A 144,179-nucleotide genomic window follows, 5' to 3' on the forward strand; every position below is an offset into this window, starting at 1 on the left:
TTGAGTTGCATTATCATCCGGGAAAGGCCAATGTTGTGGCCGATGCCCTTAGTAGGAAATCCATTAGTGATGTAGCTGGTATAGCCATCCGGGAATGGGAGATGTTGGGAGCACTTGGCGAGTTTGATTTGCTACTGGGCGAATCTGTAGAGGCTGCGGCCTTGTTTTCTGTTGTTACGCAGCCTACACTTGTGATTAGAGTGTTAGAAGCACAGAGAGGTGACCTTGAGGTAGAATCCCTCCGAGAGAAGATCTCCAGTGGGAAAGTTGAGAAGGGTTTGACGGTGTATCCCGACCTGAGTGTGAGATACCGAGACCGTTTGTTTGTACCAGAGTCTTGCCGTGAGGAAGTACTCCGAGAGTTTCACCATTCGCGCCTTGCGGTGCATCCGGGAGGTACTAAGATGTATCAGGATTTGGGTCGCCAGTTTTGGTGGCGGGGTATGAAGAGAGATGTGGCTGTTTTCGTATTGAAGTGCCTTACTTGCCAGCAAGTGAAGGCCGAGCATCAGAGGCCAGCGGGTTTGTTGCAACCCTTGCCTATTGCCGAGTGGAAGTGGGAGCATGTCACTATGGACTTCGTTGTAGGTCTTCCGAGGACTCAACGGGGTAGTGATGCTATTTGGGTGGTTGTAGACCGGTTGACTAAGTCGGCGCACTTTATTCCTATGCGCGTGAGAGATTCGGTAGCTCATCTTGCCGACTTGTATATTCGGGACGTAGTGAGATTGCACGGGGTCCCAGTGATGATCGTCTCAGATAGAGATCCTCGTTTTACTGCTAGGTTGTGGCAGAGTTTGCAGAGTGCCTTGGGCACTAAGTTGACCTTTAGTACGGCCTATCATCCTCAGACTGACGGGCAGTCCGAGCGTACTATCCAGATCCTCGAGGATATGCTTCGGGGTTGTGTCCTGGACTTCAGTGGGACGTGGGAGAGGCACTTACCCTTGGTAGAATTTGCCTACAACAACAATTTTCAGTCTAGCATCGGTATGGCACCGTTTGAGGCCTTGTATGGCCGACCGTGTAGGTCTCCAGTTTGTTGGGCCGAGGTGGGTGATGCACCTTTGTTGGGTCCGGAGTTGGTTAGGGAGACGACGGAGAAAGTTGAGCTTATCCGTAGGAGGCTTGTTACAGCCTAGAGTCGACAAAAGAGTTATGCCGACCGTAGGAGGAGGCCTTTGGCGTTTGAGGTAGGTGATCATGTCTTTCTGAAGATATCACCTAGGCGAGGCTTGATGAGGTTTGGGAAGAGTGGAAAGTTATCCCCTCGGTTTATTGGTCCTTTTGAGATCCTTTAGAGGATTGGCGAGGTTGCTTATCGGTTAGCCTTACCGCCTCAGTTGTCCGGAGTGCATGACGTGTTTCATGTGAGTATGCTTCGGAAGTATGAGCCAGATCCATCACATGTGTTGGATTGGACCGATTTAGAGGTAGATGAGGATGCCTCGTATGAGGAGAGACCGGTTCGGGTCTTGGATAGGCGGGATCAGGTCCTGCGTGGCAAGACCATTCCTTTGGTGAAAGTCTTGTGGAAACATCATGGAGTGGAGGAAGCCACTTGGGAACGTGAGTTGGAAGTCCGTGAGAAATATCTGGACTTGTTTGTTGATTTGTAATCTTGTGTTTAAATTTTGCACTATTGTTGAACTTAAGAGCTTTTATATATGTCTTAAGTTGTGAAACATTGAAAATGTTTTGTTTATTGGAAGTATGTTTTGGGACTTGCCTCATATGGAAGTTGAATGTAACACTGTATATGTTGAATATAAAGTTGAAATTGGAAAGATAATGCATAATTTTGATGCATGTTGAAAGTACATATGTTGTTTACATATTGTGAAATGCCTCTTGTTAAAGGGAGGGGGTGACCGGTAATGGGTCAAATTGTTGAATGTTAAAGTGTAACATTGTTTAAAATGGAGGAAAACTTGTTTTTGAAAAACTTGTACTTAATTTCGGGGACGAAATTCTTTAAGGGGGGGAGGTTATAGCGATCCCGGGTTTACCCTTGTTGTACAGTGATCCGGACATGTGTCCGTGGATGTTGGTAGTTGTTTATTATCTTGTTTACATCCTTTTTACTTTGTATTTGAGTTATAGGATGTGTTGGGCAGGTTTGTTATAGGTTGGTTGTGTTTGGGAGCCTAGTGTTGCTGCCCAGATTTTTGGACCTTCGCTCGAGCGAGGAGTTGGTCGCTCGAGCGAGAGTTGAGTTTGTGTCTGGTGGATCGAGCCAGAGTGGCTTCGCTCGAGCGAGCGATTGCGTCTGGTTCTGGACCTGAGAGTTGCATTTCTTGGCTCGAGCGAGCTTTTCTTGGCTCGAGCGGTCTGGTTTGTTCTTCGCTCGAGCGAGAGGTTTGTCGCTCGAGCGTGCTTCTGGTTGCAGACCTGAGGGTTTGAGTTGTTGGCTCGAGCGAGCATTCTTTGGCTCGAGCGCACTTCTGAGTTTCTGGCTCGAGCGAGAGTTCCTTGGCTCGAGCAAGAGTTTCTGTGTCTGGTCGCTCGAGCGACAAAGGCTTCGCTCGAGCGAGCGTGTTTTATATCAGTGGACAGTAGCGTTTTTGAACATCACTTTTTCACTCCCTTTTTCTTTCAAAACCTAGATCCGACACACTCTCTCTCTACACTTATATTCTCTCTAAGAATTGATCTCCCTAGAGTGTGTATCTAGCCTAGGGCCTTTGTTAAATAGATAGAGGGTGTTGAGGGCTTTGATTTAATCTGAAAAAGTTTGGATTTGGAGCACGTTGGTCTTCGGGTCTTCATCTCCTTTTTGGCTCAAACTTCGAGGTAGGGATATCCTACTCCTCTCTATGGATTTTGTCTTTAAATTTTGGTATTTTGAGATGTTGGGGTTGGTTTGGTAATTTTGTGGAAGTTTGGGGCTTTTGTGTAATTTTACAAAAGTTGGGGTTTTATTCATAATAAACCTAGATGCATGTTTGGCATGGAGAAATGGAATAAATGTTGAATCATTGATGAAAATGGGACCTAAGGGTTGTAATGTTAATTATGGGAATCGACCTAATTACATTGTTTAATTAATTGAGATAATTAATTGAGAAGAATGAGGAAATGAAATGTTGATTGAATATCCATTGTGCATTTATTTTCTGTTTAGAAATAACTGCTTTGGGTTATCGGTGGAGGATAGTCGTGATTGTTGTAGACAATGCATGATGATTAGGCAAACGGAAACTAATCACTGGAATGTGTCATGGAATTTGACGATTGATAGAATACATTAACTACATGTATTGAGTGATTGTATATAGAACCAATGTGTTTGTATACGTTATGTGTAGAGGAGGAGATGGGGGATGCACTCTGCGGTTTAGGGGAAGATAGAGGATGTACCTCTAAACCGGATAGTGTTGGGAGAAGATAGGGGATGAACTCCGTAGATACAGCTCATATGCTTGTCTAGAGAAGTGAAGATAGAGCTTATATGCTTATCTTTGTGAAGTGTGGATACAGCTTATATGCTTATCTGTGAATGTGGGATATTGTTGTTAAACATATCTGTTGAGAATGTGGATAGAGCTTACATGTCTATCTGTTGAAAAAGGGAAAATGAAAAGTAACTTGGACTCATAAGTCGTGTGGCATAAATATGTGATTTATGTGAATGTATCAGTGTTGGCCATCTATCAATTGCTAATCTTTTAGTCATTGTTCATGGTTGGTTTAGTGTATTTCTACTGGGCTGTGGCTCACCCTATATGGGAATATCATTTTCAGGTACAGGAAGCATGCCACCTCCAAGGACATAGCTTGGGACGCTAGAGGCGGACATACTTTTGTCGTATTACTTTTTGATGTATTACATGTAATTTCAAGCCAAGGGCTTAATGTGTACAGAGTTAGTACTATTTTGTTGTAACCAAGTGTTAACTTGGAAAGCTGTAAGCCCATAGGGCATTTGCTTTTGTTGTTAACATGTAATACTTTTGTAATGAAACACAGATGAATAGAAAAATGTGGTTATTTCATATGTTAATGAATGTTTTATTTGATGGGTTTAATGTTATTATTTTGAGGGCGCTACAATGACCTCAACCAAACATTTAAATTTTAAGATATGAAGCCAAACTCTAAGGAAGGATAAGAAAAATGAAAATTACAGATTAGTGAGTTGTTCCCAAAATATTTACGAATTTATGAAAAAAGTTTATAATTTTAATTATTAAAGTTGATAAAGTTCCCCACTTATTTGAATTTTTTTAAAAAAACTTTCACTGAATTGTAATTTTCCCGAAGTAATTTTTTTTTTTTATATCCCCACTTATGAAAATCTGCAAATATCTTGATTAAGGTTTATCTTGCAAACATCACCTGAGATTTATCTACACCCACTTCTCTCTCTCTCTCTCTCTCAAATGGGGGTTAAGGGAAAATATATTTCATGTTAAGAATCATTTTTATTTCATCTTATGGGTTGAGACTCTTTAAAAAAAAATTCTGAAGCAAAAATCTCATTGAACCCTACCAATGACAATTACATTCGGACCACATTGAAATTGAAACATTAAAGGGTGTCTTTCTATTTCTGTAAATATTGAAATGGGTTAAAAATATGATGGATTTTGATTTTGTGGCATTATAGGGCTGTTTGCACCCTGTTTTATTTTGTTGCATAATCCAAAGCCCATTTTATTTTGCACCCTATTTTTGGTGATAATAATTCCTATAATCTATTAAATGCTGCTGCTGAGGATGAGCTTTAATAGCAAAAACAAAAATGTTAAACATTTTAAAATTTTTATCAAATATTAAACAAACTAAAATTTTGTATTGTGTTTTTTTCTTTAATAATCAATTGGGTTTCAACACCCACTTCTCTCTCTCTATCAAATGGGGGTTAAGGAAAAATGGATTTCAAATTAATAATCATTTTTATTTCATCTTAGTTAAATGGGTTGAGACTCTATTTAATTATCAATAGTCATATTTTTACTTACCAAATATGGGTTGACAAAATGACGGTTTGTCAGAATTTTAAAATTTTTATCAAATGTCTCAAATGTCTCAAAATAGAAAATAAAATTCTGTATTGTGTTTTTTTCTTTAATAATCAATTGGGTTTCAACACCCACTTCTCTCTTTCTCTATCAAATGGAGGTTAAGGAAAAATGGATTTCATGTTAAGAATCATTTTTATTTCATTTTATGGGTTGAGACTCTCTTTACAAAAAAAATTTGAAGCAAAAATCTCATTGAACCCTACCAATGACAATTATATTCAGACCACACTGAAAATGCAAAATTAGTAATTAAATTTCAATTTTGAAGTTTTGTTAAAATTTTATTCATAAGTAGTATAATTTATATTTTTTTATAATTTATTTATTTACTTTTTTTTTCGTGGTATACATTAGTTGTTAGTACGAAAAGTGGGCAATACAATCCATAAGAATTTAACTATTGTCAATGCAAAATTACTACATAGAATCAACCACAAAATCATTTATTGCGATAGTTCTACATTTTGGCCAATAGAGAAAAATGATGAAGATTTCTATGATAGTATTTAAATTTTCTTCTATCCTTTTTAATGTATACTGAAGATATAAAAAAATTATAATTTGCCTTCAATCCTGTAGTAGTTCAATTTCTCCATATGTGATATACATGCACATACGAACTTCTTAAAGTAGGTGTTAACTAAAATATGTTATGAGGTTGTTAATTCTGTGTCAATTAATTTTTCTTTATGACAATTATTAAACCTCATTTTGCCTTCTTACAGTTATATTCTATGTCAACAATCATTTTTATTTCATCTTAATCAAATGGGTTGAGGTTCTCATTAATCATTAATGGTCATATTCTTATTCGTCAAATATGCAAAATATATTCGTGTACATATTTAGTATTGACGAGTGCTCTTGCTAATTGTGTTTTTCATTTTATCCTTCTGCCTCAGATTTCTTTAATTTTGCTTCTCAAGCAAATACTCAGGTTAGGAAGTCCCTCCTTTGCAATTCTTTATTAGTTCCTTGCTTTGTTTTTTGAAGAGGGTTTGAGAAGGTAAAAGAAAAGAAAAAGAGAAGAGAGGCTTGTGCTGCAGAAAGGGTTTGGAAGAGTTAAAGGTGAAGGCAGCAAGCAAGGGTTTGGAGAAGTTTAAAATTAAAGAAAAGAAACCCAAACCAAGGAAGAGGGAGGATTCATAAGAGTGGTGGTTTTGCTTTATTCATCACTTAGGTAAGATTTATTTTATTGTATTCCTATCTATGATTTTAGTGTTAATATATCAATAGATGATTTTATGGGCATATATGATTAAATAGATATATTGTTGTAGTCTATGTTGGGGGTCTCAATTTTGCTCAATTTTAGAGTGTATTTTGCATCCCATTTGGGTGGTTCATGTTTTGAGATTGATATGTGATGGGTTAAGTTTAATGGTGGTGTATTTGTGGGATACACGATTGACTACAAGCAATTACAAATTTTTACGTGTATATAAACAACAATAGAATAATATGGGTTGAGAATTTCCGAAACCGTGATGGCTTTGTTTTGATGCTAAATTGTGGGAGTTCTTAATAGGCAATTGGGTTAATTTATTTTATTGTTGTTACAAGAAGAGATAGATGGGTGCACATAATAATTGTTTATGCGGTGTAATATTTTATTAGGTTTGTGAGATTGAGGTGGATCTTGGTAATTTGAGATTAGCTTGGGAAATATTATTTTAGCTGTTTGAGGTAAGTAACCCTCTATCACTGTTGGTTCATTTTTATTCCTACTGAATCGTTTAAAATTATAAATATTTATTTATACCTTTCATGTTCTCTTAAAATAAAATATGGGTCAAGTATAAAAACAACATCGAATATTATTATGAAAGTTATTTGAATATTTTGTGAAACTATTCTGAAAATTGTACCAAATGTTTATTCCAAAAATATCGAATATTTTATTTAAAAGTTGTGTATTGTTTGAATTTTGAACATCACTCTAGTCTGACTATGATTTGGACCCTAGCCAATGGGGGTTATTTATTGGCACAGAAACTAGTTTCTTTTGGGGCTTTACCACCGGCCTATGTGTGGTTCTGGGCCTTGTCACGGGCTAAGTGACCGTAGTCATTAAGACTTTGGTTTTGTGAATCAAATCATTGAACCATCTGAATATCGAACCATCGATTTGAACAACGAATTACTTTGAATTATCTTGTTGGCTTTTCATTTAAAATGTATTGTACATTGTTTATTTTTAGCTATGAAACCACCTTACAAATAATTGTTCATTTATTGAACTGTGGAAAAAAATTATATTTATTGGTTATCGATTTATTTATTTATTTTTATATACTTGATCCAGCTAGCAGTGATGGTTGGTTATTTACTAGGCTATTTAGCTTACCCTTTTTTTTTTTTTCAGATTCTGAAGAGTAGAGCTGCGCGGATTTTTTTTACATGTGGGAGTGCCGAGAGTAGGACCATGATTTAAGTACTTGGATTATTGTTTTGTTAATGGATTAAATTAGTGGACTTGATGGACATTTTCATATGAGAACTATTTATTTTTATGGATTTTGGCATTATGACAATTAAGGATTTAATTTGAGTATTTTATTATGTGGGTTATGTGATTGGATTCTTAGCCTTGCATGCTCACTTATATGAGTGTGCGGCGTTGTCACAGAGCTTGGGGCGTGATAGAATTGCAGTGGGTTAATGAATGTTCTGGATTAATGAATGAACTCTCTCAGATTTTTTTAATGCTCTGGAATTTTCATGTTTGGTCTTCAAATTTTCAATAATTAGATTACACATTAAGCTTTTAATGTTTGGTTTAGAAAGAAGTCTAATATAGTGTGTATAGTTATATATCTTGGTATACAACTGTTCAATTTCTACAGAATACCATTTTTTTTATGTATTTATTTTTTTTATAGTTGGAACGTATGATGAATTATGTGAATACTTATGTCTTTTTTTTTTTTAATAATGATATACAAGTTCATTTTTTATACCCATTTTATAGACCCAGCGATGTGTCAAGAAGATGATTGGTTGATAATTAGATAATATTTAATTATCAACCAGTCCTCTTCTTGACATATCACTGGACTTATAAAATAGGTCTAACTTAAAAGATTTTGTTACAAGTTCATATTTTTTTTTTAAATTTTCAAGTTCATATTTAATTATCAACCAGTCCTCTTCTTACAGTTACAAGTTCATTTTTTTTTTTTAATTTTTACAAACATTTTGTTACAGTTTAATTTTGTAATATGATAGGTCTTTTTTTTTTTTTTCCATCTCTCTCATGTTGTATTTGGATTTAAGATTTGAAAGGAATTTGTTGATTGAAAGGAAAAGGGAACATTAAAAAGTTAACCCTTTTAATTTGATGACCCTTATGTTTTTTGCTTTTAGTGAACTGTTTTTAATTTGGTTTTTTATTGAATTGCTATTTTAAAATGTTTAGGATTCTCTCTCTTTAAAAAGAGTCCAGTTTATTTAGCTTTTTCAATTTTGTTTTGGGAATTTTTCAAAAAAAAAAAAAAAAGACTTTTTAGATGTTTATTAGGACTTTTGAAAAAACCAAAACTTATTTTAAAATTTTGTTGTAATAATTTTTTAATGATTTTTATGAGAGTGTTACTCCTTGGAGTAAATAAGCTACTGTGTAGTATAATTTTTTATGACGTGTATTGAAAAAGACATTTGTAATTATATAGACAATACAAAAGGTATTTGTAATTTTTCAGTTACAGTGTGGTGAGCCCTTTTATAAATTTTTATTGTAGTTTTTTTTACTTATTTTGTTTTCACATTTTAAAATGAAAATTTAGTAATTAAATCTCTGTAATTAAGTTTTGCTAAAATTTTATTCATTAGTATAATTTATATTTTTTTATAATTTACTTAGTTGTTAGTGGGAAAAATGGGCAATACAATCCATAAGAATTAACCTTTGTCAATGCAAAGTTACTATATAGAATCAACCACAAAATCATGTATTGCAATAGTTCTACATTTTGGCAAATAGAGAAAAATTATGAAGATTTCTATGAGAGTACTTAATTTTTCTTCTATCCTTTTTAATGCATATTGAAGACATAAAAAAATTATAATTTTTCTTCTATCCTGTAGTAGTTCAATTTCTCCATCTATGATATTCATGCACAAATGAACTTCTTAAACTAGGTTGTTAACTAAAATATGTTAGGAGCTTGTTAATTTTGTAGCGATTAATTTTTCTTTATGGCAATTATTAAACCTCATTTTGCCTTCATACAGTTATCTTTGTCAAATTTACATAACCAGGCACTTTTAGGTTGAGACACCATTGATCTTCAACTGCTAATTATGGACACCATTACTATTTTTGGTCACGTAAGTTGTTTTCTTTTTTATTTATTTGAAAAAAAAACATTTTTCTTATAAGCAAAAGTCAATTTTCTTTTCTTTTCATTATTTTTTTATATAATTCCTTATAACAAAATGCTCTTTTCTTATAATTTACGTATGGATGGAGACCTATGTCGAACTGTAATATTGACTCATTTTACTCATTTTCTTACATGTATAATTTTTTTATTTTTTTTTTACCTCTAATTCTTTTGTATTTTTAGGTCCAATTTCTTCAAGAAAGAAATGTTAATGTTGTTATCCGCAATGAGCGTGACCTTAATGTCATCCATGTTCGAGAGGTAGGTCCAATTTAATTATATAGATTTTTTTTTTGTTTCAAAACACCGTATACACTGTATATTCTTATTTATATATTTTTAAAAACTTTCTACATATATTTTTTTATTTTTTGTAGGCAAAGGAAAAGGAAATTGCCAAGGCATTGCTGAAGAAAAACGAAAAGACCACCGTTTCGGGCAAGGGAAAGGAAAATGCATGTTCAGTAGTATGGTTCTTCAACATTTTCATTTAAAGTTCTTTTTTTGAAATATTTATTTTGTACCATGAACCTCGATTATTTATTTATTTATTTTTAAATGTAAAATTGACATACTACTTGCACAATGACATATACTATTTTTATAGTAAACAGTTTCATGTAAATTTGTTAAATGTTTTTTTTAAAGCATGCTAAAATAGCATTTGTACAAAAACATTATATTTGTTTTAAATTATTATTACTCTTTTTTGGCTTTTTGCTATTGACATGAACATCTACAAGAGAAGAAAAAAGGAATAGAACAAAAAAGGAATGAAGGGAAGAGGGATACATAATGAAAAAGTTTTCAATTTTTTTACAAAATATCAGAAGGAAAGGGAATTAAGATAAAGTAAATTAATAGAAATGAAAAATGAAGAGAAAAGTATAAAACAGTAGATGATAATATTCATAGTTTAGGCATCTTATGAAATTAATCTTCATGTTTTAGGGACATAACAATAATGTTATATCGAAAGCTGCATTGGCTCAATGTGCACGGCGAGAACGCGAAAGAAATGATAAGGCAAGCTCTTCATATCAATTGGGACAATGTTCGCGATGTGAACGAGAGAGATCGAGAGAATTGATTCCACCAAGCACAACTAATACTCCACCGGCTCAGAAAGGAGTAATGTTTACACATCTTACTTTGCCAAGCACATCTTTAGCTTCACAAAGGAATTGGTAAAACATTGTATTTAATTCTACAAATGCATATTCTTATTGTTAAGATTTTATTTTTTAAATTTTATTTTGTACACAACAAATATTTGTAGGCCTACTCATGCAAGCCCATTCCTCCATGAGACTAGGAATATCAGTGTTGTTATTCGCGATGAGTGCAATCTTAATATTATCCGCAATTCTAAGGTAAGTAGAAAAATCAAGTTCAACATATTCTTTTTTCGTAATCTTAATAAATTTTATAAATACATGTTCTTTTTTTGTATTCTGAATAAATTTTATTTATTTTTGGTAGGCAGAGGAAAAGGAAAAGGCCAAGGCAATGTCTAAAGGAAAAGAAAAGGCAACTTCTTTTGACAAAGGAAAGGAAAACGCATGTCCAATGGTATATATTCAACATTTAAAAAAAAATATTTATCGAGTAAAACAAAGCCAATCATATTGTTAAAGTGAACATTGATCATGTATGTTTTTAAAATTTTAAACTGTGTTGTCAATTTTTTTTGTGTGCTCTTTGTTTTCTGTACACTCAAACAAAGTATATTTAGCTCTCTTTAACATTTCCTAAAAAATAATTGTAACCTTTATAAACTCCAAGAAAAACATTATAACATCTAAGCAAAGGAACAGAGGAACATAGGCATAGAAAATATTTTTAATTTTCTTAAAATTATCATGAGGCAAGAAGAAAGAGAAAACAATAATTAAAAAACAAATTGTTATATCACAAGGCATGAAGAGGGAAAATGACGCAAAATGGAAAAGGAAGTAGGACAAAGAAAATGTAAAAATATTCTTGAAATTATCACAAGGCAGGAAGAAAAAGTAAAATATAATTAAAATAACAAAATTATTGAATCAAGAAATAAAATAGTATACGATAATATTTGTATTTTAGGTATCAATGATATAATGTTCACATTTTAGGCACAGAATAACAATGTTATATCAAAAGCTACATTGGCCCAATGTGCACGGCGAGAACGGGAGAAATCAAGAGAATGTATACAATCGAGACAAACTTCTTTAATACCATGTCGTCATAATCGTGCTTGCTTGGAACTAGGAACAAAGGCAACTGAGGATACTCAGTCTGCGCAAAAACGAACAATGGTTGCACATCCTTCCACATGTTCGTTCTCAATGCCAAGCACATCTTCAGCTCCACAAATGAATTGGTAAAAGACTGTGTTTAATTCTTCAAATTCATACTCCTACTATTACCATTCTATTTTAATTTACACAGAACCAATATTTGTAGGCCTACTCTTACAACTCCTTCCCTTCAAGAGGATCTATGTACTAATGAGGAATTAGAGGATATGCATATGAGTCCAATGATTAGTACTCGAGCACATATAAATTCATGTCGTCATTCTCTTAGCAAGATGGATGTATTATGTCCTTTATGTTCAGCATTACATTGGATGGATGAAAAATTAGTAAAATCATCTCCAAACCGTCCTCTATTCGGAACATGTTGTTCAAAATGGAAGGTCAAGCTTCCTTTGCTTATTACACCCCCTTCACTTCTTCAAGCATTATATGGTGGGAATGATGATAAATCAAAATCGTTTCGATGGTATACTCGAGTGTACAATGCAACCAATGCTTTTACAAGTCTTGGCGCTATATTAGATCCAAGAGTACTTACTGGAAGAGGCCCTACATCATTCACTATCCATGGGGAATTGCGACATCGAACAGGATCACTACTACCACAATCAGGGCAAAATGCAGCTTATGTGCAATTGTACATTTATGACCCTGATTCAACTTTAGAAGTTTGCAATCGTAGAAATCCTCAATTAAGAAGAGATGTTCTAAAAACTATTCAAGATAGTTTATTACAGGTTAATGCATTCGTTGCTAAATTTTGCCAGGCTCATGCAATTTTAAATCAATTAGCCTTGACAGGACAAAATTTGCCTGCTCATCTCCACTATAGTTCATTGACAGATCGACGACGGTATAACCTACCAACTACAGATGAGATTGCAGTTGTAATACCGGGTGATGGAACCAAGGTTAGTGGAATGAGAGATGTTATCTTACATCTACAAGGAAATAATGAGCTAATTCAAATCAATGAATGTCACCCAGCATATTTGCCATTACATTATGTTTTATTATTTCCACATGGTGAGCTTGGATGGGAACCTGAGATGAAACTGTGGGATGTTCAACATGATCAGCCTTCAACTGATTGGCTTACTTAAATGGATTTTTATAGTTATCGTTTGTTTGAACGACCCACAGAGTATTTGTAACAACCCTCACTTTGCTTTAGTCATGCTCACATGCATTTATATGATTTTGTCTTGTCAAATTGCATTCATAAGATCCTGTTTTGTTTTATCTAAGTGTTGTTGCATGCTTTGTTCCTTACTAGGTCATGGTAAGCCTAGGTCATGCCAAGCCTAGGTCATGTTAAGCCTAGGTCATGCCAAGCCTAGGTCATGCTAAGCCTAGGTCATGCCAAGCCTAGGTCATGTTAAGCCTAGGTCATGCCAAGCCTAGGTCATGTCAAGCCTAGGTCATGGTAAGCCTAGGTCATGCCAAGCCTAGGTCATGGTAAGCCTAGGTCATGCCAAGCCTAGGTCATGTCAAGCCTAGGTCACACCTTTGAGCCTTTTACACCTAGGCCGTCGAGCGCCAACACCTAGGACCATTTTGGAACCACTTTGGCTGACCTCCACCTTCACCCTGGCATATTGGCCGAGATGTCGTCATCTAGGCCGAGATGTGCATCACTTAGGCTGAGATGTTATCCTTTAGGTATTAGAGATTTTTTATCCTTGCACCTGGTGATCTTGTTCTTGGACTGGTATGACCTAGACCGAGGTGTGGCACATCTAGGCCGAGGTGTGGCACAGCTAGGCCAAGTGTTATCCTTCCTAGCCGAGATCATTGAGACCTTACTTGCCGAAGCCTATGTCCTAGCCGAGATCATTACTTGCCGGAGTGCCCATGTCACCTTACTTGTTGTATACACTTTATCTTACACATGTCTTGTCTTTCTATCACCTTTTGAGGAAGTCCCATCCGGTAGTGCCACGTGTCCAAGCAGAGGGTTAAGTCTGCTGGCAGTAGAGAAACCCACATCATTTGTCATATCTTTGCCTTTGAAGAGAGAGAAGCTCTAGGAAGAGGGAAAAAGAAGTTCTTAGAGAGAGAACTAGATTTCCAAGCTTGATCTTCACACCTAGAACCGTTAGATCCGTGTTTTGAGGTTAGATTCTTGATCTACTCTTGTTGTTCTTTATATTGATCCGATCACATTGCACGATCTAGCATGATTCATAAGCCATGCATTGATTTAAAGTTTGTTTTAGAAAGAGAAAGTGATGTTCATGTGTTCTTGAAGAAAAACCATGTTTTGATCCGAAAGTTTGTATCAAGATCCATGTTTTTGTGTTTGTTTTCATAAGATCTTTAAGTATGGGTACCCAGGTCCATGTTTTCGAACTCATCTCATGAAATTTCAGATTTTGGAATAAAAGTTATGAATCTAGCATTCATGTTCTTCATGTTCACGTTCTTCATGTTCTTCAAGGGGGGAAACCTAGATTTCCAGACTTCATTTCCCTAGGTGTGGTCACCGAGACCACTCTTGCCTAGATCTCACACCTAGGCCATGCATCGTATCTCACCTTGGCCTACCTTGCATGATCATTTGCACCTTAGTCTATCTTGCATGCACACCTAGGCTAACCACTGCACACCTAGGTCGACCATGGTACATCCTTGCCGACACCTTGTAACACCTCGGCAGGCAGCTGCACGCCGAAGCCTAGGTAACCACACCTCGGCCAAGAGGTGTGGGACCTCGGCCAAGACCCCTTGAGTTCACCCAGCTAGGTCGTTTTTGCCTACATCATTTCTGTGCATCCATTCCAAGACCTGGTTGGTATCCAGCATGTTTTCCCTAGATGAAAAACAGTGATTTAACTCCCAGCATGTTTTACTTTGTCTTGACTTGGTTTTGGAAAGAAATGCCGGGATCATTTACACTCATGTAAAGCTTGTTTTGAGAATGCATTGCATAGCCATCTTTGAGCATCCTTTCTTGTCTTCTTGAAATGCATTCAGTAGACCTTATTATGTATTTGTAGGTCTTGGATCCTTGCCTTAATCCCTACACCCAAAGAGCTATGTGAGTGGTATTTTTAATAAAGTTATGTTATAAAGTTTTGATAAAGTATTTGATCAAGCATGAATGATTGTCCCTAGTTTTGTATCTAGTATTATATTTGTTTTGATGACATTCTGGGAAGTCCTTAGTGTCAGGGGACTATAATGCAATTGCACCCTTGTTTTGAAAGTCCTTAGTGTCAGGGGACTATAATGCAACTGCACCCTTGTTTTGAAAGTCCTTAGTGCCAGGGGACTATAATGCAACTGAACCCTTGTTTTGCCACTGACGGTTTTCCGCGTGGGTTTGTTTGTCCAGAATGTCATCCTTTGGTATTATGTAGATGTTATTAACATCCAAGAAGCTTTGAAAGATTTGATAGATGAACTTGGTTCATTCCTTTGATTTTGTACAAGATATGCTATGTATTGTTTTGGAAAAGATCTTGGATATCATTCATTCAAACCTTTATTACTTATACCATTCACTGAGTATCCAAGCTAACCCTCTCCTTATATATATGTAGGTGACGAGCAAGAAGGCGGTGACGCCTAAATGTGTTTTGCAAGATGTTTTGGATTCATGTTTTGCTAACCTCTTGAAGATTATGTTTCTTAGTTTTAATTCACTTCTTTTGTATATGTCGGCTCGAGAAGCCTTTTGATCAAGATGTAATATGTACTTTATTTTATTTGTATCCAAGTTGTAAACCATGTTAAGATGTATGTCATTTCATTTGATCTATGCACAGCTTTTATGGACTACTTAGATTTTAAATTATTGCTTCCGCACATGTAAGCCCCATATGTATACTCTGATTGTGTGTGAATCTTTGTAAGTTGGCCTTTGGTAATCTCGGATTACGGGCCATCATGGCACCATTCTACTAGGGGCGGAATGGAGTTGTGACAATATTCAACAATTTTGAGAGCTGGAAAATTGTTCCAAGAGTTTTTGGTTGATGCTTGGGCCGCAACTGAACAAAATAGGTTGACTTACTACAAGCTTAATCAAGGGAAAATCCGTGCTGAACTTTACCAAGATTTGACAGATATTGATCCAAATGACCTTCAACCCAATCAAATTGGTCAAAGGTTTGTTTTGCCATCTTCATTTCCTGGAGGTCCTAGACACATGTTTGAAATCTTTCAAGACTCAATGGCTATCACACGATACAACCAACATCTAGACATTTTTCTCACCATGACTGCAAATCCTAATTGGCTAGAAATTACATCGGCATTATTACCGCACCAAACGCCTATTGATCGTCCTGATTTAATTGCCCGTGTTTTTGAGTTAAAGAGAAAGTGCTTGATGAAGGAGATAGAAACAATCCGAGTGTTTGGTAATAAAGTTGCGCATGTTTTTACAATTAAATTCCAAAAACAAGGCTTTCCTCATATGCATGCACTTCTATTTCTTAAGGGTCCAGACAAAATTCGGACATGTGCTCAAGTAGACAAATTAGTTTGTGCAGAATTTCCAAATCCAAAAGATGAACCTATGCTTTTTGAAACTATCAAATGTTGTATGGTACATGGACCATGTGGTGCTCGAAATCCATAAGCACCATGTATGGAAAATGGCCAATGCACTAAGAGATACCCTCGAGCGTTCGCTGAAACAACTACTATGGATCAAGATGGATATCCTATCTATCGTCGTCGCAATAATGGTCAAGTTCATATTGTGAGGGGGAAAGAAGTTGATAACAGAGACATCGTACCATACAATGCATATCTTTCTAAACGTTTCAACTGTCACATAAACGTGGAAGTTTGTGCCGGAATGAGATGTGTCAAGTATATACACAAGTACATTTACAAGGGTTATGATCGTACAACGATGATGTTGGGATTGATAAATGAGATCCAACAATATCTCGATGCGAGGTATATTGGACCTCCAGAAGCTACTTGGCGAATATTTGGTCATCTATTGCATGCTGAGATACCAACAGTTGTACGCTTAGCACTTCATTTACCTGGAATGCACTGTGTTCTTTTAATCCTGATGAATCATTAGAAGCAATTGTTTCTAGAGCTGGCCAACAAATGTCAACTCTTACTGGTTTTTTTGTATGTTGTGCTTCCATGGAAGATGAATGTCCATTCACTTACCAAGAATTTTGACAACATTTTGTTTGGCTTAATTTAGAAAAGAGATGGAAACCAAGGCAGCAGGGCTATGCAATCAGTAGAATGTACTTTGCTAGCCCTAATTGTGGTGAGAGATTTTATTTGTGTTTGCTATTAACTGTTGTCAAAGGACCAAAATCGTTTCAGTGCTTACGCACGGTCAACAATGTTTTGCATGATACGTTTAAATCAGCATGTGTTGCAAGAGGACTTTTAGAAGATGATGAAGAATGGATGTAATGCCTTAAAGAGGCTGCAGTTATGAAAACTGGTTATCAATTAAGGAGATTGTTTACTATTATTCTTACTCAGTGCTCTCCACTGCAAGCATATGCGTTATAGAATCAATTTTCAATGCATATATGTGATGATCTTGCACATAAGATTCGAACATTGTTTGCCATTTCTGAACCAACTAAGGCTCAAATTGAAGACTATGGTCTATATCTTTTGAATCAAATGCTCCAAGAATCAGGAAAAAGTTTAATTGACTTCCCGCAAATGCCACAACCTTCTACAAATTGGAGTGCAGTAGTTGGTAATAGGTTGATATTCGAACATCAACAACTGCAGAATGAGGCACAACAGGCAGATGCAGAAATTATTATTGATCGCCTCAACAATGATCAATGAACAGCTTATGATGCAATCACTTCCTCAGTCTTTGAAAATAAAGGAACTATTTTTTTTTTTGAATGGAGGTGCCGGAACAGGGAAAACGTTTTTGTACAATGCGATTGCATTGAAGTGTCGTAGCGTTGGCCATATTGTTATTACTGTGGCTTTATCTGGAATTGCATCATTGTTATTGGTAGGAGGTTGTACTACTCATTCAACATTTTCCATTCCGTTGGATGTATTGGAAAATTCAATTTGTGGATTTAGCAAGCAATCATTACAAGCAGAATTATTTAGAGAAACAAAACTTATAATCTGGGATGAAGTTCCTATGCAGCATAGACATTGTGTTGAGGCAGTTGATCGCACACTTCGGGACACTTGTGATAGTGAAAAGCCATTTGGGGGTATCACTGTTGTTCTTGGTGGAGATTTTCGACAAATCTTACCAGTTATAACCAAAGGAGTATGTGAGCAAATTGTGAATGCATCATTAAGACACTCTTTTCTATGGAAGGATATACATGTTCTGTCTTTAAATTTGAACATGCGCTTGAATCATGCAAATCTTGGAAATGCTAATTTTGCAAAATTCTTGATGGAGGTAATATTTCTTCAAACTTTTTCTCTATTATATGGTTCTTTTAAATTGAAGAAATACATTTACGTTTATGTACTTTAATTGATTATACTTACTATTTTATTTATTTATTTTTATAAATAGATTGGGACTAATCCTCAAGAAATTGTTAAACTTCCATCAACAATACACAAATGCCAAGATCTAAAAGACATAATCTCAGTAGTTTATTCGCAACTGGATGTGGCAATGACATCGACTGCAACATTTTTAACTGAACGTACAATTCTTTCTGCACGGAATGATGATGTCAGTGCCATAAATACTGCAGCATTGAATATTTTTCCCGGTAACACACATACTTATTTGGCAGCAGACAAGATGTCTGAAGATGATGAAATTGATCGTACTATAATAAATAAATATCCTAATGAATATTTAAATTCATTAGATCCTCCTGGGCTATCGGCTTTTAAGCTAGAGTTGAAAGTGAGTTGTCCTATAATGTTGTTAAGAAATATTGCACCAAAAGATGGATTGTGCAATGGCACAAGATTGATGGTTTCTAGATGCAATACTCGCATAATTGAAGCTCAAATTTTAACTGGAGAAAAATTTGGCAATTTGGTAATCATACCAAGGATATCCTTGACACCGTCTTCTTCAGAAATGCCTTTCCGAATGACAAGACGTCAATTTCTAGTTCGATTGGCATATGCCCTAACCATTAATAAATCTCAAGGGCAATCTATGAAATTTGTTGGAGTTGATTTGCGCACACCAGTGTTTAGTCATGGGCAATTGTATGTGGCCTTATCTAGATGCACATCTTTTGATCGTATAAGTGTCCTCCTTCCTAATGATAAGCCAGATTCTACTACAAACATTGTTTATCCTGAATTTTTGTTATAGTGTTACTTATGGATCAAACCACTTTTGTCAAAAGGTACAATTTATTTATTGATAAATTTGTTTCTATTGATTACAAATTGTTATTTTTAAAATATTTTACTATATGTGTCGACTTTTGTAGGATTGGGTTAAAAAATATATGGAGCTCAAAAAGATAAATACAACTAGATTGCTTCGATGGGGATATAACAAGGTAATTTCAATTTGAAAGTGTTTTGATATATTTATATAAATTTTCTTTTACTAAAATACTAACTTTTTTTATTTTCATAAATTAGTAGATTGTCGTGCATGCTCCTTACTGGGGATACAAACAAGTTGATGCAAGGACTTTTTGGAAAGTGATGAGGCACTCCTAGGATTTCTAAGAAAGAACAAGTTTGAATCTCATATTTTTTTTTTGAAAAGCGTACATATGCTAGCTACGATCCATATTTTGTAAAGTTTCCGATCGATGTGAAATTTATTACTTATAATAGTTTTGTAAAGCCTTTTATCTATGTGAAATTTATAACTAAGTTTAGATGTATGTTAGATAATATTCATTTGAATTATTGACTTATGCTATGAGTTTGTTTTTGTAAATGTAACACACTAGGTGATATAGTCTTTTTTGTTTTTTTTTGTTTTTTCTTCCTAATATGCTCTTGAATTAGGTTAAAGAAAACTAATCATATTTTTATTTGGTTGAATTTGAATTTTTGCCTTCATATATCTTTTTATCAAGAAGGGTGTTGCATTTTCTTTGTATTACAGAACATTGGCTGGTGTGCTTAATTTGTTATTTGAAATTTTTTTTGTATTGCAGAGCACTGGCTGGTATGCTTAAATTGTTATTTGGCATTTTTTTTTGTATTGCAGATCATTGGCTGGTGTGCTTAATTTGTTGTTTATTTTTTTCTATTGCAGAACATTGGCTGGTGTATATAGATGTTTCTGTGTTGTGGGACTTACATTTTGTTGTTTGTTTAAAATCTTATACTTTTGTTGTGCTTGAATTTTACGTAGCATTTATGTGTTTACTTTTCACTATTTCGTTTACCTATAAATTTGAAAATTTTATGTTTAAATTGATTTATTCACCAAGTAGCATACAATTTATTTATTTTTCATTTATTTAATTTTCTGCACAATAAACTGACCACCAAACCATAAAAATTGGTAGATTTTAACTATAACATTAAAATTGATGCAAAACTATAGCTATGAGATCTCTCTTCTTTATTTCAACCAAAACTCACTATCTAAAAAAATGTGGATATAGAAATTTATTTGGGTACTGTTATTGGCCAGGATAATAAAATACTTATTTTCTATTACAAATTGCAAGTGGGTTACATAAACAAAAATACTACAATAGTAAATATTTGGTGATATGATCTTTGTTTGCATTTGTGTCATCACTATTTTCACGTTTTATTGGCCAAGGTAATAATTGTGTCATCACTATTTTCAATTTCTCCATCTCTCTAAATTTTATGATGCAAAATATTTAAATTGAGTGGATCTGAAAAGTGAAAAATATTGATTAAAATATTAAAAATTTCACTAAAAATAATAAAATACAAATTAAAATTTTACGAACTATTTTTGGAAACTCTAAAACCAAGTAAGTTTTGAATTTTAAATTTGTAAAAATTATTTTAAATTTTTAACATATACAACCAAACAAAATTTTGAGTTTGACAAACTCTTTTCAAAAATCTAATTATAAAATTCATTTGAAAATCCACAACCATACGGATCATCTATTTATATTTTCACCTTAATTTTTTTCCCAACAAATTAAATAAATTACATTTTAACCCAACATTTTTATATTCAATTACATTTTAATACAAATTAATATTTTCACCGTGTTTTCAGGCACGGGCATACCTTAGTTAATAAATATATAAAAAGACAAAAAATATATTGAATTCTCATTTTTTTAAATATATTTTTGGTATTTAGTGAATTTTGAAAAGGTTTTTTTCACAATTTTTTTTACTTTTTAGCTATACTTATGTTAGGTATGTCTAAAAAGTAAAAAAAAAAATTGCTTAAAATATTAAAAAAATTCAGTAAAAACAAAAAAACACGAAAAACAAAAAAGTAGAATATTCTGAAAAGTGTTTTTGGAAAACTCTAACCAAGCAATTCCAAAAGTTTGTTATGTTTTTTCGTAAATGCACAGTAATTTACTGTATACTTTATAATATAATAATATATAAAATATCTAAAAAGTATTATTTACATTAATATAGTTATAAAGATCTAAAATATATACAACCACACAAAAATCACACAAAACTATAAATTAATACAAATTAATAAACTAATGAAGTGTATATTAAGGGATTAAATGTGTATATTTAGGCACCGATCATGTACCAACTAACATAATAACTAAGACAAAAGGCACATATGTAGGTTTCACCATTTAACACGGTCCTATCTAATATTGTATTTAGTTAATGTGTTAGTTGGTACACTAATTAGTTTTTCTAATATTATTGTTTAAAAAATGCTTAGGACTTATAGATATTCAAGCCTACTAAATAGTATTGACTGGTAATTAACCATTAATTTTGAGAGAGAATGAATTCACATTTTATGTTTATTATTTTGTTCTTCAACCTTAGTTGAGTCTTGTAGATGTTGCTAAAAGTTACATTGATATCGCTAAACTCTTTTGTTATTGCTACTTAATGAATGTTGTTGGAGGCTCTTGTAAAAGAAGAGATAAGCAAGTTGTTAAAGTTGCAGAAGCATTAAACACTGGTGAACTCGCTTGTGAGTAAGTTGTTAAAGTTACAGAAGCATTAAACACTGGTGAACTTGCCTGTGAGTAAGTTGTTAAAGTTGCAGAAGCATTAAATAATGGTGAACTCGTTTGTGAGTAAAGATTTAAATCAAGAAACTAGTCTTAAATGGGTTAGTGATACACGTTTGAAATTACATTATAGGACAATTATAAAAGAGTTGAAGCTCGTCATCTAATAGATTCAATTCAGTCCTTTGATTTTGCTTTCAATGTACATAGGGCCAGCCTGAGATTTGTGAGGGCTAAGGCGAACTATAAAACTAAGGCCCCTCTTATATATATATATATATATATTAATACAAAATTTTATTCATAAAATGATAAGTATCAACAAATTTTTTATTTAAGTTTACTTGCACATATAATCATTAAAATTATAAACTAAAATTTACTTTCATATACACTGTAACAAAATTAAATTTTTACGGCTTACAATGCATGCTGTAAAAACTCTTTCACGGCATACACACAAATGTCGTTATATAACATACCGTAGAAAGGTAATTGTCATTTACAGCATACATGTCAAGTTGTAAAAAAAAACATTTATGGCATACTTTGTATGCCGTATATAATCTTTTACGACATTTTTTTGCATGTCTTAAATTATTATACTTTTTACAGCATAATTTTGCATACCGTAAAATGTTATTTTTAATATATTTATGGCATACTTTGTCTGTCGTATATAATCTTTTATGACATTTTTTTGCATGCTATAAATCGTTATGCTTTTCACAACATAATTTTGCATGTCGTAAAAGATTATTTAAAATATATTTATGACATACTTTGTATGCCATATATAATCTTTTACGATATTTTTTTGCTTGCCATAAATCACTATACTTTTCATGGCATGATTTTGCATGCCGTAGAAGATTATTTTTAATATATATACATTCATTATCTTGTTTCTATATCTCCTGGTATATTTTACCTGTTCTATTCAATTCCTTACATCATTACAAAACCATTTCTTACTCTATACAACATCAAACAATATTACAAATATATATATATATATATATATTAATTCAACCAAATCACATCAAAATTCCAAATTTACATAAATGTCAACCAAATTCATATTCACTACTCATCTAACACAAATAAATAAACTCACACTAGCATCATTTTAACATTCAAATACAAAAAACTTAACAAAAATGTATAAACCATATGGCACCAACTTCTAAAAATCAAAGAAGACTGCTGAGATGGCGATTAAGAAAAGAAAAAAAAAGGATTCATAGAATTGTCAACAAATCTTCCTGCTGACACATCCCCAAATCTTCTTGGTGATAAAGAAAAAAGAAAAGATTGTTGACATTGTCACAATCGTGTTCCTTCTGAGACCATTGAGCTATTATCCAAAGAGCATCACAATTTTTCCTTGGTTTCCTTACCCAATATACGGACCTCTAAACTTTGATTTTTGTTTGTGAACAAAATCTAAACACAAGAAATTTGATTTCTGTTTGTGAACAAAATCTAAACACAAATATCAATATCAACTAACAATCAGCACATACGGAGTCATGATTCTTTAGCTCTTACTACTCCAAACAAGGTGCAATGTAAACTATTGAAAAAGACAAGCACAATATTCATTTACTTCAATAGTACTTTATTACTTCTGCTACCAAGTTATTTGGGTGTATAATAATTAAGATCCAATCAATTAACATAACATGAAAGTACCAAATATCAGCAATCACTTCTCATCCATAGCCTATACCAAAAACTCACCTACAAGATCAATTAGAATCCGGTGCTTGCATTATGATAGCAAAATAGCATCCCAAAATCCCAAGCTTCTGGTGTCCACAATAAATGAATTGTCCACTACACCAATCTACATCAACAAAAGTCAGCCGGCTTGCCGATTTTAATGATCTGCTCACCTAGATAACCTGTAATAGCATTTTTTTGCCAGCTCTTGAAACTCCTGCAACCAAACATCAGTGTGATGTACTATGAAGAATTAAAATTCTTCCAACCAAAAATCAGACAACCTAACTAATTACCAGTTTGGCATGAGCTAAAAAAGCTGCTTTTTAGATAAAAAAAGTCAAAAAGCAAAAGACCGTTCTTTTTTAGCTAAAAAAAGCCAAACTTTCCCACGAACAAAAAGACAACTTTTTAGCAACTACCAAATGCAACTAAAAAAAAGAAATAATTAGAAAAGCACTTCGAGTAATGTAAAACTTGAAATTTTATAACTCAAGTCCACTGCAGTAATAATTAAACTAGCATATGCCATATTTTCGGTGATGAAATGTTAAACTAGCATATGCCGTATTCAATGGCTTGGCTTGGCATGCTCTTTCTATGTTTAAAAAGGACTAGACTAGACTAGACTATATACATATGTATGTATGTATGTATGTATGTATGTATGTATAGAGAGGAGAGACACTAGACTAGACTAACAAAAAGAATTCAACTTTACATCTCAGACTATTATTACCTATTATTACCTTCACCTCTGGAGATGTGGTTTTAGCCTAGTCTAATAGTTGAGACCTGCATTAATTGTGCCTCAGATTGTAAGCATGCTTAGTGAGAGGGTAATTTATATATAAATTGGGCCGAGCTGGGTAAATGGGCCATTCTGTGGGCCACGGTAAGAAGAGCTGAGTAAAAGAGACGTGTAATTAGTCCGGTCCAAAAGAGCCTTGCAGGTAGTCCGGTCCGAAGGAGCTTGGTGGTTAGCTCGGTCACCACGATTGGCGCGGTAACAGGTATCTCGGTCATACTATGTTGGGCCGAACTATGTTAAGCTTTCCTCAGAACCTTGCTATTGGCTAGCTCGGTCCAAGCTCAATGTGATCAGTCTGGTTTCAGACAACCCAGTTGGAATATGTCAACCGAGGTACACGCGCAGTGAAAGGAAGAACCGAGCTAGGTAGAGCTTGGTCTAGTCTGCAGCTTTAGCATGGCCATGTTATCTCGGTCATATTGACATCCAACAATGGTAAAATCATCTCACTTGGTTTAAACAGTGAGGGGGGTGTTAAAGGATAAACATTATCTTTCAGGAATATGATTCCTAGGAGGACTCTACATAGAGGAGTAAGAGTCCTACTAGGATTGTGCCACACGGAACCTATAAAAGCTCATACCATCACCTATGGAGAGGTAACCAAACTTTGATTCTCGAATACACAGAGCTTTTGTCTATTTGTCTATTTTGCTGACTTAGGCATCGGAGAGGTATCCGACACACACCCGCCGACTAGCTCACGTTTGTGTTTTCATGGAGTAAAGCGACGATGTTTGGAGGAACGCGGACTTTATCAACAGGATTAAACGAGAAGATTATTTCTTGCTCGTACAATTGGTGCCGTCTGTGAGAATCACAGAAAGAACAAAACCTCTTGATCAAAGTGTTCCTCGCTAGATTAGACGCAATGGCACACAATGAAGATTTGTTGCAGTCCGCCATTGACGGGCAAACCCCAGAGGGAGGTGGGAGGCGCAAAGGTTTGCCTTCCATCCCTCCCATGGCAGATCTGGAGCCCCAGCGACAGAATCCCCGGAGGGATGCAAGGGGAAGGCGGGGTAACAGTCCCCGTCGCTCATCAAGCCCCGATAGGCAGAGGAGGAGGATCGACCCTTAAGTTTTGGAGGATCGGGTAAAAGAGCAGGACGAGTTAATCAGGAAGATGGCGGCGAACATGGAATTGATGAAATGCCAGATAAAAGGGAAAGGGGTGGCGACAGGAGAGGGGCGCAAAAGCAATACGCCTCCTTGCCACTCAGAAGATCGTGGTAGGCATACCACGCCATCGCAAGCAGAGAGTAAGAGCCTCAGAATAGGTGATACTCAATCAAGGACTTCCAGAACTCGTTACTCCAGGTCTGAGAGAACGAGATCATCGAGGTCTTACACCGAGGGAAGTACCTATCGGCCCTCACATACGCACCAGACATCATCTAGGCAAACGGAGTTGCCTAGATCGTCCGACTTACGGACTGTGCTTGAAGAAAGGACATGACAGAAAGAGGATGCCAGGGAACGCGACCCGCACAGAGTTTCAGTCCTTCAGCGGTTAGCTCCTCGGACGTGTGGAAGTGTTGAGGTAGGAATGCCAATACTGCGCCTTGCCTATGAACCAACAGATAAAGCACTAGCAAGGTTACATAGCTCGCCGTTCGTTCCGGCGATTGAGAATGCACCCTTACCTTCAGGCTTCATCCAGCCTAAATTTACAACGTACGAAGGGAAGACAGACCCTTACATGCACCTAAGCCACTTTCGCCAGGTCATGGCAGTATACCGGCGGAACGAGGCTTTGATGTGCATCCTATTCCCATCCAGCCTTGGTGACCTAGGTTTAACCTGGTTCGAAAGGCTACTAAAAGGTAGCATAGCCTCCTGGGCCTAGTTAGCGGAGGCGTTCGTGACAAGGTTCAGAACGAACACCAAGACGCCAGTAGAGATCGATCAACTACTCTCCATTGACATGGGTGACAAGGAGACGTTGAGATCCTACAACAGTCGTTATTGGGAGACCTTCAACCAGATAGGAGATTGTCCCACAAATCTCGCCATCGCGCAATATAAAAGAGGACTTCCAGTCGGAAATAGGCTGAGGGACTCAATTACCATGACACCTCCCCTCATAATGGAAGCTTTAATGGAGAGGGTACACCATTACATTCGAGTGGAGGAGGATGGCGCCCGTGCTAAAACAAAGTCTGGTACAGCCGCAATACCAGATAAAAAGACTTCGGCAAAAGTCAATGCAATAGAACGTCCAAGCAAGAACGGGCGAGGTAGGCGAGACAACAGAGAAGACCAAGATAAAAGATGGTTGAGAGTTCGCACTGCCATTACCACGGTATTCAAGAAACCAATCTACCGAATTCTCAGTGAGATACGTGATGAACCTTTCATCAGATGGCCAGCTAAGCTGGGAGAAGCGCAAAAGGACTACGACGAAAGATCTCGGTGCACCTTCCATAAGGAAAAGGGGCACCGCACTAAAAATTGCATGCCGTTGAGACAGAATCTGAAGGAGTTAGTGGCAGCTGGTCACCTAGACCGGTACATAGAAGGAGAGACGCAGCCGGCCCCCCAAAACCACGATCATCCAGACGGAACACCGATTGACGCCCCACCTCAAGATGTGATAAACGTAATACATGGGGTATTCGAGCCTGAGCGAGTATGTGAGCTCAGGGGAATGATAAAGAAGGCTGAGCACTTAAGGGAGGTATTAAGTACACAGCCCACCATTAAAAATGGGAGAACAGAGGCCACGAATGTCATGTCTTTTTCAGACAGAGACTTGGCAAGGATATATTGTCCTCACAATGATGCACTGGTCGTCACTCTCTGCGTCAAGGATTACGACGTCAAGCGAATTTTGATCGACCAAGGAAGCTCATGTGAGATAATGTACTATGAAACTTTCAGACAGTTGAAACTGGAGGACAAAGACTTGGCACCTGCCGTATCTCCCCTAATCGGATTCAACTCAATGCTAGAGTGGCTAGTTGGCAAGATTATCCTTCTAGTCAGAGCAGGAAGCATGACGAAACAAGTGGAATTCTGGGTATTGAAAGTCCCTTCCACTTACAACATAATTTTGGGGAGAACATAGCTGCACGCCATGCGATCGGTAGCGTCAACCTACCATCAAGTAATGCGGTTCCCCAACGAAGCCGGAGTAATTGAAGAGGTCTATGGAGACCAAATTATATCCAAGCAATGCTTCGTCACAATAAATGGCAGCCAAGCTGCCAAATGGTTTGTTCAGATGGTGGAAGAACCTGAGAGCAATGAATTGTTTGCGGATGTTGGCAAAGCCGCCGAACAGAAGGCAGTGGAGAACTTGGTACAGGTATGAATAGATGAAAAGGACCCAGAAAATTTCTTTTTGCTTGGCTAATCTATGTCTAGCACCGAGAGAATAGAGGTCATGGAATTCTTGACCTCTAACATTGAAGTGTTTGCCTAGATGCCGTATGACATGCTTGGCATCGACCCAAACTTCATCTGTCACCAATTAATTGTCCACCCAACTGCAAGACCAATCATACAGCGCACTCGCAGATCAGCACTCCACCACGCCGAGATAATGGCGGAAGAAGTGGGAAACCTTCTAGAGGTAGGAGCTATCAGAGAGGTGCACTATCCCAAGTGGATATCCAACACAGTAATGGTGCCGAAGAAGAATGGAAAATGGCATGTCTGTGTGGACTACAAAACAGTCAGCAAAGCATGCCCAAAGGACAGCTTTCCTTTACCACGGATAGACCAACTGGTAGACCTGACGGCAGGACACAACCGTCTTAGCTTTCTTGATACGTACAGAGGTTACCATCAAATCGCTATGTATGAGCCAAACCAGGAGGTCACATCTTTTACGATGCCAAGAGGACTGTATTGTTACAAGGTCATGCCCTTTGGCCTAAAAAACGCAGGGGCAACATTCCAGCGGATGATCACCAAGATGTTCGAACCATTGTTAGGCAGAACAATGGAGGCTTACATCGATGATATGGTAGTCAAAAGTAAGGATGAGAATGACCATCTCAGGGACCTAGGTGAGATGTTTCAAATCCTAAAGAAGCACAAATTGCGCCTTAATGCATCTAAATGTGCGTTTGGTGTAGGATCAGGCAAATTCCTGGGCTTCCTAGTGACCAACCGAGGTATAGAAGCAGACCTCTCTCAGATCAAAGCAATTCAGGAAGTAGAGAGACCCAACTCTGTAAAAGAAGTATAGCATCTCACCGGCATGGTAGCCGCGCTAAACCGGTTCATAAGTCGGTCGTCAGACAGATGTCGACCATTTTTTCAAGCATTAAAGGCCAAGTTTGAGTGGGATGAAGAATGAGACCGCGCCCTTGAAAGTTTGAAAGAATACATGTCTTCTCCACCACTGCTAGTGACCCCAATACCTGGAGAAGAACTATTTTTGTACCTGGCAGTCTCACAACACGCAATTAGCGCAGTGTTGGTCCGAGCGGAAGGAATCCAACATCTGCCCGTCTTTTATGTCAGCAAGACATCGCTGGGCGCAGAAACCAGGTACTTACCATTGGAAAAACTGGCCTTAGCCTTGATGATGGCCTCAAGGAAGTTGTCACACTACTTTCACGCCCACACCATAATCGTCCTCATAGCTTTTCCATTAAAAGCTTTGTTTGAGAGGGCGAACTTTTCTAGGTGAATCTTGAAGTGGGCAGTAGAGTTGGGACAGTTTGACATCAAATTTCAACCCAGAATCGCGATAAAAGCCCAAGCTTTGGCAGACTTTGTCGTAGAATTCACACCAGGAAGTCATCACGTCTGCCTAGTTGACTTAACGGGTACAACCGAAATAGGGATGGAAAGTGGCGCCGGAATAGCGCAACCCCTAATACAGGATACCCAGCTACCTCCAAGGACAGATCAGAGTGAACAAAAGGAGGGAGAAACAAACCATGCTGCACTAAGCAAAGACCCATCAACAAATACAGACTTGGTACAATCAAATAGCGAGGGGCAAACAGTAAGTGTGGACTTTGAAGAAAACACCAGCAACACTCAGGACCCCAAGGCATCATTCGATCCCTCTACTTGCTAGAAGCTGTTCGTTGGAGAGATGTGGAAGCTCTTTGTGGATGGAGCATCCAATAGGCACGGTGCAGGACTCGGCATAGTCCTCATCTCACCAGATGGCCTAGTAGTGGAATAGGCAGTCAACCTTGGCTTCCCAGCATCAAACAACGAAGCAGAGTATGAAGAGCTTCTGGCAGGACTAAAATCAGCACTCTACATGAAGGCCACTGAGCTAATGGTTTACAGTGATTCACAGCTGGTGGTAAACCAAATTTCAGGTGACTACGAAGCAAAGGATGAAAGGATGGCTAAGTACCAAGTGTTAGTCAGAAAAGAGATCATGAAGTTTGAATTGGTGCGGATAGAGCAGATTGGCAGAGAAGAAAACAGCAAAGCAGATGAACTAGCAGGCTTTGCTTTAATGACAGATACATCCATCCCACATCCACTACTGATCGACTTCCTACCCAGACCAAGCATTGAAGAACCTGAAGTTGAAGAAATATGTTGCACCGAACTAGGCCCTTCATGGATGGATCCCATCATAGTGTTCCTAAAAGACGGCATTTTACCCGAAGAGAACAAGGAGGCCAACAAGATAAGAGCAAAGTCACAGCGATTTTGGCTCTCCCCATCAATGGCCTTGTACAAGAAATCCTTCACAGGACCTTACCTGAAGTGCGTCCATCCCAGCAAGGTCGAAGCATTCCTGTTCGAGATTCACGAAGGCGTCTGCGACAGCCACCAAGGAGGAAGATCATTGGCTTACAGAGCAATTTCACACGGATATTGGTGGCCCTACATGCAAGCAGATTCAGAGAAGTATGTGAAGAAGTGCGAGAAATGTCAGAAGTTCGCACACCAAATTCATCAGCCAGCCAGAGAGCTTCTACCTTTAACTAGCCCATGGCCCTTCACAATGTGGGGCTTGGACATAGTAGGACCACTTCCAACAGCACCCGGCAACAGAAAGTTCTTTTTGACAGCAACAGACTACTTCACAAAGTGGGTGGAAGCAGAAGCACTAGCATCAATAAAGGAGAAAGATGTGAAGAAGTTCGTCTAGCAGAATATCATCACTCGGTTCGGTATACCTAAGGCGCTGATACCGGACAATGGCATCCAGTTCGACGACAAAATTTTTAGAGGCTTTTGTGAGGAGTACATGATAGAATTCTGCAACTCTACACCGGCATACCCCCAAGCAAATGGCCAAGCAGAAGTATCAAACAAAGTTGTCTTAGATGGATTGAAGAAAAGGTTAGAAAAAGCAAAAGGAAAGTGGGCTGAAGAGCTTCCTCATGTTTTATGGGCTTACCGTACCACACCTCGACGATCAACCGGAGAAACACCATTCTCCTTAGCCTACGACATGGAAGCAGTAATCCCACTGGAAATTGGCCTCTCCACCATCAGAAGCGAAAATTTTGACCCAGACTTAAATGGAGAAGCCATAGCATTGGAGCTCGATCTTGCAGAAGAAAGAAGAGAAAAAGCACTGATTCACATCGCTTCATACCAACAGGAGTTATCCAGGAAATACAACAAGACTGTACATCCAAGGCAATTCAAGATTGGAGATTGGGTACTGCGCAAAGTAATGGGGAACACCCTGGTACCCGGAGATGGCAAGTTAGGGCCCAATTGGGAAGGATCTTACAAAGTGGTTGGATTAGCTAGCAAAGGGGCATACCGCTTGGAAGACGAGGACGGCAAAGCCATTCCCAGGCCATGGAACACTGCCAATCTCAAGCTATTTTATTTTTAGTTTTTCTTTCAAGTATTTGTAATTTTTTCTTTCTCAATAAAACAAGTAGTTTCTTGAAACAACTATACTGATTATTTTAGTGAGTTAGGCGCACTGAAAGATTGTTTTAGTGAGTTAGGCGCACTGAAAGCATAGTTGGCCAGAATAACCAACTTTGCACTCTCTTCAGCTAAGATTAGGATCAGTGCTGAAGAGGTTGGCTGGAAAAACCAACACCCCTCCTAAGCCCAGGATAAGGATCCAGGCTGCAGGACGTTTAGTCGGAATAACCAAACATTTTACTCTAGGTTGGCCGGAATAACCAACTTAGAGGTTGGCTGGAAAAACCAAACCCCTCCTAAGCCCAGGATAAGGATCCAGGCTGCAGGACGTTTGGTCAGAATAACCAAATATTTTACTCTAGGTTGACCAGAATAACTAACTTAGAGGTTGGCTGGAAAAACCAACACCCCTCCTAAGCCCAGGATAAGGATCCAGACTGCAGGATGTTTGGTCAGAATAACCAAACATTTTACTCTAGGTTGGCAGGAATAACCAACTTAGAGGTTGGCTGGAAAACCAACACCCCTCCTAAGCCCAGGATAAGGATCCAGACTGCAGGACGTTTGGCAGGAATAACCAAACACTTTACTCTAGGTAGGCAGGAATAACCAACTTAGAGGTTGGCTGGAAAAAACCAACACTTATTGTTCTTCAAGCGAGATAAGAATCTAGGCTGAAGAAGTTGGCTGGAAAAACCAACACTTATTGTGCTTCAGCCGAGATAAGAATCTAGGTTGAAGAGGTTGGCTGGAAAAACCAACACTTATTGTTCTTCAACCGAGATAAGGATCTAGGTTGAAGAGGTTAGCTGGAAAAACCAACACTTATTGTTCTTCAGCCGAGATAAGAATCTAGGCTGAAGAGGTTGGTAGGTATGGATAGCTAGATTACAAAGTTATGACCGGGATAAAATATCTCGGCCAGTGAATCTACTTCATTCAGATTACAGAATAAAGTACATACATGGAAGTTAACCGAAATAACAGTTGAAGAAAACCAAAGATGATTTCATTGATAATATAAAGTCAAAGTACAAAAGGGGGGGACTTCGGCCCGGTTACAGTCTCTCTTTCCAAAAGGCAAAAAAGAAGAAAAGTACATAGTCAAGCAAACAGGTCATCTAAGTCAGCATCTAAAACCACCCGGTCTTCGCCCAGAGGTAGCTCGGTTGTGGCAACCACACTCTGGTTAAGCTCGGTGGGAAGTACAGCATCGGACACAACTGGCAAAGGTGGGATAGAGACCTCTGGAGTTGGGGAGATAGACTGGCGACCGGATTGAGTGTTGTCTTTTGGAGCTTCATCTTCATCCTTCTCCAAAAATTGTTGCTGAATAGTAGCAGCATAATCCACCATTGAGCTCGGTATGAAATAAGAAGGATGGTTGAAGACCTCAGTCTCGGGGCCGTGACCGAGCTGCGCCACGGCCGCCCTTCATCCACATTTGAAAAATAGGTCTTTGGCCGCCTCGCATTGCTTAATATAAGTGGCCTCCCCATCCTTGTAACCCCGGTCCTCCGCATCTTCTGCCTTCTTCTTCAGCTCGGCAATCTCCGCGCTCTTCTTGCCATCGATCATGGCCAACTCGCGCAAGTATTTATCTTTCATCACGTCCAGGGCCTTTTGTTTATCAGCATCAGCCGAGGTAACTAGCCCGGTGAGTCGAGCCACCTCGGCCTCTAGCTCGCCCATCTTCTGTTAGGACTCTTTTAGCTCGTCGCCTTTTCATTAGCCTCGGCCATGGCCTGCTTGGTGGTTTTTCGAAGTTGCAACACTTGCTTGTGAGCGATGTGGTTTTTCTGTATGGCCTGCAAAAGGATGGTAAGACAATTTTCAGTAACACCGAGCCAAAAGTCGTAAGAATTTCTGAAAAATAAGTGAAGGAGCAACTTACCAGCACCATTGATTTTGTGGACGAGCGAAGGGCCTTCAGCTCGGTTAGGTGGTCGTGGTGCCTCATGTCGGCTGGAAGGCAAACACTTTTAGCAAGGTTGAAGGCCATCAAGTGGTCTTTTTCTACGACCACTGAGTCAGAATCCATGATAACGCGGTTCTGAAATGTGATCTTTGGTACCCACTTTGAGGAGCTAGCTCGGTCTCAGCGCTCAGGTGGGGGGCTTGGTGAAGTGGTTCGAGGCACCACGGTTTCATCCTCGTCGACAAGGCGTGGCTCGGTTATGGAAGTCCGAGCATGCTTACTTGGACGAGATGATAAGGGTTGATGGGATATAAGGGCCACCACGGTCTCCTGAGTCTGACCGGCTGGTGGTACCTCGGGCTAGTTTGTTTCAGTCAGGAGTGCCCTTACAGCTCATTTCTTGGCCATCTCTTGCTCAGCGGTTAGAGGGATCAAATTGATTTGGGGCAAGGTTGGGTTCGGTTCAGGAGAGGCTTCCAACAAAAGTCAGTCACCCTGGTCTTTCGCTTACTACTGTGTCGGTACGTTGGTTCAAAATCCAGTAGTTCGGCCCAACCTCTATTGGGATATCGCAGCGCGGCACGAAGTGTGTTTAAGTTGGGGTAGTTGTACTGGGACTTAAAAAAGTTCAAATCTGCATGAAGAAAAGCAAAACAGTCAGTGCAGTTCGACATAAGAAAACTGAGGTAAAAGAAAGCGTGGAATTGAGCCAAGGTAATCCTACCGGCTTCACCCTTGTTCCAGTTTATTCTGTCGTCTGGGATCTGGGCTTGTTGGTCCTCACAATTCCCAGAAACCCAGAAAAAATCATCGTCGTTAACATCCTTATCCGGGGTATCTTTTATTATCTTTTCACGTCGGCGCCTTATTCTTAAATAGTAAACCCACCCATCTTCATTTGATCCTATGGAGTATTGGTGAAAGAGCTCGGTTAAACCGAGGTTAAGGCCAGCCCGGCGGTTTAGCTCGGCGATGCCATTTATTATTCGGTATGAATTTGTGGAAAGTTGGGTTGGGCAGAGGTTGGTTTGTCTAAGGAACTTGCAAAGGAGGGGCTGCACAGGGAATCTTAGTCCGGTTTCTATAATGGAAAGAAGTGTAAAGGGAACAAAGCCAGGGTTTCCCCAAGGTACGGTATCTAGTTCGGCTAGAGTGAGATGAACATCATTAGGGATATGGTAGTCCCTTCGGAACTCGGCCATAGCACCTGGTGAGTTCACTAAAAACCTATATTTACCCATAAGGATTTAAATTATGTATAAATTAGCCTGCAGTATTAGCTCGGCGCCAAGCAGATAAAGGGTATCTTAGTTGGACGTGCAAAGGAGTGCCTGGGCAACCTAGTCAGAGTCTACAAAGTGAAAAAGAAAGGTGTTAAGCACAGATCGTGGGACCGTGCTACAAGTAATATAGGCAAGATAAATGAAGTCCTAGCTCGGTTACATGGAATGCTATCCAGTCTTAGCTCGGTTTAAGCAAGGGGCTTCAGCCCGGTTGAGCCATCGAGGCAGCATTCTTAGTTCGATTTGAACTAAGGGAGCGGGTTTAGCCCCAAGATTTAGCTCGGTCTGTGGTTGAGGCTTTCTAGCTTAGTATTACGCAAACCTAGTACGGTTCGATAGCTCGGTTAAAAGAAGCATAGGGTCCCTAACTTATGGAAGCTAAAAGTATGGCATGAAGTTTTAGTTCAGTTATTAGGTGTGGCTAGGTTTGCGCTTAATACAAACTACTTCCTAGTCCGGTTGGAGTATGATTTCGGATCTAAGACGTCCCAGTTCAGTTTTTTCAAAAACAGTAGCGATGGGTACTATTCAAGTTGTTCTTACTTGTTACAGAGAAAACTACTTTGAGAAGTGTTGTGAGAAAACACGTATATACAAATAATACATATAACCAGTCAAACGGAAAGCAAAAAAGGATTGAGGAATTACTTACAGATTGGAGAAAGAAGGATGTAGGTCTGAAACCACAAAAGTGATGTTGAAGATACAAGCTTCGCAGGGGCAAAAGTGGCAGCAATGGAGATTCCTGCAAGAAAGAGAGAAGATGAATAGCAGAACGTGTTAGATTCAAAATGAGTGGTTTTTTGTGCAAAGAAGGGGAAATTGGGTGGGACTGTTCAAATTACGCGAAATACGAAGACGGCGTGACAGCTGCATTGGGCTAATGATAGTATGCCACGTGTCCGTGGAATGGAAAGCGATTCAGTTTTAGTACGACTGAAGAGACATTTTTGACCGGACAAATTGGTAGCACGATGTAAATTTAGCTCGGTTGGAAGGCTAAAGTTTTTTAGCTCGGCTGGTTACAGGTAATTCCTATCATGCTGCGCAGATGGAATTAAGGGGCAATTGAGAGGGTAATTTATATATAAATTGGGCCGAGCTGGGTAAATGGGCCATTCTGTGGGCCACGGTAAGAAGGGCTGAGTAAAAGGGCCTTGTAATTAGTCCGGTCCAAAGGAGCTTGGTGGTTAGCTCGGTCACCACGGTTGGTGCGGTAACAGTTAGCTCGGTCATACTATGTTGGGTCGAACTATGTTAAGCTTTCCTCAGAACCTTGCTATTGGCTAGCTCGGTCCAAGCTCAATGTGATCAGTTCGGTTTCAGACAACCCAGTTGGAATATGTCAACCGAGGTACACGCGCAGTGAAAGGAAGGACCAAGCTAGTTGGAGCTCGGTCTAGTCTGCAGCTTTAGCATGGCCATGTTATCTCGGTCGTATTGACATCCAACCATGGTAAAACCATCTCACTTGGTTTAAACAGTGAGGGGGGTGTTAAAGGATAAGCATTATCTTTCAGGAATGTGATTCCTAGGAGGACTCTACATGGAGGAGTAAGAGTCCTACTAGGATTGTGCCACACGGAACCTATAAAAGCTCATACCATCACCTATGGAGAGGTAACACAACTTTGATTCTCGAATACACAGAGCTTTTGTCTATTTGTCTATTTTGCTGACTTAGGCATCGAAGAGGTATCTGGCACACACCCGCCGGCTAGCTCACATTTGTGTTTTCAGGGAGTAAAGCGACGACGTTTGGAGTAACGCGGACTTGATCAACAGGATTATACGAGAAGATTATTTCTTGCTCGTACACTTAGAATCTCTCTTCTTTTCAAGTTGTGGTCTCAGTCTTTGACAAAAAGAGTATTGTGGCAAGGAGATAATTTTTGTGGAACGTTTATCTAACCAGTACTTATCTTTGCACTCTGCTGCTGATCTCAAGGAGGTCACGCCACGCCTTGTGAAACTTTTTTAGGTCCTTACTTTGGAATCCCTCATTCAAGTGATGGTATTTTTAACATCTAAATGTTAATTCCTTGTTTTTATTTATTTATTTATTTTTTTTATTATTATGTTTTTGGAATTTGAGAGTTTGGACTTCTGAGTTAATCTGTCACCCTTCCAAGTCTTCCTAGGTCTATAGCTTTAGCTACTGTTTATTTATAGTGCAGGCTTTTTCTCGTACTTCTCTGAGCTTTATAATGGGCTATGTACTGCGCTCATGTAAGACTTTATCATTCTGCCGCCACCATCTCTATCTTTAATATGAATTGATGTTAAACAGACCGCTCTCTCTTTTAGTTACAATTTTGAAATGGGTTATTCAAAGTAACTGAATGAAAAGGAAGGTATTATCTTGTTGACCTCGATGAGTTGATATTAAAGCCTAGTGGAGTTGAGTTTTTTGTAACTTGTGATCCCTTACTATAGTATAATCTCTCTTTCCTTCTCTTAGAGGCATAAATAATAATTAATTCTACTTACTAATTTAATCTTACCTATGCTAAAGTGCTTCCTATGTTACATGCATCAACTACTGTGCCTTTAGCAGGTTGTGTTATTCATCATTTATGTCTCTCGTTGGATGCATTGGCCTGTGCACAAGTCATGCGCTGATCAGTTCAAAATTTGTATTTCATCTAGTTTATGATAATTGTTTCCTATTAATTTGTTTGGATAATTAGGGTCTTGTTGCTCACTCAGCTTCTTTCAGTTGCGTCTTTTCTTCCAGTTTGCAACTATACTGTTATTGTGTTGTTCATGAGATTTATCAATTAGCAATTTATTGTTCCAATCTATTTATTTCAATTTTTATGCATCAAGTTCACAAACAGCCCACCTCCCGATATTGACAATAGTATTAAGGTCAATGTGGTACTGCAATGTCTTTTACATTTGCACTAACTGATCTTTGTTGACCAGTGGCCATTCCGAAGGGTAGACTAGAGTCTATGGCTGGGATCAAGGTGCTTCTAGTGTTGGCCTATGCAATTATAGGGAGAAAAAGAAAGGAAAGGAAAAAAGAAAAAAGAAAAAAGAAAAAGAAAAAGAGAGAGAACATTATGTTATCTGCATTATGCTACGCTTCATATTCATGAGAAATTATGTATTAGATTGGGGAAGCTTAAACAAAGTTAGAAACACTAATTTCCAATTCTATATATTTTTAGTATATTGAAGCATAACACAATCGCCAAATCCCAATAGGATTTTCTCAATCTCTAACCGTTTAACCTTGCAGATGGAAGTTGGTATTGAAAATTACCTTCATATAGAATTTGAGTACAATAAAAGCAAGTAAGCAAGAATGACAAATTTGTGCTTTTGATTAGTAATTTATTATCTGTGGCTTACTATGCTCTTGTTCAGACACCTAGTAATAATTAAACTTTGTCAATCCAATAAACTGAATCTTGATAAAAATGAAAAAAAGAAAAAGAAAAAGAAAAGGCAGCTCATGGTTGTTCAGTTCATCTGGGTTGTGCAGGACACTAAACTCAGGTCCCACTTCTTCAATCAATCAAAGCTTCTTATAACTTAAAGCTGATATTAAGCCATATGTATTAGGCTTTCGATTAGACAACTTCTCTATCTAGATTCTGGATTCACAATCTAACCTAACCAAATCAACTGCCCTGGTGTCTGGCACAGTTTAGTTGTAATTTGTCACTTTAATTTCAGTAAAAAGCAGGGATGTATGCCATTGCCTTGGCTGACTTTGGTGTTCATTACTCAGGTATCATCTGAAAGACGTTATTGTGGGCAAGATATATTTTCTTCTTGTAAGAATAAAGATTAAAAATATGGACCTTGAGATCAGACGCAAAGAATCAACAGGATCAGGGGCCAACACTGATGTTGAGACCGAGACACTTGCAAAGTATGAGTTCATGGATGGTGCTGCAGTCAGAGGTATGCAAGAATCATTATTTAGGTTTCATCTGTTTTTCAATGCATGCCATAAAAATAACACTAACTAAGCATAATCATCATTTAGGTTTCATCTGTTCTTCTAATCTATGTTCCTACTTCAAGTATATCTTTCTTGCAAGTTAAATTTAATAATACTAACTAAGCAACTAATATCTCCATCAAAATTCTGAACAAAGCAAAATTCAACTAGCAGTTGGAAACAATTTCTGTAAGAACAGAGACATTCAAACCATCAAAACATGTTACATAACCAAATCAATAGAAATTTTCATTGAAGAGCTATAAACACAACACAATTCAAAATATCTCATAAGCTCTTGTCTCTCTATGAATCCTTGCTACTTGAGATCATAAAGTTGAAATAAAACTGCAAGGGAGAAAAATTTAGCTTAATTGAATAGAAATCATAATCAAAATCAAAACTCTAGAAATCAAATCAAAGTCAAATCAAAATCAAAGAGAGAGGAGAGAGGAGAAACTGAATTAATCGAATAAGGGATGCAATTCAAGGCTTTCACCGAATTAATTGAATAGAAACCAGAAAAAATAGATATGCAACCAACAATATATACCGAATTAATCAAATGGAAACTGAATAAGTTAGAAACTCACAAAGAAAATCAAATCCGTGGAAGGGGCTTAGGATCAGAATCGAACTCCAAGCTCAGAATTATAATTAAGCTCAGAATCAATCGATTGGTGCTCGTGTAACTAACATCTTCGGAGGGGCAGTGGCTGGTGGTGGTTGCTGGTGGTGCTTGTGTGTTTGTGTGAGATGTCGATGAAGAGAAAGGAGAGAGAAGGAGAAGAAAGAAAGAGAGAGGGGGAGAGAGAGAGAGAGATGTATATACAAAAAAAAAAAATGTGTGAACTAACAGATTGCAATAAATCTGTTAAAAAAATGACAAGATTAATAAATAAATAAAAATCTAGGAGGTAAAGAATATATAATTTTAACAATATTAATAAATAAATAAAAAATTGGAGTAGAAAATTTTAGAAAAAAAAAGATTTAAGTATAAGTTTATAAATTATTTTTGTATTAAAAAAATCTAGATTATAACTAGAATATCTAGTTTATTGGAAAAAAAATAAAAAATTGTCATATCTACTAGAAATTTATAAATATTTAAGAACGTCTAGAATTTTTTTTTATTATTTATAATTAAAATATAATTTCTCTAGAGAATGAGATGGTTTGGGACAAAAACAGGTATGGATCTAGAATAAGCGGAAGTGTGGCGTAAGTTTTAAATAATTTTTTTTTTTACTTTTAAAATTCAAATAATTTACATATACTTACAAGGAAAAATATTTTTTAATTTTCTAAAAAAATTACTAAATTCCAAAAAATATATAATTTAATATTTTACGACATGAAATGTATGTTGTTTTAAGTGTAAATATTTTATAACATATTTTTGTATGCCGTGAAAATATACATTTTTTACAGCATACTTTTGCATGCCATAAAAAAATCATATTGCATTTTTTTTTTTCTTTTTATGTACAAGTTTTCATGACATTCATTAGCATGTTGTGTAAAGTTATAATATTTTACAACATAAAATGTATGTCGTCTTAAATACAAATATTTTACAACATATTTTTGTAAGACATAAAAACATACATTTTTTACGGCATACTTTTGCATGTCATAAATATATGAATTAATGACTTACATGATATGTATGCTGTTATTAACAAAATATTAACGGTTTGCAAAAAAAAAAATCGTAGATTGTACTAACTACAACATGCATTTAATGCATGCCATAAACATGATGCCATAAATAGTTAGTTTTGTTGTAGTGATATTAAGATATGAAAAAATCAGTACAGTGATATGTGTTTGTTACTTCGTGAGAAAGATAGAGAGAGAGAGAGAGTCATTGATTGACAACAACTCTGTATGTATGTATTGTTCTCCTTGGGCCTTTTTTTTTTTGGGTGGATTCCTTCTCCCTGGGCTACCTACAACAACTCAGTGCATGTATGTATTGTTCTCTCCCTAGGTCTTTTCTTTTGGGTGGATTCCTTCTCCCTGGGCCACCAACACTTTTTATATATTTGTAATTTTAATTGGATCAAACCACACTTATAAATAAATATAGGTCCAGCAGAATATATTGGGGCCCTTTAAATTGGCTCTAAAACAACAAAAATAATTTGAGCCTATAACACTTTACTAAATTTGGGGGTCCTATTGTGAGTCAAATTTTTAGAGCTTAAAGCACAAGTCTCACTGGCCTTAGGCCAGGGTCGGTCCTGAATGTGCACTTGATGAAAAGTATCATGGGAATCACAAACGAGTTGTGAGCATTACAAAAATAAATAAATAAATAAAAATAAAGACATCGTAAATGCTAAGGCATTGATTAAAGTGCCTAAGAAACTGTAACGCCCTCAAAAATAAACCCACCATAGCATACATTCACGATAAGTAAAAGAGTTCTCACATTATAACCATCAGAGTATTCTTACAAAATGTATTACATGTTGACAACAAAAGTAAATGCCCTATAGGCTTACAACTTTCCAAGTCAACACTTGGTTACAAAAAGGAGAGTACTAACTCTACACAAAAGAAGCCCTTGGTTTGATATACATGTAATACAAAAATGTAATCACAAAAGATGTCCCAGCCACTAAGCCTCTCAAGCTACGTCCTTGGAGATGTCATGTTACCTGTACTTGAAAATGATGTCCCATATAGGGTGAGCCAATGCCCAGTAGAGATATGCTAAACATAATATGAGCAATAACTAAAACATTAGCACTTGATGAATGTTCAACTTAACAAAACTCAACTTATAAACATGGCTCAGAACCTGGCCAAATAACTGAAATGAGGCTACATCTCATGCCAACAATACTACAACTTGCTATTTTATGGAAATTGCGTCTACGGGATTCGGCACCCATGTATTTTCATTCTCTTATGGCCATTTTACGGATATTTCATCCGCGGGACTCGGCACCCATGTATAGATATATTCGGATTGCCATTTTACGGAAATTGCGTCCGCGGAATTCGGCACTCATGTATAATTACATTCAAATGACCATTTTACGGAAATTTCATCCGCGGGATTCGGCACCCATGTATTCAAATACACAACTTGATTAGTTTCAATTCACCTAATCATCATGCAATGTCTACAACAATCAAGACTATCCTCCACCGATAGCCCAAAGCAGTTATTTCTAAACAGATAATAAATGCCTCAACAGATATATAATTGACATTTTCAAAAGTGAGCGATTTATAAATCCAACTCCACCATTCCATCTTTTAATGATCAAATTTCATTATTCCCAACTCAATTTCGTAACAAATGTTATTAATTACGCTAATGACCCAAATATACCCAAATATGGCATTTTTTCCTTTAAACTCAATATTGACCCAAAGGTCCAAATATTACCAACAACATCAATAATCTCTTTTTAAGACCCCATATATATATATATATATATATATATATGAGTCAAAAAGACAAAACCCCTCTTTTTCAATATAATACAATACAAATCCTAACTTCCCAAACCAAACCATTTATACAAAAGCTTTATATTTAGGTTAAAGATCATAAAGATGAGTAGGAATCCCTACCTCAAGAGATGAAACCCAAAAGAAATGATGAAGAACTTGAAAATGCTCCAAATCTCAAGATTTTCGGATCAAAATGTAGCCCTCAACGATCAACACACTTTTTACAAAGGCCCAAGGGTAGAAAGTCACTCCTACTAGATCAATCCTAAGAGAGAAGGAAGAAAGTAGTGAGAGAAGCTCTCAAAAATGGCTTTTCGAAAAAGTAAGAGAGAGAGAGGAAGTTGAAAAGTGATCTAAAAAGACCTAGCTGATATCTGATATACGTATGACTCGCTCGAGCGGAGAATAGGACGCTCGAGCGTCAGACACAAAAACTGGATTCACTCGAGCGTAAAGATTCCCGCTCGAGCGCCAAGACACAACTGCAAAACACACCCGCTCGAGCGCAAAGGAAAGGCCACTCGAGCGTAGATTTCCCCCTTCCAGAACTTTTACAGACAATGAACTACCCGCTCGAGCGCCAAGACACCCGCTCGAGCGCTACCCGCTCGAGCGTAAGGAAATCCGTTCGAGCGTGAAAAACACACCTGCAGAAGTTTTGCAGAGGCACGAAATGCTGAGAGTGTGAAAACCTCGCTCAAGCGCAATAAGGCCCGCTCGAGCGGACAACCAAAAATCAAACTCCGCTTGAGCGCAAAGGGACCCGCTCGAGCGTACCACCAAAAATCTGGGCAACAAGGAATGGGACTAAAGCTCAACCAACCTGTTCGAAACACGCCCAATACATCCTAAAACTCAAACACACGGAATTAAAGGATAACAACAAGATATACAACCACCAACTCCACGGAACCTAAGTTCGGAATACAACAAGCAAAGGAAGAGAAACCGGGATCGCTATAACCTCCCCCGCTTAAAGAATTTCATCCTCGAAATTAAGTACAAGTTTTTCAAAAGCATGTTTTCCCAATTACCAACATTATTACAATGTAAAATTCAACAACTTGACCCATTATCAGTCGTTCCATCTCTATTCAAGAGGCAAACTTTGAACATAATCTCCAACATGCATTACAAAACAAATTCAATGCCAAAATTATATTTGCATTTCTACAACAGAGTTAACATATGCAATGTTAAAATAAACTTCCATTACAAGGTAAGTTCCACAATATTCCCATAAACCAAAACATTCACAATGTTTTACAACTTAAGACATATTTAATGCTCTTAAAGTTCATTAATATTACAAAATCCCAATACATGGTTAAACATTTACAAACAAGTCCGGATATTTCTCACGGACACCCGCCTCACGTTCCCAAGTGGCTTCCTCCACTACGTGATGTTTCCACAAAACCTTTACCAAGGGAATAGTCTTGCCTCGCAAGACTTGATCCCGCCTATCCAAGACCCGTACCGGTCTCTCCTCATACGAGGCATCCTCATCTATCTCTAAGTCGGTCCAATCCAACACGTGCGATGGATCCGGCTCGTACTTCCGAAGCATACTAACACGAAATACGTTATGCACTCCGGACAATTGCGGCGGCAAAGCTAAACGGTAAGCAACCTCCCCAATCCTCTCAAGGATTTCAAAGGGACCGATAAATCGAGGGGACAACTTCCCACTCTTCCCAAACCCCATCACACCCCGCCTAGGTGATATTTTCAAGAAAACATGATCACCCATCTCAAATGCCAAAGGCCTCCTCCTACGGTCGGCATAACTCTTTTGGCGACTCTGGGCTGTAACAAGCCTCTTACGGATAAGCTCAACTTTCTCCGTCATTTCCCTCACCAACTCTAGACCCAACAAAGGTGCATCACCCACCTCGGCCCAACAAACCGGAGACCTACACGGTCGGCCATACAAGGCCTCAAACGGCGCCATACCGATACTAGACTGAAAGCTGTTGTTGTAGGCAAATTCCACCAAGGGCAAGTGCCTCTCCCACGTCCCACTAAAGTCAAGGACACAACCCCGAAGCATATCCTCAAGGATCTGAATAGTACGCTCGGACTGTCCGTCAGTATGAGGATGGTAAGCTGTACTAAAGGTCAGTTTAGTGCCCAAGGCACTCTGCAAACTTTGCCACAACCTAGCAGTGAAACGAGGATCTCTATCAGAGACGATCGACACTGGAACTTCGTGCAACCTCACTATGTCCTGAATATACAAGTCGGCAAGATGATCTACCGAATCTCTCATGCGCATAGGAATAAAGTGCGCTGACTTAGTCAACCGATCTATAACCACCCAAATAACATCACTACCCCGCTGAGTCCTCGGAAGACCTACAACGAAGTCCATAGTAACATGCTCCCACTTCCACTCGGCAATAGGCAAGGGTTGCAACAAACCCGCTGGCCTCTGATGCTCGGCCTTCACTTGCTGACAAGTAAGGCACTTAGACACGAAAACTGCCACATCCTTCTTCATACCCCGCCACCAAAACTGAAGACCTAGATCACGATACATCTTGGTGCCTCCCGGATGTACCGCAAGGCGTGAATGGTGAAACTCTCGAAGTACTTCTTCTCGGCAAGACTCCGGCACAAACAGACGGTCTCGGTATCTCACACTCAAGTCGGGATACACAGTCAAACCCTTCTCAGCCTTTCCACTGGAGATCTTCTCTCGGAGAGATTCTACTTCAAGGTCACCTCTCTGTGACTCTAACACTCGAGTCACAAGTGTAGGCTGTGCAACAACAGAAAACAAGGCCGCAGCCTCAATGGATTCGCCCAGAAGCAAATCGAACTCGCCCAGTGCACCTAACATCTCCTACTCCCGGATGGCTATAGAAGCAACATCACTAATGGATTTCCTACTAAGGCCATCGGCCACAACATTGGCCTTTCCCGGTGATAGTGTAACTCAAAGTCATAATCCTCAATGAACTCCATCCACCTCCTCTGCCTCAAATTTAAATCCCTCTGTGTAAACAGGTACTTCAAACTTTTATGATTCGAGAACACCTCGAATTTCTCACCATACAGGTAGTGCCTCCAAATCTTCAAGGCAAAAATTACTGCTGCTAGTTCTAGGTCATGAGTAGGGTAATTCCTCTCATGAATCTTCAACTGACGTGAGCCATAGGCTACCACTTTCCCTTCTTGCATCAAGACACAACCCAATCCCTCTCGTGAGGCATCACAATAAACCGCATAATCCAAACCTCTCTCCGGAATAATCAAGACCGGAGCGGTGGTCAATCTAACCTTCAGCTCCTGGAACGACTTTTCACAAGTCTCACTCCACACGAACTTGACCCCTTTTCGTGTCAATCTAGTCAACGGTGAAGCTAGCCTGGAGAAATTCTTCACAAACCGGCGATAATACCCAGCTAATCCCAGAAAACTGCGGATCTCAAAAACGCTCTTAGGCTGTGCCCAATCTTGCACTGCCTCAATCTTGGATGTATTAACAGACACCCCTTCCCCAGAAACCACATGGCCTAAGAACTTGACCTCTCCTAGCCAGAACTCACACTTTCCAAATTTGGCATACAGCCTATGGGCTCTAAGCAACTCGAGCACCACTCTCAAGTGTTCCTCGTGCTCCTCCTCCGAAGGCGAATAAATTAGAATGTCGTCCACGAAAACGAATACAAAGCGATCTAAGAATGCCCAGAATATCCGATTCATCAAATCCATAAACACTGCCGGTGCATTGGTGAGCCCGAAAGGCATCACCAGAAACTCATAGTGGCCATACCGCGTACGAAATGCCGTTTTCGGATTATCCTCCTCCCTGACCCTCAGCTGATGGTAACCCGATCTTAAGTCTATTTTGGAGAAACAACGGGACCCTTTTCAACTGGTCAAACAAGTCATCTATACGGGGCATAGGGTACTTATTCTTAACCGTAGACCGATTCAACTTTCGGTAGTCGATACAAAGTCTCAAGGCACCATCTTTCTTTTTAGCAAAGAGGGCCGGTGCTCCCCACGGTGAAACACTAGGGTGAACAAAACCCTTATCTAGCAACTCTTGGAGTTGAACCTTCAACTCACTCAACTCGGCTGGGGCAAAATGGTAAGGTGCCATAGAAATCGACGCTGTGCCCGGTACTAAATCAATAGAGAACTCTATCTCTCGATGTGGTGGCAAACTAACAAGATCCTCGGGAAAAACATCTGAATGCTCGCAAACCACTCTCAGTAACTCAACCCCGGTCTCATCACACTCTCATAAGGCTAGCGAGAAGACCACTAAGTTCACTCCGCCCTCGCGGATCATACACCGGTGGCAACACACTACCAACCCGATCCCCCAAGAAATGGAAACACTCCCCATTCACGACACAAACTATGACCCTCTGGCGGTAACAATCAATAACTGCCCGGTATGACGATAACCAGTCCATACCCAAAATAACATCAAAACCCGACATGGGCATAACTACAAAAGGAAATGGAAGTCAACGGTCGGCGACCTCTATGTCACAACCTCTACATCCATGTTTCAAAATCAATTCGCCCCCAACAGGCGATATAACACAAATAGGAGATGCTAACTGTGCTAACTCCAATCCCAAAACAGATGCGAATGCAGCAGATATAAAGGAATGAGATGCACCCGTATCAATCAACACGTTGGCAACCGAGTTGCAAAACAAAAAGGTACCTCTCACAACAGATGGAGCCGGTACAAGATCTTGCGCGGTAACAGCATACACGCGCCCTGTAGGTCCCTAATCTACCTGCTCACCTCTCGGAGCAAAGGACTGATGCACAGACTGAGATGATGAAGCCCCCTGATTGGCCCTCGAGGGCTGAACAGACTGTGCTGGCTGCGAACTCTGCGTCTATCTCAAACCAGACGCACTGGTGTACCACCCAACTGTGGACAGAACCTCTTCAGGTGTCCTGTCTGACCACACTGATAACAAGAGGATGACCGGCCTCTGCCTTGACTCTGACTCTGAGGCCGAGCTGAAGATGAAGCTGCTCCCTGACCTCCTCCCCTCTGCGGGCAAGCTGGAGACTTGTGGCCCAGTTGACCACATTTGAAACAGGTAAAGTCCCACTGGCTACCTCTCCCAGAACCTGAACTCGGCATTGGAAAGGTGGATCTCGCTAAAGCACTCTGGGACTGCTGAGGGTTAGAACCCCTCTGCCTCCTACCATCCCCTTGGCCTTCCTGACTCCTCTTGGAGCCCCTCATCCTCTCCTCCTCCTCCATCATAGACTCCATATGGGTCGCGGCATCCATAAGATGCCCATACTCCCGGAACATGGATCCTCCAACCCTCATCTTGAGCCATGCCTCAACTTTCTCTCGAACTCAATACAACGGCGTTCCTCCGACGCCACGAGCTCAGGTGCGAACCTGGACAAACTGGTGAAGGCGGCCTCAAACTCGGCCACTGATAAGCCTAACTGCTTAAGCTGACAAAACTGGTCCCTCAGCTTTTCCCTGATAGCTGGGGCTAAGTACTTCTCCTGGAAAGCATCAACAAAAGCCTCCCATGTGCCACCAATACGGCCCCTCGTGAACTTCCACCATTGACCCGCATCCCCCTTAAGCTGGAAAGATGCCAAGGTCACCTTTAATAACCCGTCTTCGATGCCAACCATCTCAAATGTCTTGGTCATCTGCTCTAACCACTCATCAGCCTTGAGTGGCTCCTTTGGATCCCCAACAAACTCGTCCGGATTAGACCGGAAGAACTCCCTCTTTTGAAATGAAGGCCCTGCATCAACAACCGGGGCGTGAACCTGGGCCTGAACTGAAACCTCAGCTCTAAGAATGCCCATAGATTCCCTTAAAGCATCGGTTATCCCACGGGCTAAGGCGCCCATAGCCTGCTGACCTGCTGGCTCGGCCACATTGGCCTGACTAACCCCTTCCTGCTGCGCCAGAATATCATCCTGTATAGGCATTTCCTTCTTCCTAGGCCTGCCTTGCCTACCACCACGTCCTCGTCCTGACATCTTAATAAAGGTAACGAAGAACATTAGCACATTCATAAATGTGCCGAAGCTAAAACACTCGCGTCCTAATGCATGGACAACTGTAATTCACTCCACGTAAGCACATAATCACATAAGCACTTACGAATTTCATTTCCGGATAATGATAGTCCCAAGGCGTTACTAGAGTTCCGGTTAGAAACAACATTGATCAAGTGCTTTTCCAACAAGACTCATTGAAACCCAAGGATCCAATCAACATCCAAGAACTAAATCCCATACCCATATAGTCACATAATCATGTTATCACATAAGCATATAGCACTACATCTAAGTCTCTATCAAGCGAGACGAACCCATTGTGGTACTAACCACTTCCCGCGTACCCAAAGTATTCGAACCCGATACGCTCTGATACCAAGTTGTAACGCCCTCAAAAATAAACCCACCATAGTATACATTCACGATAAGTGAAAGAGTTCTCACATTATAACCACCAGAGTATTCTTACAAAATGTATTACATGTTGACAACAAAAGTAAATGCCCTAACGCCCTCAAAAATAAACCCACCATAGTATACATTCACGATAAGTAAAAGAGTTCTCACATTATAACCATCAGAGTATTCTTACAAAATGTATTACATGTTGACAACAAAAGTAAATGCCCTATAGGCTTACAACTTTCCAAGTCAACACTTGGTTACAAAAAGGAGAGTACTAACTCTACACAAAAGAAGCCCTTGGCTTGATATATGTGTAATACAAAAATGTAATCACAAAAGATGTCCCAGCCACTAAGCCTCTTAAGCTACGTCTTTGGAGGTGGCATGCTACCTGTACCTGAAAATGATGTCCCATATAGGGTGAGCCAACGCCCAGTAGAGATATGCTAAACATAATATGAGCAATAACTAAAACATTAGCACTTGATAAATGTTCAACTTAACAAAACTCAACTTATAAACATGGCTCAGAACCTGGCCAAATAACTGAAATGAGGCTACATCTCATGCCAACAATACTACAACTTGCCATTTTACGGGAATTGCGTCCGCGGGATTTGGCACCCATGTATTTTCATTCTCTTATGGCCATTTTACGGATATTTCATCCGCGGGACTCGGCACCCATGTATAGATATATTCGGATTGCCATTTTACGGAAATTGCGTCCGCGGGATTCGGCACCCATGTATAATTACATTCAAATGACCATTTTACGGAAATTTCATCCGCGGGATTCGGCACCCATGTATTCAAATACACAACTTGATTAGTTTCAATTCACCTAATCATCATGCAATGTCTACAACAATCAAGACTATCCTCCACCGATAACCCAAAGAAGTTATTTCTAAACAGATAATAAATGCCTCAACAGATATATAATTGACATTTTCAAAAGTCAGCGATTTATAAATCCAACTCCACTATTCCATCTTTTAATGATCAAATTTCATTATCCCCAACTCAATTTCGTAACAAATGTTATTAATTACACTAATGACCCAAATATACCCAAATATGGCATTTTTTCCTTTAAACTCAATATTGACCCAAAGGTCCAAATATTACCAACAACATCAATAATCTCTTTTTAAGACCCCAAATATATATATATATATATATATGAGTCAAAAAGACAAAACCCCTTTTTTCAATATAATACAATACAAATCCTTACTTCCCAAACCAAACCATTTATACAAAAGCTCTACATTTTGGTTAAAGATCATAAAGATGAGTAGGAATCCCTATCTCAAGAGATGAAACCCAAAAGAAATGATGAAGAACTCGAAAATGCTCCAAATCTCAAGATTCTCGGATCAAAATGTAGCCCTTAACGATTAACACACTTTTCACAAAGGCCTAAGGGTAGAAAGTCACTTCTACTAGATCAATCCTAAGAGAGAATGAAGAAAGTAGTGAGAGAAGCTCCCAAAAATGGCTTTTCGGAAAAGTAAGAGAGAGAGAGGAAGTTGAAAAGTGATCTAAAAAGACCTAGCTGATATCTGATATACGTATGACCTGCTCGAGCGGAGAATAGGACGCTCAAGCGTCAGACACAAAAACTGGACCCGCTCGAGTGTAAAGATTCCCGCTCGAGCGCCAAGACACAACTGCAAAACACACCCGCTCGAGCGCAAAGGCAAGGCCGCTCGAGCGTAGATTTCCCCCTTCCAATTTTTTTACAGACAATGAACTACCTGCTCAAGTGCCAAGACACCCGCTCGAGCGCTGCCTGCTCGAGCGTAAGGAAATCCGCTCGAGCATGAAAAACACACCTGCAGAAGTTTTGCAGAGGCACGAAATGCTGAGAGTGTGAAAACCTCACTCGAGCGCAATGAGGCCCGCTCGAGTGGACAACCAAAAATCAAACTCCGCTCGAGCGTACCACCAAAAATCTGGGCAACAAGGAATGGGACTAAAGCTCAACCAACCTGTTCGAAACATGCCCAATACATCCTAAAACTCAAACACACGGAATTAAAGGATAACAACAAGATATACAACCACCAACTCCACGAAACCCAAGTCTGGAATACAACAATCAAAAGAAGAGAAACCGGGATCGCTATAGAAACGATTGCATATGATGAGGTATGATATGATTATCTATTTATTGAAGTGTGTTCATTTTGTAGCAAACACAATATTTCTATCCTTAACATGGACAATATATTTGTAGCGACTTCACTACTTAGCTCGAATTATCAACGGCTCGAATGGCCCGAAATCCCAAAACGATGTCGTTTTGAGATTTTTTTTTTTAATCTTAGCGGTAAGATTTATTCTCTTACCGGTAAGATAATTTTTCTGTACCAGGTCTGAGTCATTCTCTTCCCGGTAAGAATGCCAAAACGACGTCGTTTTGGTATTCAGGGCATTCGAGCTCTCACACATTTTCTATATTTGTAGTTTGTGGGAGGTTACGATGCAAAGTATCAACAAACATAAATTTATATCACTGTCGTGTTAAGTTGTTCTACACAGTCATAGACATGCAATTTTAAGAGCTTAACAACCGTTTTACAGAGGTGAATACCAAGTTGCTTCTTTGTGTGGCTTACTTGAATTCTTGTGGTTCATTTATTGATTTTTATAAGCAAAGGTTGGTTTGACTTGAGGAGTTTTATCTATATTATTTTCCTGAAATAGAGTTTAAGACACTTGACAATTAACTAGAGAGCTACATTATTGATATGCTCTCCAACAAGTTTTCTGAATTAGAAGGAATTAGTGACCTTGATAGAAAGTAGTTAGAGACAAAAAAAAAAAAAGGATCTCATATATTTTCTAGTTTTTTTTCTTGTGAAATTAGTATTGATTCTACCAGTTGCAAATCAAATACATAAAAAATAAATAAATAAATTAAAAAAAATCAATTACAGAAATAAATGAGATATCAATAGATGAATAACTGCTTGGTTATGGACATTGAAGTCATGTATCATAACTTTTTTATTTTTGCTTTTTTTTTTTATTTTTGTTTTTATGATTTGTGAAGTTTAAATCAATATTAGAAAAATGACTTTTTGCCACTATATAATTTGCTACCACCGTACTAGCAGTGGCAAATAGTCAATTTATTCCTTATTTTTCTTTATTGAGACCCCCAGTGAGGGTGCTGGGGTTCATGCCTGATTGGTAAAAAAAAAAACAGTTTTTTTTTTTTTTTTTTTTTTTCATCCATTGCTAGCCCCTCACGTGGAGGGGGGTTCTGGGGGTGCTTTCCTGCTGGGGTCTCCAGCAGGACTCTTTTCCTTTATTTAAAATTTTCCCCTCGTCCTTGCATTTGCCCTAGTCTCTTCACAAACAGCACTGATTGTTCTCTCTCTCTCTCTCTCTCTCTCTCTCGGTCTCACAGACTGGTATGAATCTCTCAATATCTTCTCCATCTCTCTCTCTCTCTCTCTCTCTCTCTCTCTCTCTCAATGTGTGTGTTAAGCATTGAGTCACTGTTGATTTTAAGTAGATGAATTTGGGGATTTTTGAGTGTGTTACAAATCGATAGAAGATGGAGTAATAGTAGAGTGAGTTGAGGTTTGATGAAGATTAGAGATCGAGAAGTTGGATACTCAGTGGTTCACTACGAAGAAGTCATCTCCTAATTCGAAGCAAAAGCGAGGTTCATTTTGCTGAAAAAATTGTTCCAGTATTTCAGTTTTATTTCAATTCTCAATTTAGTTTTTCAATTTCTTTTTTATCTCATTGTTTTGATTGATTGATCCATGATTTTTCCAATTTTCCTGCTGATATATCTGTACAAGTATATGTAAACATGTTTTTTTTTTTGTTTTTGTTTTGTTTTTTCATTGAATATATGGCCATCTATGGCAGCTTAACAGTACAGTTAGCTTACATGTTTAACAAGCCTGTTGATTGTTGTTTGTCCAGTTTGACACAATGAACAGTAATAGTTCCAAACCACAGGTGAAATCAATAATTTACATCTTTTGATGGTACAGTAGTTGGTGTAGTCTTAGTGTTGGGGGATTATTTGAAGAATGAACCATGGTTAAAGCTCCTTTGCAGCTACCTAAAGTATGAACTATTTTATTTGTAATTTTTATTTTCATGTTGCTACAAATCATGACATGTTTCATTTAAAATATTATAGGTTAATTCAATTTATATGTTTGCATGTTGAATTTTATTGATGAATTTAGTAGCTATTCATGACCTGCTGAATAATTTGAATGTGCGAAAGCTTAGGCCTTTTCGAGATTAGGATTGATTACTATGGAACTAGTGAAGATATGGATGATGAATGGATTGTGTCTGGATTAAGATGAAAGCAGTGTCGGAATATAGTGACTACAAGCTGATTATCCAAATGATGAAGCTGGATAATCACAGGGATAGTGATACTCGAGAAACTTGTACTCTATTTGGCAAGAAAATCTCAGTTTTAAGTTGTTCACGTAAAAATTGATCGTTTTTAAAGTGTTTTGAGTAATTTAATTTCTGACTGAACAGTTATGATTTGTGATTGCAATGACCTTTGAACTTGTTATCTCTTTGAAGTGTTAATGAAATACCGAAGTAAATATTTTTATTTTACTTTATTGAATATAAGGACTAAAATTTCATAGTTAGACATTGTAGATGACATAATCGTTAAATAATGTACAAAATGCAGAGTCAAGTTTTAGATGTTTACATTTATTAAAGCAGATCAACAACACATTGGAGCTATAATTTTGTGCATGTAGAAGGTGCTAGTGTGAGGAAGGTTAAAAAAGACATTACTATAATAACTTTTTGTTCCATCATTGTATGATATTACTTTAGGTGTTGTCAAGGATACCATTATTGGAATGATTCTTTAGGAAAACTTGTGCTGGCTGTTGCTATTCTTTGGGCTTCACTACTAGAAAAGAAAAAAAAAATCTGATTAGGCTGAGTTAGATTCCTCAGTTTTTGAAAACATTCACGGACCAGTTTAATTCCTCAATTTTTTAACTGTATTTAAATTTACAACAACATCCACAACCACAATCCAGACTACTATGAACCTGCATTACTCTTTCTCTCTCACAGAGATTAGGAAGCTTATGTAAACTAAGCACACCATCCACAATACAATGAACCTGCATCTTTCTCTCTCTCTCTCTCTCTCTCTCTCTCACACACACACACACACACACACACTCAGAGATTAGGAAGCTGTACTGAATCTAAACAAAACATAACCTTGAATTGCAATTCAGAAAAGAAAAAAAAATCCAATCGAAAATGGCTCTGTTGTTCTGTCGAGACAAAAAACCAAAAAACTATTGCAAAATTCATGTGTTCCATACATCCCGTACCGATACCCAATTTATGTCTTGTTAACATAGCTTCATATTAGGGAATATAAAAGTCCATATAACGAGTTTAAAGTGTTTGATTCCTGATTTTTAGAAAATTCTATCACTTGTATTGTGTAAATAATTTAAATCTTTATGCTTTAACAGCTTATTTTATGCTTGATCTGTTTGTTACTTTGTTAGTTGTTTTGCTTTGATTTCTGCTTTAGAAATCTATGGATATAGCTCTCTCTCTGTCTGGCTTGGCTGCTCTGTTTTTTTTTTAGTACCAAACTTTTTTGTTTTGCTCAATTGGGTTTTTTGGATAGGATCAATGATGATTGATAAAAACTGCGTTATCTATCTGTAATTCCCTTTAAAGGGATTGAAGATATTCATATTATTCTGAGATCCATTTACCACTTGCTTTTGGTTCATTAGTTTTATGTGTTCTTTTTATGGAAGCTATGGATTTATGTGAGCATCAGTGATGAGTAACCTTTTGTTATCCTTGCACTTTGATTGCTAGTGAAGAAAACTATGGGGAATGTTGACTCTAAGATGCTTTTCATTTTTTCATTTTATATTTTCTCCTATTTTCTCTTTAGGTTTTTTTTTTCAACTTCATTATGTAGACAATTCACTATATGTATAAATTTCTGTTTTTTTAAAACCAGCGAACTCTGAAGCACTCAATGATGATATCTGCTCTCCTATTTCTTATTTGGATGAGTTTACGTAGATAATCTGGCATTTCCTTTGTTCTTTACTTTAAACTTGTGAAATTTTTTACACAATACAAGTGATATGAAGAAGAGCAGATATCATCATCCAGAGCACAATAAGCTGTTAGGAGCTAATTTTATTGGGTTTTTCCTTTCTTGCCCAATTTCAAAGTGTACTATTTTATTGTCATGTTCATGAGATTCCGAGTACCCTATACTGCATTTCTTAACTTTTTTTTTTCCTTCTACACATTTATTGGCCAGCGTACACTTGTTAATCAGAGTATATTTGTATAAGTACTGCTTTATATGTATTTGTAATTGAGTATGTTTTTTTTTTTTTTTTTATTCAGATTAGATTGAGTGTAGAAGTTCCACCAGCTGTTTGTGAGGATTGTTACAAAAGGGTCATGAATGAGTTCATGAAGCAGTCAAAGGTACTTTTGTGTTACCATCTAGTTTTTGCTTCTATATGGTATGATGTGATGGTTAGACTCACAAAATTTCCTTAATGAACATCTTACATACAAGCAGGTCCAATAGTTTCTTGGTATTGTAAATTACATGGCCAATTTTATTCCTAATATGTCCAAATACAGGACTCCTTTGGCAGCCCAATTAAGGAAGAATGCTCCCTACTAAGATGGGATCAAACACACTGCTGCAGTTATCTCTATGAGAGAACTCTCCAAAACACACCCTCCGTTGAAAATCTCCCTAATATCTCAAACACAAGTCTTCAGAGCAGTGGGACTTTTGCCCTGCCAACTCTTATTGTGATTGCATGAGGTTCCTCCTCAGTCACACAGCCCATAACAAGTATTAGATAGAGAATCTTTACAAAGAGTTAGTTATCTGACAAAATATAAATTAACAATATTTTATGTGGCTATATGATCATTTATCTGTTGTGCATTTAATTTATGAGTTTTGTGTTATGAATTCAATTGTAGTTAAACTGGTGCTGTAGCACAGTTGCTTACTTTTAGAAAAATTCCTGACTCAAATTCTTAAAATTTCTGTTGCAGGGTGTTCTTTACGCAATTAGCATCACTGATTTGTCCAGCTGAATTAGAAGATAATCAAGTTCGAGTAATTTTTCAATATTCTTAGAGCTGATTATTTTGTCAATTAATGTGCTCTTTGTATCCATTTTTGTTTTGGCATCCAAGTTAGTCAACTAATATATTGATGTATATTTTTGCAGGTAGTGTTGAGCGAGTAGTTGATATGATTGAATGGGTGATATTGAGAGCTAAATTGAGAATTTTTTTTTTTTTTTTTTTTTTTGAGGACTTGAATATATTAGTATTTTTTATAAATACTTCTAAGGATGGTTGATGGATATTTGTTTTGCATATATAGAAGTTTATATTTTGTATGCACACAATTTTTTTTTTTTTTGAAGAAAGATATTTTTGTTGAGGGAAGTGATGGAAAATAATACATGAGTATTAGAATTCTTGCAAATATTACTTTATATTTATTGTATATAATATTTGAATATATAAATATATATATATATATATATATATATATATATATATATATATATATATATATATATATATATATATATATATATATATGAGGATATACGTTGCCAATGTTTTAAAAATCGGACCGGTGAGCGAACCGGAAAAGGGATCGGGTGGACGGATCACTGGTTCAACTGTCGGGTTGAACCGGAATCGAACCATGACGTAATAAATATATTAAAATTATATTTAATTAAAAATATAAGTAATAAAATTATAAATTAAAAATATAAGTAATAAAATTATAAATTAAAAATATTAAATTATCTTAAATATTTGTCTTAATATTTTTTTACTGAAAAATATAATAATATATTTTAAAATATTATTAATTTCAATTTTGGAAGATGAAATCAAATATTTAATATTCCCTCCATATGATTTTAATTCAAATAATTTGATTGAAAGGAGAGCAAAAATTTTGGAGGGATATCAAATTTTCAATATTTCCTCCAATACATTTGATGGAATCACACATGGATTTCTTGAATTTTTTTGAAAGTTTTTTTTCTTATAAATAGGTGAAGACTTTCACAATAATTTCATCAAGCTCTTAATGAGATTCCTCACAAGAGGAGACCCTAGAAAAAGAGTTTCAAATTAAAATTTTCTTATATTCTTATATTATATATATATATATATATATATATAATAAGAAAGAAAGAAAGAAAAGAAAGAAAGAAAATATAAAAAAAAAATTCCGATCCGGATCAACCCGGCGAACCCGCTCCAGGTCGACCGGTTCGCCGGTCCAACAGCCGGTTTTTCTGGTTCTCCTTAAAAACACCGATTTTCATTTCTGGCCGGTTTAGTCCGGACCGGAATCCTGTCCGGTCGACGGTTCAACCGGTCGAACCGGCCGGTCCGGTTCAGTTTTCAAAACCTTGTAGGTTGCTAAAACGTTGTATGTATTTTTTTATTTTTATTTTTATTTTTTTTGCGACGGCAAAACGTTAGTCGCCATAAGTAGGTTAGGTGGTCGCAAATAGTTTGCAACTGCGATTTTGCGGTCGCAAAAAGTATTTGCCGCCTCCACATTCGCGACTCCCATTTTCCGTCGCATGGGTCGTCGCAAAAAGTCTTTTGCGACTCTCTTTTTATTATTTGCGACGGCTTGTAGCGGTAGTAAAAAATACTTTTTTTAATAGTGAATCAGTGAATTTGTAAAGTCTAAGTTTTGAATGTGTATCCTCGAAAAAATTTCGGAAGCTGCCATTGCCCCTTGTTGACCATTTTATGTCTGTATTTTTTCTTCTCAAAATTTAAAAATATCTTATGGAATCTATATACTATTATAATTGTAAAGCGTTGTCATCTTATTAAGGTTGAAAGTTGTACTTTTTTTTTTCTCATTTATTTAATTTCGTTTAATTGTTGTTAATATGTGTCACAATATGATTAGTCTATAAATTAATTTTATATTCTTAAAATAAAATTTTCAATTTGGATTCTTTCTTAAATTATGTTACTATAATTGGAATGGGATTAATATTCATTCCTTAAATTATGCATTATTTATTAAATTATAAAATAAAATTTAAAATTTAAATTCTTCTTTAAATTATGTTAGTATAATTAGAATGAGATCAATATTCACGTATGTCATAATATAATTGGTCTAAATACTATTTGTATTAAATATGCGTGTTCAAATTATTAATCACTATTAAAAGTTTTTTATTTTTATTTTTTTGATTTTAAATTTTATTAAAAAAATTATGTCCTAAACTACAAGACTTGAACTTTAAAATTTTTTAATACAATTTTTTTAACAAAAGACGAAAATATTAAAAAAATGAATGACTTTTTCAGAACTTGCCAACCATGGTAGCTTCTTTTAATTCATTTATTATTATTATTATTATTATTTTTTTTTTATCTCAATTGTCAATTAAACAAATTAAAACAATAAATAATTTTTTTTTGACTCAAATAGTTAAGAAGTGATTTTTGCTAAAATCAAATAGAATAATTTTTTTTTTATTAAAAGTGCTGGTTGGTGAATTTTTTTTTATAATAAAAAAAATGAAGATTACACGTGACAATTTATTATACATCTAGATTTTTTTAGTACTTGCCAAATATGGTGGATCATGTTTTTTTTTTTTAAAAATCCCAATTGTCAATTAGAATAGAAAAACTAAAATAATTTTGCCTCAACTTGCTAAAAAGTGACTTTTGCTAAACGAAATAGAAAGAAACGTTACCTTTTTTTATTATTATTAAAAATGAGGGTTCGTGAAATTTCTTTTTTTTTTTTATTAAAAATTGAGGATTATATGTGATAATTTGTTGTTCATTTAGAATTATTTTCAAATCAAGTGAGAATATCATTCTAAATTTTCTTCTTACCCGTTTTTTCATTCAGATACTTTTATTTTGTATGAAATTTATTTTATTCTATTCAAATATTTTATAGTAATTTTTCAATTAAAAATAAGTTCTGAAAAATCATATTTAAATTATTTTGTCATTATACACTACAAGAAATCAACTTTTTAGAGACATTTATTTCGTCCCGAAAAGTGTAATATTTGTTGGGAAAAACTTTAGCCAACTAATTTCCTCCGTTGCAAAGTTTGTCCTAAATAGCCCGTCCGAAAAAGTCAAAAAATGACTTTTAGAGACAAAATTTGACATTTGTCACTATACATAAACTTTTAGAGACAAAAATATGTGGTTGCAAAAAGTTTTGATTTTGAAACAACCAAAATTTGTCTCTAAAAGTCTAACTATAGTCCACAACAAAAGAAGTAATCATGGAGGCAAAAACAATCTCCTTGCTTGTTTTCACTTTTCAAAAAATACTTTTCAAAAAATTCTACTTTCTTATTTTCCGTGTCTTTTTATTTTTACTGAATTTTTTTAATATTTTAAGCAATTTTTTTACTTTTTAGACATACCTAACATAAATACACTTAAAAAGTAAAAAAATTGTAAAAAAAAATCTTTTAAAAATTCACTAAATATCAAAAATACAAAAAAAATATAATAATTCAATACATTTTTTGTATTTTTACGTATTTATTAATTTTTTAAAATATTTTTTTACAAATTTTTTACTTTTTAGATACATCTAAGTAAGGTGCATCTAAAAAAGTAAAAAAATATTTAAAATTTTAAAAATATTCACTAAAAACAAAAAAACACGAAAAACCAAAAAAATCAATTTTCAAAAACTTAATTCAGAAAACTCAAACCAAACATAATTTTTGAGACAACAGAAATTTGTCTCTAAAAGTTTAGTTTTGAAGACAAATGAAAGCGGTCTCTAAAAGTTTTAGTTTTGGGGACAAATGGTGTGTAAAGGTTAAAAATTTTTTGAGACAACTAAAATTGGTCTCTAAAAATTTGAATTTTTTTTTTTTTTTTTTGTAACAATTACTCTAAAAATACTAGTATGAACATCAACTTATATTCCTTTATTGATTTCTCAACAACCAAACAGAAAATATCAAACATATCACCAGACCATTCGTTCATCTCCAAATTAAAATTCAACTACACGAAAAAAAAAAAAAAATGCTCATCACATTCAAACAGACTTAATCAAAAGATATTTCAATAACAAACAAATATCATGCTCCTAATTCATTAGTATGTACTATCTTGATTGTATACCATAAACTGACAGAGATTTCAAAAGTATCATTTCCAATTTATAAAGCTAGTGCTATTAGCATTGTTTGTAGTATTCAACTATTCAATGAACAAATTATAATTGGAGTTCTACCTACATAACAAAACAAAACAACTCAACTCATCGCATCTTCTTTTCAATGACTTTGTTGAAATGGCATTCAAAATCTAGCAGAGAGCTCCCAAGCTTCAAATCGACGCAAGTATGCAGGGCCTGCATAAAATAGGCCAAACTCTCAAATAGATTACCAATTAAAAATTATCCAATGATAGATTAATTTAATAGATTGCAATTTAATGTGCCAATTGTAGTATCTGCAGCAATCACATAAATCTTAGTACACAAAGCCACCCAAAATTCACTATCAATATTCAAGAGTTAACAAAGATTAAACTAAATCAACTTGTTACAAAAATTTGAAAATAATTACTCTAAGATAGATACAATTTACATTGATGTTGTGAAAACAAGATGAAGAATGGTTACCTTGCATGGTTCATAGTTGAGCTCAACAATGTAAGGGAGATACTGTACAACAGGAAGGAAGAGAAGAGCTTCTCTCCAGTCCACAACATTTCATGTGGTCTGGCCTCGTGAATCCACCACGGGGCCCACTTTCATGATTCGATCCAATCATTTTATAGGCATCTGTGCACAGATCATGCATACCAAAAAACAAACACAAAAACAAAAAAGATTGATCCTACATTTGTAGCCACATGATATGTCGCATTTATCTCCAAAGAAAAATAAAAATGAAAGTTGTTTATTAACTCGTACTTTTCGTCAAATTTTTTTCATACACGTGATGAAATGATGTATTTATAATTATCTCATCAATCTATTTTTTTATGCAAGATCTATGCATAGAGGTCTCTAAATGAATGGTGTACTGGAGAAAAGCTCTTCTCCAATTCACAAACATGCTTCTTCATAACAACAAATTGACTAGTAAAATTACATGCAGAATAGCTAAAAGTAAGCACAAAGAAATTTGGGATATGACCAAATTTACCATAACAAGTTAGAAGTGTAAACTTCTAAAATCCATATTTTTAATATGTAGCAACTCTGTACCATTATCTAGAGATGTAGAATGGGTGATAAGAGAAATTTAAGTCAAATGAAGTACAAAAGGACTACACATATAATAGTCAAGACCCAGTAGAGAAAACTGCATTCAAAGTACAGGTCAACAAAGATTGACAACAGAAAAGTGAAAATGGGAGTCAACAAAAGATCCAACACAAGTCACAGATGATTTTAAAAGATACAGCCCAAAGCAGTCTTGTTTTCAGCCTCAAACCCCTATTAAATCAAACACAAATCAACTCCAACCTTTTCCTATCCTTTAGGCTTCAATTCTATATCTTTTGAAACCTATGGTATCAAAGGATTTCCAGTAAAATGTTTCTGAAAATCTTGCAAACTAAACTTTTTTCTAATCGAAAACATTTGGAAGCTAAGAATGGCTGCATGAATACTCGGAAGACTAGTTGAGATCATAGTGAGGACATTTCCTAGAGTTTGGGAGCTCAAGTTGGTTTGGTCATAAATCATGTTGAGGGGAATTAGCATAAGCATTCTAAGAAGTATTTCACAAGTTGGTTTGGTTCTTAGTCAAAGGAGCACTTGACATCATCTGCCAAGATCATTGAAATAATTCATCTTTATTGCCAAATGACTTCTAAGTTCAAATGCAGCAAATCAAGTAATAGAGAAAGTGGCAAAACTAGCATGAGAGCATGAGCAATCATAGAGGTGCTAGAAACAGAACACGTAACTGTTTTACTTGCAGAAGTTTACACAAAGTCTCACTCACCAGGAACATCAAAGCTGGAAAATAATAACAACATGAAGCATGCATGCATAATCTAATTACATATAACCCAAGAGATGAAAATAGGTCATAGTTTGCCTATTTAATACCATACATTGAAAAAAAAAATTGTAATCAAGCCAAATGTCCAATTTTGAAATTTTTGGTTCAATAGCTCCAACTCTATTATTTTAAGGTCATAAAAACAAAAACAATTTGAAAAACTATATTACTCCTACTACCTATTGTCTATTTGTCCATCCCGTTTGGGGACTTCTATTTTGGCTAAAATAGCCAATAAACACAAAAAAAAGGCTAAAATAGCCAATAAGACAAAATCTTACACCCTACACATCAATCAATCACTTTTTCTCTCACAACCATCTATTCAACTACAAAAAAATTCACAAAGCATCCCAAACACAACTTGTTTTCATTTCATAAAATAGCCAAAAAGCAAACTAAAATAGCCAAGTTTCCAAACGAGGCCTAATATGGTGATGTGTCCCTGACGTGTCCAAGTGGAGAAAAAAATAATTTTTAAAAATAGGATACGTGGCATGCCCAATATGTATCCCGGCATGTCTGAGACACAAATATGGCAACTAAGTTGAAGTGTCCGTGCATCGTAGCCCAAAAGCCAAATCTGTCTATTCATAATCATCTGAGCCTTCCTATTGTTTTTACTAGACTGCTGTCTTTTACACAGTGAAAAATCTAAGCTATACAAAAACCTCAAGTAAATCACTTTTCTGTAATACAGATTTAGTTGGTGGTTAGTAGTTTTCTAATCAGAATAGAACGGTACATAATAATTGGTATTAGTGTTTCTGACTGTGCATAACATCTTATTTTTTTGGCATAACCGTAGAAACACAAAATGATAATTGTAGATCAAATAGAAGAGGTGACCGGAGAAATTTCGAGTACAGAAATATTACCCCAAGGAAGAACAGGAAACTCCCATCTCTGTTTTGGAACTGTGATAACATATGAAGCAACCTGCAAAAGGTCCAAAACTATTACAAAGTAAAAAGACAGAGCAAGTGCAACATTTCTGAATTAGTAAATTAGAAAAAAGAAATGTAAATGCACATGCCAGTATTGATGCAGCAAGATATTTGGGAGAATTATAAAGAGCTGATGTTTGATCCTTTTCATAGAGAAGTTCCATGATATCCATGCATGCTTCAAAGTTTACAAGTTTCCCAACCGTTGCAATTCCCTTAAATTCATATAAGACAGAAAAGACAGAATTTGTGACCCATTAGAATAAACAGTAAACTGATCTAAACTCCAACCATATGATTGCCAACATATTTTATAATGATGACACAAAAAAAAACTCACTTGAACTGAATGAAAAGCTCCTTGAGGAATTTAAAAGCAATATTAGCTGTACCAATCTCAAAATCCAATACCTTTCAAGAAGAAGAGAAAGAGTAGCAAAACATGTCAGTTGAAGCTGACAAATGCAACCATCCACTATAGTTCTATGGGATTTACCTGCATTAGGACCACCTCCTGCAGAATATCTTCATTAACCACAACAATGGAAAACATAGAGATGAAGTTTTTTAAAAGGAGTTACAGAAATTTAGCTTACTGCTTCCAAGAAATCACGAGTTGTAAAATGTTGCTCCTTAATCATCTTGTCTCCCAAAGATTTCAAACATTTTACAGATAGGGGATGAGAATCATGCATCTGCAACCCATTAATTTAGTAAGAAATACAAGACTACACCCTAATGATGAAAGCTTATGATAAACAAAGTATGATCACCTACTTTGCTTGAGATCCATATAGAAACAAGGGCAAATAATTGCAGGTTGCTCTCCCTCATGGGATGTAAAAGCCAGTTTTCCATGTCATTGCTGTGTCTGAATCTTTGCAAGTACAAGTTAATGGTCACAAATTTGTAGTAATAAAGACATGAAACAAACTTTTTTTTCCCAACTAGAAAAGTATAAAACAAAATCTTCCACACTCATGGACAATCAATTAGCATACTTAAATTCTGGTACAAAAGCGTACTCAACATTTCTGAATTATAATCCTCGTAGCATACAAATGTGTGTATCAGGTTCTTATACTTAACTAAGTGACAAAACCTTTACTGAGTTTAGTATGTTCGAGTTTTTTACGTGTATTTCAAATTCTATAGTTTGTTCATTCGATGATTGGTCGACTCAAATACTAAAAATAATATAACTATTGAGAGAAAGGGCATAGGGACATTAAATACAATTTCTAATTCTCAATTCTCGTATTTTCAATAGATAAACCTTTGGATTGATTTAGTTCAGATTTTTCAATGATGAACTTGAGTCTTGTTTCCCCCAGTAAATAATAGCATCATATTTGTATAAATTCACATATTTATAGATTCATTGATTCCTCAAAGAGATTAGTGTGTTCCACTAAGATTGAGAGTATGGACATGTCCTTTAGTCAAATGCACCTTCAAGGATCTATGAAATATCATCACCCTGTTAAGAAATTGCGAAAACTAATCAACTAATACAAATTGCGATTGCTTCTAATAACAACAACATTCACTGTAAAAAGATCACTGAACAATGTATGATAACAAAATGCCGATAATGATGTGATAAGATCAAAAAATGCACGATTCAGAGATTTTCTTATACTATGAACCCTAAAAACGAAAAACGCTTAATTATTGATGATTACTATAAACACCTCACTGAAACGGATTGATTGAACAAACACATGAATCTATACATGTATACGAAACCATGCACGAAATCGAGGGCTAAAATTGGGATATCAAATCGATTATACAGATTCATACATGTATGTATATACATACATACATACATATATATATATATGGTACCTGATCGGAATCGCTACCGGAGAGTCGCCGGGAAATCGGAGAATCGAGGAGAGATGAGGCGGCAACGGAGCTATCCAGCCCTGGAGAGAGATGCTATGAGACAATGATGAACCACAGATCAGAAGCAATCAACGAGATCCGTAGACAAGAACCATTGAGTTCATATATCGAATCCGTAGAGAAGAGATATATGAAAAGAAATTAGGTATTTGAGAGAGAGGGAGAGAGTGAGAGATGAAACCTGATGCTTTTTTTTGTTTTTATTTTTGATAGTTCCGACTCTTGAGTTCTATATATAAAATACAATAATATATGATTTGAGTTTACTAGAACCAATTAAAATGGTAGGGAAAAGTGCTTGATTTTTTTACAACTAAATAAAATTTGTTTAAAAAATATAATAATATAATTAAATATATATATTTTTAAATTCTTTCATTTTATCTTTAAAAGTATAATTTTTATAGATAAATTATTTTTATCCCTAAAAATTTGCCTTTAAAAATTTCTAATTACATGTCTGTCAGTAGGCTATACAAACACTACCAAATCCATTTTTCGGTACCTAGTCGCGCAAGTTTCTGAACTTTCACAAAGGACATACCAGCCAACATAATAAAACTACAACCACAACCCCTAACCCGATTCACCATGGTATTTACCCATTTTTTTCAAAATTAATACATTTACAATGTTCAATATGAAATGATGCACAATGCACAATGTAGGAGAACTTAGCTTCGATTAAATCTAATCCGCATGCAATGTCTGCAACAATCAGTACTATCCTCTACTGATAGTCCAAAATAGATATTTCTATTTAATAAATAATTTCCAATCAAAAGATACAATTTCATCAATTACAATGAGAGTGATACTACATATCCAACTCTACCATCATCATTAACATAAGCATAGTTGCAATTTCACAATGCCCAACATCATTTTCCTTTTCCTTTCACAAATCCAAATATCTAAAATTTAGTCCAAAACCCCATTTTCTTACAGAGTTGATTTTAAGAAAAGATCTCCACCATTTTAACATATTTCAACTATAGACTCATTTCCACAACTATTTTCAAGAATCCATTTGGAAAACCCCTATTTTGATTTCAAATCCAAATCCTAGGTTTTTCCAAAATCCCTAAATCATTAACCCTTTTCAAAGAGAAAATAACTAAGCTAAAAATTATATAAAAGAGTCAAATAAATCCCTACCTCAAAGTAGAAGTCAAGAAGAAACAATGGATAGAACTTGACGGTATCAAAAATAGTAAATGCTTCCATTAAAATGAAGCCCTTGACGTACTCAATGTTTTTCTCCAAAGGACTAGGGTGAGGAAATCAACGGATTGAGAGTATTTGGAGCTAGGATTTTGAAATGTTTAGAGAGAGAGAGAGAGGTGAAAAAGTGACTGAAACAGGCTGCCTCTCAGACTGATATACGCACAGACCGCTTGAGCGACAGACACAATAAGTGACACCGTTTGAGTGACCAAAACCACCGCTCAATAACTCCCTCCCAGTAGTTTAGACCTGTAAAAGATCGCTCGAGCGAAGATATCAAACTCTTAGTAGTTTTGCAGATTGTAAAAGACCACTCGGGCATAGGAATGGTCGCTCGAGCGAACATGCCAAAATCTGGACAATAACTCTTTGAAAAACTAACCTCCCAAAATCTGAAGTTGCTACCGGACTGGCAGTCGTCAAGATTGAGCTCGAAGTTGCACGTAGAAGGGTGGTGTCGCTGGAGGTTGAAGTGGCAAACGAGAAGAAAAGGATTAGCGAGGCCCAACAAGCTTGCACCTCTGCTAATGAAAGGTTAGAGGAGGCCCTCACAAATAATGAAGAGCTGCATGATCTGGCATTGAAGGAGAAGGATGAGGCAAACACACAGGTTATTGAATTGGAGAGAGCTCTTGCTGCTGAAAAGGAGGCCTTGAAGAAGGAGAGAGGTAGATCGGCAGAGTTGGCCAAGACCTTGATGTCAGAGAGAGCAGCCTACCCTGACTTTTATGGCACAGCTGTGGAGTAGTATAAACAGTCAACAGAATTCCAAATAGCCATAAATGTTGCTGTAGCCACAAGTCTGGCCAGAAGGGAAGAAAGTGAGGCTGGGCCCTTAAATGTAGTAACGGCTGAATTGGCGGAGGGACAGACCAGGGCGGAAATAATAGAAAACTTCTAACAGTCTAGACTACTTCAAGTACCAGCTGCGCATCTATTGGGATAATGGGTGGGCGAGCTTCCAGCAAAGGGCAGAAGAGCTCTTCCTAGACATCGACTTCACCCGCATAAAGCTAGAAGAGGGAGACATTGCTTAGACCCCACTGGGCGAGGGTATTTAAGAAGAAGATTTGATGTCCAATAGGGAGGAATAAGATGAAGGCGGAGCAAGTTGAACGTTTGGGGGCATAGTACTTGTTTATCTTGTTTGTTTTGTTTTAATTTGTCTTTGCAAAGAATTTTACAGTTTATAAGAAATTTGTGTTATAGTACAAAAACTGTTCTTGTAAGTTGTGGAGTAATAAACTGTTGTTCATTTTTCCTTTTGCACTATTGTGTAATGAACCAGCCCTGCACATGTTACATTAGTTGAAATGAAGAACAAAATGGAATTTGAAAATTGTAAAATGTAAGGTTGGGGGGCCTAAATGTTAAGTAAAACTCAAAAGGGGATGCTTTCTGACGATCTGCAAAAAGGGTTATTAGAATGGTCACCAACCATGTGATTGTATAAAAACTGGATTCGTCCAAAAACATAAGGTGAATTGTAATTTTAATCAGTGAAATTTTAATGAATGAAAAAATTTTGTTCATCAGTAAATTTTTATCAAAAGGAGGGACCTTTCTTGAAGGGCTCTGTTTGGCTGGGCTCTTCATGCTCAGTGTTGGATGAGGCTTGGAGGGCTTAGTTTGGTAGGGCTCTTCATGCTTTAATGAATGAAACAATGTTGTTTATCAATAAATTTTCATCAAAAAAGGATCCTAAATCAAAAGGAGGGGACCTTTCTTGGAGGGCTTTGTCTGGCTGGGCTCTTCATACTCAGTGCTGGCTGAGTCTTGGAGGGCTCAGTCTGGCTGGGCTCTTCATGAGTCTGGCTAGGCTCTTTATGCTCAGTCTAGCTGACACTTGGAGGGCTCAGTCTAACTGGGCTCTTCATGCTCAGTCTAGCTGAGCTCTTTATGCCCAGTCTGGTTGAGGCTTGTTATGTTCAGTCTGACTGAGGCTTGGAGGGCTCAGTCTGGCTGGGCTCTTCATGCTTAGTCTAGCTGAGGCTTGTCATGCTCAATTTGGTTGAGGCTTTTAGGGCTCAATCTGGCTAGGCTTTTCATGCTCAATCTGGTTGAGGGATTGCGAAATATGAACACAGGTAACATAAATGAAATGCCTTTATCATTAATGCGAAATCCTACCAAGGTCAGCTTTAGACATTTGCTTGCATTTGGAAAAGACAAACTACAATATGTGACTGAAATTGAACAAGATGGGGAAACAAGTGAGAAATTATTTTACTGATAATATTGCTTCAAGTGTTCAGCAGTCCATGGATGGGGAAGATCTCTACCCTTCATGTCTTGCAAATGGTAAGTGCCTGGGCGTGGTTTAGACTTGACGATATAAGGTCCCTTCCACTTAGCTACTAGCTTGTCTTCTGCTGGGTTTTTGGTGGCGAAAGTTTCCCTTAAGACCAAGTCTCCTACGGCAAAAACTCTAGGTCGGACCTTGCGATTATAGTGCAGTCCCATCCGTTATTGGTAGAAAGCTAGTCTGACAGTGGCTGTCTCTCAAAGCTCCTCCATGACGTTGAGGTCGGCCCTCTGTAGCTCTTCATTGAGTTTTGGGTTCAGGTGTATGACTTGAGGGGTTAACAAGCCGATCTCCACAAGGATAACTGCTTCGGCACCATGTGTTAAGCCGAATGAGGTCTCCCCTATGGGGTTTCGCGCCATCATCCAATATGCCTAGATTACATTTGGAAACTCTTTTGCCCAGAGACCTTTGGTTGCTTCTAGCTTGGTCCTGATGATTTTCAAAGAATGGCTGGTGACTTCAACCTGGTCGTTAGCTTGGGGATGATTGGGGGAGGAAAAACAGGTTTTGATGCTGAGCTCTTCACAGAATTCCCTGAATTTGGCATTGTCAAACTATTTACTATTGTCTGAGATGATTACCTGACGGACTTCGAATCGACATACAATAAATTGCCAAATGAATCTAGTGGTATTACGCTCGGTAATCTTGGCAAGGGGTTCTGCCTCCACCCACTTAGTGAAGTAGTCAATGGTGACCACGACAAACTTAACTTGACTGCTATCGACCGACAAGGAGTTGACCAGGTCGATTCCCCATTTGGCGAAGGGATAAGGACTACTAAGTATGAACAGCTCTGTTGAAGGGGTATGAGGTATGTTGGCAAAGCGTTGGCATTTGTCACACTTAAGTACAAATTCGATGGCGTCTTGGTTGAGTGTGGGCCAAAAGTAGCCCGTGCGAAGGATTTTATGAGCCAATGATCGTTACCACAAACCCTTTCATGTATTTCTCTCATAACATAGGTGGCCTGGGTAGTATTCAGACACCAGAGGTATGGTTATGAGAACCCTCGCTTGTATAAGATGCCTTCAATGATGATTTAATTGGTCGACCGAGCTCTAACTTTGCGTGTCTCCTTCTTATCTCTTGGTAATATTCCTTGCTCAAGGAATTAGATGATGTCTTGTGCCCTTGGGATATGTTCGTTTTGAAGTAAATGGAGCTCTTCCGGACCTGGTGAGATTGTCGGGTGTGCTAAGTAGTCTATTTTGACTCCACGACTGAGGTTTTCCTGGTCTGCCGAGGCCAATTGGGTTATTTTGTCTGCCTGGGAATTCTCTGACCGTGGGATGTGTTTGATGTGGAAGTTTTTGAAGACATGTGTGAGGGGTAGGGCGATAGCCCTGTAGAATTTCATTGTTTCCTCATTTGTGTCAAAATCCCTATTTATCTGCCCAACAACCAGTTGGGAATCACTAAGTACTTGAATGCGATCCACCCCAATGTCTTTGGCCAGTCTGAGACTTGCTATCAAAGCTTTGTACTCTGCCTCATTATTACTGGCTACGAATTGGAAACGGAGGGCACACTTGAGATCTTCCCTTTCTGGGCTGGTGAGGATTAGGCCAGCCCCACTCCTTTCTTTTCTGGATGAGCCATCAACGTTTAGTGTCCAAGAATGAGGGTTGGCTTCGTCAGGAGTTGTGTTAACTGGAGGGGGGCTTAAGAGGGTCGACACTGGTGAACTCTAGGATGAAGTTTGCGACGACTTGTCCTTTGATAGCTGTGCAGAGTCAGTAGGAGATGTCATACTGGCTAAGTTCGACAGACCACTGCATAAGTCTTCCAAAAGATTCCGGTTGCTGCATGACTTTCTTCAAGGGTTGTTTGTGAGAACGACAATGGAGTGGGCTTGAAAGTATGGTCGAAGGCGCCTTGAGGCAATGAGTAGAGCAAGTGCTAATTTCTCCAATAGGGGATATTTCTATTTTGCCCCCTTGAGTGCGCGGCTGATGTAGTAAACCACGTGTTAGACTGAGTCTTCTTCCCTGATTAGAGTGGCACTGACCGCAATGTGGGAAACGGCCAAACAGAGGAAGAGAGTTTTCCCTGGAAGTGCTTAAGAAAGAAGAGAGGGGGTTGGTCATACACTATTTTAATTGCGGGAATTACTGTTTAGATTCGGCGTTCCAAGTGAAAGCCTTCCTAAGCACCTTAAAGAATAGGGGGCACTTGTTAGTTGCCCGTGAAATGAAACGGTTGAGAGTGACTAATCTGCCAGTGAGCCGTTGAACCTTCTTTACAGTTGCAAGAGAACTGTAGACACCCAATTTTTGACCGCCCTTAAGACTTGGACGCGACTGATGGTTTACATGGTGGAGAAAGGTGTGTAGGGGAAAGGTTCAGTTTCTTCGGCAAGGAGAGAGTTAAATCTCAACTTCATATCCCTTTTTGGACCAAAACAATCTTGATCAAAAGATTTTAGACCTTAAAACCCTCTCTTTCAAAACGTTTTTGAAATAAAGTTTTTACGATGTTCCGAGGCTCGCATTTTGTCAAATGTTGCGCTTTTTGATAAACCGAGCAAGGACAAAGTGGAAATGAATGAAAGAGAGATGAAATCTTTGAAAAATCTTTCAAAACACTTTTTCTAGGGGTTTGGAGTTGAAGAAAAGAGGAGAAGAGAGACGAAAACTAGTTTGGGAGAGGTTCGGCATGAATCCGGGTAGGACCGAAACTGCGCGACTCCACCGAAATGGGCATAACTCTTTACACAGGAGGAATTTTGATGCGAGGTTGGCGCCATTGGAAAGATAACTTTTGGGGATTCAATGTGGCCACATGGAAAACTAGAAAATCAGATGGCCGACCAGCTTTTTTTTGTCAAAAGTGGTTCAGCATGAATCCGGGAAGGAGATAAAACATCTGCGCGGCTTCACCGAAACGGGCATAACTCTTTGCAAAGGAGGAATTAAGATATGAGGCCACCACCATTGGAAATATTACTTCCGGGGCTTCATTTTTTACTCAAGAATCTCCTAAGGACAAATCCAGGTGGGGGAGATATGGTTGGTTGAAGTCCGGTTGGACCGAATCTGCGCGGCTTCACCAAAACTGGCATAACTTTTTGCACATGAGGAATTTTAATGCAAGGTTTGCGGCATTGGAAAGATAACTTCAAGGGATTCATGGACAACCAGATTTAGGCCTTGAACCTTTTGAACCCTGGTCGGCCGACCAGGGCAAGTGGTAAGTCCCCATTTCCCTATTTTTGCATTATTTTGCTCTATACCTTAGCTCCATTTGAAAGCATTTTCGAGCTTTGACATGAACTGAAAAGTGTCTTATTTTAAGCCCCTATTGAACTTTTTTTAAGGACACTTTCCTGTTTGAGATCATCTACCTCCTTGTTTGCTTTATTCTCTCTTTTAAGACTTATTTTGCATCATATCTTAGCCTCACTTGCAAACTTTTTTGGACTTCGACATAAACTAGAAAAAGTCTTTGTTTGACCTCCTCTTTAAGTTTTATTGAGGTCACTTTTCTGTTTGGAGTCATCTTCCCCCTTGCATGCTTCATTCCCTCATGTTTTGAGCCATGCATTTGAGCATTTGCATTGGCCTTGTTTTGGCCTCTTAGCCACTGAAATCCAATGGATTTTCAGTGGCTTTGATGTGTCTTTGAGCTCCAAAATCAGAGAGGGGTGACCCTCTCACCCCTTGTTCTCTTCACTAGCATTGTTGGCCTTTCAAAGGGACTCTGTTTTGCATGCATTAAAGTCATGTTTCAGGCCTCATTTTGTGAGTTTTAAGGTCTGCCTTAGCTCTGTCAAGAGCCCATTTTGCCATATTTTATGTCTATGATGCATGTGTAGAGCAATCCCATTCAAGGCCTTTCAAAGGGACCTTTCTTTGCATGTTTCCTAGACTGATTCCAGGGCCTATTTGGTGAGTTTTAAGGTTGTTATAACTCATTTCCAAAGGTGGTTTTGACCTTTTATGTGTCCATCATATAGGTGTAGAGCAACCCCTTGCATGGCCTTCCAAAGGAGCTCATCATTTTTGCATGCATTGACTGAGTTTCAGTGGTTATTTAGGCATATTTTGGCATGGAATACATCTTTTTTTGGCTGGATTAATGAGCTTTCATATGCTTCATATAGTTGTAGAACAACTCATGGTTCACTAGCTTTCTTTGCATGCTTTGTGGGCCCTTGATTTTAGCACTTTCTGGCCATGTCATAAACTGATATTGTGTTTATTTTGGACTACCCTAGCTCTGTTTTTGGGTCTCATGATTGAATGATGTTTGTTTTGCATGCTTGTAGTTCAATACCCATGCTTAACTTTGAGATTTGAGGTCCATTACATGCATGTGCTGAGGTGTGTTCATGTTTTAAGGCCATTTTACATCACATTTCAGAGCCTATATGAATTCCATATTGCCATGTTTTCATCTCTTTAAGTGTGCTTGAGAGTCGGGCTCGAGTGCCTTGTTTACCGACCATTGAATGAGTTTCATTTTCATGCTTGTTGAGCCATCATTTTAGGCCAATTTTCCACTGTTTCAGACCTGCCTAGGGTCTGTTTGGGGTTGGTTTTGCCTTTGGTGCATTACTTTGGGTACCTCTAGTGTAACGCACTTCACTAGTTTCAGTACCCGGACCCCCTAGCTTGCATTGTGTGCCATGTTTGCACGATTCGGGACCATTGAGCATCATATTTCAGAGCTGTAAATTGCATGTTTGTATGCCATCTTTCATCCCTTGCCATGCTTTGGTAGAGTGGTATTTCATGCCTTAGGTTCGGTCCTTGGCATTCGTGCATGTGTGCATGCATTTAGATTCTCTCATTTTCATCACATGGCCACTGATGTGAGTGTGGCTGAGGTCCACTCACATTGGTATAAGTCCATCTTGCATCGAGCATGCCATGTAGTTCATGTTGTTGCATGTTTAGCCTTTGCATTGCGTATGCTAGGTTGTCAGGAGCGTTGTGCATGCCATGATATGTCATTCCTCGCATTGTGTATGCTAAGTTGATAGTTGCATTGAATATGCCTTAGTTCACGAGCATTGCGCATGCCATGTTGTGTTAGCATTGTATATGCTAGGTGCATGTTTGCATTTTATCCCTTGCATGCTTGCATCACTTGGTTGCATTACACTTAGGATTGCATGCTAGTCGCATTTGCACGTGCCATGCATTGCTTGTTGCATTGTGCTTGGAGTAGGGTTTAGTCCAAGCACGGGAAACGAGGGACGCTTCGTACTCCAAGTGACGAAACGTGCCTCGATTCTTAGTCGCCAACATTCCGAATTTCCCATGATGGAGTTTAGGCCTTAAGTGTGTATTTGTGAATTCATGTCACATTAAAACGTGCAATTCGACTCCTCAGCCATCATGCATTGAGATGCGTGGTTGATGGCCCGAGGACCGAGGGCCACACTCCCTAGAGCTTGTGCAAGGACGTGGAGGAGTGGTCGCGCACACATATGTTGAAAATACCTTGCTTTCTCTCCTTCTTGCCTTTGTTGCAGAAAAACCAGAGTCCAGGGGCAGAAAGTGGTCGGCCGATCGGGTTTCCTGGTAGGCCGACCATCTTTTTTGGTTTCCACCATAAGGGGTGGTCGGCAAGGGTTTTCCAAGCCAATACCTGGTCGGTGGCTTTCCCATGGTGGAGTTTTAGCCTTCTGGAGCTTTGTGTAAGTTTCTGAAATTAGCTGCAAACAAAGGCAAGACGAGGCATCGCGATGGAATTTACCGACAAAGCGCATCGAGCATGCATGCATCCATTATCATCCAAAACAGAGCCGAGGCAGTCACATTCATTTAATTTATTTGCTTACTTAGCTAATTTGTTAATTAGTTAGTGGTTGTGTAATAATTAATTGTAATTCGTTATTCATTCAGACTGTATTGCTTTCGGACTGTATATTATTTATTCAGACCCTCCGAGGAGGGCAATTGTTGTAATAAGTGTGCGTGTGTGTGATGTATGTCTTCCAACCCCACGTCTTTCTCCCTTTTATTTATCAGCTTATGATGGTTAGATTAGGGCATGTTTCAATTAGCATCCTTATGCTCCCATGTTTGCATTTATTCATTTGTCTTGCATGCACCGGGCTCGGCGCATCATACTAACTGCATCGTACTTCAATCCCGAGTTGAATACATGTTAGCTGTAGCATCATCGTATGCCATCTTAGAATAGCCGAGCCTATTATAGTTGCATTTTTGCATGTGTTGCATTAGGCATTTCTGTATAGTTAGGATTATGCATGGATTTCTAACATAGCTTTTGTTTTGGCTTGGAGTACTCGGTAAGTGTTTTTGCTTTAGCATCCTTGCATGCGTGTGAGTGACTGCCATGATAGCATGCTTACCATGAGGCTATGTGCTTATGTGATATAACTGTCCAAATGCCTGTGGGTGAAGATTAGATTATCTGAATTGGGATAATGCATTGACTGTGAGTTTTAAGCCCACTAGATAGTGGCAAAAACATGTTTTCTAAGCCCACCCGAGGGTGGCAAATCCACGTCTTAGCCTACTTGCGGGTAGCACCATCAAACCATTTTCAAATAAATAAACATTAAACATTTTGTTCCAATTCAGGTGACCTAGTCTATACTTGTACGCATCACGTAGTAAATCTAGGCTAAAAAATCGGAATAAGAATGCATAATGTTTTCAAAACTAGATATCATGGTTAGTAGAGGCCGATCTTTGATCGGGCGAACGGGGGTGCTCACGAAGTGACCTTCCCCAATCGTACCCAAGTTCCCTAGCTGAGGCAACTTTGGTGATGACGGACACGTGGCCTTAGGCAACGAGTCAGGGTTTCCTAAATTCCCTCAAAATTAATATTTAGGTGGCGACTCTGTATTTGGCAAGTAGTCCATGTTTGGCATTTCTTTCTAAAAAAATCCGTTTTCCAAAACGATTTGCCAGATTTGGACTCTTTGGTGATTTATCAATCTCACATTGCACATTGTGAGATCAGATTAAGAACTGACACAAATTGAGTCTGAACTGTAGTGAGGCCCGAGGGCGCGTCTACAGTTTTTGGCGACTCTGCTGGGGATTTAGAGAACTTGACTCGAACTCATGATATCTTGTTTTGACTACACTTATGTGTTTCTTTGCATTGCATTTGCATTGGTGCGCCTAGGACACCGTGTTTGCCATCTGCTATTCCTGAGCGGTTTGCCAGAGGCTGCGGCCATAAGGCTTACTGGTTACGGGCTCTGCCAGTATGGGAACACAAACCCCGGTTTTACCGGGGCACCCTTTTGACCATTCGACCTAGTGCATATTCGGAATCCGTAGTGACCATTCCAAACTAAGACATGTTGCTTACCCGATAGGTTGTTTGCAACTGCTGCGTGCGTAGTGAAACCCTAGTTCCTAACAAAACAGGACAGGGAAACCTTACCCTAGCATAGGGGTGTTTTGGCTCTCATTTGCCTGCTATGTGCTGTTAGGGTGTGCCTCTACAGGGAATGCACGTATCAGTTTGCAAGTTTGGGTATCAGGCCTGCGGGCGTCAGAATGTGAAGAATCAGTTTTACCCGAAGGTATCAAATTTGAGGTGGAATTTTGGGGGCAGAATTCAGTAGAGGGCACAGTCACCCTGCTATGCTCGTATCTGTTTTGGTGAAGTTGAGCTGAGGTGCTGTCTGTTTTCTCTTTTGCTAGGTAGTCCTGGAATCATAGCTTCAGAAGGCTCCACTATCCCCCCGGTACATTGGATTTGTGCTGATAGATTTTGTCAGGTCAGAGACTCAGTTCAAGGGTAATCAGGGCCAGAGAAGGCTAGTCAGGCACAGACCACCAGTACAACAGCTACCAGATCAGCGATCTTTAAGCAGTCGGGTTGAGATTTCTGAGCCTACTGCAGACACAGATATACCAGTTGCTCAGTTAGATCAGGACAGTATGTCAGGCTTAGAAGAGATGGTGCGCCAGCTCCAGGATAGTATGAAAGCCATGCAGCAAGACGCTGTCCGTCAAGCGGAATTCGCCAAGCAACAGGCCGTGGTCATAGCCCAACAGGCAGAGACAATTGCCAGGTTAGAGCAGCAAACTGGAGTATCTACTTCACACCAGGCTCCTCCCCCACCAAGAGTTCCCATACTCGGGGAGGCAACCCACGTCCAGGATGATACGGACATTCCAGGCGGGCCAGCTCCGCCCCCAGTTCTACCCTAGCTATCTAAAACACCCACCAACCTACCAGACTCCCCCTCTGAGTTCGAGACGGACCCCACAGCATTGAAAGTGAGCAAGCTTGAGAAATTGTTCAAAAAGTCTCAGGAGGCCCACTCTATTCCTGATATAGAGGGTGGTTATACCAACTCAGTGGTGACCTTGCAGGAGCGGTTTAAAATGCCGCATATCGATCGGTTCGATGGCTCTGAAGACCCAATGGTGCACCTTCAACTGTTTTCTGATATCTTAAGACCAATGGGTTTGACCACAGCCCAGAAATTGTCACTATTCGGCCGAACCTTGTCTGGGATAGCCGTAATCTGGTATGCAAAATTGGAGAACTCTGTGAAACAGAACTGGGAAGAGCTGGCTGAGGCCTTTATTGCTCAATACTCCTACAACACACAGATTGAGGTCACAACTCGTGATCTTGAAGTCACCCGCCAAGAGCCAAAGGAGGGTTTCTCAGAGTTCGTGATGAGATGGAGAGCAAAGGCCTCAATGATGACTACAAAACCTTCCGACAAAGATCAGATCAGGATGATTGTTCGAAATCTGCATGGCAAGTTGCTGCAAAAGATGGTCGTTCTGCCTCTGTTTACCTTTCCAGCCCTTCATGAAATGGGGGTTCAAATCGAGGATGCCATCCGACAAGGGATCTTTGTAGAAGATAATGAGCTGTTGAAGAGAAATATTGCTCGCAGTTCCAATGCTACTACTGATGGTAGTGCAGCTGTGAAATGCTTAGAAGTAGACTCTATCACCACTTCCCTCAATGGCCAAAGAACCGCCACTTCAAATCGGCCCCAAGCCCGAAAATTCCATCCTCTTTACATGAGTCTCTCTCAAGCTTTGAAAAAGTTGCGAGAAGAAGGGCACCTAGAACTCCTAGAACCCCAACCCCTTCCAAATCGTCTTCCACCAAGATATGACCCAGCTAAATACTATGCCTATCATCAACAACACGGTCATGATACGAACCGTTGCATCCGCCTTCGTCATAAGATTTAGGATCTTATTGATGAAGAGACCCTAGCTCCACCCAAAGGACCTCAGGTTAGTACTGACTCGTCACCTCCCCACCTCAACCTCATCCATACACTACCATCCACCTTTGACCCCAGCATATACATCACCCCGACCCATCTACCCAAGCCTGAGGTGTTTATCCCGGAAAGCATAGACTTATGCATGATGGGTGCATCTGAACCCCAATCATCCCAAACCCATGAACCCACTACTTCTGAGCTGATGAGAATGATCGAAGATCTTCAGAGAACTGTGGCAGATCTGGCCTTTGGAGTCTTGGCTCCATCATCAACCACATCACATACCAGGGAGTTCATGTCAAAAGGCTCCCCAACCTTGGGACGGGCTACGTTGGAAGAAGGCCAATCTCTTAGCAAAGTGGAGGCCAGTGATAAGAATAAGGCAGGGGCAAGCATTAGTCCCCATGAACACCTTTTGCGGGCTGTTGAGGCCTTGAAAGCTGAAGGGCTGAACAAACAACAAGTGCTCGCAGTTGTTGCAAAGATTGTGGATGACACTTTCGCCACTCAAGTTGGGGGCAGTCTGAATCAAGGGGCAAGCCGAGACAAGGGATGTCGTACCAGAAACACCCCTTTCAGCTCCAATCCTACACTCGGAAGAGATCATCAAAAGTCAGCACCTGCCGACCCTTTCGTTGGTACATCCAACACAACTAGCTCACAACCTGCCAAATACCCACCTCGGGGCCAAATGGTGTTCACCCCATTGTACATGTCTCTATCAGCGGCCTTGAGGGTCCTGATTAGAAAGGGGGATCTGAAACCCCTGGAGCCGCGGCCACTGCCAGATAAACTTCCTCCCTCCCATGATCCGGCCAAGTACTGCACCTTCCATCAACAAACCGGTCATGGCACTGACAATTGCTTTCGTCTTCGCCACGAAGTGTAAGATTTGATTGACAGCGGGGTCATTGCCGCACCGAGCTCTGCAAAGTCTATCAGCACTGGATTAGTGAACTTGGGGGATAATGTGACGTGATCGGGGGATGAACCACCTGCGGGCGGCGCTCAGTTTACTTCAGATATGGTGGATGGCATGCACTGTTTTGAGCACATTTGCGAATGTTGTTAATCTGTACTTTCTGACTTGGGTATTGGGTCAGTCTTGTTATTTTGTACAGAGTCAGTCTTTTCTTACTGAGTTAGTTGGGTCTGTCTTGTTGTACCGAGTCAGTCCTATTTTGTTAGAGTCGGGTGATTTCGGGGGTGTTACCTCGGACATCACTTGCTTGTTTTGTGTTTGTCTTTTCATTTTCTTTTGAGTCTGTTTCTGCCTTGGAGCCAGTAATGCCAACAGATCTGAAATGAAACAGCAGTAATTTTCACACTCTTGTGTTTGCTTCTGCCGTGTGCTAGTTGTGCCGGGATTTGAATGAAACGGCAGTGCATTCCACCTGCTCTCTTGTGCCTTGAAATTATTGCATTGACCTAAGTTTTTCAAAACCTTTTTGAACACTGCGGTGAAAACGAAGAGGAAAGAATTCCTCGGGTTTTGCAAAAATTTGATCAATTGAGAGAAAGAGAGACATGCTAAGCCCTTAATGAATGAAATCATGCTTGTTAGTGTGAGTACTGGGAAGGATCCTGGCTTGATCCAGATTGGTTCTACACTGTCTTCAGCGCAAGCGACTGGTCGCTTTCTTAAAAGATTCCAAAAAAATGTTTTGCGCGGTCCTGCGAAGACCTGTGTGGAATCGCTCTTGAGATTGTGCAGCCTAGGATCGCTCTCAGCCTCGAGACTCCACCCCTCTTGATTTTAAAACTTGAACTTGGATTCAGAATGTTCAACGGTCAACTACAATGTAAGGCTTGTGTGGCCGGATCAGAAGCAGCCCGTGAATTAGCGGCGACAAGGTTAGATCAAGAAGCTTGTGAAGCTAGATCAGGAGCACCCCTCGAACTAGGGGCAAAGGAATTTCAAATGTGCTCAAAGAGTCAAAGATGAAGATCAGCGAGAATGCCAAATCCCAGAAGGGAGAAAAGAAGAAAGTATTGGTGAAGGACAACCAAGTTCCTATCCACAACACTAGAGGCAAATTCAGCCCCCCATTGGATGGACTCCTACATCATCAGCGAACAACAACCATTCTCCTGGATTCAGATGGCTTCGAGATCTCAAACCATTCCACATGGACAAAAGCTACACTTTTACCCTTGAGAGGCTTGCTGGGCCGAAAATCCGGAAGGGCGACCCAGGCAAAAATTAGAGCAAGAAAAAGAACAAAAAGAACAAAAAAAAGAAAAAATGCAAGGAATAAAAAAAAAGAAGAAAAAGAAATGAAATGAAAAAATGAAGAAAAGATGAAGAAAAGAGAAGAAAAGAAATGAAAAGAATTTAAAAGAAAAGAAGAACAAAGTTCGCAAGGTTGAAAACCCGGAAGGGCGGCCTTGGTAAAAGTTAGAGCGCAAAAGGAGAGGTTAATACCCGAGTGTACCTTAAGCCCGAACTACGTAAGGCTTGATTCCCATCTTTGGGATACGTAGGCAACTTCATTCTGAAGTCCAGCCATAAAACACTTCAAATTCGACTGTGTCCATGCGATGGTTCTGGTCATGTTTGTCTTCTCTGTATCTGAGGATTTGGTTGTGTTCGTTACTCTGAGGACTAATTACAATGCGCTGCGGTGCCATTCAAACAAAGGGTAACTTTCTGTTGCCATGCAGTGTCCTTCAGGAAAGGGACAATTTTCCTTCGGATCTGAGGTTGTGCATCTCAAGAGTAGGTTCCGTGCTCGTTCAGCAGTGGCCGTTTGCGAAATAGTTTTTGAGAATTTTTATTGAGGTTGACTAATCTTCTCGAAAAGTATTCCATTTTTCAAAACTGGACCATTTCTTGGACCCAAAAAAGGAAAATTTTCAGTGCTCATAGCTTGACTTGCATGATTTTAAATCAGAAAATTGAACAAGCATGTTAATCTAACTCTCATTTTGGTCAAAATTGTTTTAGTAGAAAGCCAAAAACAAAAAATGATCGAAATGATGAACTAGGGGCACAGTTGAGTCAGGTGTTCTGTCTTTTCCCCATTGTCAACATACTTGCCAGAAAGGGCACCATACTTTCCAAGAAGGGCACTCTACCTGCCAGAAAAGGCACAACTGAAGGCGACAACAAAAGGGACGAAAAGCTCTCACATCCTCTGAGCAACGAGGTATCAAGCCAAGTGTGAAGCACCAAACTGGAATGGATCAAGATGTTCCACTTCCTCATCTGGACATATCTGATCGCGTCCAAACTCCCCGGCAGAGCATCGTCAACCGATGTCAGCTGCAGATTCGCTACACACCCAGTTGTAGCACAACCCCTCTGTGGGAGGAACTCACTAGCTGCACGTAGAAGAAGAAGGATCTAGCAGCATGCTAGGGGCAAGAGCCCGCAATTTCTTGTTCATCCATCAACCACCCAGGGGAGGGATAAAAAATGAGAGATTAAAGAATAGAGAGATGTGCGTTGAGAGAAAAAGTGAGAAAAGGGTTTTTTCAGAAAAATAGAGCCTGAGGGCCGAGCGATGTGAGAACCACAAATGAGAAAGGGTGGGAAATAATACCCGGAGAAACTGGCTCCTCGTGCACTGAGAGGTCTCTCGTCTTTGTAACACGTCTGTGTGTCATGTCTTTTGTTTTGTTTGTCTCGATTCTTGCTTTGAGTCGTTCCGAGTGTGTCTCGATGTGTTTAGGTTGTTTACCTTTTTGTTTTCCGTTATTGAGTCTTTTTCGCTGTATTCAGTTGTAGGCTCAATACCCGGTCAAGAACTCATTTCTCAATATTCAAAAAAAAAATCATCTTGTGCTCAGAGTGCTGTGCCATTCTCCACATTTGTGCAAAACAGTATTTGTTCTTTCATAAAACTGCAGGGTCCACCCCTGATAAGTGTGAACATTAAAACAAGGACCTATCTGAAGCTATGTGGGTTCCAGACTGCAAAGCAAAAGAAAAAATGGGAAAATCGAAGCATCTGAGTGTGCTTCAACTTCAGAAAATTCCGTGATTGTATTCCGGATGTACCTTTTCAAGCCTTGTCAATGCTCCGAAGTATGAGTGTGCTTCTACCTCAAGCGCAAGATCAAGCCTGCTTCAAAGTTATGCACCCTTCCACCCGCATTGTTATGCATTCTTCCACTGGTACTGTCATACACACCTTTACTTGCGTTGTCACGCACACTCGTTGTATTGTCATGTACACCTTACTTGCATTTATTTGCATCTTGTGTTATCTTCTACTATTTATCCTTTTACGCTGAGCAGCGTTTGGGATCGTTGTCCTCTGGGACTTTCTCAGGTTGCGTTGTGTGCGCACTTGAGCGGTTGTTTTCGGACCTCCTTTCACGATTTCAGCGTGGTTTGAGTGTCCCGTTCCTCACACGATTTCAGCGTGTTTGGAATTTATCCCAAGTTGCGTTGTAGACGCGCTGGGCGGGCTATTTTTGGACCTCCTCTCACGATTTCAGCGTGGTTTGAGTGTCCCGTTCCTCACACGATTTCAGCATTCTTGGATTTTATCTCAGGTTGCGTTGTGCGCACACTTGAGCGGTTGTTTTCGGACCTCTTCTCACGATTTCAGCGTGGTTAGAGTGTTCTTTTCCTCACACGATTTCAGCGTGTTTGGAATTTATCCCAGGTTGCATTGTAGACGCGCTGGGCGGGTTGTTTTTGGACCTCCTCTCACGATTTCAGCGTGGTTTGAGTGTCCCGTTCCTCACACGATTTTAGCGTGTTTGGATTTTATCTTAGGTTGCGTTGTGCACGCACTTGAGCGGTTGTTTTCGGACCTCTTCTCACGATTTCAGCGTGGCTAGAGTGTTTTTTTCCTCACACGATTTCAGCGTGTTTGGAATTTATCCCAGGCTGCGTTGTAGACGCGCTAGGCGGGTTGTTTTTGGATCTCCTCTCACGATTTCAGCGTGGTTTGAGTGTCCCGTTCCTTACACGATTTCAGCGTGTTTGGATTTTATCTCAGGTTGTGTTGTGCGCGCACTTGAGCGGTTATTTTCGGACCTCCTCTCACGATTTCAGCGTGGTTTGAGTGTCCCGTTTCTCACACGATTTCAGCGTGGTTGGAATTTATCCCAGGTTGCGTTGTAGACGCGCTGGGCGGGTTGTTGGACCTCCTCTCACGATTTCAGCATGGTTTGAGTGTCCCGTTTCTTACGCGATTTCAGCGTGTTTGGAATTTATCTTAGGTTGCGTTGTGTACGCACCTGGGCGGTTATTTTCAGGCCTCCTCTCACGATTTCAGCGTGGTTTGAGTGTCCCGTTCCTTACGCGATTTCAGCGTGTTCGGAATTTATCCCAGGTTGCGTTGTAGACGCGCTGGGTGGATTGTTGGGCCTCTTCTCACGATTTCAGCGTGGTTAGAGTGTCTCTTTCCTCATACGATTCTCAGCGTGTTTGGAATTTATCTTAGGTTGCGTGGAACGCGCTCCTGATTGATTTTCTTTGTTCTGCCTCCACTCACGAGTCCAGCGTGGTTGGAGTATGTCACGCTTTGCATCTATTGTACTCTCTGTTGCATCGCATCTATTATCTATTGCATCACATCTGTTACATCCATTGCATCATATCTGTTTTATCGTCTGGTCTAGGAGACCTTAAATCTCGCATCTTCATTCGCACTGTCTTGTGCACTCTCTGGTCTAGGAGACCTTAAATCCTCTAAAGGTGCAATTCCTTTGGTGTTTGTCGTGCCCGAACGACTTCCAATGGTCTGGTATAGCCACCTGCCTGTGTTAGCAGTGAGTTCCTAGGAGACCAACTGAGACGGTGGAAACTAGAGTTCGAATGGCTCATGCCTAGAACGCAAAGGTTTGGGATTTCCGAGACTAAAGTCTAGTTTAAATACCCAGGGGTGTATCCTCAGCTTGAAATCTATATGGCAGCCCCATAGGTTGAGATAGCATGTGTATGCGCCTCAATTCTGGATACTGAGCCAACCTAGTATGTCACCCTGTTGGAGAATAGGGAAAGCTGCAACCATAGCCAGGGAGAAAAGTATTACTGTGGTTCAACTGAGAAGAAGAGGAAGATTCCCACATCAGCTTGAGGTAGGACATTGCCGAGGTAAGTCATTGCCAATTGCCCCTGTAAGGTACCTCCTTTTTCCTAGCTATCACATTGCATTTTAGTCATTACAGTGCATTGCATAAATCCTGAATTTTCAAACCGGCTTCGCATAGCGTATAAGTCCAATTTTCAAAACCAGTTTTGCGTAGGGTATAAGTCCAATTTTCAAAACCGGCTTCGCGTAGCGTATAAGTCCAATTACCAAACCGGCTTCGCGTAGCGTATAAGTCCAATTTTCAAATCGGCTTCGCGTAGCGTATAAGTCCAATTATCAAAATCTTTCTGCATATCATTTTGCATCCTACTCCTGAACTACGTTGGTTTGATTCCTTGTAGAGGGATACGTAGGCAGCCTACGGGCGCAACCATTTATTTGTCTGTACTTTGTTTTTTGTCCAAGTCTTCAGCCTTGTCAAAAATCGGTCGTTTCTGGGCTTTGACATTCACTCCCGTCACTTCTTGACTTTCGAGTTCTGTCAAAGAGGGGCAACTGTAGACACCCCATTTTTGACCGCCCTTAAGACTTGGACGCAACTGATGGTTTACATGGTGGAGAAAGGTGTGCTGGGGAAAGGTTCAGTTTCTTCGGCAAGGAGAGAGTTAAATCTCAACTTCATATCCCTTTTTGGACCAAAACAATCTTGATCAAAAGATTTTAGACCTTAAAACCCTCTCTTCCAAAACGTTTTTGAAATAAAGTTTTTACGATGTTCCGAGGCTCGCATTTTGTCAAATGTTGCGCTTTTCGGTAAACTGAGTAGGGACAAAGTAGAAATGAATGAAAGAGAGATGAAATCTTTGAAAAATATTTCAAAACACCTTGTCTAGGGGTTTGGAGTTGAAGAAAAGAGGAGAAGAGAGACGAAAACTAGTTTGGGAGAGGTTCGGCATGAATCCGGGTAGGACCGAAACTGCGCGACTCCACCAAAACGGGCATAACTCTTTACACAGGAGGAATTTTGATGCGAGGTTGGCGCCATTGGAAAGATAACTTTTGGGGCTTCAATGTGGCCACATGGAAAACCAGAAAATCAGATGGCCGACCAGCTGTTTTGGTCAAAAGTGGTTCAGCATGAATCCGGGAAGGAGAGAAAACATCTGCGCGGCTTCACCGAAACGGGAATAACTATTTGCAAAGGAGGAATTAAGATATGAGGCCACCACAATTGGAAATCTTACTTCCAGGGCTTCATTTTTCACTCAAGAATCTCCTAAGGACAAATTCATGTGGGGGAGATATGGTTGGTTGAAGTCCGGTTGGACCGAATCTGCGCGGCTTCACCAAAACTGGCATAACTTTTTGCACAGGAGGAATTTTAATGCAACGTTTGCGGCATTGGAAAGCTAACTTTAAGGGATTCATGGATGACCAGATTTAGGTCTTGAACCTTTTGAACCCTGGTCGGCCGACCCGGGCAAGTGGTCGGCCGACCACTTGAACTGGTCGGCAGCTACCCTCTGTTTTGTCTCTCTGAGTGTGTTCCAACTGTGCCAGCTGTGTTCCATTTGACCCACTGTCCGAGATTTGAGCCCTTTGTTTTTCTTCTTAAGCAAGCTTTGGTCCCTTTGCTTAGTTTGGAAGAGAAGTTTGACCCTTTGGCCAAGCTTCTTGAGGAAGTTTGACCCTTTTGGTCTAGCTTCCTCAAGAAGCTTGACCCTTTTGGTTAGCTTCCTTTAGAAACTTGCACCCTTTACTTGAGGCTTCCTAAAGAAGCCATGGCCCTTTGTCTTCTATAAGACAAGTTCTCAACTCCATTTTGCAAGGTTAGAAAAGATTTGGCTGGAGCATTGCATATTCCCCTCCATAACTCTCCATTCCAAGCTCAAAACACCCTTTTTCTTGGCCATTTACACTACACCTCTAAGCCTAACACCTCCACCATCCATTCCAGCACCTTGGAACTCATTTTTAGAGGTTCAAAGCTCACTTTCTTGGTCCAGGGTTGGATGCATTGCTGTGCTACAAGGGTAAGTCCTCATTTCCCCCATTTTTGCATTATTTTGCTCTATACCTTAGCTCCATTTGAAAGAATTTTTGAGCTTTGACATGAACTGAAAAGTGTCTTATTTTGAGCCCCTCCTGAACTTTGTTTAAGGACACTTTCCTGTTTGAGATCATCTACCTCCTTGTTTGCTTTATTCTCTCTTTTAAGGTTTATTTTGCATCATATCTTAGCCTCACTTGAAAACTTTTTTGGACTTCGACATAAACTAGAAAAATTCTTGTTTTGACCTCCTCTTTAAGTTTTATTGAGGTCACTTTTCTGTTTGGAGTCATCTTCCCCCTTGCATGCTTCATTCCCTCAGGTTTTGAGCCATGCATTTGAGCATTTGCATTGGCCTTGTTTTGGCCTCTTAGCCACTGAAATCCAGTGGATTTTCAGTGGTTTTGATGTGTCTTTGAGCTCCAAAATCAGAGAGGGGTGACCCTCTCACCCCTTGTTCTCTTCATTAGCATTGTTGGCCTTCCAAAGGGACTCTATTTTGCATGCATTGAAGTCATGTTTCAGGCCTCATTTTGTGAGTTTTGAGGTCTGCCTTAGCTCTTTCAAAAGCCCATTTTCCCATATTTTATGTCTATGATGCATGTGTAGAGCAATCCCATTCAAGGCCTTTCAAAGGGACCTTTCTTTGCATGTTTCCTAGACTAATTCCAGGGCCTATTTGGTGAGTTTTAAGGTTGTCATAACTCATTTCCAGAGGTGGTTTTGACCTTTTATGTGTCCATCATATAGGTGTAGAGTAACCCCTTTCATGGCCTTCCAAAGGAGCTCATCATTTTTGCATGCATTGACTGAGTTTCAGTGCTTATTTGGGCATATTTTCGCATGGCATACATCTGTTTTTGGCTGGCTTAATGAGCTTTCATATGCTTCATATAGTTGTAGAACAACTCATGGTTCACTAGCTTTCTTTGCATGCTTTGTGGGCCCTTGATTTTAGCACTTTCTGGCCATGTCATAAACTGATATTGTGTTTATTTTGGACTGCCCTAGCTCTGTTTTTGGGTCTCATGATTGAATGATGTTTGTTTTGCATGCTTGTAGTTCAATACCCATGCTTAACTTTGAGATTTGAGGTCCATTGCATGCATGTGCTGAGGTGTGTTCATGTTTTGAGGCCATTTTACCCCACATTTCAGAGCCTATATGAATGCCATATTGCCATGTTTTCATCTCTTTAAGTGTGCTTGAGAGTCGGGCTCGAATGCCTTGTTTACCGACCATTGAATGAGCTTCATTTTCATGCTTGTTGAGCCATCATTTTAGGCCAATTTTCCACTGTTTCAGACCTGCCTAGGGTCTGTTTGGGGTTGGTTTTGCCTTTGGTGCATTACTTTGGGTACCTCTAGTGTAACGCACTTCACTAGTTTCAGTACCCGGACCCCCTAGCTTGCATTGTGTGCCATGTTTGCACGATTCGGGACCATTGAGCATCATATTTCAGAGCTGTAAATTGCATGTTTGTATGCCATCTTTCATCCCTTGCCATGCTTTGGTAGAGTGGTATTTCATGCCTTAGGTTCGGTCCTTGGCATTCGTGCATGTGTGCATGCATTTAGATTCTCTCATTTTCATCACATGGCCACTGATGTGAGTGTGGCTGAGGTCCACTCACATTGGTATAAGTCCATCTTGCATCGAGCATGCCATGTAGTTCATGTTGTTGCATGTTTAGCCTTTGCATTGCGTATGCTAGGTTGTCAGGAGCGTTGTGCATGCCATGATATGTCATTCCTCGTATTGTGTATGCTAAGTTGATAGTTGCATTGAATATGCCTTAGTTCACGAGCATTGCGCATGCCATGTTGTGTTAGCATTGTATATGCTAGGTGCATGTTTGCATTTTATCCCTTGCATGCTTGCATCACTTGGTTGCATTACACTTAGGATTGCATGCTAGTCGCATTTGCACGTGCCATGCATTGCTTGTTGCATTGTGCTTGGAGTAGGGTTTAGTCCAAGCACGGGAAAAGAGGGACGTTTCGTACTCTAAGTGACGAAACGTGCCTCGATTCTCAGTCGCCAACATTCCAGATTTCTGATGATGGAGTTTAGGCCTTAAGTGTGTATTTGTGCATTCATGTCACATTAAAACGTACAATTCGACTCCTCGGCCATCATGCATTGAGACGCGTGGTTGATGGCCCGAGGACCGAGGGCCACACTCCCTAGAGCTTGTGCAAGGACGGGGAGGAGTGGTCGCGCACACATATGTTGAAAATACCTTGCTTTCTCTCCTTCTTGCCTTTGTTGCAAAAAAACCAGAGTCTAGGGGTAGAAAGTGGTCGGCCGACCGGGTTTCCTGGTAGGCCGACCACCTTTTTTGGTTTCCACCATAAGGGGTGGTCGGCAAGGGTTTTCCAAGCCAATACCTGGTCGGTGGCTTTCCCAAGGTGGAGTTTCAGCCTTCTGGAGCTTTGTGTAAGTTTCTGAAATCAGCTGCAAACAAAGGCAAGACGAGGCATCGCGATGGAATTTACCGACAAAGCGCATCAAGCATGCATGCATCCATTATCATCCAAAATAGAGCCGAGGTAGTCACATTCATTTAATTTATTTGCTTACTTAGCTAATTTGTTAATTAGTTAGTGGTTGTGTAATAATTAATTGTAATTCCTTATTCATTCAGACTGTATTACTTTCGGACTGTTTATTATTTATTCAGACTCTCCGAGGAGGGCAATTGTTGTAATAAGTGTGCGTGTGTGTGATGTATCTCTTCCAACCCCACGTCTTTCTCCCTTTTATTTATCAGCTTATGATGGTTAGATTAGGGCATGTTTCAATTAGCATCCTTATGCTCCCATGTTTGCATTCATTCATTTGTCTTCCATGCACCGGGCTCGGCGCATCATACTAACTGCATTGTATTTCAATCCCGAGTTGAATACATGTTAGCTGTAGCATCATCGTATGCCATCTTAGAATAGCCGAGCCTATTATAGTTGCATTTTTGCATGTGTTGCATTAGGCATTTCTGTATAGTTAGGATCATGCATGGATTTCTAACATAGCTTTTGTTTTGGCTTGGAGTACTCGGTAAGTGTTTTTGCTTTAGCATCATGCGTGTGAGTGACTGCCATGATAGCATGCTTACCATGAGGCTATGTGCTTATGTGATATAACTGCTCAAATGCCTGTGGGTGAAGGTTGGATTATCTGAATTGGGATAATGCATTGACTGTGAGTTTTAAGCCCACTAGATAGTGGCAAAAACATGCTTTCTAAGCCCACCCGAGGGTGGCAAATCCACGTCTTAGCCTACTTGCGGGTAGCACCATCAAACCATTTTCAAATAAACAAACCTGAAACGTTTTGTTCCAATTCAGGTGACCCAGTCTATACTTGTATGCTGCGCGCATCACGTAGTAAATCTAGGCTAAAAAACTGGAATAAGAGCGCATAATGTTTTCAAAACTAGATATCATGGTTAGTAGAGGCCGATCTTTGATCGGGCGAGCGGGGGTGCTCACGAAGTGACCTTCTCCAATCGTACCCAAGTTCCCGAGCTGAGGCAACTTTGGTGATGACGGACACGTGGCCTTAGGCAACGAATCAGGGTTTCCTAAATTCCCTCAAAATAAATATTTAGGTGGCGACTCTGTATCTGGCAAAACAGTCCATGTTTGGCACTTCTTTCTAAAAAAATCTGTTTTCCAAAACGATTTGCCAGATTTGGACTCTTTGGTGATTTATCAATCTCACATTGCACATTGTGAGATCAGATTAAGAACTGACACAAATTGAGTCCGAACTGTAGTGAGGCCCGAGGGCGCGTCTACAAGAATGCATTTCGGTTAATGCTTTGATTTTCTCTAGATTGGCTTCGATTCCCCTATGGCTGACCATGAAACCCAAGAATTTTCCAGATCCAACACCGTAGGCACATTTCTCTGGGTTCAGTTTTATTTGGTACCTACGCAAGGTCTAGAAGGTCTCGAGTAGATCTGATAGGTGTTCTGAAGCTAACTTTCTTTTGACGAGCATATCATCGACGTAGACCTCAATATTCTGGCCGATATGGTCTTTGAACATGGCGTTAACTAATTGCTGGTAGATGGCTCGCCGTGGCATCGACTAAAAGATTTATCTTGGGTAACGGGTAGCTATCCTTGGGACAAGTGCAGTTGAGGTCGGAGTAATCCACGTAGAGTCACCATTTGCCATTGTTCTTGCGAACCAGGACCACATTGGATAACCATTTCGGATAGTTCACGTTTTTTACAAACTTGGCCTTCAATAATTTGTCCACTTCGTCAGCGATGAGGTTGTTACGCTCTGGATGAAAAATGCACTACTTTTGGCAGATCGGTCAAAATTGGGTCTCAACGCTGAGGCGATGAGTGATGGTAGAGGGGTCAATGCCAGGCATATCTTCATGGGTCCAGGCAAAGACATTCTTGTGTTCAGTGAGGAGAGCTGTAAGGTCAGCTTTGGCTTGAGGGCTTAGCTGGTTGTTGATTTTAGTTGTCTTCGTTGGGTTTGAAGAGGAAATGGGTACTTCAACTAATTCCTCCATCGGTTCTCCCCGAATCAGTTCTTTTTCGTCTCTGACGTCAAGACCCTCAACGATCATGGTTTCCCTCATCTTGACCTCCTTTAATGAGGCTACGTAATATTCTCTAGCTATTGTCTGTTCGCCCTTCACAGTGCCAACCCCATGATCAGTTGGAAACTTCATGGCCAAATGGTACGTGGACGTCACAGCTTAGAGGGCGTTGAGAGCTGTGTATCCAAGTATAATATTGTAGACGGGAAGACAGTCGACAATGAGGAAAGTGAGGAGTTTGGTAGATTGTCGTAAATAATTGCCAATGGTGATTGGAAGGTCAATGGAGCCTATAGAGGTCACCTGATCGCCAGTGAAGCCGACCAAAGGGGTTTGTAGGGGTGACACCTTTTCTTCCCCAACCTTGAGTTGTATGAAGGCACTAAGGAAGATAATGTCAGATGAACTGCTATTGTCAACAAGTGTACGCCTGACTTTGTAGTTCGATACAAGAGCAGAAATGACCAGAGAAATGTTATGAGGGTAACAGATTCCTGTGTAGTCTACATCTATGAAGGTGATTGGCTCTGACCATTGTTTGGGTTATTTGTGAGGCCGGTCCACTGTCACCACATCTTTATCCGAACCCTGCCTAATCTTCCTAAGCTCGGCTCGCTGTGCCGACCGAGTTGGTCCACCGCACACGAGTTCACCTCCAATGACCTTGATCTCTTCCAATGATAGTTTGGGTCCTCCTTAGGCACGGGGTTGTTGTTGGGCCCTATCATCATTCCATTTAAGTTGTTCAGGTTGCCTAGAGGGAGTGCGCCTATTGTTTTGCCTTGGGGGGTCGCCCCTGGCTCTTTGGTTGGGACGGGCTGTAGTGAATCGGGTTAGGCGCCCCTGCCAGATTAGGTCCTCAACCTGGTCTTTAAGATTGATGCACTCTTTGGTGTTGTAGCGGTGATCACGATAAAAATGGCAGTACTTGGATTGGTCCCGTCGGGTAGAAGGAGATCTTGATGGTTAGGGCCATTTTAGGTTGTAATCACATCGAATTGGTTTAGGACTTGTTCCATGGGTGAGTTGAGAGAGGTGTATCGTTCGAACCAACCGGGTGGACAGATGAGAGTCGGTCGATTGGAACGCAGGGGTCGGTCAGTATATTGAGGAGGTCGATGAGTATATTATGAATGTCGGGGTTCGGGCTCTTTTCGCTTTTCTTTGGATTGTGGGGTTTAAGCTGTGGAATCTTGGCGAGCCGTTAAAGAGTCCTCGGCGTTCATGTATTTTTGGGCTTTGGCAAGGAGGACGGCCATGGTGGTCGGAGGGTTTTTGGAAAGGGAAAAGAGGAAATCCAATGAGTGTAAATCAGCCATGAAGGCTGTTAGAATGACCTTATCGTCGTTCTCTTCAATTTGTAAGGCCTCTCCATTAAAGTGGCATCCGGATGCTGCTGCCGTTAAGCACCAATGAAATGGCTTAAGAAAGATTCACTGAGTTGGTGAAAGGAAGTGATAAAGTTCGGTTAAAGCTGGCTAAACCAGAGTCGCGCCGACCCCTTCAGCGTGACGGGAAAAGTGCGACACATGATCTCGTCTGGAATGGCATGGAGGATCATAAGTGTCTTATACGCTTCCACGTGGTCGACCGGATTAGTTGTACCGTTGAAAGTGTCAATCGCTGACATTTTGAACTTAGGTGGTAGAGGTTTGTCCCTGATAAAAGCGGTGAAGGAGGAGTTGACAATGGAAGAAGGTTTGCTCTGCATGTTTTGCATGACCCCTTGAAGTTGAAGTTTCATGGCCCGTAGTTTCACATCCCAAACGGGAGCATTGTCTCTTCTAGCATGAAGAAAGGGTTGAACACTGCTAGCTTCTCCCTCATGGATAGTAGCGCGGTGTTGTGGAAGATTGGAGGTTCCTCCTAGTAGAGCTGCGAGCCCAGAAGAGGGATGTGCAGCCCTTTAAGATTCATCGGTTGAGCTTGTGGGGTGAATCGCGGGAATGGCCCTTGGGACACATATGGTTGGAAGGGATGATGATGGTGGACTTGTTCTGGGCTTGGGGGAATTTCTTGCAGTGGAGGAGAAGGGATAGGTAAGTCATGCTAGAGCAAAGCGTTAATCAGGGCTTGGTTTTGTTCGGTTAGGCCGTTGATGCTGTTAGTGAGTTCGGTGAAATACATAGGTGGGTTGTTTGGGTTGGAGGGCTCAGCTTGGGGGTTACTAGTTGTAGACACTCCATTTTTTACGACCCTTATGACTTGGATGTTATCGCTTGCACACCTAATGATGAGTCTATATGCTTGTTAAGTGCTCGAAGTCCTTAGCGGAATGCCACAACTTTGAGCCTTTCAAACCCTACACCTCTGCTGCCTTGTTTTGGACCAAAACCTTGGACTTCAAGCCTGCAACCTCTGGTAGCCTTCCGGCTACTACTATGGGCTGCCAGCCTTTGCTCTTGGTTATCGGCCACCAATAGTGGCCTGCTGGCCACCAATGTGTTTTGTAGATATTTTGTGACAGCTGTGCCAACTGTTTGTACAGATGCTTGCATCTGCTCTCATGTGTATGGCTGGATGTTTTTTAGGGAGGTTCATGTTTTTCTATATATAGAGGACCTCCTTTCTTGCCATGGGGTTAGAAAAATTTTGAAGCAAAATTTTTCCTCTCTCTCTACAATTCTCTCTCTCTCTCTCTCTCTCTCTCTTGCAAATTTCTTCACCTTTGCCTATACACTCTTAACCAAATCTCTCCATCTTTGAGCTGAGGTATGCCTTGTTTGACCTCTTGAGGGTGTGTTTTCCTTGTTTTATTGCTTGAAAGTGATCTCTTCTTCAAGAGGTATAAAGTATTATCTCTTTACTTGTTGTATTTACTCTTTTTCCTACTATTTTCCAATTGTTTTTGGGTTGTAAAAACTCTGTATTTTTGGGCTGAAACTTGGGTTTTAAGGCCAATAAAGGTTGAGGGGTGGTTTACCCTTCTTTACACCATGCTCTCAAGGCTTTTACCCTTGTGTTTCCCACCTTTACACTGTTTTTTTTTTTGAGCTTTTAAACACTGATTTTCAGAGTTATTTCAGTGGCTAAAATCATGGTTTGAAGTCCAAAATTGGAGGGGTTAGCCTCACTTCCTTGGGTTTTGCTTACTAGCCTAGTATGATCTTTGTTTTAGCTTATCATTCTAGCTATTTTTGTCTTAATTCCAGCATGTTTTAGGACTTATTTAGGACTGTTTTAGGGCCGTCAGTAAGTGTTTGTTGCATTTGAGCTTTGTTTTGTATGCTTATAGTGTAATTCTCCTCACGAGTTTGGTGTTTTAGGCCTTAGACACCACCTTATTTGAGTTGATTGCATTTATTTATGGCTTTCCATACTTGTGATCACTCTTAATTACCTCCCTCCTTTCTTGGCTTTTGTTTTGTTTTTAAAGTGGTTTCAAATTACTTGTTTGTTTAAACATGAGATTGAGATGTCATGCTTAATGGTTTAATTCCTTTGGGGGTTCATTACCAATGATATGATGTCTCTTTCATACCCAAAGCAACACTTGGTTTGAGCCATCTTTCCATTAGAGGACTTAAATTCACCTTTTGGACTCAATTGATTAAATAATGGATGGTAATCTAAAATGAAGTAATAAAATTGAGGCTAAAAAGGTGCAACTTGAGTCTTGAGTCGTTTCATACTCATTAGTGATGAAAACGGTTCAAGATTCATTGTCAACTATTTCCCTTAATCTTTCATGATAGGGAGGTGGTTTTGAGAGTCTTATTTTGTTGCATTAATTGAACTTGCACACTTGATTCATAAGCCATCATGCAGTGAAATTGCATCCATTGGTGCTTTGTGACTCAAACTTGTTACTCTTTTGAGTTGTTCAAATGATAAGGAGGGGTAAATTGTGCAAACAAATCCTTGAGAATACCCTGTCCTACTCTGTTTTCTCTCTGTTGCAGCAGGACAACCCAGTCAGCAGTGGCAAACAGGACATTATTGGTGGCCGGCAGGCCATCATCAGTGGATGACAGGCCCTCTGCTGGCCACCAGTGCAAAATCAAGCACTGTCTTCTGAAGCAAAATAGAGTTGGTTTTGAGGTGGAAATTAGTGCAAATGTTCTACGGTGCAACAGAGGCATTCAATAGCAGAAACAGTGGCCTTTTCGAGAGGAAACCGCATACATGCATGAGCCTTGCATCGACTCTCAGGATCTGTGTTGTTAATATATTAGTATCGTGCTTAAAATAGTGGCTTTGTAATTAATTAGTTAGAATAGCTAATTCGTCTCATGTTGTAATTATTTTAAATTAGCTAGATTAGTTAATTAATTAGTTCGTTCGGTTTGTAATAATTAGTTAAGTAGTTTAGCTAAATTATTCATTTGTTGTTGTAATAGCTAATTAGTTTAGTTAGCTAGTTAGTTCATTCAGACCCTCCTGTGTGAGGGCGCAATGTTGTAATAATGTGTATGCCTTCCAACCCCACGTCTTTCTCCTTTTTATTTATTTGCTTGCGATGGTTAGATTAAAGCATCATGTTTTGTTTAGCATACTTTACATTTGCATCCACTTATATTGCATGCATCGAGGCTCGGTTCATCATTCTAACTTGCATTGTTAGTTTAAAGCTTCTTTGAAATACATGCTTAGACCGCATACTATCAAATTGTTTCATATGCTATGACAGTAGCCAAGCCTATTTAGATTGCTTATCACATGTGTTGCATTAACCATATTGGATAGCTAGGATCATTCATTGTTCTAACTCTCTCATTGTTTTTGGCTTGGAGTACTAGGTAAACCTTTACTCGCTTTAGCATATTGCATGTGTGTGATTGTTGCCATGTTTAACATGTTTTCCATGAGGCTAAGTGCTTAACTAATAAATTGCTTGAATGTCTATGGATGAAGGCTAAGTGCTTGAATTGGAATAATTTGAGTAATGTTCATATGTGATCACTTTTTCAAGTGGTACATATTTCGAAACAAATTTCAAAACGAATATGAGCCAAGTGTTCCAATTCTTGCAATTTAGTCTATACTTGTGTGTGTGTGCATCACATAATAATGCTAACCTAATAAATTGAAATAAGAGCATATAATATAGATAAGATTCATATCATGATTAGTAGAGGCCGATCTTTGATCGGGCGAATGTGGGTGCTCAATTCATGACCTTTCCCTCTCGTACCTAAGTTCCTGAGCCAAGACAATCTTGGTGATGACGGACACGTGGCCTTTGGCACGAGTCATGGGTTTCTTAAATTTTCTAAAAATATTTAGCTGGTAACTCTGTATCTGGCAAAGCAGTCCATTTTTGGCATTTTTGATTCAAAATTGATTTTCCAAAAGATTTGTCGGATTGGGACTCTTTGGTATTTATCTATTTCACATTGCACTTGTGAGATCAAATTCAGAACTGCGGGAGTCCGATACTGTAGGGCTTATTCGTCTTCCGAGAGGGGGCACGAAAAAGTCGAGCTACAGTTTCTGGCGACTCTGCTGGGGAGTTTAGAGAACTTGACTCGAATTTCATGATGTGAAAGTTTATCTACACTTATATGTTTCTTTGCATTGCATTTGTATTGGTGCACCTAAGTCACGGTGTTTGTCATCTGCTATTCCTGGACGATTTGTCGAAGGCTTGCCTAAAAGCTTGCCAAAAGGTTGACCGATCACTGGCTCTGCCATGATGGGAACACAATCCTTGGATCTGGACTACTGTTGTACCATTTGATCCTCCTTTCACTTCCAGTGTTAGGTGTGAGAGGTATATTAAGTAGTCTTGCTGAGGTACCCTTTTGACCATTTGGCCTAGTTGCATATCGAAAAGCCACAGAGACTGTTCCAAACTAAGATAGGATGCTTACCCGAATACAGGATTGCGTGAAAATCGCTTTGTTTGAATAGTGAATCTTAGTTCCTGACGAAACTAGGACAGGGTAACCTTACCCCCTCATAGGGGTGTTTTGGCTCTCACTTAACTGGTATGTGCTTTACAGTGAAACTGTACACGAATGTGCGTATCAATTGCAAGTTTGGTATTCGTTTTAGGGGCAGAATTCAGTGTTGAGTGCAGTCCTACAGCTTTGATTATATCTGTGTTGGTAAGCTGAGGTGCTATGCGGTTTTTGATTACTGCTTTCTTTTGGCTTTATTTCTTTTTGCTAGGTAGTATAACACCATAGCTTCAGAAAATTCGGATATCCCCCAAGTGCTTTGGACCCGAGTTAGAAGGCTTTGCAAAGCCGGAGATCTTGTTAGGGGACAGCCCATGTTTACTCCGCTCCTACCGGTTACAAGACGGAGGAAAGTCAGACAGAGTTCACTGGTTTAGTTTTTACAACAGTTACCCCTCAATTCACCTGTATCCAGTCAGGCTCAGGAACAGTCTTCTACATTTAGTCCATCACGAGATCACTCACCTATTCCGATGACACAGTATCCCCCAGTCAGTGTGGAGGAATTGATACATCATCTTTAGCAAATAGTTGAAACCTTACAGCAAGATGCTGGCCACCAAGCCAAGGTAATAAACAGGTTGCAACAACAGCAGCCACAGCCGGCAGCAGCTTCTACATCCCATGCACCTCCCACGGGTATCCTAGCACCCGGAGCCACTGCCCATACCGCTAATGTCCAAGAAAATCAGGGCAATCTGGTAGAGCCGATCCCACCACAAGCCTCCAAAGCACCTATGTATCCAACTGAAGCTCCATTTGAGTTTGAGGTTGACCCAACTATGCTTAAGGTCAACAAACTAGAGAAGCTATTCAAGAGAGCACAAGGTGTTAACTCTATTCCCAACATAGAAGATGGGTATATCGACTTTGCAGTGACATTGCCAGATCGGTTCAAAATGCCGTACATCGATCGATTCGACGGCTCCGGAGATCCCATGGTTCATCTACAGTTGTTTTCAGACATCTTGCAGTCGATGGGCCTCACTAGATTACAGAAGCTGTCTCTCTTTGGTCGTACCATGTATGGTATAGCAACCATATAGTATGCGAAGTTTGAGGATTCTATTAAGAAGAATTGGGAGGAAATGGCTGAGGCCTTTATTGCTCAGCACTCGTACAACACACAAATCGAGGTCACAACTTGTGATCTTGAGGTAACACGCAAAGAGCCAAATGAGGGCTTCTCAGAATTTGTGACGAGGTGGAGGGCTAAAGCTTCAATGATGACCACAAGGCCTTCTGATAAGGATGGTAGTCCGCAATCTGCACGGGAAATTGTTGCAAAAAATGATCGTCCTACCTTTGTTCACATTCACCAAGCTCCAGGAGATGGGGGTTCAAATTGAAGACGCCATGAAACAAGGGCTGATTACTGATGAGAAAGAGCAGGCAAAAAGGCCTTTTGTGCGCAATTCCAATGTTACCACTAGTGGTAGCACAACTGCGAGGCCGTCGGATGTGAGCGTTGTCACCACCACAACCAAGACTGCTAATACTGCTCGACAAACTTCAGCCAACCCTGCTCGATCCCAGAGGACCTTTACCTAACTCTACATGACCCTATCTTAAGTCATGAAGGTGTTGGTCAAAAAAGGGCACCTCAAACCATTAGAGCCTTACCCATTACCTGATCCTTTTCCACCTAAACACAACCTAGCGAAGTACTACGCATTTCACCAGTAGGATGGTCACGTTACCGACCAATGCTTCCGACTGCGTCATGAGATTCAAGACCTCATTGACAACAAGGTGATCGCACCACCCCACAGAAGCCAAATGTAATTACAAACCCACTCCCACCCGCAATCAAGTTCCTCCACCTCAACATCTAAAACTAATCCATACACTGGCCATCTCCTACAACCCCAGCGTATATATTACCCTTCCTACCTACCAAGACCGACGATGTTCATTCCTGAAAGCACATATTTGTGCATGATGGATACGTCCTCCCTTCAACCTAAGCCTGTGGTAGTGACAGTTGTAGTAGAAGGGAGGCTGACCTTAAAGGAAAGTACGAGTCCGTTGCCGGAGAGCTCTGAGGACTTGCCTAAGGGGGTATACAATCCAAGCTGCTACATTATGCCGATTGGTCAAATTAAGCTGGAATTGGTGTTGCCAACTCTGAAAGAGGTTAATGTGGTTAGGGAGGATGGCCCGACCCAAGAGTTGGATGATTTGGCAGAACTTGAGGAGGATCTAGACAACCTGCAATTCTTTGACAAACAAGATCAAGGGGATGTGCAGATTGGCTGGTTCGATTTAAATGAATCAACCAACAACTCTGGGTAGCTAAGTGATGAGCCAGTTAAGGAGGAAGGAATTGAAGTCAAACTGGAGGAAAATGAAGCAGGAACTGCTGTAGTGGTTGAAAGGGCCGATGAAAAGGAAAAACTGTCGGAGAATACTGGCGTGGAAAAATCAGCTCAGGAACTGGGCACTGAAGCAGTTCGAACGAGAGAGGGTTGAAGACAACCGGAAGACAATAATGGCCTAACACCCTGCGGGGGATACCTGTGATGTTAAAGTGATCCAAACGGAGCCAGACAACTGTTTGTCGACTGCCGAAGGTATATGGTGGGATGATGACAATCTACATCTGGCTCACACTGACGAAGATTGGGGTGAGTGCCTTCCAGACAACTTATAGTACGTGGAAGAAATAGATCACATGACAAGAACTGGGCAGTATTTTAAGCCACCGCACTTAGATCAAGCTGAGGCATTTGGGAAAGACAGAGAGGTTGAGAAACAGAAAGAGAAGTAGCAGGAGGAAGAAGCAGTGCTGAAGCAACTTAAGAAAATCCAAGCTGACATCTCAATTTGGGGTCTTCTCATGGCCTCCCGGGTACATCGACAGGTAGTACTGTCAGCAATAGACAGGGCTAAATTATCCATTAACATTACTCCCGAACAACTTGTGGGATTGGTCTTCCTAGGTGGCGCCGGGCCAACCCTAACATTTTTTGACAAAGAATTGCCACTGGAAGGCTCAGCTCACAACAAGCCCTTGTACATATTTGTTGAGTGCAGAGAAAAATAGGTACCGGTGGTGTTGATAGACACCGGTTCAGCCATCAATGTTTGTCCTTCCCGCACTGCTTATGCCATCAGCCTTAGACTGACAGACTTCGTGTCCACGGCCTAAGTAATTTGGGTATATGATAATACGAGCAGAGAGGCCATGGGCATGGTGCAAATCAGAGTCCAGGTGGACCTAGCTCAGTAAGATGTCGAGTTCCATGTCCTAGATATGCCGGCCACCTTCAACTTACTGTTAGGGCGGCCCTAGTTGCATCACGTGAAAGCTGTCTTCTCTACCCTCCACTAAATGTTGAAATACCCTTACGGGAAAGGAGTGGCGATTGTTTTCGAGAATTCATCCATCTATCCCCCGCCAGAGGTAACTACACCAGTGCTGGAAATCATTCATGGTGAGGAGGATGTATTCATCTCAAGGTTCACTCTAGCTGAAGCCCGGGTAGTGCAAACCATTCTGGCCGCTGATGAGGGCATGTAAGTCAGCACCCAATCTATCTATTTCATGAACAAACTGCAGCATATGCTAGGAATGAGACTCAGAAGAAGTGGCCAGAAAGGTGTCACAGCATTGGCGGACGTGCCGTACAATCCACATGCCTTTGGTCTGGGCTATGTACCCACCAAAGAGGACTGGATCAAGAAAGAAGAAGAAATCAGGGGCAGGGCCAAAGCCAAGCAAGCCGGGAAACACTATGAGCTCATTCAAAGGCCAATCCAAGGAACTCTGAATGGCCGCTTTGTTCGGGAGGGAGAAATTTCCCCTTTTAAGGCTTTCCCAAGCCCTGGATAAATTCCTCGAAGCAGCGCGTCCCCGGGTTTGAAATCTTCTTTGACTTGTAGCTGCAAGATAGTGATACCGAGGAAAAGGCTGAACCAAGTACTAAAGCTGAACAGAGCATGGAAAATGACTTAGACAACAGCGAACTTGGAGTAGGGACAACACTGGCTTATCTCTTTACAGATCCTGCGGCTGACTCAGAGAACTTGGGGGATAACCTTACCATCTCCATGATTAGGAAAGAACTGGGTGTGAACCTATCCAGTAGCATTTTAGATGCATCAGAGGCACCATCTCTTATCTGGCAGTTGGAGGAGGGCTATCTATCTAGTTCTGAGTTAGGTGATGAGCTAGAATCTGATTGCACTGAGTTTGTGGAGTTGGAATCAGATTCCAATTCTTCTGAGTCTACGTTTGAGTCTGGTGTTCCCGGGAATGGTAACCCGGATGCCAAGGTCTTGTCCAGGTCCTCTTTTTCTTTTGCTTTTGAGTTGGTTGTAACCGAAGATCTGGATCTTATGAATGAGAACACTGAAGATTTTGAGTATTTATTTGTGCCGCTTATTTATTTTATTGAACAAGATTTTCAAAATTTTAATGAAAATGAAGATGAAGGAATTCCTCTGGTTTTGAAAAACTTGATTAATCGAGAGGATGAGAGGTTTGCGAAACACTGTGCTGATGAAATCATTACTATTAATGTAGGTACTGAGAATGATCCGCGTCTGGTCCAGATCGGGTCCACATTGTCTTCGGAGGAGCACGAGCGCTTAGTCTCTTTGGTAAAAGATTTCAAAGATGTTTCGTGTGGTCTTACGAAGATATGCCTGGAATCGATCCTGAGATTGTACAACATCGGATCCCTCTTGACCCCGAGATTCGACCCGTCAAGCAGAAGTTGTGTAGAATCAGTCCGAATTGGGCACTGAAAATCAAGGAAGTGGTCACCAAGAAGATCGAGGCAGGTTGCTTGTTAGTATCTGAGTATCCGACTTGGTTGGCTAACATCGTCCCAGTGCCGAAAAAGGATGGTAGAATCCGGGTGTGTGTGGATTTCTAGGACTTGAACAGAGCCAGTTCAAAGGATGACTTTCCTCTGCCGCACATTGATGAATTAGTGGAATTCACTATGGGCCATGCATTGCTGTCCTTTGTGGATGGGTTTTCTAGGTACAACCAGATTCTGATGGCGCGTGAGGACAGAGAGAAAACCTCATTCACTACGCCGTGGGGTACCTACTGTTATCGGGTTATGCCGTTTGGGCTGAAGAATGCCGGGGCTACCTATCAGAGGGCTACGACCACCAGTCTGCATCATATGATCCACAAAGAGGTCAAGGTGTATGTGGACGACATGATTGTCAAGTCCAAAGAAAGAGAGGGCCACTACAATGCCTTGAAAAAATTCTTTCAATGGATCAGAGAATACAAATTGAGGTTGAATCAGCAAAAATGCACCTTCGGCATGACAACAGGGAAAATGTTGGGCTTTTTGATCACATAGAGAGGCATCGAAGTAGATCCTTCCAAAATCAAGGCCATCTTAGAAATGCCACCACCAAGGACTAAAAAGGAGGTGCGAGGCTTTTTGGGTAAAGTTCAATTCATAAGGGGGTTTATTTCCAAATTAACCTTGACTTGTGAACCACTATTTGGTCTCCTGAAGAAAGGGAAGAAATTCTAATGGGATGATCGATGTCAATTTGCTTTTGAGCAGATTAAGCAATACCTCCAAAATCCGCCTGTGTTGTCACCGGCAGAGCCAGGAAAGCCTTTGATTTTGTATCTGTCAGTAACAGACATGACTATGGGATGCATGCTCGCTTAGGAATTTGAAGATAGGGTGGAGAAAGCCATCTACTACTTGAGCAAGAAGATGCTGGATTATGAGACCTGCTATACTCCATTGGAGAAAGCTTGCTTAGCCTTGGTATGGGCTACCAGGAAGTTGAGGCACTACTTGTTAGCTCACTCTATAATTCTGGTTTCGAGATTAGATCCCAGCAAATATATCATTGAGAAACCAGCGCTTATGGGTAGGCTAGCCCGTTGGTTGCTTCTCCTCTTTGAATTTGATCTCGAATATGTCAACAGTAAGTCGGTCAAGGAAAGAGTTGTAGCGGAGTTCCTGGCAGACCACTCGGTAGAAAGGTGGAATACTTGTTCCCAGATGAAGCCATTCTGCAAGTTGAGGAGGAGACTTGGACGATGTACTTTGACGGAGTGTCCAATCAGCACGATTATGGGATAGGTGTGTTGCTGATAGCACCCGATGACTCCCATATACTTTTAGCCTTCAAACTATGGTTCAAGGTGTCCACTAATGAAGCAGAATATGAAGTGTGTATTACTGGTTTAGAAGCCGCCCTGGAACTAAGGGCAAAAAGATTGGATGTTATCGGGGGCTCGAACTTAGTTGTTTCTCAAGAAAATGGAGAATGGAAAGTCAAAGAAGAAAAGATGAAAGTTTATCACCAGACAGTGGATGTTCTGATTCCTAGGTTTGAAAAGCTGACTTTCACGCATCTATTGAGAGAGAACAACAGTTTTGCTGATACTTTAGTAACTCTATCTTTTATGGTAGACATCCCACTTGGAGTCCAGATGCATCCAATTATCATTGAGCAGAAATACACACCAGCTTATGAAACTATTTCCGTAATAGATGAAGCGCAAGATAAAAACCCTTGGGACTATGATATTTGTAACTTCTTGGAAAATGAGATTTATCCACCAAGGACAAAAGGGGAATACGGCGAATGGTTGTCCAATTTATCATCTGCGGAGGTAAACTATATAAAAGAGGTTATCTGGTAATGCACAAGCTATGTGTCGAAGAAGAGGAATCAAAGCACCTGATGGAGGCCATCTATGGAGAAGAGTGCGGAGCGCACATGAACGGAGTGATGTTAGCTCGGCTGATTCTCAGGCAAGGTTACTACTGGTCCACTATAGAGGAGGATTATATTGGTTTTGTTTGGCGATGCCACAAATGCCAAATTCATGCATATCGCATGAATATCCCGCCATCAAAACTGTACAACATGACTTCGTCATGGCCTTTCTCAGTTTGGGGAATCGACGTCATCGGTGTAGTCACACCAAAAAGATCGAATGGGCATGAATATATCTTGGTGGCAATTGATTACTTTACAAAGTGGGTGGAAGCTCAGTCCTATGCCGTGTTGAAAGCATCGCATGTGGCCAAGTTCATCAGAAATAATATCATTTGCCGGTACGGAGTCCTAAATGAGATCATATCAGATAATGGCTTCCACTTCAAGAAAAAGGTAATAGACTTGTTGGAGGAATACAATGTGGCTTTCCATAAGTCATCTACATATAGGCCACAAACTAATGGAGCTGTTGAAGCCGCCAACAAGAATGTTAAGAATATCTTGCAGATGATGGTTGGGACCTACAGGGACTGGCCAGATAAACTGTCATTCGCACTCTGGGGCTATAGAACTTCAATTCAGACGTCTACAGGGGCAACTCCTTATTCTCTCGTCTACGGGATGGAAGCTTCTTTGCCAATTGAAATAGAAGTCCCGTCATTGCGAGTTATGCCTGAGTGTCAGATAGCAGAGGCAGACTGGCAACAGAGTAGATTTGAGGAGTTGATGTTGTTTGATGAAAGAAGGCTGAAAGCATTGTATCATGTTCAGGGCTACCAGCGCAGAATTGCTAGGGCTTTTTGTAACGACCCCATCACGTATTATGATTACCACTTAATTAATTAAAGAGATTTGAATTTTAATTGTTAATTATTCTAATTTAATCTGAGATTAATAAAAATTATGGAGATTGATTCATATATGATTCTATTAAGGATTTATTTTGGAATTAGAAATTGAAAGCCTAAATGGCTCAAGAAAGTACAAATGATGAATTGAATTATTTTAATTTCGAGTATCAGACCATATGGGAGTTTAATTAAATATTCGATTCAGATTTATAAAATTGAGATTCGATTAAGTGGGTCTGAATTGGAGTTGATTAAGTTATGAGGATTGTGAATTAAAATTATTATGAATTAAATTTATTTATCAGGTGTTCAATTGAATATGTAATTTATTGATGAAGATTTTGAAGTTGAATATGAAATTGAATGCCTTAATGATTTAAGAAACCAAAATTGAAGATGGAAATAAATTTAATTTAATATTTGGAGCCTTTTGGGAGTTCGATTAAAAATCTGATTTAGAATGGTAAATTTAAATATAATTAATTGGGCTCTAATGGAAGTAACATTAGATTAATTAATTATGTGAGATTGTGATTAGTCATGATTAATTTAATTATCTTTTAATCAAGATTTATTAAGAATAAGTGTTATTTAATTAAATTAATCTTAACCATAAATTAAATTGTAGAATGATTTAGAATTTGAGGATATGTGGGTGTGTGTGCAGAGAAATCTGTGTGTGTGTGTGTGCATGTAAGTGTTGTGTTGGAGTTCAAAGAAATGTGCAAGTATGTGCACGTGTTACAAGAAGTGAGAGTGCGTGTATATGTGTCTTGTACTTAGCCTTTTTGTCAAAAAGAGAGGGTTTGGCTTGTGAAGGGTGCTGGAGAGCTTAGAAAGAGAGAGAGCTCAAAGAGTGTAGAGAGAGAAACCCATATTTGAGTGAAAGATTGGAAGAAAGAAAAGCAATTGTAAGAGGAGCTCAAGAAATTCTGCAAAATCAAAATTATAGGTAAGAATTCTAAGCCTAAATTTTGTAGATAATCCTCCATCCATCATGAATTAAGAAAGTTATGAAATCAATTTCATGGAATTTGTAAGGAAATGGGTTTGAATAAGGAAATAAAGCTAGGTTCATGGTTATGGAAATAAACATGGAAATTGATTATTTTTGGTTTGATGTTTAATATCTTGCATGAATTTGGGTCTCATTTATACATTTGGAAGAATTAAATAATAAATACGGGTTTTGATTTTGATTATTAACCCATGCATGTAATGTAATTTAAGAGTTTGACTCAAATTAAACATATTTTGGAACATCTATGATTTAAGGAAATATAGTTAGTTTCAGTTTGATTTTGTCATTCTTCATAAATTTGAAACTCAACCTTACATGCTTCATGGAATTTTAAGGTTTTGAGATTTTAATTCATGTTTTATGAGTTTGAATTTGGATTAGATATAAGGAAAATTAATAAAAATCTAAATTAGAGCAATTCAAGATTTTAATTATGGTTTGAGCTTGATTATGTAGAATTGGTTGGATTTTGATAAATGTTTCATGCATGCAAATGATTTTCTAAGACGTTTAAACTTTAATTTCATGTTTTGAAGGAAAATAGAAAGAGCTTGAAATCAATTTTATGTAATTAAAAAGAAAATAAGGAATTGGAGCTATGTTCAAATTTATGAAATTAGTTTAGAAAGTAATCACTTTGGGTTTGAATTTAGTTGTCTTAACATGAAATTGAGTTTCAATTGTACATGCATCATGAATGTTTAAGAGTTTTGGAAGATCAATTTATGTTTTAGAATTTGTGGGTTTGAAATTGGGCTTGATATGAAGAAAATGAATTAAAGTTAAATTCGAACAAATATGAAAATATATTGTAATTTGTATTTGAGAGTCAAATATTAGTTTGATTTTGATTTAATTTTATACATGCAAATATTTTTGAAAGGGCCTTATAAATTCAATTTTAAGTTTCATGAAACAAAGAAAGAATTGAAAGATGATTTTTTAAGCGTGAAAGCCATGGTCTAAATTTGAATTAAAATCATGGATGGAATTTTGAAGTATAAGTGAAATTAACTTTAAGTATATGTAATTGGGAATGTTTTTGCATGTTTGAGTGAGTCATGCGTGAATTTGGAGCCTTGGTAATGCGTTTTGAAGTTTAAACAACATTCTGGAAAACCCAGAATTCGTCACCATCGCTCGAGCGAAGAAGTTGTTGCTCGAGCGTAGAATGCAAGCAACCAATATTTTTGTAGACCAAGGGGGGTCCGCTCGAGCGACCAATGTTGCGCTCGAGCAAAGAGTCCTATTTTAGAAAATTTTGAAAAGTTATTTCATACTTCGATTTCCGTTCTCTTTCACTTCCAAGCATTCTTAGGCAAGAATTATGACTCAACAAGATTAATAAACTACCAATCAACATAAATTAGTTAATTAAAGAATGACTCATTGATCTAGTAGTTATAATTGTTTAAGAAGCCAACTAAGAAATCGATCTATTAAAAAATGACTTAGTAATAAAAGAATATGTGAAATAAGAACCCGGTTCATTTGAATAAGAAAGAATAAGTGTAGTGGAACTTCGGACTACCTAGATAGAAAAAGACAAGAAAAGTCAAGTTTGATCAAGGAATTGATATTGTGTTTCAATGTGTATATGTTATGTGTTTATGTAGGTCATGCGTTATTGTCTGCCTGATTTATCTGATCTGTCCAATCTGTCTGATCTTCTTCTATAGCTATCTATGAGTAATAACTCTGTAAAGCTATGTTTAATTATAAGTATTTTCTGATTGATATGATATGATCTGTTTTTTGAAATGCTATTTTATGAATCATAAATAAATGTCCATTTTCTTAAATGTATTTGTGGCATCCGCAGTTCACGTGGCCCTCGCCCGGGGGTAACAATATCGTGGCCAATATGCACGTGGCCCTCGCCCGGGGGTAACAATACCATGGTTTATATTCATGTGGCCCTCACCTGAGGGTAACAATACCGTGGCTTATATTCACATGGCCTTTACTTGAGGGTAACAATACCGTGGTTTATATTCATGTGGCCCTTACCTGGGGGTGACAATACCGAGGCCTATATTCACGTGGCCCTCGCCTGGGGGTAACAATACCATGGCTACTTGCGCATAAGATATGGACCTTTATGGTCGTCGGTACCGACTATATATGTGGGTCTTAGGACCAAGTTGATATGATAGCTAATGGGTGTACCACGTATGATCTTATGAAAAATCTGAATATGAATATGAACATGTATATGAATCTATTTCTAATTTGAAATCTGAATATGCATAAGACTCTGTTTCTGATATAAACTTTGATTTCTAACTCTGTGATGGACATCATTCATTAAAACCCTTTACCTTGTTATTATTCACTGGGCTCCAGCTCACTATATTATTTATGTATGTAGGTGATCAGGTGCGTGATTAGGCTTAGAGGTGTCTGCCTGGAATCTGTTTTGTCAACCAACCTATGTGCCTCTCGTAGAGGTTCTTGACATGTCAAGTGGTTATGGCTATGTGATTAAAGTTCAAGTTTTGTTTTTCTTGTTTGTTTAAACAAGTCTTTGTTTATTTTGTAAATAGGGCTAAGTCCTTTTTTGTCTAATCTGTATATGTATGATGGCGTAAGGACGATGTGTAGATATGTATATAAAGGTATAAAATTTTTCTATCTCATGTAAATCTGCACAGCTCAATGGATGTTGTGTATTGGTTATTTGCTTCCGCTAGCCCCTAATATTATGTTAATCTATCCTAGAGGCCTTCGGTAATCCTAAGATTACTGGCTGGTTACGATGTTAAACCCATAGGGACGGGTTTGGGTCGCGACACTTTTAACAAGAAAGTTAAGTTCTGGAATCTCAAGGAGGGAGATATGGTGCTGAAAGACAACTGAGCTCCCATTCATGACCATAGGGGCAAGTTCAGACCCAATTAGACTGGTCCTTACATCATCAAAGCTATCTGGTTGGATGGAGCTGTGATTCTCATGGATTTAGATGGCCTGGAATTTTCACAACTGATCAACATGGACAAGTTAAAGAAATGCTATCCCTAAGAGGCTCGCTAGGTTGAAAACCTGGAAGGGCGACCTAGGCAAAAGTTAGAGCATGAAAAATTAGAAACAAAGAAAAATTGAGCTCGCAAGGTTGAAAACCCTAAAGGGCGACTTTGACAAAAGTTAGAGCGCAAAAGGAGAGAGTTAATACTCGAGTGAACCTGAACCGAACTACGTAAGGTCTGATTCCCATCTTCGGGATACGTAGGCAACTTCATCCTGAAGTTTGGCCGCAATCACCTCCAACTCAACTGTCCTGTCTATGTGTCTGATCAGGTCATTTCTGTTTGTTCTTTACTTGACAGTTCAGTTGTGATCTTTATTCTGGAAAGAAGAGCAGGGTACAATGCAGAACAGTGGTGTCCAATCAAGGGGCAGTTATGATCTTCTAATTCGGGATTGTATATCTTGAGGATTGATTCCGTGCGTGTCAGGTGGTGATCCTTTTCGAAAATGGTTTTGGAAAGTTTTGATAAAAGTTGATTTTCTTCAAAATTTTACCTTTTACAACTTATACTATCTTTGGACCAAAAGGAAAATTTTTAGTGCTCACAACTTTAATTTTATTGATTTCAACATAAAGTTCTCCAACTCTCTGATACAAATCAAAGATCCTTTCATTACATCGAGAAAACTTGAAAAAAAAAGTCAAAGCAATAAATTAGGGGCATAGGTGAGTTAGGTGTTCCTGCGTCCTCTACTCATGCTTGTGGAAGCTTTTGAAGCTAAAGTGGGCCCGGTTTGTGCCTCATCCTCGAGCCAAGCCAAACACTCGCCAGAAAGGGCATAACTGAAACTAAGGGTAGGGGCCAGAAGCTCTCTTATCCTCCAAGCAGTGAGGTACCTAGCCAAGTGTGAACCACGGATAGGGAATGAAATCGGGTACTCTACCCCCTCCTCTGGGTGGGTTTGATCATGCCCAAACTGACGTCTAAACTGGAAGGGAAAGTAGAAAAGGCAGTGTGTGAGGCCGATCAACTGTATGCCAGGTTGCTAAGCCATGCTGTAACTCAAGCCAGGGGCAACGCCAAGCTATGTCAGTAGCAGACTTGTTGCACATCTAGTTGCACCACCATCCCTCATTCGGAAAGTCCACTAGTCGGTGGCGGAAGAAATAACCTCGAGCTGAGTACTCAAGGCAAGAGTCCACTACCTTCAGCTTATCCATAAGCCACACTAGGGAAGGATGAAAGAAAAGAGAGATTAAAGAATAGAGATATATATGTTGAGAGAAAAGTAAGAAAAGGGCTTTCAGAGAAAAATAGAGCATGAGTGCCGAGTAATATGAGAAACACATATAAGAAAGGGTGGGAAACAATACCTGAAGAAGTAGTGGACTCCCCGTAAATCTGGTAGTCTCTCGCCGATAAAACGCTTCAAAGCCCATCAAGGTCTTGGCCAGTGCCAAACCAATGCAACTCTTACCTTCTTTCAGACCTTGGGCCACTTCGATCAACCGAATGCTGGATCCGCCGAAACTAAGGGCAAGAAAGAAATAAACAAGCATACATAAGCAGAGGGCATGTTGCCGAAAACCCTACTAGAGAAAGTCGCCTCTGTCACCGATGTTGGAGAATCAATGAATCAAGCTGGGTGTGTCTAGCTCTCCGTTGTGGGCCAAAGATCGAGCCTCGTGCAGAGTGAGCCCACACATCCGTCCCAAAGCTTAGGCGTGGCCAAAATAGGGCCAAGGCATGATTTTCTCATTGCGCCGGGATTCCATTAGTGCCTGAAATTCTTCAATTGTTGGGCATATTTCTTGTCCCTCGAAGCGAAAGACATGTGTAATTGGGTCCTAGCATCAAGCCGCGACATGAAGGAATGGAAAACAAAGTGGAGTATGGCTCAACAGAAAAAAAATGCATTTATGCCAAAACCCCAAAAATTTACCTTTTCCATGCCGTCTAAAACAGCTATCCAATCCGTGATCTTTTCAGCAAAAAATGGCTCAATTTGTGGAAGAAATTGCAGCTGAAATAAGGTTTTGGAGAAAAAATCACGAAGCAGAACCTTTTGTAGAAGATAAGGCTATGAGTGGAAGCCAACTGTTAATAATCTGGAGGTTACTCACACTGGTGGCCGGCAAAGGCCACTCCCTCTGGCCGACAACTTTTCTTTGTGGCCAGCAGTCCCTCTTTCTGCCTTGCCGTCCACCTGTGTGCTGGGCAGTGCTGGAAGCTTGTGTTTTGTTTGGATCTTTGTGTTTTGAGGTTTTGTTTTGAGTTTTTTTGGTTTTAGCGAGTGTGTTTATTTGTATTTGAGTTGTTTTTGCTTTGTTTGTCGAGTTGTATGTTGTATTTTGTATTTTGGTTGTTGGTCGGCTCATTACCCTATTAAGAACGTTGTTTCAATCAAGCGCTCTCTTGGCCAATCCGATTCCATGTCCATTTCATGTAAATATGGTGTTCATGATGCAAAAATAACAACACTTTTCATAAAAACTACGAGGTTTTATTCCGATCATGGTTTTTACAAAAAGAGGTGTACAAGTTTTAAAAGCAAATAAAACCTATCTGAAGCTATACATGTGCTAATGCTACCAAACAGAAAAAAAAACTAAGCAAAAAGAACAAAAAAATCAGCACCAGTCGCCTCAGGCCCGTGATGCCCTCTTCATCTTCTTCCTTGGAGGGGACACGAGAGCACTATCTCCATCGGCATCGTTGTCGGAATTAGACTCTGAACTAGAACTGGTATCATCTCCGCTCTTTGCCTCAGAGTCCTCCTCAACATCGTCCCCTCCACTCTCGGACCCCGAGCCAGCATGTCGTCTCCACTCTCGGATGACTTAGAATCCTCAGAGTCATTAGTCTCAGCATCATCATCGCTCAAAATGGGCTCTGAAGGACTACTCTGGCCTTGGGTGCCCCTATCTCTGCCTCGACCATAGCTCACATCTCGGCCACGAGCTCGAGCCTGTCTCTCTCTCCTCTTTGCCGCTTGTAGACACCCCATTTTTGACCGCCCTTAAGACTTGGGCACTACTGATGGTTTACTTGGTGGAGAAAGGTGTGCAAGGCAAAGGTTTAGTTTCTTCGGCAAGGAGAGAGTCAAATCTCAACTTCACACCCCTTTTGGACCGAAACAATCTTGATCAAAAGATTTTGGACCTTGAAACCCTCTCTTTCAAAATGTTTTGAAAATAAAGTTCCTACGATGTTCCGACGCTCGCATTTCATTAAATGTTGCGCTTTTCGGTAAACCGAGCAAGGACAAAGTGGAAATGAATGAAAGAGTGACGAGATCTTTGAAAAATCTTTTAAAACACCTTACTTAAGGGCTTGGAGTTGAAGAAAAGAAGAGAAGGGGGAAGAAACCCAGTTGGGGGAGAAAATGGGCATGAACCGTTAAGAGAGGGACGAGCAGTCCTCGCTGAATCAGGCCTATTCATTTGCATACTTGGATTTCAGCTATAAGGCCACCACCATTGGAAACCTTACTTCCGGGGCTACATTTTTCACTCAAGAATCTCCTAAAGCCAAGTCCGGACGGGGGAGATATGGTTGATTGAAGTAGGGCATCACTCCGGTTGGACCGAATCTGCGTGGCTTCACCAAAACAGGCATAACTTTTTGTACAGGAGGAATTTTGGATGCAAGGATGGTGCCATTGGAAAGCTAACTTTTGGGGCTTCAATTTGGACACCTGGCCGACCACTTTTGGACTTCCCAATCACTAGCCGACCACCTTTCTTTCCGGAAGACCAATTTTTTGTCCTAAAAAACCAGAAAAAGTAGCAGGCCGACCAGAAAAGGTGGTCGGCCGACCACTTGAACCTTTTGACCTGGTCGGTTGACCAGGGAAAGTGGTCGGCCGACCACCTGAACTGGTCAGCCAGCTTTCTCCTTTTTTGTCTCGTTGAGTTGAAGCTAGCTGTGCCAGCTGGAAGCCTCAGAATGCATCCTCCATATGGAGGATGTTTAAGCTAGCTTTTAAGCTTCTTGGAGAAGCTTTAGACCTTCTCCTCTATAAAGGAAAGGGCCCTCTTCCATTGCTGGGGTTCAGAACCTGTTTTGAGCATACATACACTTTCCCTCCATATCTCTATATTCCAAGCTCCAAAAACCCTTGTTCTTGGTCCCATTGCACTACACCTCCAAGCACAACACCTCCATTATCAACCTAAGCACCTAGGAGCTCATTTTCAGTGGTTGGAGAGTTCCTATTTTGGTCCAGAAGCTGCTGGCCCTCTACTCTACAAGGGTAAGACACTAGTTCCCTCTTTTGGCCCTTATTTTGCTTCATTGTTTAGCGTACTTGAAAGCATTTTTGGGTTTCATCATAAACTAAAAAAAGTTTTTTTTGAGCTTATAAACATGTTTGTTTAAGATCATTTTTCTGTTGGGGGTCATCTACCCCCTTGCATGCTTCATTTCCTTTTGTTTTGAGCTATGCATTAGAGCATTTGTGTTGGCCTTGGTTTGGCCTTTTAGCCACTAAAATCCAGCCGATTTTCAGTGGCTAACATATGTTTTTGAGCCTTAAAATCAGAGAGGGGTGACCCTCTCACCCATTGTTTTGTTTACTAGCTTTCTTGGCCTTACAAAGGAGCCCCCATTTGCATGTTTTGAAGTCATGTTTTAGGCCCTATTTGGTGAGTTTTAAGGTCTGCATAGGCTCTGTCCAGAGCCCTTTTGGCCATTTTGAATGTCTATTATGCATGTGTAGAACAATCCTATTCAAGGCCTTTCAAAGGGGCTTTCACTTGCATGCTCCCTAGACTAATTTCAGGGCCTTTTTGGTGGGTTTTAGGACCCTCATAACCTCTGTCCAGAGGTGGTTTTGCCATTTTGCATGTTCATCATACATGTGTAGAATAACCCCTTGCATGGCCTTCCAAAGGAGCCTATCATTCTTGCATGCATTGATTGAGTTTTAGTGGGTTTTTGGGCACATTTTGGCATGGAATACTTCTGTTTTTGGCTGGTTCAGTGAGCTCTCATATGCTTCATATAGTTGTAGTACAACTCATGGTTCACTAGCTTTCTTTGCATGCTTTGTTGACCCTTGATTTTAGCACTTTTTGGCCATGCCTTAAACTGATGTTATGCATATTTTGGACTGCCTTAGCTTTGTTTTTGGGTCTCATGGTCGAATGATGTTTTTTTTGCATGCTTGTAGTTCAATACCCATGCTTAACTTTGAGTTTTGAGGCTCATTCCATGCATATATTGAGGTGTGTTCATGTTTTGGGTCCATTATACATCATATTTCAGAGCTTGCATGAATGCCATATTGCCATGCTTTCTACTCCTTAAGTGTGCTTGAGAGTTGTCCATGAATGCCTTGTTTTCAGACCATGGAATGAACTCCATTTCTTTCCATTCCGAGCCATCATTTTAGGCCATTTCCCCATTGTTTCAGACCTTCCTAGGGTCTGTTTGGGGTTGGTTTTTCCATTAGTGCATTGCTTCGGGTATCTCTAGTGTAACGCACTTCACTAGTTTCGGTACCCGGGCCCCCTAGCATGCATTGTGTGAAATATTTGCATGTTTCGAGACCATTTTTTGTGCCATTTCAGATCTGTATCATGTGTCATTCTATGCCATACTTCATCATCTGCCATGATTAGTTAGAGTTGCATGTTATGCCTTAGGATCGATACTTTGCATCCGTGCATGTCTGCATGTGTTTCGGTTGTTTCATTTCCATTATATGGCCATTGACGTGAGTGTGGCTGAGGTCCACTCATGTTGGTGTAAGTCCATCGTACATCGTGTATGTCATTTTAGTCCATAGCATTGCGTATGCTAGGATTGCATGTTAGAGCATTGTGTATGCCGTGTTACATCACGTGCATCGTATATGCCGTTTTAGTCCATAGCATTGCGTATGCTAGGTTACATGTTAGTCGCATTGTGTATGCCATCTCATTCTCATTTGCATTGTGTTTGGGATAGGAGCTAGCCCGAGCACAGGAAACGAGGGACGTTTCGTACTCCAAGTGACGGAACGTGTCTCAATTCCCGGTCGCCGACACTCCGGATTAACCGTGATGGAGTCTAGGCCTTGTTGTGTTTATGTGTGCATTAATTTCACATCGAGTCGTGCAATTCGACTCCTCGACCATCGTGCATTGAGATGCGTGATTGGTGACATGAGGATCGAGGTGTGCATACATATGTGAAAATACTTTGCCATGCCCCTTTCTTGCTCTCTGTTGCAGCAAATCAGAAATCAGTAACTTTCTAAAGCCTTGCACAGCATTCCGGGATTAATTGCAAACAGAGGCGAATCGGGGCATCGCAAGGGATTTCTGCGCAAGGCAACCCGAGCATGCATCTTTCATCATTCGAAACAGAGCTGAGGCGGTCCATGAATTTGCATGCTAGTTTATTCGCTTTCCTAGTTAATTTGTTAATTAATTAGGGTTTTGTAATATTTAATCATTCATTTGAACTGTAATTATTTATTCGGACTGTATTATTTATTTGGACCCTTCGAACGAGGGCAATGTTGTAATAAGTGTGCGTGAGTGTGATGTATGTCTTCCAACCCCACTTCTTTCTCACTTCTATTTACCAGCTTATGATGGTTAGATTAGGGCATGTTTCAATTAGCATACTTATGCTCGCATGTTTGCATCCATTCATCTGTCTTGCATGCACCGGGCTCGGCGCACCATACTAACTGCATCGTATTTCAATTCCAAGTTGAATACGTGTTAGCTGTAGCATCTCATATGCCATTCTTAGAATAGCCGAGCCTATTATAGTTTCATATTTTTGCATGTGTAGCATTAGGCATCTCAGCATAGTTAGGATCCATGCATATTTTCTAATTAGCTTCTTTCTTTGGCTTGGAGTACTCGGTAAGTATTTATGCTTCAGCATCCTTGCATGTGTGTGAGTGAATGCCATGATAGCATGCTTACCATGAGGCTAATTGCTTATGTGATATATCTGCCTGAGTGCCTGTGGGTGAAGGTTGGGTTATCTAAATTGGAATAATGTGTTGACTGTGAGTTTTAAGCCCACTAGATAGTGGCAAAATCATGTTTTCTAAGCTCACCCGAGGGTGGCAAAATCTGCATTTTAAGCCTACTTACGAGTAGCAAACCGCTTTAAAAAACAAACATGAAATGTTTTGTTCCAATTCAGGCGATCCAGTCTATACTTGTATGCTGTGCGCATCACATAGTAAATTTAGGCTAATAACCGGAATAAGAGCATACAATGTTTTCAAAATTCGATATCATAGTTAGTAGAGGCCGATCTTTGATCGGGAGAGCGGGGGTGCTCACGAAGTGACCTTCCCCAATCGTACCCAAGTTCCCGAGCCGAGGCAACTTTGGTGATGACGGACACGTGGCCTTAGGCAAATGAGTCAGGGTTTCCTAAATTTCCCAAAATAAAATATTTATGTGGCGACTCTGTATCTGGGAAAGCAGTCCATGTTTGGCACTTCTTTCAAAAAAATCTATTTTAAAAAACGATTTGCCGGATTTGGACTCTTTGATGATTCGTTGGCCTTGCATTGCACTCCACGAGATTAGATACAGGACCGTGACATTTGAGTCCTGAACTGTGGTGAGCCCCAAATGAACAAAACGGGGGATTTCCCTCCCGGGACGTTCGGGGACGTCAACAGTTTCTGGCGACTCTGCTGGGGATTTAGAGAACTTGACTCGAACTCGTGATATCTGGTTTTGACCACACTTGTGTGTTTCTTTGCATTGCATTTGCATTGGTTCGCCTAGGACACCGTGTTTGCCGTATGCTATTCCTGAACAGTTTGCTGGAGGCTCGCTTCGAGAAGCGTGCCATAAGGCTAACCGGTTGCGGGCTCTACCACGACAGGAACACAAACCCCGGTTTTACCGGGGCACCCTTTTTTGACCATTCGACCTAGTGCATATTCAGAATCCATAGTGACCATTCCAAAGCTAGGATAGGTTGCTTACCCGATTATAGGTTGTTTGAAACCGCTGCGTGCGTAGTGAAACCCTAGCTCCTGACAAAATAGGACAGGGAAACCCTACCCTAACACAGGGGTGTTTTGGCTCTCACTTGCTTGTTATGTGCTTTTAGAGTGCGTCTCTATAGGAATGCATGTATCAGTTTGCAAGTTTGGGCATCAGGCCTGCGGGCACCAGTTCAGTATTTTGGGAATCAGTTATCTGCGGGTATCAGATTCAATTTTTGGGGCAGTAATTTGGGGAACAGTGGTCAGTGGTTGAATATAGTTATCCAGCCATACCTATATCTGTCCTAGTGAAATTGGGCTGAGACGCTGCCTGTTTTTCTCTTTCAGTTCAGAGACTCAGTTCAGAGCAACCAGTGTGCTCCTTTGCTGAGGCAAGGCAGGAAAAGGCTCACCGGTTCATCCGATCCGTCAGCCACTAGTCACGTCACCTCCGTTCAGTTCAACGGACTCATGATGACATAGAATTCAGAGGAAATAGTGGTTATGACAGGCGCATTAAACCAGGGAATCATCATACAGGGTGATACCGACGTTGAAGTGCCACACCCACCTAGGTCACCTGCCGCACATCCGGTCTGGGAACCCAGTTATTTCAAACCCGTGAGCCCACCACATTTGAGTTGATGGGAATGATTGGCGATCTTCAGAGATCCGTGGCTGATCTAGCCTACAGAATGTCGGCTCCGCCACCAACCACATCGTATGCCCGGAACTTCATACCGGAGGAGCCCCCGCTACTGGGGCGAATTGTAATCGAACTCAGCCAACCTGAAGCCATCCCAAGTTCCGGTAATGGCATGTCGACAACAACGGGGCTCTGCTCTGATGTAGCAACTCAAACCTTCTACCAAGCCGATGCGAGTGGTAAGAACAAGGTGAAGGTGGACACTGATCCCTATGAACAACTCCAGCAGGCTGTTGAGGCTCTGAAAGCCAGAGGGTTGAATAAGCAGCAAGTACTCGCAGTTGTGGCTAAGACTGTGGATGATACTTTCCCCACTCAGACCGAGGGCACTTCAAGCCAAGGGGAAAATTGAGAGAAGGGTCATCATACCAGAACCGTTCCCTCCAACCCTAATTCTGCACCCAGGAAAAATCAGCAAACCTATACCTGCCGATCCCTTTGCTAGTACGCCCAGCAAAAATCCACAAACCTCAAAGTATCAACCCTGAGGTCGCAGGGTCTTCCATGCCCTTTACATGCCTTTGTCCAAGGCTCTTCAAATCCTTGCTGAAAAAGGCCACCTCAAACCTCTTGAGCCTCGCTCCCTCCCGAATCCCCTTCCAGCTAAGCATGACACTACCCAGTACTGTGCGTACCATCAACAGACTGGTCACACCACCGACAACTGCTTCCGACTTCGCCACGAAGTACAGGATTTGTTTGATAATGGGGTTGTCCTCCCACCTAGCTCAGCAAAGTCCATCATCACTGGGTCAGTGAACTTCGAGGATAACACAAGTATGTGATCAGGGAATGAACCACCTACGGGCGGTGCTCGGTTTACTCCGAATGTGGCGTTTGGCACGCACTGTTTTGAGCATTTGTGAATGCTAGTTTTGTAGTTTCTGACTTGGGTGTTGAGTCAGTTCTGTAGTTTTGTTTTGAGTTTGTCTCATTGTCTTGAGTCAGTCATTTTGATTAAGGGTCTGTCTTGTTGTATCGAGTCAGTCCTGTTGTACAAAGGTCGGGTGATTCCAGGGGTGTTACCTTAGGCATCACCATTTTGTTTTGTGTTTGTCTTTTTGCTTTCTCTTGAGTTTGTTTCTGCCGTGGAGCCAGTTGTGCCAACAGATTTGAATGAACAGCAGTGATTTTCACACCCTTGTGTTTGCTTCTGCCTTGCGCCAGTTGTGCCATAAAGTTTGAATGAAACGATAGTACTTTTTGCCTACTTTTTTTTGCCTCGAACTCATTGCATTGACCTAAGTTTTCCAAAACTTTTCAAACAATGTGGTAAAAACGAAGAGGAAGGAATTCCTCGGGTTTTGCAAAATTTGATCATTTGAGAGAAAGAGAGGCATGCTAAGCCCTTAATGAATGAAATCATGCTTGTTAATGTGAGTACTGAAAAGGATCCTGGCTTGATCTAGATTGGTTTCACATTGTCTTCCGCGCGAGCGATTAGTCACTTTCTTAAAAGATTTCAAAAAATATTTTGCGCAGTCCTGCGAAGACTTGTGTGGAATCGCTCTTGAGATTGTGCAGCTTAGGATCGCTCTCAGCCCCGAGACTCGACCCCTCACTTTCAAACCTTGAACTTGAAATTCAGAATGTTCAACGATCAACTACAGTGTGAGGCCTGTGTGATCAGATTTGAAGCAGCCCATGAACTAGGGCAAGGAGGTCAGAAATAATCAAAAGGAAGCTTGCGAAGCTAGATCAAAAGCCCTCGAACTAAGGGCAAAGATGTCAGGCGTGCTCAAAGAGTCAAAAAAATTGGGATGTTTCTGAAGCTAACAAAGATCGGCAAGAATGCCAAATCCCAGAAGGGAGGAAAGAAGAAAGTATTGCTGAAGGATAACTGAGTTCCTACCCACAACACTAGGGGCAGATTCAGCCCCTCTTTGGATAGACTCCTGCATCGTCAGCGAACAGCAGCCATTCTCCTGGATTTAGATTACTTCAAGATCTCAAAACCATTTGACATGGACAAAGCTACACTTTTACCCTTGAGAGGCTCGTTGGGCCGAAAACCCGGAAGGGCGACCCAGGCAAAAGTTAGAGCAAGAAAAAGAACAAAAAAAAAGAAAAAAAAGAAAAATGCAAAGAATGAAGAAAAGAAAAGAAGAAAAATGAAGAAAATAAAAAGAAAAGATGAAAAATGAAGAAAAGAAATGAAAAGAAAAGAAGAACAGAGCTCGCAAGGTTGAAAACCCGGAAGGGCGGCTTTGGCAAAAGTTAGAGCGCAAAAGGAGAGGTTAAATACACGAGTGTACCTTACCCCCGAACTACGTAAGGCTTGATTCCCATCTTTGGGATACGTAGGCAACTTCACTCTGAAGTCCAGCCGTAAAACACTTCAAATCCGACTGTGTCCATGTGATGGTTCTGGTCATCTTTGTCTTCTCTGTATCCGAGAATTTGGTTGTAATTGTCACTGTGAGGACTGGTTGCCATGTGCTGCGGCGCTATTCAGACTAGGGGCAACTTTCCGTTGCCATACAGTGTGCCGCGGTGCTATTCAAACAAGGGACACCTTTCCATTGCCATGCAGTGTCCTTCAAGCAAGGGGCAATTTTCCTTCGGATCCGAGGTTGTGCATCTCAAGAGTAGGTTCCGTGCTCGTTGAGCAGTGGTCGTTTGCAAAAATAGTTTTCGAGAATTTTTACCGAGGTTGACTGATTTTCTCGAAAAGTATTCCATTTTTCAAAACTGGACCATTTCTTGGACCCAAAAAAGGAAAATTTTCAGTGTTCATAGCCTGACTTGCATGATTTTAAATCAGAAAATTGAACAAGCATGTTAATCTAACTCTCATTTTGGTCAAAATTGTTTTAGTAGAATGCCAAAAAAAACAAAAAATGGTCAAAATGATGAACTAGGGGCACAGTTGAGTCAAGTGTCCTGTATTTTCCCGTTGTCAATGCATTTGCCAGAAAGGGCACCATACTTGCCAAGAAGGGCACTCTACCTGCCAGAAAGGGGCGCAACTGAAGCTAACAATAAAGGGCCGAAAAGCTCTCTCATCCTCCAAGCAGCGAGGTATCATATCAAGTGCGAAGCACGAACTGGAATGGATCAAGATATTCCACTCCCTCATCTGGACAGATCCGATCACGTCTAAACTCCCCAGCAGAGCATCGTCAACCAATGTCAGCTGCAGATTTGCTACATACCCAGTCTTAGCGCAACCCCTCTGTGGGAGGAACTCACTGGCTGTGAGCGGAAGAAAGAGAATTTAGTAGCATGCTAGGGGCAAGAGCCCGCAACTTCATGCTTACCCATCAACCACTCAGGGGAGGGATAAAAAATGAGAGATTGAAGAATAGAGAGATGTGCGTTGAGAGAAAAAGTGAGGAAAATAGCTTTTTCAGAAAAACAGAGCCTGAGGGCCGAGTGATGTGAGAATCACAAATGAGAAAGGGTGGGAAACAATACCCGGAGAAACTGACTCCTCGTGCACCAAGAGGTCTCTTGCCTTTGTAACATAGCTGAGTGTGGTGTTTGTGTGTTTTTGTTTGTCTCGATTCTTGTTTTGAGTCGTTTGAGTGTCAATAGATGTGTTGAGGTTATTTTTCCTTTGTTGAGTGGTGTTTAGGTTGTTCCACATTTGTTTTCCGTTGTTGAGTCGTTGTGGCTGTGGTCAATTGTAGGCTCAATACCCGGTTGAGAACCCTTTTCTCATTTCAATTTAAAAAATGAATCGTCTTGTGCTCAGAGTGCCATGCCGTTCTCCACATTTGTGCAAAACAAGATTTTGTTCTTTCAAAAACCACAGGGTTCAACCCGGGTCATGTGGGAATAGTAAAACCAGGACCTATCTGAAGCTATGAAAGTTCCAGGCTGCAAAGCAAAAGAAAAGAGGGAAAATGTCAGGCATCTGAGTTTGTTTCAGCTTCTGCAAGTTCCGTCATTGCACCCCGTGTATTCAGAATGAGCAGCGTCTTGTATAAGCCGTGTGTTCAGAATAAACAGAATACTGTGTTATAAGCTGCGTGTTCTGAATGAGCAGTGTGCTGATACGAGCTGTGTGTTCAAAGTGAACAGAGTACTGTGTTGACTGTTTAACTGTTGCAAGCCAGAATGGCGATCAGAAATGCTCTCCCTGAGTACCATTCCCCGTCAGAGTAAAGCGGTTAACCGTCACTCACTCCATGAGGTGCTTTCTAGAGTTCCGTTTTGTCTGTTTATTGCATTCCCTTAGCATCATGCTCTACATCGCTTGTAACATGTACTGTATCATCGCACTTATTGCGTTTATTTGCATTTTGTGTTATCTTGTACCATTTGTCCTTTTACGCCGAGCTGCGTCTAGGATCGTTGTCCTCCAGGACTTTCTCAGGTTGCACCGAGCATGCACCTGATACTTTGTTTCGGACCTCTTCTCACGATTTCAGCGTGGTTTGAGTGTCCTGTTCCTTACGCGATTTCAGCGTGTTTGGAATTTATCTTAGGTTGCGTTGTGTACGCACCTAGGCGGTTGTTTTCAGGCCTCTTCTCACGATTTCAGCGTGGTTTGAGTGTCCCGTTCCTTACGCGATTTCAGCGTGTTTGGAATTTATCTCAGGTTGCGTTGTGTATGCACCTAGGCGGTTGTTTTCAGGCCTCTTCTCACGATTTCAGCGTGGTTTGAGTGTCCCGTTCCTTACGCGATTTCAGCGTGTTTGGAATTTATCTCAGGTTGCGTTGTAGACGCGCTAGGCGGATTGTTGGACTTCCTTTCACGTTTTCAGCGTGGTTTGAGTGTCCCTTTCCTCACACGATTTCAGTGTGTTTGGAATTTAACTTAGGTTGCGTCGTATGTGCGCTTGATTGATTGTTTTTCCTCCTCTCAGGATTCCAGCATGGTTGGAGTATTCTCCCCTTTGCATTCACCATTGCATTTTGCATGCATTGCATCGCACTATCTTGCGCACCTTACTTGTATCGCACTATTTTGTGCATTCACCCTACTCGCACTGTTTTGTACACCTTTAGCTCACACTGTCTTGTGCACTCTCTGGTCTGGGAGACCTTAAATCTTCTGGTCTAGGAGACCTTAAATCCTCCGGTCTAGGAGACCTTAAATCCTCTAAAGGTGCAATTCCTTTGGTGTTTGTCGTGCCCGAACGACTTCTGGTGGTCTGGTATAGCCACTAGCCTGTGTTTGCGATGAGTTCTTAGGAGACCAACTGAGACGGTGGAAACTAGAGTTCGAATCGCTCATGCCTAGAACGCAAAGGTTCGGGATTTCCGAGACTAAAGTCTGGTTTAAATACCCAGGGGTATATCCTCGGCTTGAAATCTGTATGGCAGCCCCCTAGATTGAGATATCATGTGTATGCGCCTCAATTCTGGATACCGAATCAACCTATAGTCTGTCACCCTGTTGGAGAATAGGGAAAGCTGCAACCATAGTCAGGGAGAAAAGTAGTACCTGTGGTTCAATTGAGAAGAAGAGAAAGATTCCTACATCAGCATGAGGTAGGACATTGCTGAGGTAGGTCATTGCCAATTGCCCCTGTAAGGTATCTTCACTTCTTAACTACTACGTCATCTAGTATGTCTATCGCATTACATATAGCATATATTACGCGCATGCATTCACTGCATTATCCATCTGTGGCTTGCGCCTTTCCATGTTAAGCTTGGTCTGGTATGTGCCCATACTTTTCACGTTCAAGCATGGTTATGAGATTTTTGTGTGCGCATCTAATCCACTAAAGGGATTGTGGTTTGAGGGTGACGACACCATTTCCGTGTTAGACATGGTTTGTTTGTGTCCATGCCTTTCCTAAGCAAGATACGGTTTGGCCGTGAGCCTTATCCATTCCATCCGTTGCATTTAGCTATTATATTGCGTTTGTACATAGTTTATATTGCATGCATTCACTACATTATCCATCTGTGGCTTGCGCCTTTTCATGTTAAGCTTGGTCTGGTATGTGCCCATACTTTTCACGTTCAAGCATGGTTATGAGATTTTGTGTACGCATCTATTCCACTAAAGGGATTGGGGTTTGAGGGTGACGGCACCATTTCCATGTTAGACATGGTTTGTTTGTGTCCATGCCTTGTCTAGGCAAGATACGGTTTGGCCGCTCGCCTTATCCATTGCATATCATTCGCATTGTATCATTACATTGCATTGCATAAACCCTGAATTTTCAGACCGGCTTCGCTAAGCGTATAAGTCCAATTATCAAACCGGCTTCGCGAAAGCGTATAAGTCCAATTATCAGACCGGCTTCGCGTAGCGTATAAGTCCAATTTTCAAACCGGCTTCGCGTAGCGTATAAGTCAAATTTTCAAAATCTTCCCGCATATCATTTTGCATCCTGCCCCTGAACTACGCTGGTTTGATTCCTTGCAAAGGGATACGTAGGCAGCCTGCGGGCACAACCATTTATTTATCTATATTTTGTTTGTTTGTCCAAGTCTTCGGCCTTGTCAAAAATGGGTCGTCTCTGGGCTTTGACACTCACTCCCGTCACTTCTTGACTTTCGAGTTCTGTCAAAGAGGGGCAACTGTAGACACCCTATTTTTGACCGCCCTTAAGACTTGGGCACTACTGATGGTTTACTTGGTGGAGAAAGGTGTGCAAGGCAAAGGTTCAATTTCTTCGGCAAGGAGAGAGTCAAATCTCAACTTCACACCCTTTTGGACCGAAACAATCTTGATCAAAAGATTTTGGACCTTGAAACCCTCTCTTTCAAAATGTTTTGAAAATAAAGTTCCTACAATGTTCTAACGCTCGTATTTCGTTAAATGTTGCGCTTTTCGATAAACCGAGCAAGGACAAAGTGGAAATGAATGAAAGAGAGATGAGATCTTTGAAAAATCTTACAAAACACCTTATTTAGGGGTTTGGAGTTGAAGAAAAGAAGAGAAGGGGGAAGAAACCCAGTTGGGGGAGAAAATGGGCATGAACCGTTAAGAGAGGGACGAGCAGTCCTCGCTGAATCAGGCCTACTCATTTGCATACTTGGATTTCAGCTATGAGGCCATCACCATTGGAAATCTTACTTCCGGGGCTTCATTTTTCACTCAAGAATCTCCTAAAGCCAAGTCTGGACGGGGGAGATATGGTTGATTAAAGTAGGGCATCACTCCGGTTGGACCGAATCTGCGCGGCTTCACCAAAACAGGCATAACTTTTTTCATAGAAGGAATTTTGATGTAAGGCTGGTGCCATTGGAAAGCTAACTTATGGGGCTTCAATTTGGATACCTAGGCGACCACTTTTGGACTTCCCAATCACTAGCTGACCACCTTTTTTCCGGTTGACTAATTTTTTGTCCTGAAAAACCAGAAAAAGTAGCAGGCCGACCAGAAAAGGTGGTCGGGCGACCACCTGAACCTTTTGACCTGGTCGGCTGTCATGACCCGAACCCGCCCCTATGAGTTAAGGACATAACCGGCCAGTAATCCTGAGATTACCTACGACCTCAAACCAAAACAGACGTAACTCAACAGAGTAAGGGGCCAAACGGAAGCAAAATTTTAAAAATTTGTCCGTAGAGCCGTGCTTCTATGCACTTCAAAACAAACCATACACATATACGTTAATAACCCACAACAAAGTATAGTACCATGAAATCCTTTACAGATAGGATCAGCCAAACTAAGTCAACCCATAACAAAACTATATACAGATATACACAAAGTCCTCGCCAACAAGACAAAATATAAATACATAACAAAAGTGGGGAAGACTGGTCTCGTGCGTGAGACACAAGGGCTGACTCTCCAAAACCTTTGTTGTTCCTCACGTACTTCACTGGGGCTGGGTTTGGAGTTCCCTCGGCTCACCTACAAACACATGAATGAGCGTGAGCAATAGCCCAGTGAATAATATCCAATACAGAAGTTACATAACAATGTGTAGAACAACATGCTCCAAACGGCCTTGGGCCCAATTCACATCTCTACTTAACATATATATACTTATACAAAATTTAGATCAAGTGACTGTAGTTTCAACATACTAGCCTTTGGCCCATTCAGATTTCCATTCATGTCAAAACGGCCTTCGGCCCATTCATTTATGTCAAAATGGCCTTCGGCCCATTCATTGCTGTCAAAATGGCCTTTGGCCTATTCATTTACGTTAAAACGGCCTTTGGCCCATACATTCGTGTCAAAACGGCCTTCGGCCCACTCATTCATGTCAAAACAACCTTCGGTCCATTCATATAGGTCAAAACGACCTTCGGTCCGTTCATTTATATCAAAACGACCTTCGGTCCAGTCATTTCTATCAAAACGACCTTCGGTCCATTCATTTCTATCAGAACGAAAACGACCTTTGGTCCATTCATTTCTGTCAAAACGACCTTCGGTCCATTCGTTTCTATCAGAACGACCTTTGGTCCATTCATTTCTATCAGAACGACCTTTGGTCCATTCATTTCTGTCAAAACGACCTTCAGTCCATTCATTCATTCACGTCAGACTTTTGTCCACAATCCCAATTAGCGACTCATAAAGCTTATAAGGGAATAAACAATTGGACATTGACAAGCTTTCGAATATTTATATTACTCACAGTGATCGGCTTGTGGATTTGCCCTGGAGCTTGACCCTACACATTTTATGAACACAAAAGGGGTCACTAACAGTTCAATCCGTTCTTTGATTCACATATTCCTCTTTAGGCTTTATTCTTATCTCATTAACTCATTTACAATGCATAACATATGCCTAAGAGTGCTTACAAGTGAAGGAGAACGGAAAACGAAACACAGAACGAGCATACAAAATTTCAGAGAACAGGGTCCCTGCTCGAGCGTCAACTTCCACGCTCGAGCGGACCCTTAAGGGCTGCAAAAGTACTGGTTGCATGAAAAATACACTCGAGCGTGTAATAGAGAGCTTGAGCGGAAGGCTTGTCTACAAAAACTCCCCGTTCGAGCGTGAGATATCCCGCTCGAGCAGACATCCAACTCTGCAAAAAGTGCTAGGAGCACGATTTTCCCGCTCGAACGGCTCTTCCCCCGCTCGAGCTGATATAAAAAATCTGGGTTTTCCAGATTGAGTTCTTGAGCTCCAATTCGAATTTCAACCAACAAAACATGCATGTTATGGCTCAAATCACAAATATAGTTATGCTAACATGCCATAAACACCAAAACACATTACAATGGAGCCCAATTCAAATTAATTCACATGCACGCCCCAATCTCCCATCAACTCATTCTAATACAAACAAAATCATACATTCAAAGCTCATATCTTTATTATTCAAACATGCATGTTAATCTTGATTTGATTTCCATCCCAAACAATGCAAATGATGTTCATTCCCATGGAATACAACAAAAGCATGCTTGCATGTAAGATTTAACACCTTTATTTCTATGATCAACTCAATACATGCTAGATTATGCATTTCCACCACAATTATATACATGCATGCCTTCATTGACCTTCAATTGAACACAAGCAACTCAATTCCCTTACATTCAAACTAATTCATGCTCTTGACCATCTATTAAACTTGAATTCACAAGATGATGACTATAAATGCATGAATCACTCACTAAGGAGCTTTAATCTACCCAATTTAGCAATACTTGAGCTTGATCTCCAAAAAGTCCAAGTCTTGAACCACAAATGCACAATTCTCTCCTCTCTCTCTCTAACAGCCGTCTCTCTCTCAATCTCAATTGTATAACTCAGATTTTGAGTTCAATAGAGTTAAAGGAGAGTGTAGTGCTAACATACGACAAGCCCCATTAACATATTATTTTAATATAAAATAATTGGGCACTCAATTCATCAATTTAATCAGTTTAATCTGACCCGAATAAATTTTCAATTAAATTTCACTGTAGGCTCTAAAAATTACGCTAATCACAATGGCGTAATCAATTTCGGGTTCTGTGGCCGATAAGGCCCTCAATTTAATTTCCAAAGCAGATTATTCAAATAGATATTCCTACGGTGAATAGATAAAACTTCAAAATCACATATATTCATATAATGGCACATGAAATCTTGCTAAACACATAATCATATTCAAATTAAGGACCAATTAGCATATTACGGAATAGGGGTATCACAGTCTTCCCCCCTTTAGGAAGTTTGGTCCTCCAAACTTAATTTACCTTCGTCGGGAAACAAATGTGGATAGCGTAGACGCATTTCCTCCTCTTTTTTCCTTGAAGCATCTGTCCCATAGTGTTCCTTCCATTCCACTTTCACCATTGGGATGGATTTGTTTCTCAATTCTTTCACTTGTCGGTCAACAATTCTTTCCGGCCATTCAACATATTCCATATTTTCATCAATAGCAACCCGGTGATAATCAATCACATGTAACGGGTCTCGGAGGTAACCCCTCAACATTGACACATGAAACACATTATGGATTTGCTCGAATCCCGGTGGCAAAGCAACTCTATAAGCAACTGGACCGAGTCTCTCCAAAATCTGGAACGGCCCAATGTAACGGCGCGACAACTTGCCATTTTTCCCAAATCTGACTTGGCCTTTCATCGGAGAAACACAGATGAACACATGGTCACCAACCTCATACTCAAGAGGTCTTCTCTGAACGTCTGCATAATTCTTTTGTCGGTCCTGAGCTGTTTTGAGTCTTTGACGAATAGTCTTGATTTTCTCAAAAGTGTCTTGTACAATTTCTGGCCAAAGCAAAGCTCTATCCCCGACCTCTGTCCAACAGATAGGTGATCTACATCTCCTACCATACAAAGCCTCGTATGGTGCCATACCGATGCTGGAGTGGAAGCTGTTATTATAAGCAAATTCTGTAAGTGGCAAATAATCTTACCAACTCCCCTGAAAATCCAAAGCACACATGCGAAGCATATCTTCCAATGTCTGTATCGTTCGTTTTGACTGCCCATCTGTCTGTGGGTGGAATGCAGTACTGAACCTTAGTTCTGTTCCCATAGCTTCCTGCAAACTCTTCCATAATCTAGATACAAATTTCGGGTCTCTATCCGACACAATAGATACCGGAACTCCGTGTAAACGGACAATTTCATCAACATAAATAGTAGCCAATCTATCAGCAATAAATGTAGTTTTGACAGGCAAAAAATGTGCAGATTTAGTCAGTCTATCAACCACAACCCAAACAGAATCCATACCTCGAGAAGTCTGAGGTAGGCCAACAACGAAATCCATAGTCACATGTTCCCACTTCCATTCAGGAATAGGGAGAGGTTGAAGTAGACCGCCTGGTTTCTGATGTTCAGCCTTAACGTGCTGACACTGAAGGCACTTGGACACCTATTCTGCAATCTCTTTCTTCATTTTAGGCCACCAATAGGTCTGTTTCAAATCCCGGTACATTTTATTGTTTCCCGGATGCATAGCAAATACGGATCTGTGGGCTTCATCTAAGACCCTCTTCTTCAGTTCCGGGATGTCAGGGACACATATTCGGTTCCGGAATTTCAACATTTCATTTCCAATGCTAAATTCTGCTTTTGGACTTGTCTCAAACTCATCAATCACCTTTCTGAGGAACTCATCCTCTTCTGTTTCTGCTTGATTTCATCAACAATTGCCGGCTCGGCTGTAATAGCGGCTATCAATCCGCCCTGTTCACCTACTACTACTTCAATTTCAGACTTCTCAAAGTCTTGCAAAATCTCCATTTGTTCAGTAAGCAAACAAGCCATACTCCCTGTTGATTTTTTGCTCAAAGCATCAGCCACTGTATTAGCTTTCCCGGGGTGATACTGAATCTCTAGATCGTAGTCTTTTATCAGTTCTAGCCATCTTCTCTGACGCATATTCAACTCTTTCTGCGTGAATAAGTATTTCAGGCTCTTATGATCCGTGTAGACTTCACACTTTGCCCCATACAAATAATGCCGCCAGATTTTCAAAGTAAAAACAACTGCGGCCAATTCTAGGTCATGTGTTGGATAATTCTTCTCATGTGGCCTCAACTGTCAAGAGGCGTAAGCAATAACCTTTCTGTTCTGCATTAACACACAAACCAAACCCTTATAAGATGCATCACTGAAAATTACGAAATTTTCCGTACCTGAAGGTAATGTCAAAATTGGTGCAGTAGTCAATCTCGTCTTCAATTCATGAAAGGCTGATTCTCTTTCTTCGTTCCACTCAAATGGTTGCCCTTTACGTGTCAATTGGGTAAGAGGCACAGCTAATTTTGAAAAATCCTTCACAAACCTCCTGTAGTACCCAGCTAAGCCCATGAAGCTATGGACTTCTGTCACATTAGTTGGTGTAGGCCAATTCACAATTGCCTCGATTTTCTGCGGGTCTACGGAAATTCCCTCCTTGTTGATCACATGTCCTAAGAAAATAACTTCATCCAACCAAAACTCACATTTCTTTAGTTTAGCAAATAATTTCCTTTCCCGAAGTATTTGTAAAACAGTTCTCAAGTGATGTTCATGTTCAAGTCTATCTTTAGAGTATATCAAAATATCATCGATGAAGACTACAACAAACTCATCAAGGTAGGTTTTAAAAATTCTATTCATTAAGTCCATAAATGCTGTTGGAGCGTTAGTCACTCCAAATGGCATAACGAGAAACTCAAAATGACCATACCTCGTTCTGAATGCGGTTTTTCTCAACATCTTCTGCCTTAACTTTCAGCTGATGATACCCGGATCTCAATTCAATCTTAGAAAACACCTGTGATCCCTGCAACTGGTCAAATAAGTCATCAATACGGGGTAAGGGATATTTGTTCTTTATCGTTACCTTGTTCAATTCCCGGTAATCAATGCACAGGCGCAAAGTACCATACTTCTTCTTTACAAATAACACTGCTGCACCCCAAGGCGAAGTGCTAGGCCGGATAAACCCTTTATTAAGAAGGTCTTGCAACTGTTCATTTAATTCTTTCATTTCGGCAGTAGCCATTCTGTGGGGAGTTTTAGAAATAGGCTGGGTGCCTGGCATAGTCTGAATTGTAAACTCTATCTCCTTTTCTACCAATTCCCCTGGCAACTCATTTGGAAACAAATCTGGAAATTCTCTAACAATAGGGATATCATTCAATTCAACATTCACAGTTTGTTCAGTCAGCACATAACACAAATAACCCTGGCACCCTTTCCTGATTAGTTTACATGCTCTCATAGCAGATATCAAATAAGGTGGAGGCACTACCCCATTACCCACAAACACAATCTCTTTTTGTTCTGGTGGGTTAAATACAACCTTTTTGTCACACAGTCTATGGTGGCACAATACTTGGTCAACCAATCCATGCCCAAAATTATATCGAAATGTCTAAAGTTCAAGGGTAACAAATCTACATATAGGGTAGCATCCTCGATATGCTTGTCACAAAACCGATATATATAATCACATAACACAGATTCCCCCTATGGAGCAGACACACTTAACAAATATGGCAATAACTCTAGGGGTCTATTCAGTCTAGATGCAAATGTATATGTCACAAATGAGTGTGTTGATCCAGAGTCAATTAATACAAAGGCATCCTGATTACATATTGAAATAGTACCTGAGACAACGGCATTGGCATTCCGTGTATCGCCCGGAACAAGCGCAAAAACTCTCCCCTGTCTCACGGTATCCCCGATAGTAGCGGGTCTCAAAGTATTTCCCGGCTTTGGGATTGATGCAGCTGAACTAGCTGCTAGTTTTCCACTGTTCTGATTACATTCTCGGGCTATGTGCCCTTGCTTCCCACATTTGAAACAGGCTCCTGATGCACGGTAACAGACTCCACGGTCCCTTTTGCTACAAATGTTGCACATGGGAGCTGTGTCTCGGGAAGAACTTGAAGTAGTTGAGGAGCCCGTGTTTTGCTTTTTCAGAAATTTCTTCTTCGAAAAGAAGCCTTGCCTTTTGTTGCCTTTCCATTCTGTTGTTGGCTTAGCTTGTCTAGCTCTGTTAGCCTCTGATATGATGGCCCTGTCAAGCACCCCAATGTAGGTCTCCAACTTCAAGACATTCACTCTCTCTAGGATGTCACTTCGGAGCCCACCCTCAAAATGTCTTGCCTTCTTATAATCAGTGTCAATTACATGTGGTGCAAACCTGGCCAATTCAGTGAATTTGGCCTCATACTCAGCTACAGTCATGCTGTCTTGCTTGAGTTCCATGAACTCGGCTACCTTCCTATCACGAACACATTGCGGGAAGTACTTGTCATAAAAGATCTCCAGAAATTTTACCCAGTCCACCTCTTTATGATTCTCACGCATTAGCATCCACCATCTTCGGGCCTCGTCTTCTAGCATAAAAGTGGCTAGAAGCACTTTCTATGCCTCTGAACAAGGGAACACTTCAAATAATTTCTCAATGCCGAGGACCCACGCTTCGGCTTTCAACGGATCTAATCCCCCGTGGAACTGTGGTGGTTTCATTTTCTTGAATTCCTTGGTGAGAGATATTATCCGGTCATCATTTTGATTATCTGGCACGGGTGGTGCCGGAGGTGGAGGTGGCGGGTGTGGTTGCTGCCACTGTTGTTGCCACTCCTGTTGCTGTCTCAAAGCCTCTGCCATTTCCTGAATCAGTCTTTCCATTCTATCCAGTCTGGCAGTAGAAGATTCCTCTATCTCATCACCTCTGGTTCTCACCATCTGATTAAACTTGCATTATATTTCGTACAAAAGGTACACAAGTATGCATTTACTAAGAAGCACATATTTCCAGATAATTTGCAATGCAAGTAGTTCACAACATACAACATATAATTGTTCATATCAAAACATTTAAGCATATAATCGATGCTTCCTAATTCATATTTATCACATGAATGCATCCTAGATCTTATCTAGACGCTTATTGCTCTTTTCGGACAAGTGTGTGAGTTATCAACTCGTGCTCTGATACCACTCTGTCATGACCCGAACCCGCCCCTATGGGTTAAGGACATAACCGGCCAGTAATCCTGAGATTACCTACGACCTCAAACCAAGACAGACGTAACTCAACAGAGTAAGGGGCCAAACGGGAGCAAAATTTTAAAACTTTGTCCATAGAGCCATGCTTATATGCACTTCAAAACAAACCATACACATATACGTTAATAACCCACAACAAAGTACAGTACCATGAAATCCTTTAAAGACAGGATCAGCCAAACTAAGTCAACCGATAACAAAACTATATACAGATATACACAAAGTCCTCGCCAACAAGACAAAATATAAATACATAACAAAAGGGGCGAAGACTGGTCTCGTGCGTGAGACAAAAGGGCTGACTCTCCAAAACCTTTGTTGTTCCTCACGTACTTCACTAGGGCTGGGTTTGGACTTCCCTCGGCTCACCTACAAACACATGAATGAGTGTGAGCAATAGCCCAGTGAATAATGTCCAATACAGAAGTTACATAACAATGTGTAGAACAACATGCTTCAAACGGCCTTGGGCCCAATTCACATCTCTACTTAACATATATATACTTATACAAATTTTAGATCAAGTGACTGTAGTTTCAACATACTGGCCTTTGGCCCATTCAGATTTCCATTCATGTCAAAACGGCCTTTGGCCCATTCATTTATGTCAAAACGGCCTTCGGCCCATTCATTTCTGTCAAAATGGCCTTTGGCCCATTCATTTACGTCAAAACGGCCTTTGGCCCATACATTCGTGTCAAAACGGCCTTCGACCCACTTGTTCATGTCAAAACAACCTTCGGTCCATTCATATAGGTCAAAACGACCTTCGGTCCGTTCATTTATATCAAAACGACCTTCGGTCCATTCATTTCTATCAAAACGACCTTCGGTCCATTCGTTTCTATCAGAACGACCTTTGGTCCATTCATTTCTATCAAAACGACCTTTGGTCCATTCATTCATTCATGTCAGACTTTTGTCCACAATTCCAATTAGCGACTCATAAAGCTTATAAGGGAATAAACAATTGGACATTGACAAGCTTTCGAATATTTATATTACTCACAGTGATCGGCTTGTGGATTTGCCCTAGAGCTTGACCCTACACATTTCATGAACACAAAAGGGGTCACTAACAGTTCAATCCATTCTTTGATTCACATATTCCTCTTTAGGCTTTATTCTTATCTCATTAACTCATTTACAATGCTTAACATATGCCTAAGAGTGCTTACAAGTGAAAGAGAACGGAAAACGAAACACAGAACGAGCATACAAAATTTCAGAGAACAGGGTCCCTGCTCGAGAGTCAACTTCCATGCTCAAGCAGACCCTTAAGGCCTGCAAAAGTACTGGTTGCATGAAAAATACGCTCAAGCGTGTAATAGAGAGCTCGAGCGGAAGGACTGTCTACAAAAACTCCCCGCTCGAGCGTGAGGTATCCCGCTCGAGCGGACATCCAACTCTGCAAAAAGTGCTGGGAGCACGATTTTCCCGCTCGAGCGGCTCTTCTCCCGCTTAAGCGGATATCAAAAATCTGGGTTTTCCAGATTGAGTTCTTGAGCTCCAATTCGAATTTCAACCAACAAAACATGCATGTTCTGGCTCAAATCTCAAATATAGTTATGCTAACATGCCATAAACACCAAAACACATTACAATGGAGCCCAATCCACAATTAATTCACATGCATGCCCCAATCTCCCATCAACTCATTCTAATACAAACAAAATCATACATTCAAAGCTCATATCTTTATTATTCAAACATGCATGCTAATCTTGATTTCATTTCCATCCCAAACAATGCAAATGGTGTTCATTCTCATGGAATACAACAAAAGCATGCTTGCATGTAAGATTTAACACCTTTATTTCCATGATCAACTCAATACATGCTAGATTATGCATTTCCACCACAATTATATACATGCATGCCTTCATTGACCTTCAATTGAACACAAGCAACTCAATTCCCTTACATTCAAACTAATTCATGCTCTTGACCATCTATTAAACTTGAATTCACAAGATGATGACTATAAATGCATGAATCACTCACCAAGGACCTTTAATCTACCCAATTTAGCAATACTTGAGCTTGATCTCCAAAAGGTCCAAGTCTTGAACCACAAATGCACAATTCTCTCCTCTCTCTCTCTCTCTAACAGCCGTCTCTCTCTCAATCTCAATTGTATAACTCAGATTTTGAGTTCAATAGAGTTAAAGGAGAGTGTAGTGCTAACATACAACAAGCCCTATTAACATATTATTTTAATATAAAATAATTGGGCACTCAATTCATCAATTTAATCAGTTTAATCTGACCTGAATAAATTTTCAATTAAATTTCACCGTAGGCTCTAAAAATTACGCAAATCACAATGGCATAATCAATTTCGGATTCTGTGGCTGATAAGGCCCTCAATTTAATTTCCAAAGCAGATTATTCAAACAGATATTCCTACGGTGAACAGATAAAACTTCAAAATCACATATATTCATATAATGGCACATAAAATCATGTTAAACACATAATCATACTCAAATTAAGGACCAATTAGCATACTACGAAACAAGGGTATCACATCGGCCGACCAGGGAAAGTGGTCGGCCGACCACCTGAACTGGTCGGCCGACCACCTGAACTGGTCGGCCAACTTTCTCCTTTTTTGTCTCAATGAGTTGAAGCCAGCTGTGCCAGCTGGAAGCCTCAGAATGCATGGAGGATGTTTAAGATAGCTTTTAAGCTTCTTGGAGAAGCTTTAGACCTTCTCCTCTATAAAGGAAAGGGCCCTCTTCCATTGCTGGGGTTCAGAACTTGTTTTGAGCATACATACACTTTCCCTCCATATCTCTATATTCCAAGCTCCAAAAACCCTTGTTCTTGGTCCCATTGCACTACACCTCCAAGCACAACACCTCCATTATCAACCTAAGCACCTAGGAGCTCATTTTTAGAGGTTGGAGAGTTCCTATTTTGGTCCAGAAGCTGCTGGCCCTCTGCTCTACAAGGGTAAGACACTAGTTCCCTCTTTTGGCCCTTATTTTGCTTCATTGTTTAGCCTTACTTGCAAGCATTTTTGGATTTCATCATAAACTTAAAAAAGTTTTTTTTTGAGCTTATAAACATGTTTGTTTAAGGTCATTTTTCTGTTGGGGGTCATCTACCCCCTTGCATGCTTCATTTCCTTTTGTTTTGAGCTATGTATTAGAGCATTTGTGTTGGCCTTGGTTTGGCCTTTTAGCCACTGAAATCCAGCCGATTTTTAGTGGCTAACATGTGTTTTTGAGCCTTAAAATCAGAGAGGGGTGACCCTCTCACCCCTTGTTTTGTTTACTAGCTTTCTTGGCCTTACAAAGGAGCCCCCATTCGCATGTGTTGAAGTCATGTTTCAAGCCTATTTGGTGAGTTCTAAGGTTTGCATAGGCTCTGTCCACAGCCCTTTTGGCCATTTTGAATGTCTATTATGCATGTGTAGAACAATCCTATTCAAGGCCTTTCAAAGGAGCTTTCACTTGCATGCTCCCTAGACTAATTTTAGGGCCTTTTTGGTGGGTTTTAGGGCCCTCATAACCTCTGCCAGAGGTGGTTTTGCCATTTTGCATGTTCATCATACATGTGTAGAATAAGCCCTTGCATGGCCTTCCAAAGGAGCCTATCATTCTTGCATGCATTGACTGAGTTTCAGTGGGGTTTTGGGCATATTTTGGCATGGAATACTTATGTTTTTGGCTGGTTCGGTAAGCTCTCATATGCTTCATATAGTTGTAGTACAACTCATGGTTCACTGGCTTTCTTTGCATGCTTTGTTGACCCTTGATTTTAGCACTTTTTGGCCATGCCTTAAACTGATGTTATGCATATTTTGGACTTCCTTAGCTCTGTTTTTAGGTCTCATGGTCGAATGATGTTTGTTTTGCATGCTTGTAGTTCAATACCCATGCTTAACTTTGAGTTTTGAGGCTCATTCCATGCATATATTGAGGTGTGTTCATGTTTTGGGTCCATTATACATCATATTTCAGAGCTTGCATGAATGCCATATTGCCATGTTTTCTACTCCTTAAGTGTGCTTGAGAGTTGTCCATGAATGCCTTGTTTTCGGACCATCGAATGAGCTCCATTTCTTTGCATTCTGAGCCATCATTTTAGGCCATTTCCCCACTATTTCAGACCTGCCTAGGGTCTTTTTGGGGTTGGTTTTTCCATTAATGCATTGCTTCGGGTATCTCTAGTGCAACGCACTTCACTAGTTTCGGTACCCGGGCCCCCTAGCATGCATTGTGTGACATATTTGCATGTTTCGAGACCATCTTTTGTGCCATTTCAGATCTGTATCATGTGTCATTCTATGCCATACTTCATCATCTTCCATGATTAGTTAGAGTTGCATGTTATGCCTTAGGATCGATACTTTGCATCCGTGCATGTCTGCATGTGTTTCGGTTGTTTCATTTCCATTATATGGCCACTGACGTGAGTGTGGCTGAGGTCCACTCATGTTGGTGTAAGTCTATTGTACATCGTGTATGCCATTTTAGTCCATAGCATTGCGTATGCTAGGATTGCATGTTAGAGCATTGTGTATGCCGTGTTACATCACGGGCATCGTATATGCCATTTTAGTCCATAGCATTGCGTATGCTAGGTTACATGTTAGTCGCATTGTGTATGCCATCTCATTCTCATTTGCATTGTGTTTGGGATAGGAGCTAGCCCGAGCACAGGAAATGAGGGACGTTTCGTACTCCAAGTGACGGAACGTGTCTCAATTTCCGGTCGTCGACACTCCAGATTAACCATGATGGAGTCTAGGCCTTGTTGTGTTTATGTGTGCATTTATTTCACATCGAGTCGTGCAATTCGACTCCTCGACCATCGTGCATCGAGATGCGTGATTGGTGGCACGAGGATCGAGGTGTGCATACATATGTGAAAATACTTTGCCATGCCCCTTTCTTGCTCTCTGTTGCAGCAAATGAGAAATCAACAACTTTCTAAAGCCTTGCACAGCATTTCGGGATTAATTGTAAACAGAGGCGATTCGGGGCATCGCAAGGGATTTCTGTGCAAGGCAACCCGAGCATGCATCTTTCATCATTCGGAATAGAGCTGAGGTGGTCCATGAATTTGCATGCTAGTTTATTCGTTTTCCTAGTTAATTTGTTAATTAATTAGGGTTTTGTAATATTTAATCATTCATTCGGACTGTATTATTTATTCGGACTGTATTATTTATTCGGGCCCTCCGAACGAGGGCAATGTTGTAATAAGTGTGCGTGAGTGTGATGTATGTCTTCCAACCCCACTTCTTTCTCCCTTCCATTTACCAGCTTATGATGGTTAGATTAGGGCATGTTTCAATTAGCATACTTATGCTCACATGTTTGCATCCATTCATCTGTCTTGCATGCACCGGGTTCGGCGCATCATACTAACTGCATCGTATTTCAATTCCAAGTTGAATACGTGTTAGCTGTAGCATCTCATATGCCATTCTTAGAATAGCCGAGCCTATTATAGTTGCATATTTTTGCATGTGTAGCATTAGGCATCTCAGCATAGTTAGGATCCATGCATGTTTTCTAATTAGCTTCTTTCTTTGGCTTGGAGTACTCGGTAAGTATTAATGCTTCAGCATCCTTGCATGTGTGTGAGTGAATGCCATGATAGCATACTTACCATGAGGCTAATTGCTTATGTGATATATCTGCCTGAGTGCCTGTGGGTGAAGGATGGGTTATGTAAATTGGAATAATACGTTGACTATGAGTTTTAAGCCCACTAGATAGTGGCAAAACCATGTTTTCTAAGCCCACCCGAGGGTAGCAAAATCGGCATTTTAAGCCTACTTACGAGTAGCAAACCGCTTTAAAAAACAAACATAAAATGTTTTGTTCCAATTCAGGCGATCCAGTCTATACTTGTATGTTGTGCGCATCACATAGTAAATCTAGGCTAATAACCAGAATAAGAGCACACAATGTTTTCAAAATTCGATATCATGGTTAGTAGAGGCCGATCTTTGATCGGGCGAGCGGGAGTGCTCACGAAGTGATCTTCCCCAATCGTACCCAAGTTCTCAAGCCGAGGCAACTTTGGTGATGACGGACACGTGGCCTTAGGCAAATGAGTCAGGGTTTCCTAAATTCCCCAAAATAAAATATTTAGGTGGCGACTCTGTATCTGGCAAAGCAGTCCATGTTTGGCACTTCTTTCAAAAAAATCTATTTTCAAAAACGATTTGCCGGATTTGGACTCTTTGATGATTCATTGGCTTGCATTGCACTCTGCGAGATTAGATACAGGACCGTGACATTTGAGTCCTGAGCTGTGGTGAGCCCTAAATGAACAAAACGAGGGATTTCCCTCCCGGGACGTTCGGGGATGTCAACACTGCTGGAGGAGGTACTACCGGTACTAGTGCTACTGTTGTCGCTGGTGTCCTCGGCACAGATGGAATCTGGAAAAAAAGTTGTCAACATATCAGCATCAGATACAGGCATAGTATGCAGAAATTAGATATAGTACGAGTACAGTGTGCGAGTACAGTATGCCAATGCGGTGTATCAGTACAATTTGGAAAAGATTACAGTTGAAATGCCAATGTATCAGTGAAAATATGATAGCATGAAGCGTAAACTGAAGAAAATTACCTGGATACCGTGGAGACTAAGAAGCGTCTCCCTTCTCTGCATCATGCCCATCAAGGAAGCCACCAGCTCGAGGAGGCTCTCCACATACTTTATAGACGCCTGCAAGTACATTTAGATGATCAATGTCTGAAATAAACATATCTGGAATGGAAATGTGGGGATGCAAATTGTAAAGTGTGGTCTATACTTAGGACGAGCCTCGGACTCTGACAAGCTTGTGCCCAACCTCTGCCAGCTCAATCGAAATTTGATAAGCAGTCCCGGTAGGCCTCCAGCATGTGAGCGTAGTGGGAAGCTCTGGCCAGTGAATAGTTTTCTCAACAAGGGGAGCCCCTCTAATATGGGCCCTAGTCGCCTGAGTCGCCTCGCCTGCCGTAGGAGCCCCTGCCCCCTCCCCTACGTGAGCGCCCGTCAGAGGAGGCATAAGGTGGGTCTAAATAAAGGTCGTGTAATTGTCCTCTCCTCTGAAGAAATCAGTATCCAAGCCTACCATGAACTGTATGACTGCGTCAATAGATAGGACATCTGCTATCCACATAGACTCCGGAGGTGGCATCGGAACGACCGGATCAGGCAAGCCCACAGTCAGGCGAACGAATCTCTCGCTCAAGAACCAAGCTCGGCAGACTAGGCCCTCCAACAGAATCCGAAAGCGTGATGTGCCCCAGGCTCCCACGTACTAGTTTCACACCTCAGCCGGTATCATGGCCGTAGGCTACCACGCGATTTGCAAATAGCGGATGAACAAATTGTTAGTTGCTGTTAGTTACTGTTAGTTACTACAGTATGAATCAGAATAGTTGTAAAGAAAAAATGATTGTGTTTCGGGTTACCTCGTGGGCGGCCGCAGTATCAAAGTAATGGCGGAAGAAGGCAAATTTCTCGCGACTCTTATGCTGACACCGACCATCATACCATCTCGAGTAGGGTACCATAAGGGGAGCTCCTCCATAGGCTCTGGAGCGAGGGCTGGAAAATATGCATAAACCCATAGCTGCAAGGAAAGTGCAGTGATATGTGATCAACAATGCATGAACAGATGCAGAAAGTGCAAAGCATAAAGCACAATGCATGAACAGATATAGAAAGTGCAAAGCAGAAAGCACAAAGCATGAACAGATCCAGAAAGTGCAAAGTAGAAAGCACAGGTGTTGAACAAATATAAAGTAGAAAATATAAAGTGCAAAGAGGGAACTGAAATGCATACCTCCCAGGCTCGTCAGTAGCCTCCGATCCGTTTTTCCCTCAAACGGGAGGTAAAGCTCATATAGTCGTATAGGGTGCCGAGGTTGGCGCCGCCCCAGTCGTAGAAGCGTACCCGAGGAAGGGTCACCAGGGCACTCAACAAAATATAAACCCACCATGTTCCACCTGTTTGAAAACAAGGTGGTACCGAGGACAAACATCAGGAAACCCCGAGAGTACAGCTCCATCTCCTCCAGCGTCTCAGGCTCGCTCCCTCGGAACTGCTCGGCAAACCATTTGTATCTCACCATGGTTGGCTGGTACAGAGGTGGACGCACTCCCAACAGATCGATCCACACAGCCTTTCACTTGCCCATGTCTGTGTCAAAAGGGATCTGATCACCCCCTACTCTTAAGTCTGCGATCATGGTAAAGTCATAAGGAGTCATCGTCATCTCTCCGGCAGTAGAGAGATGGTAGGAGTTGATGGTGTCCCACCACCTCTCCACTAGCGCTCCTAAAAAGGGACGACTCGCTATGACGCGTGTTAGTCCAGAGCAGAAAAGGCCAAAGCCAGCCTCATCGACGATGTCATGGCCCTCGGCAGGGAGCTCATCGTACCAATCCCTTGCTGTCGTCGCTCCGAACCCCCTATAGGCACGGGAGTCTCCCTGTGGCAATGAACAGGTGCAATCAGATGAAAGGCAGATGAAAGTGCACTCAGATGAAAGGTAGTGCAAGAAATGCAGTTAAAGGAAAGACAGGAATGCATAAAAACATAGTTCATACCTTAGTAGCATTGGAAGAGAGGTGAGAGACCGACTCCCTCAATAGGAGGTCATTTGGTACGCCACGAGCAAAGTCGCTGAAGCGCCTAATGCCTCCAGGTGGCAACATGTGCGTACAGGGATGATATCTCGTCGGATCAAAAGGCTGCACTCTCAATAGTAATGGTTCTGGCTCAAACTTTGGCATAAACTCCACCTCAAGGTCAACCTCAATGACTTGAGTCGCCCCGCTAGCCTCCCTAGCTGTTGGTTCATTTACCTCGGCACAGGTGAAAACACAAGTGGAATCTCTGGAGGAGCCTCGTCTTGTGAAATCTCATCTACCATCTGGAAAATGGGTGAAAAGTGGGTGAAAGTAGGTGAAAAGTGAAGAAAAATGGAGAAAATAGGGTAAACTTGAAAAAGTCAACCCTAAGAGAGAGAAAATGGGAGAAAAAGTCAAAGCTTGGGAAAGTTCACTAAACCCAAGAAAAACTCAAGGGAAACAAGCCTAAAGTGGTGAAAATCTAAAAAAAAATGAAGAAATAAAAATCTAATCGGTTCAAAATGTAGAGAACTAAGAGGGTTTTACGAAAAAAGTGTGCGTGGGGCGTTGGAAATTGTGTATAAAGCATAGATCTAGAGAGAGAAGGAGAGCAATTTCGGCCTTGGAGAAGTGAGGGAATAAAGTCTTTTGACCTATACTTAAAACCCACGAGCAAAAAGACTAGTTTGCCTTGAATCTGCCACGGGTGGCCGGCAGGCCACATTTGTGGCCGACAATGTCTCCTGGTGGCCGGCAGGTGGCTAGCAGCTTCTCCTGGTGGCCAGCAGGTGGTCAGTGGCTTTCAGGTGGGTCCTGGTGCTGTTCTGTGCTTCTACTTTCTAAGTAGTGTATGGAAGGTTCTGTTTCGAAAGCTTGCAGCTGCATTCTGATGTGTGAACGTGTCCCACTTGCTACTATGAATGAGGTGTATCCTTTTGAACATGTTGTAATTCCCCTGACAGGTAAATCGGAAGGTGCCATCGAATATCATTTTATTCGTTTTGTTAAAATTAGGCCTTTGTTATTTTCTATTGCATAGAATATGCATTTCACATATATATATATATATATGCTGCATGCGTCTCTTGCATCATTTATGATTCGTGCATAGAACACGCTGTCAATTTCGTATAGAATATGCTCTCGTTTCATGCATAGAATCTGCTTTTGTTTCTAGCATAGAACATGCCTTCAAATTAACATCATACGTCGGTTATCTATCTTGCATGGAATATGCATTGTCACTGTAATCACGTTCACTTTGTGCATCTATCACACACATTCATTTGTGCATCTATCGCACACCTCTCTGTTTTATCTCTGGATGCGTGAAACGCGAGAACGATTTTTCTTTTATCTCAGAACGCGTGAAGCATGGCTTGGGTCGTGTTTTATCTCGGGACGAGTGAAGCGCAAGCCTGAGCGATTTCTCTTGTTTCTCAGGATGCGTGAAGCGCTGCTCTGGGCGTGTTTTATCTCAGGATGTGTGAAGCGCGAGCCCGAGCGATTTCTCTTGTTTCTCAGGACGCGTGAAGTGCGGCTCTGCCCGTGTTTTATCTTGGGACACGTGAAGCACGAGCCAGAGCGATTTCTCTTATTTTTCAGGACGCATGAAAGTGCGGCTCTGGGCGTGTTTTATCTCGGGACGTGTGAAGCGTGAGCCCGAGCAGTTTTCTTGTATCTTAGGATGTGTGTATAACACGACCCTGAGCGGTTTCTCTTGTATCTCAAGATGTATGAAGCGCAAGCCTGAGTGGTTTTTCTTGTATCTTAGGATGCGTGAAATGCGACCTTGAGTGGTTTGTATCTCGGGATGCGTGAAACGTGACCCTGAGTGATTTTCGTTCCTCTATTTCTTAGGATACGTGAAGCGTGACTCTGAGCGATTTTTATCTCGGGATGCATGAAACGCGACCCTGAGCGGTTTTCATTTCTCAATTTCTCAAGACATGCGAGACGCAACCCTAAGTTGTGTTTTCTTTCCTCGTCTCGTGTTTTGGCGTGGTCAGAGTGTGTTTTATATCTTTTTGCAAGGAACCTGTGTTGGTTTTAAGCTTGAAGCTGCTCATTCATATGTTGTTATCTTGTTATTGCTTATTGCATCTGTTATTGCTTATTGCATCATCTCGCATGATCATGAGTTTTCAAAATAGCCGGCTACGTGAAGCGAGTGAGTCTAGCTTTCAAAGTATCTTTATGCATATCATTTGCATCTTGCCCCAGAGCTACGTTGGTTTGATTCCTTGCAAAGGGATACGCAGGCAGCCTGCGGGCACAACCATTTATTTCTGTCTTCATTGTTTGTCCAAGTCTTATGGCCTTGTCAAAATGGGTCGTCTTCATGTTTTGACATTCACTCACATCATTTCATGACTCCGAGTTCTGTCAAAGAGGGGCAACTGTAGACACCCCATTTTTGACGGCCCTTACGACTTGGACATCATCGCTTGCATACCCAATGATGAGTCTATATGTTTCTTAAGTGCTCGAAGTCCTCAGTGAAATGCCACAGCTTGGAGCCTTTTAAACCCTACACCTCTGCTGCCTTGTTTTGGACCAAAACCTTGGACTTCAAGCCTGTAACCTCTGGTGGCCTGCCGACCACTGCTATGGGCTGCTGGCCTTTGCTTGGTTGCCGACCACTGATGTGGCCTGCCGGCCACTAATGTATTTTGCAGATATTTTGTGACAGTTGTGCCAGTTGTTTGCACAAATGCTTGCATCTGCTCCCACGTTTATGGCTGGATATTTTTGAGGGAGGTTCATGTTTTTCTATATATAGAGGACCTCCCTTCTTGCCATGGGGTTAGAAAAATTTTGGAGCAAAATTTTTTCTCTCTCTCTACAATTCTCTCTCTCTCTCTCTCTCTTGCAAATTTCTTCACCTTTGCCTATACACTCTTCACCTTTGCCTATACACTCTTAACCAAACATCTCCATCTTTGAGCTGAGGTATCTTTGAGCCTTGTTTGAGCTCTTGAGGGTGTGTTTGCCTTGTTTTATTGCTTGAAAGTGATCTCCACTTCAAGAGGTATAAAGTATTGTCTCTTTACTTGTTGTATTTACTCCTTTTCCTATTATTTTCCAACTGTTTTGGGGCTGTAAAAACTCTGTATTTTTGGGCTAAAGCTTAGGTTTTAAGGCCAATAAAGGTTGAGGGGTGGTTCACCCTTCTTTACACCTTGTTCTCAAGGCTTTTACCCTTGTGTTTCCCACCTTTACACTATCTTTTTTTGAGCTTTTAAACACTGATTTTTAGAGTTATTTCAGTGGCTAAAATCATAGTTTGAAGTCCAAAATTGGAGGGATTAGCCTCCCCTCCTTGTGTTTTGCTTATAAGCCTAGTATGATCCTTGTTTTAGCTTATTATTCTAGCTATTTTTGTCTTAATTCCAGCATGTTTTAGGACTATTTTAGGACCGTCTTTAAGTGTTTGTTGCATTTGAGCTTTGTTTTGCATGCTTATAATGTAATTGTCCTCATGAGTTTGGTGTTTTAGGCCTTAGACACCACCTTATTTGAGTTGATTGCATTTATTTATGGCTTTCCATACTTGTGATCACTCTTAATCACCTCTGCAGCCTCCCTTCTTTCTTGGTTTTTGTTTCGCTTTGAAAGTGGTTTCAAACTACTTGTTTGTTTAAGCATGAGATTGAGATGTCATGCTTAATGGTTCAATCCCTTTGGGAGTTCATTACCAACGTATGATATCTCTTTCATGCCCAAAGCAACACTTGGTTTGAGGCCTCTTTCCATTAGAGGACTTAAATTCACCTATTGGACTCAATTGATTAAAGAATGGATGGTAATCTAAAATGAAGCAATAAAATTGAGGCTAAAAAGGTGCAAGATAATAATTTAGTTTTGGGTTTAATCGAGCGTTAATTGAACCCTTGAGTCTTGAGTCGTTTCATACTCGTTAGTGATGAAAACGGTTCAAGATTCATTGTCAACTACTTCCCTTAATCTTTCATGATAGGTTTTGAGAGTCTTGTTTTGTTGCATTCATTGAACTTGCACACTTGATTCATAAGCCATCATGCACTGAAATTGCATCCATTGGTGATTTGTAAATAAAACTTGCTACTCCTTTGAGCTGTTCAAATGATAAGGAGGGGTAAATTGTGCAAACAAACCCTTGAGAATACCCTATCCTGCTCTATTTGCTCTCTATTGCAGTAGGACAACCCAGTCAGTAGTGGTTGGCAAGACATTATTGGTGCCATCTTTTGTGGCCGGCAAGCCATCATCAGTGGACGGCAGGCCCTCTGCCGGCCACCAGTCCAAAATCAAGCAGTGTCTTCTGAAACAGAATAAAGTTGGTTCTGAGGTGGAAATTAGTGCAAATGTTCTACTGTGCAACAAAGGCATTCAGCAGCAGAAACAGCGGCTTTTTCGGGAGGAAACCACATTCATGCATGAGCCCTGCATTGACCCTCGAGATCCGTGTTGTTAATATATTAGTATCATGCTTAAAATAGTGGCTTTGTAATTAATTAGTTAGAATAGTTAATTCGTCTCGTGTTGTAATTATTTTAAATTAGCTAGATTAGTTAATTAATTAGTTCGTTCGGTTTGTAATAATTAGTTAAGTAGTTTAGCTAAATTATTCATTTGTTGTTGTAATAGCTAATTAGTTTAGTTAGCTAGTTAGTTCATTCGAGCCCTCCTGTAGGAGGGCGCAATGTTGTAATAATGTGTATGTCTTCCAACCCACGTTTTTCTCCCTTTTATTTATTTGCTTATGATGGTTAGATTAAAGCATCATGTTTTGTTTAGCATACTTTATGTTTGCATCCACTTGTATTGCATGCACCGAGGCTCAGTTCATCATTCTAACTTGCATTGTTAGTTTAAAGCTTATTTGAAATACGTGCTTAGGCCGCATACTATCAAATTGTTTCATATGCTATGACAGTAGCCGAGCCTATTTAGATTGCATATCGCATGTGTCGCATTAACCATATTGGATAGCTAGGATCATTCATTGTTCTAACTCTCTCATTGTTTTTGGCTTGGAGTACTA

General features: G+C 40.2%; 2 protein-coding genes, 2 long non-coding RNA genes and 2 other non-coding genes across 13 annotated transcripts; 4 read left to right on the forward strand and 2 right to left on the reverse strand.

Annotated features, from left to right (window-relative positions):
• Positions 1–17,518: 17,518 nt before the first annotated feature.
• On the forward strand, positions 17,519–21,768 carry LOC145797980 (uncharacterized). The gene is made up of 5 exons (XM_082885426.1): positions 17,519–18,097; positions 18,218–18,876; positions 18,986–19,019; positions 19,107–19,178; positions 21,610–21,768. Exons 1-5 carry the CDS (start codon positions 17,519–17,521, stop codon positions 21,766–21,768), a joined length of 1,503 nt encoding a protein of 500 aa, XP_082741552.1.
• A 1,632-nt stretch (positions 21,769–23,400) lies between these two features.
• On the reverse strand, positions 23,401–39,169 carry LOC114291086 (uncharacterized). Of its 2 annotated transcripts, XR_014338011.1 has the most exons (4): positions 38,914–39,169; positions 38,178–38,268; positions 35,015–35,107; positions 23,401–23,742 (listed from the first exon to the last, which is right to left on the reverse strand). It is a non-coding gene; the product is annotated as an uncharacterized LOC114291086 (long non-coding RNA). The 2 variants fall into 2 exon arrangements; XR_003639280.2 differs by lacking the exon at positions 35,015–35,107 and having other exon boundaries at positions 38,914–39,167.
• Positions 39,170–51,591: 12,422 nt separating this feature from the next.
• LOC145797051 (uncharacterized) lies at positions 51,592–55,774 on the forward strand. 3 transcript variants are annotated; one of them, XR_014338014.1, is made up of 4 exons: positions 51,592–52,327; positions 54,653–54,736; positions 55,328–55,391; positions 55,507–55,774. It is a non-coding gene; the product is annotated as an uncharacterized LOC145797051 (long non-coding RNA). The 3 variants fall into 3 exon arrangements; XR_014338012.1 differs by having other exon boundaries at positions 54,653–55,391; XR_014338013.1 differs by having other exon boundaries at positions 55,328–55,774.
• Positions 53,901–53,991, forward strand: LOC114291091 (small nucleolar RNA snoR27). Its single transcript, XR_003639285.2, has one exon. It is a non-coding gene; the product is annotated as a small nucleolar RNA snoR27 (small nucleolar RNA).
• Positions 54,053–54,141, forward strand: LOC114323462 (small nucleolar RNA snoR26). The gene has a single exon (XR_003651177.1). It is a non-coding gene; the product is annotated as a small nucleolar RNA snoR26 (small nucleolar RNA).
• A 3,700-nt stretch (positions 55,775–59,474) lies between the features above and the next one.
• LOC114291064 (cyclin-J18) lies at positions 59,475–64,446 on the reverse strand. 5 transcript variants are annotated; one of them, XM_028235087.2, is made up of 8 exons: positions 64,158–64,446; positions 63,084–63,177; positions 62,903–63,001; positions 62,803–62,820; positions 62,396–62,521; positions 62,238–62,298; positions 59,964–60,125; positions 59,475–59,690 (listed from the first exon to the last, which is right to left on the reverse strand). In XM_028235087.2, exons 2-7 carry the CDS (start codon positions 63,162–63,164, stop codon positions 59,986–59,988), a joined length of 525 nt encoding a protein of 174 aa, XP_028090888.2. In that variant the 5' UTR covers positions 63,165–63,177; positions 64,158–64,446; the 3' UTR covers positions 59,475–59,690; positions 59,964–59,985. The 5 variants fall into 5 exon arrangements, with proteins under 5 accessions (XP_028090888.2, XP_028090887.2, XP_082739306.1 ...); XM_028235086.2 differs by having other exon boundaries at positions 63,084–63,183; XM_082883180.1 differs by lacking the exon at positions 62,396–62,521 and having other exon boundaries at positions 63,084–63,183.
• Positions 64,447–144,179: the final 79,733 nt, after the last annotated feature.

Source organism: Camellia sinensis, chromosome 8 (genome assembly GCF_055761805.1).
Source record: "Camellia sinensis isolate YWXY chromosome 8, ASM5576180v1, whole genome shotgun sequence".
Taxonomy (NCBI): domain Eukaryota; kingdom Viridiplantae; phylum Streptophyta; class Magnoliopsida; order Ericales; family Theaceae; genus Camellia; species Camellia sinensis.

Coding starts and splice junctions, on each gene's coding strand:
- LOC114291064 (XM_028235087.2), bottom strand. CDS start 63,164: ATGGAAAACTGGCTTTTACATCCCATGAGGGAGAGCAACCTGCAATTA. Junction 63,002..63,083: donor CTATATGGATCTCAAGCAAA/GTAGGTGATCAT, acceptor AATGGGTTGCAG/ATGCATGATTCTCATCCCCT. Junction 60,126..62,237: donor GTTTCCTGTTCTTCCTTGGG/GTAATATTTCTG, acceptor ATCTGTGCACAG/ATGCCTATAAAATGATTGGA.
- LOC145797980 (XM_082885426.1), top strand. CDS start 17,519: ATGCAATCACTTCCTCAGTCTTTGAAAATAAAGGAACTATTTTTTTTT. Junction 18,098..18,217: donor TTGCAAAATTCTTGATGGAG/GTAATATTTCTT, acceptor TTTTATAAATAG/ATTGGGACTAATCCTCAAGA. Junction 19,020..19,106: donor CAAACCACTTTTGTCAAAAG/GTACAATTTATT, acceptor CGACTTTTGTAG/GATTGGGTTAAAAAATATAT.